At 38.1% G+C, this 144179-nt stretch overlaps 1 protein-coding gene across 3 annotated transcripts; it reads right to left on the bottom strand.

Annotated features, from left to right (window-relative positions):
* Window positions 1-59292: 59292 nt before the first annotated feature.
* On the bottom strand, window positions 59293-116738 carry Lnpk (lunapark, ER junction formation factor). Of its 3 annotated transcripts, XM_048345209.1 has the most exons (15): window positions 116609-116641; window positions 111372-111418; window positions 106317-106406; window positions 103036-103077; window positions 101443-101630; window positions 94126-94184; window positions 87631-87671; window positions 84703-84786; window positions 84566-84617; window positions 74598-74813; window positions 70382-70487; window positions 68732-68802; window positions 67875-68045; window positions 65908-65990; window positions 60345-60602 (listed from the first exon to the last, which is right to left on the bottom strand). In XM_048345209.1, exons 3-15 carry the CDS (start codon window positions 106341-106343, stop codon window positions 60594-60596), a joined length of 1149 nt encoding a protein of 382 aa, XP_048201166.1. In that variant the 5' UTR covers window positions 106344-106406; window positions 111372-111418; window positions 116609-116641; the 3' UTR covers window positions 60345-60593. The 3 variants fall into 3 exon arrangements, with proteins under 3 accessions (XP_048201164.1, XP_048201165.1, XP_048201166.1); XM_048345207.1 differs by lacking the exon at window positions 65908-65990 and having other exon boundaries at window positions 59293-60602; window positions 116609-116639; XM_048345208.1 differs by lacking the exons at window positions 65908-65990; window positions 111372-111418 and having other exon boundaries at window positions 59293-60602; window positions 116609-116738.
* Window positions 116739-144179: the final 27441 nt, after the last annotated feature.

Here is a 144179-nt window from a genome sequence, read left to right as displayed (position 1 = left end):
TCTTTTCCATCCAGAGATGTCATCATGGATGAATTAACACTTAGAGGAAAATGTTCTGGCATGGTGACCATTTTTCTATTTTAAGAGACTTCATCTTCTAGTAAATACACTGTGAGCCACAAGTGGCAAAGGAAATGCTTACCAGGAGATGAGCCCTGGTAGTCAAAGTTCCCATGAGGACAAACAGCCAGGGCCCTGGAAACGTGCTGCCCAGGAGATGCAGTTGTGGAAACAGGCAGTCTGACTGAGACCACAGATCAGCCACAGCCCTGCTCAGAACAAGCTGCCAGAAGCCCAGTCTTATTTAGAGGGCAATGGTCCAGGGATTACCACTAACCCTTAAGTATTCTTACTGGTTTTGGTCACTGATTTCTCTAAGAAAGGAGCTAACAACCTTCTCATGTTCATTCAACATTCAATATTCATTCTTTATTTTAAAAAGCATTTACCGGTTTGGCACTGGTGGCTCACACTATAAACCTAGCAACTCAGGAAGGCTGAGATCTAAGGACCTCGATTCAAAGCCAGCCAGCATGGGTAGGAAAGTCCATGAAACTCTTATCTTCAATGAAGCACCAAAAAGCTGAAAGTGGAGCTGTGGTTCAAGTGGTAGAGTGTCAAACTTGAGCATACAAGCTCAAATGGCATCCAGACCCTGGGTTCAAGACCTAAGACTGGATCAAAAGGGAAAAAAAAGCAATGGAGGCTTTTCAGATATCAAGATTTTCTCAGGGAGCAAGATTGGGCAGAAGATGACATCTTTCCCTGCTACCATATTGGACAGATGTTCACTGAATTTCCCCATTAGGCTGTCCTGCCCCAGATTAAGCTCAACTCTGGGCACTTTGTTCTAAGGGAACCTTTTGAAATAGAACAAAGTAAATGGTTCTCTTGCACTTTAACACAGCTGCCGACACATGGCTTTTGTATGTGATGGGGAAAAGAGCACATCTGTGCAAGAGGGCCTTCATTTAATCTTTTATGCAATCTGTTGAGCATGTAGTATTAACAGCAAAGCATTTCCAAGAGTTTAGATAAGTTAAAAAGCCATAACAATGTAAAATGCAGTGGGATATTGGCTTCTTTTTAACTTCAACTTTTGCCAATCAGTTATGAAACGAGAGAACTTTTCCCATAGCAAGAACTGGGGGCCTTCTATCAAAAAGAACGACACTGCCCTATTCATAAGGAAATGGAAGGACTTGGAAAATATCGTACTACGTGAAATGAGCCAGACCCTAAGAAACATGGACTCTATGGTTTCCCTAATAGGGAATAATTAGTACATGTTTTGGCTAGTCATAGCAGAAGATCACAATAGCCCAATAGCTACGCCCGTAGCTATTGAACACATAAAATGATGCTAAGTGAAATGAACTCCACCTTATGTAAACAAGTGGTATACCATTATTGTAACTGTTTTCAACATGCCATGTGAAACTGTACCCTTTTGTTCCTTGCTTTTTCTCTCGTATTCCCTTCCCATAGTTTAACCCCTGCTATCACTGTATGGGATCTTAATCCCCTGGATACTATACATGTATGTATGAGAACTAGAGGGGAAAGGGAATACCAAAGTCGAGAGACAAAGAATAAAAAGACAAACCATTCCAAAAGCAATACTTACAAAACCATTTGGTGTAAACCAACTGTACAACTCATGGTGGGAGAGGGAAAGGGGAAGGAGGGAGGCAGGGGAACAATGAGGGAGGAGGTAACAAGTTGAATGAGAAATGTACTCACTGCCTTACATATAACTGTAACCCCTCTGTACTTCACTTTGACAATAGAGAAGAAAAAAGGAAGAACTGGGGGCCTATAGCCAATTCACACATACACCCTCACCCACATCCCCTTCTCTGATGTAAATGTAAATCCTTAGCTTCAAAGCTAGACATGCCTGCCCAATTCCCAGACCCACACAGGCAAGTACTAAGGACGTGAAAACTCTCCATTCTGTTCATCCATCCACACAGAACAAGTGGTTCTGATGTCTGCCCATGCAAGTTGTGCCTGAACACACAGATGGTGCTGAGCCAACCGTGGCCACGTGACTACTCACAATTGCACATGAGCAAGTGCTAGCTCAGCCTCAACACCAGGCTCCTAATTAGAACCAAGAGGAAGGGCATAGGACCCAAGGACAAACCAGTTTAGAAGCAAACGTGAAATGCTGGGGCAGGGGGGCAGGGGGACAGGGAGAAACACTAGCAAAGCAGAAAGTTTCCCAAGGGTAGCACTGCTCCCCTCACACACAGACTTCTGTATTCCTGTTCCAGTTCCAACCACCACCAATGGGTGAATCAGCAAAATGGGGGGAGGGGTACATCAGTGAGGAACAATGGAAATCACATGACAGATCATGACAGGCAAGCACCAGGTAACTTCTCTTATAGTTAAGAATGCATAGATTCTGAAATTTCTTTCCATCTGTTTTGAGGTTTCCTTTTGTCCATGTGATATGAATTTGTAAATATTTTGTAGTAAATGTTAAACACAACAAAAATGCATTAGGAACATTGAAATTAGTTTGAAAAACATATTCTATAAAAGCTTTATCATCAAACTCATCATATTCAGCCACAAAGATCAGACCCAGGGTGTCTTATATCCTATCTAACAACAAACTCCTAACATCCTTTCTATGCCAGGATCCACTGCACAGAGCTGAGTGGGACCCAAAATGCCCTGTCTGCTGCTGGCAGAGCAGCTGGCTCAACTAGCAAGGCCTGCAGAAGCCAGCGTTGATTCAGCGGTGGCATAAGGTTCCCAAACTTAATCTCAGTGACTGAAAAGATGAAGAGGCACAGCCTTGGATTATTACTCCAGACTTCAAATCTGAAGTTATTAAGTAGCAGCAAGAAAAATCAAACTGATACAGGCCAGTTTCCAAGCAACAGGCTTTCCCAGGAAGATTCTTCAAGACTTACCTAGCTCAGAATCCATAGAATTTCTTAAGGTATAATTTCAAGTAACTTCGTAAGGAACTAATACTGCCTTAATTTCTATTTTTCTTTACTAAAAACTGTCAAATAGTAGCCATTAATGAAGTATTAGAGGTGTAGTTCAAGACCGAGATTCGTGTATAAGGAAAATGGTTTTAGAGTTGAGTTGATCTGGACAAAATGTGTTCAAATAATTTCAGATTGGTGCACTTCTCCGAAAGACCCTTTGCATTTCATTGTAGGAAAGAGAATATCTCCTGACCAGAATGTCTACATCCTACTTACCATGGCAAAAGGGACTTTACAGGTACAATGAGAATTTTAAGGCAAAGAGATTAGGGGGAGGGGGGAGATGATGTCATCAAAAAGTCCTTGAAGTGAAAGGAGGCAGGAACTTCAGAGTTGAAAGTATGATGAAGAAAGCAGAGATCTGAGTCATTTCTAGCACTGAAGATGGAGAGTAGAGCCACAAGTCAAGGGAGGCAATTTTCTCTAGAAAATTAAAAAAAAAGAGAGAGAGTCTCCCCTCCAACTTCCAGAAGAAATGCAGCCCTACCACCACCTTGATAGCCCAGGAGAGCCATTTCTGACATCTGTTCTGTATAACTGTGGAACATCAAGTGTGTGTTCCTCTCAGCTACTAAATGCCTGGCAAATTGTTAGAGCAAAAGTAAGAGTAAACTCATCCATTTGTGTTCCCCTCCTTCCGCTGTGCAGTTGTCCTACCTGCACCTGGCTGCCCTAGTTAAGGCAGTAAGCGTTCTAGTTCTGATCACAGAAAGGGAGAGAGGAAGACAAGGAGAGAGAGAAAGAGGGGAGGGAACAGGAAGGATTCCCCCTCTCCATTCCAACTGCCTGGGAGGCTTTGCACACACTGTGTTAGAGTTACTTGCATTTGGAATTTCATTTCACTGTTCTCAGAAGACTGCCTGGTATAATAGGAATCTTCAAACTACTTCTTAGATGAGGCTGGGTACTGTTGGCTCATGCCTGATAACCTAGCTATTTTCAGAGGTAGTGATCATGAGGATCATGGTTCAAGGCTAGCATGACCAGAAAGCCTGGCAAGACTCCATCTCAATAAATAGTTGGTCGTGGTGGTGCACCCTGACATCTGAGCTACAGTATGAAGCACAACTAGGAGAATCACAGTCCAGATCAGCCCTGCTACACACCAGACCTTATCTCAATAATAACCAGAGCAAAAGGTTAGAGGCATCTAGAGGTATAGCTCAAGCAGTAGAGGGCCTACTACACACAAAACTCTGAGTTCAAACCACAGTACTGAAAAAAAAAAACCATAAATGATTTCTATCTCAAATGTTTAAACATGTTACCTATAAAATGACACCCATTTTGCCTGAGATGGTAAATATGTACCAAATGAACAAATTAACAAGGGCTACTGATGCAAAGTGCATTTATGCATCATATTAGAGAGTAGAAACACCACCCATCATCCATTGCGACCGTTCTTTCAGCACCCTGTTTCCTCAGGACAAGAACTCCAGCCTCTCAGCAGTGCTTGCTGGGGATTCCCGCTGCTACTTCCTGGGCTGATAAATATCAACCAAATGTGCTCAGACAACTCTGTCTCAGGATGTTTCACACACAGAAGTGGTACCAGAGAGGGTGACCTCTTATTTCTTGAAACATGAAAATTTTATCTACATTAGGAAAAACGTTATCAAAGCAAAATGGCTATTTTTCTGAATGAAGGGAGGGAAATGCCTCATTGAGGGATATAAAATTCTGAAGGGAGCAGAAGCAAGATTTTACAAGACTATTTGAGATAATGTCAAGTACAAGAACAAAAGAACATAAACTAAGACTCAGAAAGGGTCAGACCCTCAAGGAATTTGAGCAGAATTTCTTTAGACATAGAGAAACAAGTTTATACAGCAAAAAAAAACCAGAGTGTTAGAATGAGAAAAGACTGTTGTAAATCTATTTGAAGCCGCTAGGCCAGATCATTCCCTCAGTTATTCTCAAATCATAGATCAGAGCTTCTAATTCTTAGAACAAAGCAACTTGATTTGAGTAATAGTCTCTCACTGGGTGGTGGCATTTTTATCTTTAACTTCCTTTAAATTAGTTCGATTTTACTACTTGGCAGGGCCTTAGAATATATAATGCAGGAAATTCTGCTTTCCAAATTTACTAGCAGAGCTTGCAGAAAGCAGAACTATCCAGATTAACCTGTGTGTCACAGATGGGTTGTAAGACCCTACTAGACTGGGAAGATAAGAATTCAGGGCCATTGCACTATAAAGGTTTTCCTTATTAAATTTATTTTTCCCCCATCTCAGAAAGCAAGCTCTGACATTGAAAATCCCACTGACTCTGTTGTTACTTCTCTCTTGCATGTATAAATTCTTACTACAAAAGCCTTTGTGCCCTTTACTTGATAATTTTTTTAAACAAGTAGATTGGCCAATGTGTGAGGCGTATTCAGCGGGGAAAGAATTCATCACAGAAGGAGGCAGCACTTGAGTTGGTAGCTGTAGGATGGGTAGAAGCTGTACATGTGTGCAGGAGTATAGAAGCAGATAGGAAGAGGACGCATGTGCACAGACCAGGATTCCACAGCCAATGGCTGTTGCAAGCTAGAGGGGAGCAACCTCCTTAGTATAGGACATGTCTGAATTGGAACAAGGCTCACGAAGATCCCACATTAGGCCTGACCAGGTCAAAATGACAAGTCTTTGAAGGAACAGCCCTTGTCAAATAAGCCCAGCTTAGTGGAATTGCTAGTAGAGTTTAAAAAAAAGTGACATCAGAGTTGCATGGGTTGAGCTGGTTGGAGTCAGTGCAAGGAACATGGCAGTCAGCTAGTTTTCCCTGTCCTGCTACTCTGTAAAACGAAAAGATTAGCACTTGGGTTTTTAATGCTCATTAAAATACTGTATTATTCTATCAGATTGGCACTTAAATATGTGAAGTATTATAGTCCATTTAGGGCTGCTAAAATAGAATACTATGTTCTGGATAGCATATAAACAATAAAATTTATGCAGATGTGGTTGGTGGTCATGCATATAATCCCAGCTACTCTGAAGGCTGCCAACCAGTTAAACTCGGGAGTTTTGAGACCACCATGACCAACAGAGGAAGACCCATCTCAAAGAAAGAGGGGAGAGAAATGGGGGAATGAGGAGGAGTTATATTTCTCACAATTCTGAGGCATGACGAGTCCAAGATCAAGACACTAGTAGATTCAGTGCCTAGCGAGGGCCTGTCTTTTTGCTTCATCTTTACCCAGTGACCCCTGTGGAACCACTTTCCTATGAACCTTGAGGTTCTTAGCATGAGGACCCTGCCCTCATGACTCCACCTCCCTCCAGTGCTCCCACCTCTCAATACCATGAACTTCGGGGTTAAGATTTAATATATCAATTTTGGAAAGACACAGTATGTAAGACTATAGTTTGTAGTTAATTCTTATATGTTGCCTAGGGTAGGAGGTGTAAGTTTGAACAAACATTCTACAAATAGACACAATACATTTACAGTTATTTGTTTAATAAAGTAATATTTACTATGTGGGTGCCTTTATAAACATGTTTTTCACTTTTTCTTGTTACTCTGGCTCCACAGGCCATCCCACTATGATCTAAATCTTTAAGTCCTCCAAACTCAGTGTTGAAATCCTAATCCATGACCTCTGGAAACTGATGAAATCATGAAGGCAGAGCCATCAGGAATTGGCTCTGGAAGAGGCTGCCCAGAGCAAGCAGGATCCCTCCACTACCATGGTGAGGACACACAGTCAGCCAGTGCTTTCATCTCAGGCTTCCCAGCCTCCAGCACTATGAGAAATAGTGGTTAAAAAACATTTTGTCTAGCGCATTTGAGTCAAGGCTAAGCCTCCTCCTAGAGCCACCCTCTCTAGACTATGGAACACAGATTTTTTTTTTCCTTGACCTTGCTTCCCTTTCAGTTCATTCTTTCATTCCATTGGGGACCTGTATTGATGGCAGCTCAGGGCATAATAAAATATAGTGATTGACATCAAACAAAAATTTAAGTTAGATAAATTCAACTGTATGCCTTCAAGAAAAACAAAATGTTTTGCACATTACCTGAAGCCTACAAACAAGTCCCTCACCTAGTACTCATTTCTAAACAGTGATACATTCCAACACTGAGGTAAACTCATTTCATACACACAAATCATGCTGAATTTATTGGCAATGGTAATTTTGACTGCGTTGAATAGCTCCCTTGTGGTTATTATCTCATCCTATCCTTACAATATTCCTTTAATGATTTCAAACCAAATGATTCCAAACAGCTGATGGCTAATACCAATGTATGTTTTACTCAGAGATATTTGCACAGCTAAAGATGATATTTGGAGAGCAATTCTTTTTCCAGGAGTAACATGGTTGTAAATACATTTATTGGAGTGGACAGAGGGAGAATGGCTAGCAGCCAGCTTCCTCAATACAAAAGGCCCTGCAATTTGTACTTATTAAGTATGTAACAAGACCCTAGCTTTGTACGTATTCTCATCTATTCTCTCTCAGCACTGAGACTCTTAAGTAGCTATGGTAACCTTTTTTTATAGATGAGGAAAGTGCATGCTGATAAGGCAAAAGATTTAACTTAAGTCTGACTGACCATCCAGGCCGTGCATGGTGAGACAGTATTCCTAATAACCAGCCAGAACACCCAATGCCACATTGCACCTTTCTATTTAGACTAGAACATTTCTAAGTTACTTGGTAAGATATCATCAGGACTATGAGGATGGTATCTCTCCATCATTAAGAAATTTAGAGTACTTTTAGATCGAATGGCTAAAACTTCATGAGGCAGCAAAGCAAATATCAGTCTTGTTTTGCAAAGAAACTATTGACTAGAGAGATTAGACCTAAGTTCATGTGGTTGAAAAGATGAGATAAATTTGTAGCTGGGTCATGAAAAGGCATGGGCAATGCCACATCCTGGGTTCACCCGATGCACCAAAATCAGATATGGTGCACAGAAAGTCAGCTTGGAGGAGCCTACGTCTGCCTCCTTAGAAGAACTATTCCTAGTTCATGCTGAACAGATTAGTGCATTCCAAGCTCATACCACGACTTGAAGTCAGCAACCAAAATATTTCAATTTCTGTAAGGTTTTTCTTTTTTCTAAAATGGTGTTCACTTTTAGCCCTGCCTGTTCCGATTCCTTTCTCATTTACTTACTGAAGTACAAAACTTCCACCAGACAAAAATTTATGTGCTGGTTCTCCAAAATGCATCATGCTTGCACATCCCGTCCCAATTTTAGGTCCCTCTAGTATGTCTGTTTTTAAAGCTTTCTTCGTGGTTAAGGAGAAATTAGATGGCATTTGGCTAGCAATCCAGAAATATACAAATTCCATCTTTTCCACTGGGAGCCCAAGGCAGAAAACACACAAGGAGAAATGGTAAGAGTGAAACAAAATATCACTTTATTACCCAGATGTGAATGTCTTACATGAATCCTATTTCCCACACACTACTGTGAACCAGAGGGAAATCCCACAGGCCATTATCCTATATCCTATTTATGTTCCAGAAGTAGTGAAACCTTGGAGTCCATCCCTGGAAATTTTCTGTTAACTTGCCAACATATCCCAAATCACGGAGACCACAAAAACAAATTCTACATATGACAGTGAGCTGAGACAACCACAGAGCTAACATTATGCTTCTAGACCACTGCACCCTATGGGCAGCTTTAAAGTTATCAACCACATTAGCAGAGGAAAACCAACCTCACGTCGGAAATGGGTATGCACAAAGGTAGATTCCTTCAAAAAAAATGTAAAGCCATGTGTTCGAGACCCACAAACCTTCCAGTAACTCAATGCTGAGTATACCAGTCCACAATTTACATAGATGGAGAGTGTCTCTTCTCTCCTTGGGAAGACAGCGAAATGTAATAGGAAGTATAATACCTGTTTAAATTTCTCTTTTCACTCACTTCTCAGCCATCATTTCCTAAATGTTATAATAACTTAATGCTATGGTAATTCAATATGCAGAAAGATGTAGTCCTGCCTGAATACCCCAGGTCCAGTAATTAAAGCATATACCAATGCAGTGTTCAGTTATAGGTTTGAATATTCTCTTGTAGCCACCCTTCAAAGAAATCTGACATTTTCCCAACCCCATCTTGTTAATACCATGCATGAAAAACAGAAATGCATCCAAAATTCCATTTCCAGAGAAACATGTCATACTCACTATGATATTAAAATCTGGATGCAGATAATCTTGAGCCTGTGATATTTAAATGACATTTAAAAATATTATACAGCAATATGCCAGATACTCATGGCTCATGCTCGTATACATGGCTACTTAGGAGGCTGAGATCTGAAGATCATGGCATGGAACCAGCCTGGTCAGGAAGCCACAACTCACCTTGGTGATCCTCAACAAAAATTAAAACAAATGCTCCGGTTGAGCAGTCAAGTCAGATTTTACCACTACTGTGTTAATTGCCCTTTGTTCTGATTGGTCAAAGCTTTAAATTCATAATCTTGTGCAATTAGCTAGTTTATGAAGAATGTATACATGAGCAATCAAAATATCTGTGGAAAGCAAGAACTCAGAGAAACTATTCTAACTCAGTTGATGCTCTATCACTGACTCACCTTGTTTGCCCCAAAGTTTTTCTTGTTTCACAGAAATGGGAGTTGTGTTTATAAGAGCACCTGCTGGTGTGGGAGCATTTATGACCTAACATTTTTATTCTACCTTGAATTTTGGCTTTTCTGCTGAGGCCCTAGTCCCCATCTCGAATATCTGTTTAGTCCTTTGAACCAAGACATACTATCACTGGGATACTATGAAACTGGATGACATTTAATCAAAGGCATCCCTCTAGTAGGCTTTCAGGTTGAGGTGTAAGCAATAGTCCATTGTTTCATTAGGAAGGTGGAGCAATCTTGTTATGTGACCAATGTTGTTTCACCATTCTAATAGTTTTGCCTCAGTTGGGAGGACTGACTTTCTTTCCCAAGTGGGATTAAGTTTGTCTTCCTTCCAGGCTTCTCAGGACTTGGGTCTCCAGTTAGGGGAGGGTAAACTGGGAACTCAAGGTGTTTGCAACCTGAGAGAGAGTTAAGTAGAGGAAGAGATCCAGTACATAGACAACTTTCTAGGACTTAAATGATTAGCTTTTTCTGGACAATTATCTTTCCCTTTGCTGTTGATCAAACCTCACTTTAATAATCAGCAGATCTGAGCTGACCAACTAAGAAAGCATCACAAGTGCAGCCTACTGAGGGATCATTGTCACTTTTCAGTCAGCCTAACCCAAGAACAGGCAGGTAGTTCCCCATTTGTTACAAAATATCCGTTGTATTTTCCCTCAGCTACCCAGAAAAACTATCAGCAAAACTTTCATCATCTCAGTGAAGTTTTCTCATAGGTCTAAAGGATTGGTCCATAGGATTGGTCAACAGGCTTCTCATTGGCCTGATATTCTGTCAGGAACTATCTTGTTACTTAATGATAAAAACATATCCTCATGCCTTCTCGTCTTTCTTGCCAGTTTTTCCTCCTAAAGTTTATGAAAATTTTCTATGCAATAACAATTAAACACATTTGTTAAGACTCATATTTTGCTTTTATAAATTTAATTTTAGTGTCAAGGTGATGTACAGAGGGGTTAAAGTTACATATGTAAGGTAGTTGAGTACATTTCTTAAGACACATACTTTGTAAATAATCAAATTTCAAGACCTTGGTTGCCACCTGAGTTTAAAACTACCTTTATTTCTCCCACTTGAGACAGCTAATTTCTGAATTATACATGATTAAACCTGATAGGTAACTTTTACATATGAAGAACAGATCATCCTCAAAGTGCACAGTAAGTTTTAGTTTGGACATATAAAGCCTGCATAAAAATTGAGCTCAAAAATGAAAAGCGGCCCTATTAATTTAGGGTAATCAAAGATAAACCTTTCCCTCAACATTGTCCCCAACACACTAGCAGGAGGATATCTAAGGGAGCCTTCACAGCTCAGCTTTCCTTGGGCTCCTTAGGGCTAGAATTCTGAGTCCTCATTTTCAGCAGGTCTTTGTGCACTAAACCTCCCATATTGGAGGCTTCTTATGAACACTTCTGCACAACCTTCACCTCCCACCTCCCACACTGGACATTTCTTGCACAATCTGAGATTTCTTCCTCTGTCAACCATGGATTGGGATTCTGTTATAGCTCTATACCTAGGACACACCTCAATCACACTCATACCCCAAAATACCCAACCAGCCTTATCAGGTTCATGAGTTCACTCGATTATCAGGATGGCTCCGTTCCCTGTTAACTTTCTACTTCAAGCCTGTTGTCAGCCTTGAAGAATTATAGGTTGAGCCCTATCCAGTAGCTGCCACAACAGGGTAGCAGGATGTGTCTTCCCCAAAGGGCCCAGGATCCACTTGAATGAAATGAAAGATCTCAGCCAAGTCCTCAAATTATTGGAATGTCTCAGGATATTAGAGTGTCATATAGGAAGGCCACCAAGTTGGAAGGAACTAGCAGGGAAAAGCTTATCTGTACAGAATGAAATGCTAAGAATGCAAGAAGCTAAGTGAACAAGTGCACGGGTCATGCAGTGCATCCAGGTTTTATCCCTAATGTGTTTCTGTCCTTTATCTTGTTTGGTCATAACTTAGGTTCACAGTCTTGTGTGATTGGCTAGTTTGCAAGAGGTTAAATTTTACATGAACAATCAGCTAAGACCAGGACACCTGGATAAAGCTGGAATTTAGGAAAACCACTCTTATTCCACTGATATTCTACACTTGAACCACACCTCTCATCCATAGAAAAATAATTCTTATGACAGGATGTAGCTTAACTAAAGTAGTTTGTTTTTGTTATTTCTTCACAGATATTTATTGATATATCACTTATATGTAATACAATTCACCCATATAAGTGTATAATTCTATGGTTTTTAGTATCTACATAGAGATGTGTATTTGTTATGCCAATCAATTTTAGAGTACTTTCTTTAACTTCGGGGCATCTCCATGTTCACTCGCAGTCATTTCTTGGTCCTCTTCCAGGCCCTGGCAACCTCTAATCTACTTTCTGTGTCTGTGACCTTAGTTTTCTGTTCTGGAATCATAGGCTATGCACATTTTGCTTATCTATGATGTAGCATGAGTCAGTACTTCATTTTAATTTCTGAATAATTTCTTATTGTGTTTGTTTACCACATTTTATTTAAACAGTTATTGTTTGATGGTCATTTTGGTTGTTCCTACTTTTTGAATGTTATGAATAATTCTGCTGTGAAATTTTGTGTACAAGTTTGTGTGGAAGGGTATATTGTTTTTTTCAAGAGTCAAATTGCTGGGTAGTACTGGTAACAACTTGTAGCATGTTTAACTATTTGAGGAACTGTCTTGTTTCTTTCCAAGTAATTTTTGCTATTTGCATTTATTTTTGAAAAATAGTTTCTTGTAAGATGGTGTTGCTTATGTCAAGCTGTGGCTTTGACAGAAAAGATTCTCTTATAGGCCCAAAGAAAGACAGAAATGTATCATGAAGACACAAGAACCCACCACTGAGGTAGACTCCCAGATTATAGTGAATTGGGTTGGAGAAATCAAGCCCATCTTAACAGAAAACATTCTAAGCTGCTTGTGGCAAGCTAGGATTCTCACTTGGAGACCTGGAAGCTGAACTAATCATCACTGGAAGATGGCTTCCAGATCTTGAATGCATAACCAAATATGCCTGCTTCCAGATACACAATGAGCTCCCCTGAGATTATGTGCTTAGATATGCATGTTGAAAGAACTGACTTTTGAGGAGAGAAGGAAAGACTCTAGAGCTCCTGGTAACTCTAAGTTCAAGAATCCTGACTCAGCCCCTGCTGCTCCATTCTGCTTCTGGAAGATAAGTACTTTGGCTTTGCCAAAAGTCTCCATCAACCCAGAAGAAGAAAGGAAATGTGTTCCTTCTTGATTCCCTATCAAGCAGACCAGAGTCATGGCAACATCAACTATGCGCAGTATTTGCTAATATGCATTGGGAGGATACAGGCAATGCCTGGAGTGAAGTGGAACAAGAAGGTTTGGCAAGCAGGAAGGGCAATGAATAAAATTAGAATCTTTTCTGTCAAGAGTGTTTGCTTGACATAAAGCACTGCCATTTGAAGGGTAGCCACCATTGTACAAGCAACTATTTTAGTTAAGCTCCATCAGTTATAAGAATTGTTTTTCTAGAGGCCAGAAGCATGGTTCAAGTGGTGGAGTGCCAGCTGAGTAAGAATTGTTGTTCTGACAATTTGGCCAAGTGTTCTTGTTTGGGCTTTTTTCTTGAATCAACTTTTAACCCTTTTCCAAACTAGCCAATCATGCAATATAGTAAACCTGAGTTCTGAAAAACAAAGGTCAGTAACACATTAAAGATAAAACCTGGATGGACTGCCCACCCAGCCCAATTGCTTACCTGGTCTCATGTCAGCAGTGTGATCTTCAGAAGTAAGCATTGTCCTGCCAGTTCCTTTTGACTTGTCTTAGTTCTAGACAACACCCCAATATTTCAAAACATTTCCAACAATTGAGGGAATCATTCAGGATTTTTCACGTCACCCCGGGGCGGGGGGCAGGGGGGTTCTGGGAGCCTCTCTTTAGGAGGAGTTGTGTCTTGCTGCCCAGTTGTGGCAGCCTCCAGATTGGGTCAAACCTGTGCTCCCTTGTGACAATGGACCCTAAATTGAAAGTTAATCAGCCAAGTGGGAAAGGGGCCCCAGCAGGCACCCTGATAACCAATTAACCTGCACAAAGGCCAAGGCAGGAAAAGTTGGAGTTATAAACACTACCTAGATGACTGGGTATTTTCAGGAGTTGAGTGTGTATGACTGAGAGGTGTCTTCAGTACACAGTGAAGGCAGAGACCCAGCCCATGGTTTCCTCCTGCTAGGGAAGGATAAGATCCTGGAGAAGGGAGGTGGCATTCTCAATCACAGGTTGTGTGAGAAACACAGCAGGGGGATTGGTAGAAAAGGGGAGCACAAGAAACATCTACTACAGAGAGCTGAGTGCACAGGAAAACAGTCATAAAGACCTGCTGAAAATGGGGAATGGGAATTCTAGGTCTAGGGATCCCAAGGAAAGCAGAGCTAAGCAGGTACCCTTCCACATTCCCCCAGTAGTGCACTGGGGAGAATAATGGGAAGGTGTATCTGAGTACTCTAAATCAATTTTCTGTTTTTTAAGCTCAACTTTCATGTACACTTTACATGTCCAAACTTATTGTGTGTGTGTGTGTGTGTGTGTGTGTGTGTGTAAATATCTTCCGAATGTACTGTTGCAGGCATTAACTGGCTCATGCCAAAGGCAAAAGAAGGACAATTTGAAACTCAAATTACAACAGGGTCTTGAATTTTGATTATTTGTAATTGTGTGTTTTACAATTGTGCTTATTCATTTTTGCATAGAAAAACTATTCAAGACTGCTTTTCTTGATATAGGACATTCTTACTGGGGTGAGATGAAATCTCAATGTTGTTTTGATTTGCATTTCTTTTATGGCCAGTGATATAGACCACTTTTTCATATGTTTCTTGGCCATTCTCATTTCCTCATCAGAGAAGTCTCTTTTTAAGTCTTTAGCCCACTTGTTGAGGGGGCTATTGGTTCTTTGTGGTTTTGTTGGTGGGAATGTAAACTGGTTCAGCCACTCTGAAAAACAGTATGGAGATTCCTCAGAAGGCTAAACATAGAGCTACCCTATGACCCAGCAGCCCCACTTTTAGGCATCTACCCAAAAGACCACAAACAAGAACATACTAAAGCCACCAGCACAACAATGTTGATCGCAGCACAATTTGTCATAGCTGTAATATGGAACCAACCCAGATGCCCTTCAGTAGACGAATGGACCAGGAAAATGTGGTACATATACACAATGGAATTTTATGCCTCTATCAGAAAGAATGACATTGCCCCATTTGTAAGGAAATGGAAGGACTTGGAAAAAATTATACTAAGTGAAGTGAGCCAGACACAAAGAAACATGGACTCTATGGTCTCCTTCATAGGGAATAATTAGCACAGGTTTAGGCTAGTCACAGCAGAGGATCACAAGAGCCCAATAGCTATACCCTTATGAACACATAAGATGATGCTAAGTGAAATGAACTCCATGTTATGGAAACGACTGTTATATCACTGTTGTAATTACTTTCAACATGCGATGTGAAACCGTAGCTTCTATTGTTGATGATCCCCCTGTATCCCTTTCCTGTGGTTGTACCTGCACTATCTCTGTATCTTATCTGAGTACATTAGAAACCGTGTATACTGGTATTAGAACTAGGAAACTGAAAGGGAATACCAGAATTGAGAGACACAGGGTAAAAAGACAAATGACTACAAAGCAATACTTGCAAAACTGTTTGGTGTAAATCAACTGAACAACTAATGGGGGGAGAGGGAAAGGGGGAGTGGAAGGGGGAATGAGGGAGGAGGTAACAAACAGTACAAGAAATGTATCCAATGCCTAACGTATGAAACTGTAACCTTGCTGTACATCACTTTGACAATAATTTTTTTAAAAGACTGCTTTTCTTCCCAGATATTTTATTGAAAGCAATGTTATCTATATTCAAAGGTTTTTTAAAAATAAGAGGAAAAATCAATAAGTAGGGGAGATGTAGAAAAGTAGGGGAGATGTAGAAAAGTAGGAGGACAAATTTTTGGAGTAGCTAAGTAACAAGCTAGTCAAAATTGTTTCCAATAGTGGGAACCTGATAAAATCCTAGAAGAAATATACATTTGATCCCACCTGGAAAATATCATAGCAAATCCTGTTCATGGCCCAAAAGGTGATCAAGCAGGGAGCTGGAGTCATTATGCCTGAGTCAAGGTGGCTCCAGTGTCCTATCAGAAGGAACAGTGAACAGTAGTCTCACAACCTGACCCTACCAAACTGACTCTTAATAATTTTTCCTGCCCCTTTATAAAACCTTCTAGAGAGGTAACCCTGGTTAAGCATCAACCAGTCTCATAAAACCGAGGTGAATAGTTTGATGCTTGTCAGGTTCTGCCTTTGGGGACCTAACTAGTCAAGTATCAAGTAAAGATAAATACCTATGCCCTGGGTGGGAAACTAAAACCAATGGAAAGGGCATCTGCCATGAGTGATGTTTGGTGGCCCACCCTCTATCAGATAAAACCAGCAAGTTATCTAATGCCAAAACTCCTACTCATTCATCCCCTTAAAGCGACCATCCTTGGCTCTGAGACTTAGACCCTCAAGTTGATTGCAATATATGTAGGACTGGAGCCTCATTCTCTGGAGCCCGTCCTCTGGATAGACTCAAAATTCAAGCTGTAAATCCTTCCACCCTAACAGGTCCTGCTATAAATCCCAATGTTCTCTCAAAGGACTGCACTAAGGTAAACAGAGTGGAGGTAAAGGATTTGAAATAGACCTTAGAAATTGAGACTGGAAACAGATAGACTAATTCTTAGATGGAATGGATTAAATATTCTGCCTGTGCAACTAAAAGTGTCTGTTATACCTGAGTCAAGGTCAGGAAGTAGAGAAGGAAGGGAGGGAGGGAGGGAGAGAGGGAGGGAGGGAGGGAGGGAGGGAGGGAGGGAGGGAGGGAGGGAGGGAGGGAGGGAGGGAGGGAGGGAAGGAGAGAAGGAGGCTCAATGATCCCATTGGCACTGGGATGGACCTCAGATCAAGTGTGTATGGAGTGAATGATATCTCTTAGGAAGACACATCCTGTGGAAATTTGTCTTGTAAGAGAAGAGTCTAAGACAAAAATCACCCTAAAGCTGTCCTCATATAAAATGCCTTCTTGGAGCTGCAGGTAGAGTGCTTGCTTAGCATATGCAAGGCCCTATGTTCAGTTCCCAGTTCCACAAGTAAACAAACTACCTTCTTGTTCCAGCACAGGAAAGCCAGCAAGGATGTGTTCAGTAACAATTCCGAGGGAGAAGCCAATAATCACAGGCCCCACACTTACTCTATGCCTCATGTATACTCATCTCCCTTTCATGTGATGCACGTGTATACCTTTATTAAATATTTAATGCCAGACATCAGAAGGTAAGGTCCCTGATCTTGGGGAGCTTATACACAATTATCTCCTCTCCTTTAGACTACATGTAGCCTAAAGTCCAGTATTCCATCCGGCAGGAAGACAAGAATGATTGCAAATCTCAGTCACCAACCAATAAATCTGAGCTCAGAGACTGTAGGAACCAACAGGAGGACGTTGAGGCAGTATCTACCAGCTCTGTGGGCCGAGGTCTTTATCTCTGGCATAATAAAGTTAGGCCTAATGACCTCCACATCACTTTCAATGCTAATACTAACAGTAACAATAACAGCACCAATGATAGAAGCTACTATTTATTCACCATTGATTACACGCTAGACACATAGCTTGGAATATTGCATCAACTATGCAGGGTAGAAATTAAGAACTCTACAGGGTAGAAACTATCATCCCCATCCTTCAAGTGAGAAAATGAGACTCAAAGAGATGAAGAGACTTTCCCACAAACATAGACCTGGTAAGTGTTGGAGCTGTGATCTGGAGGGAAAGCTGACCAAGTCCTGAGCTCATAAACTGTCTTTCATTGCAACCAAAATGTTTTTAACATTCTCTTAGAGATACCATTATGACATCCCCTTCGATCCCAAAAGGACTCCTAAAAGACAGAAGGTGCCTGCTACAAATAATTGATCTACAAAGGTCAATCATTATTTTCCATCTCCTCTAGAAAAAGAAGCCCTTTGGTTTGAGCTGTATATTGTTCCTGCTCTGTGTTGATCTGCTTGTTTCCCTTAGACAAATGAGAAAGAACAGTGCAAGTCTAACCTGTGGATCTCATCTATCTTTCTCAGTGCCTGTGACAACCTGGACAAACTTCTCTCCCTCCATTTTCCCTCTCAGACCAGTTAGATCCCAATGATTTGCAGGCTCTGGTACCTTTGCTCTACAAGGCCAGGCATACTTCACTTGATGTCCCTCCACCCGTCACTCTTCATTTCAGCCAGAGTTGGTTACTTGTGTTCCTGTCGGTCTTTAAAACTAAATAAGAAAGTAAGCCAACAAACAGGTTACAGACATTTTTCTCTAGGCTTGTAATGGAACTTCAAGCTAACCAGATATTCGATGAATCTTGGAGATCGAACTTTTTAATTAAAAGCTGTTTCAAAAGAACACTTGAGTAGAAATTCAAAGTAAACAGCCTTCCAGTGCTTCCTACAATGCCTAGAATCCCAGCAACAAGGAGAATGGAAAGCAGAGGAAACAAGATTGTGACTGACATTTTACTGGGAAAGAAATTTCTTACAACACATAGGCTGGGGAGTGGAATGCATTAGGATAGAGTGTAACTCCATAATTTTGTTTGGGTTGGGTATGGTGGCTTAAACATGTAATATAATCTACTTGGGAGGTTAAAATTGTGAAGATCATGGTTCAAGGCCAGACTGGGGGAGGGGAGTGGGAAATCACAAGATCCCACCTCAGACAATAAAAAGCTGATCTTAGTGATATTTGCCTGCCTGTCATCTCAGCTACATGGGAAGTATAAACAGGAAGATGGAAGTCTAGGTCAGTCCAAGCACAAATGTTAAGACCCTATTTAAAAGATCAAGCAAAAGAGCTTCAGGCATGTCTCAAACAGTAGTGCACCTCTCTAGAAAACCCAAGGCCCTGAGTTTAAACTCCATAACATGTCTGATTTTACCTACTTTTGGGGTGTGGGGTGGAACTCTGGACCTTACACTTGTTACATATTTTATCAACTAAGCCATGCCTCAAGCCCCCCCCCCATTATTTTTTCAGTTACATTTTGCAATTTTGCCTATGGCCTGCCTCAAACTTCTACTGTTTTTGTATCTGGGACCATAAATATGCCCCTCCCCACCTGACTTATTGCCTGAGATAGAAGCCTCAATAACTCTTTGCACAGGCTGGCCTTGAACTGCAATCCTCCTGATCTCTGCCTCCTAAAAGGCTAGAATTAAAAGTTTGAGCCACTGTGCTTGGCTGTTAATATTTTTTTAATAAGATCCCATATAGAATTCAGACTTGTCTTAGTCAGAGGATCTTGGGAAACATTGAGCATACCTCTCCCTTCACTCAAGATTAACCAGGTATGGAAAACGTAGTAGCTTCCCTCCTCAGAGCTTGCCTAACTCTCTGGTTCTCTGTGGTGTCTGCCATTCCCTGATGTCTCAAATACAGGCTTTGGATACTGCAAGCCATTTGGAGAGTCTGTTTAATCCATAGTACGTGGTAGGGAGATTATAGACAGGCTGTGTGTGAGAATATATGTGCTGAAGGTATTTTCATGACATCGCTACATTTGTTCTAGGAGAGTAAGGTCATCAAGATGTGAGTCTGGGCCTAGTATCACTGTCTCAAATGGTATTCTGGTTATCTACATGGGATCCATACTTCTGAGTTCCAGAATTCAAAGTAGGGCCAAAGAAATAATTGCATAGATAAAGGGTAGTTACTGTGAGGCCCTGAAAGTCACAAAAGGACTTAGATTTCTAATTCAAGTGGAAAGGGAAGCCAATAAAGAATTTATGCATAGGTGTGAAATGACATGAGTTAAATCTTTAAATTGCTCTGATAAGTAAACAAGACTACATGAATACTCAAAACATTGTTTCTTTAGATATGTTTGAAGGGCTCCACCTGGTTGGACTCTCCTGTTTCACCACTACAAGGGAAGCCTAGGTAGGAAGAGCATTGTGGAATTTGGCCCTGGGCTGGGAATGTGGCTTAGTGGTAGAATGCTTGCTCAGCACACATGAAGCCCTGGGTCCCATTCCTCAGTACCTCATACATAGAAAAACGCAGAGCTGGTGCTCTGGCTCCGGTGGCAGAGTGCTAGCTAGCCTTCAGCAAAAAAATCTCAGTGACAGTGCCCAGGCTCTGAGTTCATGCCTCAGGACTGGGAAAAAAATAAATAGTTATTTCATAAAAAATAATAAACTGAGACCCTCTGGGAAAAAAATAACTAAAGCAAAAGAAAAAAAGGCTGTGGGCATGGCTCAAGTGGTAAGCCATAGTTTAATGTGCATATCTCCAATATCACTGATTTCACTTCTAGAGATTTATGTAAAGATGATTTTGAAAAAAAATCAATACTCATACTTTTATTCTATTACCACTAGTATAAAATAGGATAGTACTAATAAAATAAATTAAAATAAATGAAATGTCTATAAATAGGCCTTTTAAATAGATATACTATGCCCTGTAAATACTATTCACTCATAAAAATAATAATGTTATATTTGTTAATATAAAGAGAAAATTAAGGCACATTGTTAGACAACAAAGAAAACACCCCTCCCCCCCAAAAAAATGTTGACAGGGTGTTATTGACTCAAGCTAGCTACCCAGGAGTCTGACATTTGAGGATCATGGTTTGAAGCCAGCTCAAGCAGAAAGTGGTCTCCAATTCACCATCAAAAAGCCAGAAGTGATGTTGCTAAAGTGATAGAATACCAGCCTTGAGCAAAGAAAGCTAAGAGTCAGGTGCCAACACACACACACACACACACACACACACACACACACACACACACACACCTTATTGGTGGGGGGGGAGACCTGTTATATTGTCTAGTGAATAATGACAAGAAAAAATGTTCAATATGTGTATACTTTTTCAGATATTTTCAGTCTGAGGTTGCCTGCATTCAAAATACAGTAGTCATGGATATTGAAGGTCAACTATATTTTCTTTTCTATTATGTAAAGATGATTTATGCTTTGTGGTGGCCTTTCTTCTCTGTGGACCACTGTGGGAACCACCTCAACCAAAGTGCGGAAGTTCCTTGGGCCCTTCTTTATGGGTTTTGTAATTGAAGGAAAGGTCTTATAGAACAGGAAAATCTCACAATCAGCAGTGAACAGGCCCTGCCCCAAAAGGAAGTGTCACCAAACCATACCTTTTTCAGGGTCAAAAATAAGTGTCATTTTCAGGCCTCATGTTCGCAGGAGTAAGCAAAGAAACCCCCGGGCTGGCTTCCGGATTCCTTCTGTCGGCTGAGGCCTGGGAAGAAAGCAGAGCCCTGGCAGAGTGTGGAGCCGAGCGCAGCTCAGGCCGGGCTGGTTCCCAGGGTTCCTTTTGGCTAAATGACTTGTTATCCGCAGGTTTGCAGGAGCTTTGTGCCTGGGCGGCTGATTTCTAAGAAAGGTGGGCACCAACAGGGAGGGCTGTAATTCTGCTTAAACCCATTTCAAACTGTGTTACAAGCCAGCCCCGCCACACAGAGGGCCTCTATTTTGCTCTCTACATGGTTCTGAAGTCTCTTCAAAGCACTCAATTAAAAAATGTTGCTTCTATAAAACTCAGGGCAGACTATTACAGAGCAAACAGCTGCCGTGTGATTAGGAACACAGGAAATGTTCTGAGGAAGGGATGCTTGCTGCTATTAATTTCTTCCTTTGTATTCCAAGTATGGTTCCCACAACATGGACCAATGTGATAGTTTGTGTTACTGATTTTACTCTGAGGGAAAGAAATATTTTTAAAGAGCTTGGGATTCATTGTAGCAATGTTTGAATGTGCTAAAAATTAGAGAAAAATCAGACTTATTGTAATTCTAGCACACAGACATAACTTTCAGTGTTTTATGCTATATTTTGAGACCATATTTCTTCTACCTTGTGAAGTCATAACCAAAATCATATTGTACAAAGACCTCAAAACTATTTCACATGCTATTTTTTTTAAATCCTTATCGTTCAAATGGCTATGTAATATCCAGTTGTATGAATGTGAGATCATTAGTGAAGAAATTCCCAGGATATAATTCTGTGACAAATATCTTTAAGTTTCTTCAGATAATTTCTTGAAGACAACTTTTAGGAATCATAAATGAAAAGTGTTACATTAACTAAAGGACAACATAAAAGCAGTCCTTATTTAAATTTATATTATAGCCTTTTAGTGTATCTTACCTGTCCATATATATTGTAGTATTAATATACTAGCAGAGAAATTACTTCTCATAATTTTATATCCTGTAGGACCTTTCGGAATTATGAAACTGATTTCTGAAAAGAATTGTAAATTTAGAAAAAAAGCTACAAAATGTTAACTATGACTGTCTTTAGAAAATAGGACATTAACCTATTTTCTTCCTATTTTTACTGTATTTGTCAGATTTTCAAACATGTATTATACCACTTTAACAATGTTTCATCACATTTTTTAAAGAGTACGTCTTCCTTTTTATTACATTTCTAGAATAAGCCACTAAAGATTGCAAGTACTGACCAACCTCCCTCATGGTCACCCACATAGCTGAGAAAGGAAGTTGAATTCCAGGTTTCATTTTTTTCCCAGAAAATAGCTTATGAATAATTAAAATAATTTACATAAGGAAAATTAAAATTATTTATAAACATGAAATTATTTCTTTAGTTTTTCCTGTATGAACTGAATGAATTTAAGACTACTAAACATAAAGCTTGTTTTTCAAAAAAATATCCACAGATACACACATACTCTCTCTCATTTAATATACAGTTTGGGAGTAAGAATTGACTCAGATGAGGATTTTCTGACAGGATAAAAGAAAATTATATAACACTAAAAGAATTCTGTGTAATAAATAAATGTTTGTAATGACAGAAGAAAAAGGCCATTATAAAACAAGAGATATACAGAGGAAACTGCATATATGCTATTAATATGTATATTTCTGTGAAAAGGCTATATTGTGGAAGTCTTTTGACTCTTGACGTTTTAAGAAAAGCATGCTTATTCCCAAAGCCTCAAAGAAAAAAAGATTTTGAGAACAAGTATAACTGTGGAAAATTTTGGCTCTCTACATGAAATCATATGTATTTGCTTTCTAGTTTAGTTTTAGTAAGAAAAATCAGACTTAAACTATAATTTGCAAATCATTGAGGGTTAGTAAGCACCATTCTTAAATTTATACCTAGGCATTTGACTTTATGTCTTCTTTTATATTTTATTCCATTGTTTATATGTACAATTAGATTTGTAATTTTCATATGCCATTGTTTTTAATGGTATGAATCACTAGAGAAAAAGGTTTATTGACTTGGATACTAACATGATTTTCTTCTGTATTTTATAAAGTACTACATAAGAATCTATAACCAAGAACATTTCTGTTCACCTGGTGGCAGCTACGCAAATCTTAGGCATGGAGCCAAGAAAAGATATTCAGTAAAGGGTTATAATGACAAATGCAAATCTAGTAATTAAAAGCAAACTCACATTAGCCTAAAAACTTCATGCCACAGTTAGTGCCTGCTTCTTCTCCCTCTGTTGTCATGGCGATTAGAGCAGCTGGTAGGACCTTTATCTGTGGTTCCCCAGCTAGCCCTGCCTGCACATCAGAATTATATGGGGACCACTTAAATGTCCAGACTCTAGCACCATATCCATCTCCCTAGTTCAGATTCAGTGTACATAATGGATAGAACACAAGTTAGTCTGAGCATATTTAACTCTTCTATTCTTATTTCATAAGGATTGGTCTTCTCCAAATTATTTTCCAGCTTGTAATGCCTTCAAGAAATAAAAAAAAAGTATGAAAGATGTAGTCGCTGACATTTCATAAAAATATTATAGGCACATTTGCCCAGATGTTTAAACTGGTTCAAATATTTTCCAAAAAATTTGGCTTTTGATGAGATTTGTTAAATAGATCCTGTGTCAGCATATTCCCAGGAAAATATTGCTTCTGCATCCTTTTCTGGTTCAACCTTTTAAGCAACTAATATCAATGATTACTAAGAGTCCCTGAGCAATTTATAACATTAAGGAAATGTGATTGCTTATTAATTAACTTGTTTTTCTGGCTGTCTGACCAAAATGGAAGGATCTATAAAGATATTTTCCCTGCAATTCTTTCCATTTCTTGTTCTCATTTGTAAACAAATAAAATGAAGTCCCAGGAGAGCATGTATATGTAGGGGAGGAGAGAAGTAGGAGAGTGGAGAGAGGGGCAAATGGAACTAGATTGCTCTCTGGAAGCGCAGCTAACCCTCCTGATATCTCTGTTTTACCATATTGGGAATTTTCCCATTAATGCTTTGGATTGGACCTGAAAATTAAGAAAAGTAACTGCCTACTGGAGATTGAATACTTTCTCCTGAAGATGAGAACACATTGAGACTTATTAACTTGTGTTGCAGATTTAGCAACTCATTGCTTTTGTTGATTTGTCTCCCAGGCTAAGTAACCAGCTCCTCAGAGACTAACAGTATTAACACTACACAAAGGCCTATGGAGCACAATTAAATAAAAGAATGAGCTTTAAGTCTATAAAAGTTGTGTACCCACAGAGGTGCCACAATGAATTATCTGAGTGAGTTAACATTTTGGCTACATATCAGGCTTTAAAGTCATATCCATCTCAAGTCTTCACTCAGAGGATCAGTCTTGGCAGACAAGATGGTGCCAATTCTACCAATAGACTGAAGCTCCACTGAGCTAAACTGCTGGAGAGGAAGAACAAGACAGGAAGTGAGTTCATCCAGGGTAGTGTCCTAATGGCATCATCTTCCCCTTCCATCCTCTCTCCAATGTGGCTGGAATTTAAGGGTTTTTCGGGAGGATGGATGCCCCTGTCTAAAGAGTGGGGTTTTAGAGCTCTTTTCACACTTCCCATTATCATCAATGCTCCACTCACAAGATACCCTTCTCCTAAAACTAAATATCTCTTGACTCCGATTGAACCCTAAGCTAAGCCGCCTTCCTGCAGCTTGCCCATCTATGTAAAATGCTGCAAAGAGGATATAAGCAGTATAAAATCTTGATAGAACAAAATAAAATGTGCACCAATGTGCATCTGATAGATGTAGCAATTGATTTGTGGATTAGGTTTTTATTTTCAGCCCATTGAAAAGAAATAATGTATGGAGGCAATCTAGTACTAAGCATTTTAGAAAATCTATTTGAGATCATTTCAGCAGAAGCTCTGGCAGTTTGTCATAAGAGGGGAGGAGAGCAAAGGATAATTGTCTCCAGTCTAGTAAAACACAGAATAACTGCCATCACACTTGAGTGAGCTTATAGCCAGCCAGTCCCAGGGCCTCCAGAAGATAGAGCAGTTAATGTTCCCTTTTATTTCAGAGGTTATGTCACTTGTATCACAGATTTATACCATGATACAGCAATTTCATCCAAACAGATGGATAATGATGTCAAAGGCAGAAACCCTGTTTTTATTGAGTTTTGCAAAGATTGCTCAGATAGCTGCTTCAATTGAAAAGCCCCAGCAGTACTTCAGCTCTTAATCTTTGTAATCTCTGTGGTATTAAATTTCATCATTTTTGTTTGAAGGAGGAAAATTCTGCAGTAATGGCTTCCTAATAGGAAACACAGAGGCTGCAAAGCTGGGGGCTCTCGATGCGGTTGCTCCATAAGCACTGCTGATTTATAGGGCTGTTTATGACAGAAAGGAAAATTATCTTCTGCAGGTATAAATCAGGTAAAGAGTAGGAAATTGAACTTAGATATCATCTTGTCAGATGCTTAATGTTCTTCCTCCTGTCACTTTGGATAGGCCCAATTTGTAGAATACTGCAGAGGTAAAAGAAGACAATTAACAGTGACAGGATAGTAATAGATGAAGCTATAAAACCAACCTGCTGGTGCTGGATGCTATGTATGATTTTAAGATGAAGTGGTGCCAAAAGTATATATTAGCTCAAACCAACCATTTCCTGTGTTCAGCAATACCCAGTGTGGCACTTGTTTGTCACTTTCATTGAGATCTACATACTACAGTTTACATATTAATGAACCCATAACATCTCACCTTTCCTGAAAGTCAAAGGCATTCCACAGTGCCTTATTTGTTGTTTACTTAACAAAAACACAAGGATTATTTGCTTAAGGATCAAATAAGGAGGTTTCTCATTATGATCATCACATTGCTGGCAAACACCCAAAGGAGAGAAAGGAATATAAACTGTCCAGCCCATAGGAGACAGAAAAAGTGTGGTGAGGCCACTACCCAGTTTGGGGGTGATGACAACATGGTCCCCAAATTGAGTGTAGGTAAGAATTCCAAAATCAGCCCCTTAAAAGCCAGCATAGAAACCATGTGACAGTTGTCCCACAAAGGTTGAAAAGGTTATTGCAGTTAGGTGGAGAAGCTGGCTGACCTTGGGGCTCAGGTCACTGGTGGCAATTATCTGGGGAGGCTATAAACAACATTAAGGGGAAATGAACTCAGAGATGATGGCTGTCGTCGCAGTTTTGCCAAAGCCAAGCAGAGGCTCTGGCTGTCAGGAATGAGGGACTTCTCCTTGTGGACTCCGTCTTGGGTTTTTTGTTTGTTTGTTTCATCAAAGTCTCACTGAATATTTGGCATGACAGGGAGATTCTATTTAGAGAGAGAGAAGCACATTCCTCCAAGGATCCTCTGTCTCCTGATTAAGTTTCCACAGCTGGTAGAAGAGATTCAGTTACACATTGGAGCCTGGTCAGAAAATTGGCAGGTCCCATGCAAAGAACATCTTCAGGGTTAGAAAAATCTACCCTGGCTCTAATAAGTAGTAGTTGAATTAATAGTAATAGAATAAATAATGTTTAAGACCAAAAAAATAAGTTGCCTATGCACAACTTTCCCTAGCAAAGACACAGTAAAGGATTCCAGGGAAAACCACAGGCATGAGGATGCACAAGCCACAGTTCTAATAGGTCATTTCCAGAGAGCTGTTGAAGCCTGTTGCAATATACAGGGAAAACATTTCAACTAAAGTTCTAAGTAAGGCCTCAGTCTAAGAAGACAAGGCTCTATATTTCCTGCAACAGGCTGCCTATTAGATGCAACACAGCAATAAATAGTGATAGACTTTATATTCCAATGATTAAATTTTTTAAGTAATTATGAATTTTTATTTTAATTTTATACCTTTTTTCTTATTTATTGTCAAAGTAATGTACAGAGAGGTTACAGTTTCATATGTTAGGCATTGGATACATTTCTTGTACTGTTTGTTACCTCCTCCCTCATCCCCCCTCCCACTCCCCCTTTCCCTCTCCCCCCATTAGTTGTTCAGTTGGTTTACACCAAACAGTTTTGTAAGTATTGCTTTTGTAGTCATTTGTATTTTTATCCTGTGTCTCTCGATTTTAGTATTCCATTTCACTTTCCTAGTTCTAGTAAGTGGCACTGTGGCTCAGGTGGTAGAGCAATGATTAAATTTTAACACCAAAATCTGAAATTTATATTTCTTAAGAGATTAAGTTTTTTGCTTAAATTCTCATTCTCTGGCAAATAGAGATTAAAGGCAAATGTCAATGAATTTGCCATTTTGTACTCTTTTCTGACCAAGTACTTCACTAGTCTGATATGTACACAATTGGTTCTGCTCCTGACATCACCGAGCAGGTGGGAGGAGTTATAGTGGGAAAACTGGCAAGTAAGCCAGCCAGAAAAGACACAAATGGAGGGGGATCTGGAGGATGAGGTTAGTGTCAGTCCATACCCTCATCATGGAAAGGGCAAATTATTTACCAGTAAACTGAAGCAAGAGGACCAAAAGCAATCTAAGTACTAATGGTGGGGTGAACAGAGGAAAGTGAGCCTTTAGTGGAGACTGAAAAAAGATTGCCAGAGGTATGGGCTGGGGATGTGGCCTAGTGGCAAGAGCGCTTGCCTCCTATACATGAAGCCCAGGGTTCGATTCCCCAGCACCACATATATAGAAAATGGCCAGAGGTGGCGCTGTGGCTTAGGTGGTAGAGAGCTAGCCTTGAGCAAAAAGAAGCCAGGGACAGTGCTCAGGCCCTGAGTCAAAAAAAAAAAAAAGGTTGCCAGAGGTAGAAATAATCCTAAACGAGGAGAGTAAATTTGCATCATAGTCCCTATAATGTGATAGGGAGTAGCTGAAGAACATTGACCCACGTTAGGTGGCCAGTGGTCACTTTCGCAAGAGTAGCTGCAAAAAACAGTAAAGGCAGAAGTCAGATTTGTGGGAAGTGGAAGGTGCAAGAATAGGCTTCTTTGTCAGCTATTTTCTGGGAAGAAGAAGGAGAAAAAAAATAAAAGAGAAATAAGACAATGGATTCTCAAAGAGTTGGTTCTTTGAAAAAAATCAACAAGATAGACAGACCCCTGGCAAACCTGACCAAAAAGCGAAGGCAGCACACTCAAATAAACCAGATAAGAGATGAAACAGGTAACATCACCACAGAAATAACCGAAATTCAGAAAATAATAAGGGACTATTTTGCAAACCTTTATGCCAACAAATTCGAGAACTTGGAAGAAATGGATGATTTCCTAGAAAAAATTCATATCCCCAAACTGTACCATGAAGATTTAAACCTTCTAAACAGACCCATATCCAGTATTGAAATAGAAACAACAATAAATGATCTCCCATCCAAGAAAAGCCCAGGTCCAGACAGATTCCCAGCAGAATTCTACAAGGCCTTCAAAACAGAACTCACACCAATATTTCTCAAACTCTTCAATGAAATTGAAAGAGAATGTTCACTACCAGACACCTTCTATGAAGCCAGTATAACCCTCATCCCAAAACCAGGCAGGGACTCATCATGGAAAGAGGACTATAGACCGATCTCCCTGATGAATATAGACGCAAAAATTCTCAACAAAATTCTGGCCAATGGACTTCAACAGGTCATCAAAAAAATCATACACCACGATCAAACTGGATTCATCCCACGGATGCAAAGTTGGTTTAATATATGCAAGTCAATTAATGTAATCCACCACATCAACCGGAGCAAGCTAAAGAACCACATGGTTTTATCTCTGGATGCTGAAAAAGCATTCGATAAAATCCAGCACCCATTTATGCTAAAAGCCCTGGAAAAACTGGGATTCCAGGGAACATTCCTGAATATAATCAAGGCAGTTTATGACAAACCAACAGCAAGCATAACTCTAAATGGTGAAAAACTAAAGCCATTCCCTTTAAAATCAGGAACAAGGCAGGGATGTCCACTCTCTCCCCTGCTCTTCAACATAGTACTAGAATTCCTAGCCAGAGCAATCAGGCAAGAAGAAAATATAAAGGGGATGCAAGTAGGAAAAGATGAAGTTAAACTTTTTCTCTTCGCAGATGACATGATCCTATACCTAAAGAATCCCATAGACTCTACCCCCATGCTACTAGAGCTGATCCAAAACTTTGGCAAAGTTGCAGGATATAAAATAAACCTCCAAAAATCAACAGCCTTTCTCTATGCTAACGACCCGAAGACCGAGGCTGAAATCAGGAAAGCAACTCCCTTTGCAATAGCCCCCCAAAACATAAAATACCTAGGAATAACCTTAACCAAAGAAGTGAAAGACCTCTTTGAGGAGAACTTTAAAACCTTGAAAAACGAAATTAAGTCAGAACTAAGGAAATGGAAAAACCTCCCATGCTCCTCGATTGGGAGGATTAATATAATCAAAATGGCAATATTGCCAAAGGCTATCTACAAATTCAATGCAATACCCATTAATATCCCAACACCATTTTTTAATGAAATAGAGGAAGCAATCCAGAAATTCATATGGAACAATAAAAGACCTAGAATAGCAAAAACAATCCTAAGCAGAAAGAACAGTGCTGGAGGAATTACAATACCCAACTTCAAGTTGTATTATAAAGCTATAGTAATAAAAACAGCTTGGTATTGGCACCGAAACAGGCCTGAAGACCAATGGAACAGAATTGAAGACCCAGAAATGATCCCACAGAACTACGCCTACTTAATCTTTGATAAAGGAGCTAAAACAATAGTTTGGAAGAAAGAGAGCCTCTTTAACAAATTGTGCTGGAAAAACTGGCTCAACACATGCAACAAACTAAAACTAGATCCTTATATATCACCCTGCACCAAAATCAATTTCAAATGGATTAAAGACCTCAAAATCAAAACAGACACCCTGAAAACACTAAAGGAAGGAGTAGGAGAAACACTTGGGCTCCTTGGCACAGGACGGAACTTCCTTAACAAAGACCCAGAAAGGCTACAAATCAAAGAAAGGTTGGACAAATGGGACTGCATCAAACTGCAGAGCTTCTGCATGGCAAAGGACATAGCTCGCAAGATAAACAGAAAGCCCATAGACTGGGAGAAGACCTTTACCAGCCATTCAACGGACAAAGGCCTTATATCTAAAATATATGCAGAACTAAAAAAATTACCTTCTTCCAAAACAAAACCGCAAAGAACCAATAGCCCCCTCATCAAGTGGGCTAAAGACCTACAAAGAAACTTCTCTGATGAGGAATTGAGAATGGCCAAGAGACATATGAAAAAATGCTCTACATCACTGGCCATAAAAGAAATGCAAATCAAAACAACATTGAGATTCCATCTCACCCCAGTAAGAATGTCATATATCAAGAAAACTAACAATAACAATTGTTGTAGGGGATGTGGCCAAAAGGGAACCCTACTTCATTGTTGGTGGGAATGTAAACTGGTTCAGCCACTCTGGCAAGCAGTATGGAGATTCCTCAGAAGGCTAAATATAGAACTCCCCTATGACCCAGCAGCCCCACTTTTGGCTATCTATCCAAAACACCACAAACAAAATCACAGTAATGCCACCAGCACAACAATGTTCATCGCAGCACAATTTGTCATAGCGAGAATCTGGAACTAACCCAGATGCCCCTCAGTAGACGAATGGATCAGGAAAATGTGGTACATATACACAATGGAATTTTATGCCTCTATCAGAAAGAATGACATTGTCCCATTTGTAAGGAAATGGAAGGACTTGGAAAAAATTATTCTAAGTGAAGTGAGCCAGACCCAAAGAAACATGGACTCTATGGTCTCCCTTATTGGGAATAATTAGTACAGGTTTAGGCAAGTCATAGCAGAGCATCACAAGGCCCAATAGCTATACCCTTATGAACACATACGATGATGCTAAGTGAAATGAACTCCATGTTATGTAGACAATTGTTATATCACAGTTGTAACTACTTTCAACATCCCATGTGTATCTGTAGCTTCTATTATTGATGATGTTCTTGTATCACCTTCCTGTGGTTGTACCTACACTATCTCTGTAATCTTATCTGAGTATATTGGAAACCATGTATACTGGTATTGGAACTAGGAAATTGAAAGGGAATACCATAAATTGAGAGACACGGGGTAAAAAAAGACAAACAACTACAAAAGCAATACTTGCAAAACTGTTTGGTGTAAGTGAACTGAACACCTCAGGGGGGGGAAAGGGAAAGGGGGAGGGGGAAGGGGGATATGAGGGACAAGGTAACAAACAGTACAAGTAATGTATCCAATGCCTAACATGAAACTGTAACCTCTCTGTACATCAGTTTGATTATAAAAATTTGAAGAAAGAAAAAAGACAATGGATTCTCTGGAGAGGCTGAAAGCCTGAGCCTATAGGCTAATGCAGAAGTGATAAGTAAAAGGAGAGAGTGGAACAGAGTGGGAAATTAATTGGGAAGAGGAACTCAAGCCACAAGGTGTTACAATAGGAGCTGGGAGAGAAAATCAGACAGAAAGTTCGGCTCTTCATTTCTATATCACTGGGATGCAAGATCAGCATGGTAAATTGTTTAGTACTAAAAATACCCAAAAGAAGCATGCCATGTCTACATTTTAAACAATACAACTTGTTCTATTGTACTTTTGAGACCTAGCAGTGGTAGTCTCTTTAGAAGGTAGACAATAGAGAGTGTTATAAAATATTTTTGTTTGCTTTTAGGTAAATCATTGTGGGAAACTTCAGCATACTTAAGAGAGTTGTCCCCTATCTTTTCTTAATTAAAAAGTTTAATGTAAACATTGAGGTTTTAAACAGACAATTGTTTTAAACACTTAGATAAAATATTGCATGAACAAGTGTTTGCTACTTGAGTAAATGAGAAAATAAAGGCTTACCAACAATTAAACGGAAATTTGGGCAGTTTTTAAGAACACTGTGCCTCCAGGTGTTTACTCATAGGATTCTATGCTTTTGATCCTAATCAAGACAGTGTTTCTTTCATCAGTCTATGGCAAAGGAATCTGGAGACGGAGCTAGAGCCAACTCCAGGTTTTTCCATATTTGTCAAATATGGTGTCTGCTGCTGGAAAAAGGAATTCATCTGTGCCAAAAACAAAACAAAAAAAAAAAAAACATTTTTACGTAGCCTGAGATTGTATGCGCTTCTATCCATAACTCTTCACAATGAAGAGCACCTAAGACACTGGCTATCCTTAGTTACAAGTCACATTTCCAAAATTGGCAACTGGAATTTTTCCATAGAGTTCTCACACATATTTTTTTGCCTTTTATTCTTTTTTTTTTTTTTTTGCCAGTCCTGGGCCTTGGACTCAGGGCCTGAGCACTGTCCCTTGGCTTCCTTTTTTTTGCTCAAGGCTAGCACTCTGCTACTTGAACCACAGTGCCACTTCTGGCCATTTTCTATATATGTGGTGCTGGGGAATCGAACCCAGGGCTTCATGTATACGAGGCAAGCACTCTTGCCACTAGGCCATATTCCCAGCCCCTATTCTTAACATTTTAAGTTAAATTAAAATCTAACAGACTAAGAGAGCAGAGTTTCCAGTTTATCTTTTACAATAAATCAATAGGCCCAATCTTTTTATATGATAAATTTTAAAATTAAGTATAAGAATGTAAGGAATAAAAGGATTCTGCTGGAGAAAAGGATTCTGCCAAAGAGAAATATTTTAAACTACATTCAAATGATAATATTAAAGACAGGCGATAGTAACATATCCTCTACCTACATTCAAGCAAAACCATGTTTTAATTTGAACTTAGAAGGTTTCTTTATACATCTGTAAGGACAAATATCTATTTTTAGGCAAACCACCATCTGTAATACATGACAGTGCCACATAACTGTGGAGTGTGCTGATTACAGACACCTGGCTGAATATTCCAAGAATTCCTAATAAAAAAAAAAATACAGCATTAGATCTGGGCTTTGAAGGGCTTTTAGATGCCAGTAAGGGAAGGATTAGGGAAAGAGCCACAAGAATATCAGGCCATATCAAAAAGACAAAACTGAATTGTTTATGTTGTTGGTCATCCCATCAACACTTGATCCTCTGCTACATTCTCAGGCATATGGGAAGAAAGGCATCAACAATTCAATGAACAGCATGTTATACTATGTAAAGGTAGCATGTCTACCTTTAAGATGCTTTGAGGAGCCATAGTGAAGCAAAATGGGAACTTTGCACATGAATAGGGTAGGGGAAGGACTATCCCAGCAAAAGGATTGACAAATGCAAAAACACAGACACTTTATATTTTCTGTAGTGCGTCTTTCCTCTTGGTAATTATGAGACTAATAAAAAATGGTAACATAAAACTCAGGAAGGCTGACTGTAGTGCCTATACTTAATCAAATTTTACCACAGATAATGTATTGGGTAAAGTCAAGGAAATGTGGGAGATTTGCTCCTTCTAATTTTGGAGAATGGTTTTCAAACCCTGAAATGTATCAAAATTAATCAGTCTCAAATATGCACTGGGTATTCAGTATGTTGTACTTTGGACATTGCTGACTGTGCCTAAGGAACTTAGACTTCCAGATGGAAATCAGTAAGTGGCTATTAAGTTTTCTGTTCAAATTCTTTCTTCTCTTAAACACTTCTCTCCTGAAAGGGTAAAAAAGTACAGCAATGGAACTCACTGGACACTGATGAAAGTAAACTATACAACTCATGGGTGAAGATGGGAGGGAGGAACTGAGAGAGAATGAAGGAATCGATGACACTGTATGAAAGGAAATGTACTCATTACCTGACTCATGTAATTGTAATCTGTACCTCACCTCTATAATAACAATAAAGCAAATTAATAATTAAAAAAGAAAAGTTCTTCCTCTAATCCCTTTCCTTGTCAGCTCTGTGATCCCAATAGAGACTACCAAATTTATGCCTGGACTCCTTGGCCACAGTTAGTAAGTCTAACTGGGCTTCAATGAAACTAGGGCTCGGGGTATAGGCATTGACAAATTTACTTGTAGATGTCCTAACATAGTAAGCTTGGCATTACTGGCTGTGTGTTCCCCACCATGTAGAAAGCATTGCTCTATAGCGTTGGAGGTAAAATCAACAGGCAGAGAGAAATAAAACTGAAAGTTGCAGAGAACAATTCTGAGGATATTTAAATGCCTAGATCCTGTTGGCTCTTCAAATTTAGCCACATGCACTCCCTGCCTGGATTTAGGTCACATACAGTAAACCGGTAGCTTTCCAAAAGTAATATCCTTTTTATTAAGCTGGTTGACATTCTGACATTTGAAGCTGCAAAGGTCCAGACTAACACAAACACAAAGGATTTGTGCTCACATACAACAATACTAAAAAAGAAAAATAAACCTGTATCAAATAGCATACAAATGAAGACTGCAATTCTTGGGAATATCATTATTCTCTGCTCCAGACTTTCATGGCTACAAACCAAAGATTCTTAATCAAAATGGTACACACCCAGTGACTCCATGTGTGCTTTTCTTTCAGAACTATCCATCTAGGACAATACATTTGATCTTAAGAGGCTAACATTTCTCAAAGCAACATCAGAACTATTTGAAGATGGCCTTCATAGCATACCATCTCATCTTCTAAATATTCTTAGTAGTAGCAAATATTTTTATAAATTACTAGAGACCGGTCTAAGCTTTGGAATGAGCCAAAATACTTGGAGCCAAAGTTGTTGATTAAATAAGTAATCAGGCTTAGAAAACCATTTAGAGTCTAAACTAATATTTGAATATAAATATGAAGATAGAGTTTTTCCTTCATTATTTACAAACTGCCTCTGACAGGTGGTTTTGCTCAATTATAACAGTATAAGGTACTTTTACAATTTTATAGTACAGTACATTTTACCTGCAAAGTTATTAATATGATTTATCTAACTTATCTAATCAGATTCATAAATAAGGACAAAGCAAACTTCTCTGTAAATCTAACATCTTATGATAAAAGCAAGAGACTCACCAAAGTGTTTGGATATATTATATGTGCTTTATATTAAATAATTCAAGTTTTGATTTAGTGAAATTTTTGCTTTCATCCTCAATAATAGCAGATTTTCTATACTATCATCTAGTCCAATGAGTTAATTACCTTAGAAATAGAGGTGACAATATAGAGGTTCTTTAAATGTGATTATTTTCTTTAAAAAAAAAGAGCAAATAAAACATGTGCAAAAATTAAACACACAATTTTTTTTATTTTTTGCCTTTAAGATATTTTCTTCCTTTTCAAGGTATTCTGTTACCCTCTAAGACTAAGGATTTCACTGCGGGCATTCTAAGAGTCTAGTATATAAGGATGTTAATGGATAGCCTTACTATTGTCAGAAGTATTAAGTGATAGAGCACTTCCCAAAACTCTTTACATATTGTCTGGAAAGTTAGACCACACAGGACTTTGAAAGCAATCTGTCAAGTTTCCCAGAAAATAAATACATCTAGTTTTTAAAATCTTACATCTACAAGATTATACAAATATTATCTTTACTGGTGATTTCTTAAATAAATCAAATCTTAAAAATATGTATTTATTTCCTAAAGTAAAACCTCCAAAAATCTTTTTAAAACATCCTTCCAAATGCTACAAATAGAAATGTCACATGCACAGCACAGCTGACTGTTTTTCTCGTACTGTTTCACTGTTTCACATTCTGAGCAAACAGAGAGGCTATTTTCCCCAAAGGGTTCAGGAGGGCATAGGATTTCATTTCTCCAGAAAATTGTTTCTCAGGATTTCAATCTTCTTAGCTGGAGATGACAAAACATAATATCAGAAACACTTATGCTTTTTATCTGCTATATTTTCAAAGCATAAATAAAAGCTCAGTATACACTTAAGACAGGTGGATTCAAACTTAGGGAAAAATCACATAACTATTGCAAAATAGCTTTATAAGAACATTTAATTTTAAAATGTTTAAGAAAGGGTCGATAGAAAAACTAAACCCTTTAAATTATTTTGGCATTGTCATTGTTATTTTACTGAAGTAACATTCAATTTTCTAAATCTTAGGGTTAATGAGACAAGTAATGAAAAAATTAAATTGGATTTTTAGAAAACAGTATTCAAATGGGCACCATTCAACTAAAGCTTCTTTTTTCTATGCACAGCGGCAAACACTATTTTGGTTTTCAACCTCATTACACTTCTATTCATAAAGCATGGCATAAAAACTCTAAACCTCAAATGTTTTTAGAATAAAACAAATCATGCATTTATGAAAAGATGAGCATAATGGCTTTTTTGTAGCATGCCCAGTGAACCTCTCAAGTGGCCTTGCATGGCATTAGCTGAGCAATTCCCATTAGCATTAATATGCTCTTAAGTTTCTACTGTCCTATCATTTAGGCAATAATTTGAAGATCAGTTCAATTTCATGGGAATTTCACTATTCCAGGCTGGCATCATGGCTTTATGACATAAAGAAATTTAGTTGTGCTAGGTATGGTGATTCACACCTATTAATACCAGGGATAGTACCAGTACCTACTATCTTCTGATTTTAAGCTCAAGTTCAGTCTGGGCCACCATATGGAGATACAGTCTCCTGGTAACATAAAAGAAATTAAGTTGAGAGCACTTAAAATGTTTTGACCTTTCCTTAAGTAATTAAACATTTGCATATATAAGTATATACAGATGTGTGTATGTGTGTGTATTTACCCACAACATACCTGCGGCGGGCGGCAACCTCGTCCAGCGAGGAAAGGCGACCACCACACGAGGATCCTTCCCAATCACATTTTATTGAGGAGCCGCTTGGTTGAGGGAGAGCTGAAGCGAGGGGCGCCAAAAGGCCAAAACCGCCTGCTTATATACCGTTGGGTGAGCATGGGTCACTCCCTGATTGGTCTGTGACTGGTTGCTACTAGCAGCTGCCACGGGATTGGCTGGGACTAGAACTCACTTGCGCATGCGCAGGGTTCAGGCCGGTAAATCCGTTAGGCTTTGCCGTTATTTACCAGTAAGGCTGCAAGGAAGTAGGAGCCATCTTGTAATGGCGTTGTTGCCGGCTTCCTGCAGTTCCCCCTTTTTGTTTTTGTGCAGGTAAGAGTAGAGGTCTGATCTCTGTGTGCTATTTTGGAACATTGTACTGGCTTTCACTTAGGAGGCGCCTTCCCAAGGACTACCAGACCCGTCCGATGCCTTTTTTACAGAGGTGGGGCCTAGGGCATCAACCCACATGCCATCAGACTTGCTCTTCTTGGGGCCTATTACCTCAGGACTCCCAAGTGCGGTGCTATTGCCCGGCATCCTGCTCTGCTCAAATGCACGCCTATCCCTAGTGCAAGTGAAGCTACCAGCTTCCTGGGGTGCAAAGGCCGTGCAATTGAGGGCTTAGTCCCTTTTTAGGGCTGAAAGCCAAATCTGGGGGGAAGCTCCATACTCCAAGGCGGCTAATGCCTGTGAAATTACAACCTTGTCCCTTCGTGTTTGGGTTCGCAGGTGACAGACCAACCAGAGGCAGACCATACTGCCCCCTAGGCATAGTAGTAAAAATACGAGCAATACATGGGACTTCCATGTTGCAGTCTGCAGAAAACAAGGTGGGGAGGAAGGGAGAATCTGCATGCAAGGGCATAGGTACTGGCCATGCCTTAGTCACAGCCCATAGTGTCATTTCTTTTGCTGCCATCGGGGCTGCAGTCAGCACTGTTGCAAGTAGCAGGGGGATCAGTTGTACCACAGGGCAAGTGGATGGCGTCTTCATCTTGCGGGTCTTTATTTTCGCAATGGGTTTCTTCTGTCGTTTCCACAGGCCTGGTCAATCTCGTTGGCACCCAGTGAGGCACTTCTTGGCCCTGAGGAAAAACACAAACAGCTCCCCTGGATCTCGTTATCACCAGATCCGGTCCATACCATTTGTTATTCAAAACCTCTTTCCACATGACCATATCCTTTCTGACGGTGACCTTAGTGGCTGCATGCCTATCAGCAGCTGACTCACAGGCATCATTTACATTTAAAAAATTTAAGGTAAAGAGTACAAGTGAAAGCCTTTCCCTGGGGGTCGCTGTCTCAGCTATTCCCCCTTTTTGTTTTTGCAGTAATTCCTTTAGGCTCTTGTTAGCCCTTTCGACAATTCCTTGGCCTTGAGGGTTGTAAGGCAACCCCATTGCATGGGTTACATGCATTTGAGCGCAAAAGGCGCGAAACCCATGGGAGGTGTACGCTGGGCCATTATCTGTTTTTATTTTTAATGGTTTACCCCACGCTGCCCAAGCCTCCAGGCAGTGGGTTTTTACATGTGCAACCTTCTCGCCAGCCAATGCAGTGGCATGAGTTATCCCTGAGAACGTATCCACTGACACATGCACATATTTTATCCTGCCGAATTCTGACACATGAGTCACATCCATTTGCCATAAGGCGTTGGGCTTGAGACCTCTTGGGTTTATGCCAACATGTGGGGGGTGGAGAAAGGTGACACAGGACTGACAGGCTTTTACAATTCTCCTGGCCATTTTCCTGGGTATGTACTGTGTCTCTTTCAAGGGGTCCTGTCATATCAGAGTCTATGACCTGTACGCCCATCGCCGGAGTTAATACTGTTCCGGTGGCGGCACAAAGGTCCAGCCCTGCGGAGCCTGAAGTTGCCCTTCGAGCCTGGGTGGTTGCAGGTGGGGGGCTGGTACCGACGTTTGAAGTGCCCCATAGATTTGTGGGCCCTGGGGACGGGGGCCCCCCTTCCCGTTTTTTGACTCTAACGGTACAGCTTGGGGGATCGGATGTCCATTGATGTCCTTCACTGACCTACATTCATTGGCCCAATGTTTTCCCTTTTTACATCGGGGGCACAGACCTGGTTGTCGCTGTCCTCCCGTTAAATTAGCTGGGGTCTCGTTAATTTTCGGGCATTGCCGCTTAAAGTGTCCTAATTGGCCACACTTAAAGCAGCCCTTCTGTTTGTTGTCCCTAGCCATGCGAGCGGCAGAAAGCACGGCCGCCGCCAAGCCTGCATTTGTCAATGGGCCTCCCACCTCTCGGCAAGCTTTTACCCATGCCTCAAGGCCCTTTTCCTTTATAGGAGTTATCACTCTTTTACATTCCTTGGTACTTTGCTCATAGATTATTTGTTGTACAAGTGGCATGGCAGCATCCAAATTCCCAAGTACACGCTCCGCCGTCTCAAGCATGCGTGCCACAAAATCAGAAAATGGTTCATTGGGCGCCTGAATCACTTTTGTAAGGTTGCCAGCCACCTCTCCTTTGTTTGGCAAGGCCCGCCAAGCCTTGTAAAATATCTCATTTACCTGGCGGTAGACTTCAAAGGGGTAGGTGGTCTGTTCCACTGCATAAGCTCCCTGTCCTAGAAGCATGTCCACCGACCATTCGGCTCTCCCTTCTTGGAGATTCTTTCTGAATTGTATTTGTGCCTTGTCCTGAACAATGGACCTAAAGTCAAGGAACTGCCCGTGACTGAGACATGTGCGCGCAATCTCAAACCAATCCGTGGGCGTCATGGCATTAACCGTGAGTCGCCGCAATAAAGCAGTGGTATAACTGGCTGTAACTCCATATGTGCGCACTGACTCCATTAGATCCCTTAGTTGTTTATAAGAGACTGGCTCATAGGTCCTTTAATCTGTTATTGGGTTCTCAAAGACTGGAAAAGCCGTGGCCAACCTAGACCATGTACTTCTCTTTATGAAGTTGCTCCGCCCGGACACCGCATAAGGCGGGGGGGCAGAGGGTGTTTTTTGCCTGGGGGCCTTGGCCCCAAGGGGGTAACCAGGTCCGTATCTGTCCTTTTCGTACCTAGCAGCGGCTTCCTCCAAGCCCTCTTCATCTTCTGGGCTCAGCTTGCTGCCCGAGGTATGGCCACTCTCGGCCTCGCTCTCTGATTCACTGCCCTCTATACTAAGAGCTGAGAAGGAGTTATCAATCTTAAATTCCTCCAAAGAAGGATACAATGGGGCAACTGGTTCTTGTCCTTGTCCCTTTTGAGTTTGTCCCCGCCGCCTGCGCGGTCGAGGATTTTCCGGAGGGCTGCAGTCCCTCCTCCAGACCCTTATGGGGTCTCCCTTTTCTTTCTTATTTTTATTTTTATTTTCCTTAGGCCTAACCACTTCCCCCTTTACTGATGAGGATTCCGAAAGACTATCCTGGTGCTTACTAAGGGCCCTTTGACCTTCCTTTATAAGATCTATGGAGTGTCCATCTTCCAGGCATGAGCGTACCATGCGCCATAAGGGCATCACAGCGCAAACAGAGCAAGCACACACCAGCCACCAGCACTCACAGCGGAAGGATAATAAGAAGCACCAGACAGGAACGGCAGTCCACATACCTGAGGGAAGTTACCTCCTCATGTGTTGGGTTCTGGATCCTCTTCGACCCCTCGCCTGGTTCCCGGGTTTCGGCACCAGTTGCGGCGGGCGGCAACCTCGTCCAGCGAGGAAAGGCGACCACCACACGAGGATCCTTCCCAATCACATTTTATTGAGGAGCCGCTTGGTTGAGGGAGAGCTGAAGCGAGGGGCGCCAAAAGGCCAAAACCGCCTGCTTATATACCGTTGGGTGAGCATGGGTCACTCCCTGATTGGTCTGTGACTGGTTGCTACTAGCAGCTGCCACGGGATTGGCTGGGACTAGAACTCACTTGCGCATGCGCAGGGTTCAGGCCGGTAAATCCGTTAGGCTTTGCCGTTATTTACCAGTAAGGCTGCAAGGAAGTAGGAGCCATCTTGTAATGGCGTTGTTGCCGGCTTCCTGCACATACCTGTCATTAAACAAGTTACATTCTGGTTACAAGAAGATACCATTGAGGAAGACCCATAAATGTTTGGGATGCATAGAGTTCCATACTATACTATGAATACAGATTCATTTTTCCTATGATGTCCCTAACTTTCACTATAAACATTACCTTTCAACAATTCTAAAATTTTCACTTTATCACTTTAAGCACATTCACATCTACCTTGTTTGGGGAGGTATAATTTGCTTTTGGAGATGCATTTTCACAAAATTAAGGGCAAGGAAGTAGCAGATCACTCAATTTAAACACAACTGACAATAATGCAGGACTGACTGAGCTTCTCTGCAACTACTGAGCTGTGTAACATGTGCAAAACATGGGTATTTAACATCTTTATTTTTGCAAGACTTTTTGAAATTTGTAGTAAATCTGTAAATAAGAAAGGCTCACTAAATTCTCATTCATTCGAGATGGGAGAGGCCTGTGGAATTTACACTAAGAATTGCAGGCTGGAAAGCTTGTGAACTTAGACACACAAACGTAACAAAAGTTTGAAAAAGTCTCAGGGTCTATGCTGGGCACCGGTGGCTCACACCTATAATCCTAGCCTCTCAGGAGGCTGAGCTCTAAGGATCACTTTTCAATGCCAGCCAGATAGGAAAATCCATGACACTCTTCACCTCCAATTAACCACCAGAAAGCCAGAAGTAGAGCTGTGACTCAAATGGTTGCCCACTAGCCTTGAGCAGAAAAGCTAAGGGACAGTATGCAGGCCCTGAGTCCAAGCCTCAGGATGGATACACACACACAAAAAGTCTCAGGGTCAATTCTGCTAACTTCTCTATGGAAAACTCTACTCCAAACTTAGTTTAGATTTCTAGGACAGGTTCTGAAGATGGCCAGTTTTAGCAGTTGTATTTCAGATATAAGAAATATATGCATTTCAAGAAATACTTTGTACAAAATTACAGGGCTTACTGGGAAAAGATAGAGCAAACCACTGAAAACATATACAACTTTGCCATAAAAAATGTCAATAAACCAAGGAAAAATATTCTCACAAAAAGTTAACTGCCTAGTTTAAAAGGAACTATACTAAATTTTGGCTAAAATTGGTGAATATTTTGCCACAGTAAGAGATGAGTGGTAGAGATAGCTTGATGGAAGAGACAAAATGAAGAATTTGGGCTTTTGTTACAGGAGGCAAGAACAAAATATCCAAAGATCAGAAAGACATACATAATAAGACCAAAGCATACAACTATACTATTCACAACATGATCTCTCTTAGCTTAACTATCTTGTCTAAATTCTCTACTCTTCTACAGATGGCTATATTCAGTTGCATTGTGATATAAAACAAACAAGCTGAGAAAAACCATGTATAATCAACAGATAACTTCTAAGTTATACCGGCCCCATTCTAGTTACAAGTTAAATAAAAGCTAACAACGTAAAAATATTTTTCTACTGGAAAAGTTGTTGCCCAACTGTAGATATGGTATTCTTGGAAAAAAAGAAGATATATAACTAAAGTGTTCTATATGCATTTGTCCTTTAATAGTCTGAAAGCAGACACCTGATCCAAAGAACCTCCAATATTTATCTCTTTCAATTTATGAATATTTAATTATGGAGCCCCCAATGCAATTTAATTTTTAAATGGTAAGAGTAACGCTCTAGATGTAGGTACCATTTGGTAGGAGGCTATTACCTATTGTCTCAAGTAGAAGAATCACTTTCCATTAAAAAAAGAAAAGGCAAAAAGAAACTCAAACAAGACAGTGGTAAATTAAGTCATCCATCAGGAGATACCTATATTTAAGAAATATATGCCCAAGGTCTATAGGGATTTATAGATCCAAGAGGATCTCTTCATTTACAGCCCTTTAAAGATAGTCATAGTAGACAACATTTTCTACCTTTTGGATATTGTTCAAATAATACACAGCCAACAAGCTACATTCTATTCTGCTTTTAAAAGGAATATTCTCTAGGCCTCTGAGGCCCTTCTTGATTTTAAACAGCTAGTCATATAATCTATTTTATGCTGAAAAAATGAAACACAAAATGAATGCAGTGGTTGACTTCCATAACTGCCTTTTGTTCTACCTTGTTGGCCCTTTTTGCCCTATTTGAATAGTACTGTATTTCCTTCACATTCCATTCTTAATGAGGTTATTTACCTTGCATACCCAATGAGATTATACTTTATGTAATAAATTCTCTGCTCTGAAATGTGTCTGAGAGGGCAGCCTATTCAGCTATTAAAAGGTATAACCTTTTAACTGAGAGTGGTCTTAAGGCTGGACACACAACTTCTATACTGAGCTTTCAATTACTTAAACATGTCACCATCCCATACAGAGGTGTTTACATTTACATAAACTAGTAGATCAGCCTTACAAACACCCACTCACTAACTTTATAAAATGGCTAGCAAAGAAAGCTCATTTGTTACCACATGTATATTGCTCTTGCTTATGCATGTTAATGAAATACATGTGTGCTAATAATGCAAGCTGGGCATTAAAGAATAATCATTTTAATGCATTCGCAATGCTATTAATTATGTGTGCTAATGAAATACATGAGGCTACAATGCATTTGGACTCCCTAAATTTCCCTTCAGCAAGTAATTGTTCTTTCTCCACTCAACTTTTTAATAGAGTGGTAACTCTATTGATTTTATCTTTTATTATTACCCAAATTGGAAATAACAGGCCAAGAAAATGTCCATAGTCTAGAAGCAGAAAAGGGGTGAGAAAGAAAGAGATAACTGGATAATCCACCTTTTGAACAAGAAGGTTGGTTTGATCTCATTGATGGGATAGTGACAGAGATAGTTGGTGATTTGCGGCTAGGAGAAATGTGGAAATGTTTTTTGGTTGCTTGTTTAGCCTATATAGGTCATTTCATTTGATGCTAATATTGAAGTATTTGAACATCTGTAAATTAAAATAAATTTATAATCAAATTGTAATAAATTTATCCATTTTTCCCAGGAAATCCAGCTAACTTTTTAAATATCTTTTTAAATTAAATTTTATTGATAAGATGATGTGCAGAGAGGGTATAGTTACATAATAAGGTAGTGAGTACATTTCTTGTCATATTTATTACACCCTCCTTCATTTTTCTTTCCCTTTCCCAGTTCAGAGAAGCATATATGCAATATCCAGTGTACCAGAATCATATACAGTGACCACAGGGGGTACGTCAAAGGAAATTCACCTAGTACATTAAACATTGACAACAGTAAAATCCTCCTGTTTCCATCTCTTCGAGTTCATTTTGCTTAGCCTCATCTTATATAATCATATGTATGTAGCTGTTGAGACCTTTTTATGTTTATGTTAAATATCTTAATCTCAGATCCTCATGGACATAATCAGTCTTCTTAATTAAATACTGCCCTGAGCTAAAAAAGGATCTGTTTGTAGTGATATCTAAGGCACTAGAACAAGAACTGTCATATGTCAGAATGGTTTGGTTGTAATTTTTTTTTTTTTTTTTTTTTTTGCCAGTCCTGGGCCTTGGACTCAGGGCCTGAGCACTGTCCCTGGCTTCTTTTTGCTCAAGGCTAGCACTCTGCCACTCGAGCCACAGCGCCACTTCTGGCCGTTTTCTATATATGTGGTGCTGGGGAATCGAACCCAGGGCTTCATGTATATGAGGCAAGCACTCTTGCCACTAGGCCATATCCCCAGCCCTTGGTTGTAATTTTTAGGGAAGGACTACGCCATCTGTCCTTCTTCCCTGTCGCTTTTCCCTGGATGTCCTGGGAACATCCAGCCTATTTACTGGTGCTTAGAGGCTCATACATTGTTTCTAGAAAATGCAAGCATTTATTGATACCCTACTACCTTTCCAGGTACTAGGAACATAACAAAGAACAAAATATCCAGAGATTTTTGGCAGCAGGGATTTTAGTTTCTACTGTGGGTAGAGAAGAGAGGCTATATAATAAACCCAATAAGTGAAATAACTTGTATGTTAGTGATAACACCAAAGTTTAACATATTGAATGGAGTTTTAAAATAACAGGAAAGGGGAATAAAGGAGTATTTTAGAGAGGTTTTGATCAGGTCATTGAAGGCAAAACTGATCAGGCCTGAGGTGAAAGCCAAGCCTAGCAGATGGGTTTAAGGCCAACAAGAGAAAAGATTCTGAGGCAAGAATGTGCCTGACATGTTAGAGGAATCACAATGACTAATGAGGCTAAAGAAATATGAAATAGTAAAATCAAGCACAGCATTAGGCTGTGAGGGTGAGCAGTAGCCTTGAAGACCATTGAAGTAACAAGATTATACTCTAAGTACTGTAAAGGCAACCATGGGAGGGTTCATAATTAGGAGGAGACTCCTAATGAGGCCTAGGCACAAGATTTCTCTGGTTGCTCTTGAGAATACTATGAGGAAAGCAGGGAAATGTTTGCTGTAATAACCCAGATGAGAGAGAGGAGGGCTTGGCCTTGAAAGAAAAGCTACTGCCCACATTTGGACAGCATAGAGTGAGACTAGAGGTTGTGTATAGAGATAGTCAATACCTAGGTTGGAAAGAAATTTTATTTTATAAATCCTAATTCATAACACTTATGTGAGAATACAAATTACTGGCCTTAGTATCAACATTTGCTATAAAATACATCTGTGCTAGCATTATTTAAGAATACTGAAAAATCACACTAAAAATTCAGTCCAATGTCCAAGAAGCAATGGAAAGATCCATGATAATCTGGGAGTTCTGTGATGTTCTACTTGAAAACCAGAGCTTCCTTTCCTGCTAGGAGTATATTGTACCTCCAAAAATGATTACAATGGTTCCATACTGTTCTTAAGAGTTGTCAATAGATGGAAGACTTATGAAAGATTTCATAAGACGACAACCCACTTCTTCACCCTTCTCCTAAGCATTCCTGGTAGGGTCAGGTTCATTACATTAAACACATGTGTATGTGTTTGTAAAATAGGAGTCATAGAACTACTTGAAAAGCTATAAGGAACTAAGGGAAATGTTGATACTCAAATTCAATAGAGGAACATGTGTAGTCTCCTGGAGAGGAAGCTGCTAAGCCAGCACTGGATGATGGCACAAGGAAAGACTGTGAAGGACACAGATAGCTTTTATATGTCCTTCCTTCATAGGACCAGTATTGAAAGAGTAACAGGAAAAAAAGCAGTTGGTCATCAATGCCTACTCCCCTGGGTAAATCTCAAGGAAATGGTATCTGGGGGTAGCATCCATCCATATATTTCTATTCATGACTTCTAGTACTATGCCACAGTAAAGACCTAAAGGCACATAGAAACTCAAAATTAAGATTTCTTCATTCCAGCCGAGAAGCCTAAATCTCTGACAAGGTGAGTATCTGGTATTGGGCCACAGTGTCCTTCTAAGAAACAATTTGACAAACATGCATGCAGAACTACTGTTTGCCAAGAACTGTGCAACGTAGAAAGTTGAAGATACCAAGATTAGTAATAACCAATTACTAAAACAGAGTGAAGGAAGAGATTTGCAACCTTTGTATAAGCTAAACCCAACATCTAATGTGAATTTGAGAAAAGAACACTTTTATGAAACAAGAAATATTAAATTCTTTTCAATGCTTTTAGGTAAAATCTTATAAGAAGGAAGGTTTTCCTATGTATCTGAGGCTAGCCTGGACTCGCAATCCTCCTGCTTCAGCCTCCTTGTTGCCAAGATCATAAGTATGTACCACATTACCAGCTAATAACTTTTTTAATTACACAGAAGCAAAGAATTTAGATACTACAGATTTAAATTAATATTTTGCTTAGTACCAAGAAATCTCCAACAGTATTCCATAAAAATCAGGTTAACCTAAGTAGGTATCTTACTAAATGAATTCTTCAAAATATTCTTTACTTTTTCAAAATACTGAACAAAAGTATTATTATCAACCATTATTAAAATATCTTAGTTCATAAGGTAGAGAGAAGATGTGTGAAACATGTATTGATTAACAAGCCTCCTGATCAGTCTAAGTTCAAGTCCTGCCTTTGCCACTTACTGAGTAACCTTAGATAAATTACTGAACTTTGAACTTCAGTTTTGTGGGGCATGCCCAGATGCCTTTCCTCAGAGGAAGTCCCAGCCAGCCCACCTGTTTCCCACCCCTGGGACCACGTGGGGCTATTATGCCAGAACCAGAAAGGCTGTTCTAGTTGGCCCCGCCTTGCAGCCTTGGAACCACGTGTGGCTAAGATGGTGCCTGGTGGTGAACCCGGAGGCGGTCCTGTGGGCTGTGACATAAAATAAGGCTGCCACTTAGGATTGGTTCCTCGGCCCTCCACCTTTGACGGACAGCTCAGGCCTCCCCTCACAGTCCCTAGTTAGATGCACGTACAGCCCTCCCCTTCCTACCGATCTTTTTTTTTTTTTTAATTTTTATTATCAAACTGATGTACAGAGAGGTTACAGTTTCATACGTTAGGCATTGGATACATTTCTTGTACTGTTTGTCCTACAGATCTTTGACCTGTTTGGCCCCTGTGCCTTATTTAAGAGCGGGATCAACCACAATAAATGAGACTTTGCACTGACTTAGCTCCCGGGCCATCTGTCTGTCCTCCGGTGCGGTTGGTCTGTCTACCCTTTCCTCTTCTTGGCTCGCCCAGTCAGGGGGTGTTTCACCCCAGGTCAGGAGAGCGCAGGGGGCTAGAGACCCCGACAAGTTTAATCCTTCCTTTACAAGATAAAAATGAAAATCCTTTATTTCAAAGTGTGTGTGTGTGTGTGTGTGTGTGTGTGTGTGTGTGTGTGTGTGTGTGTGTGTGTGGTCTTGCAGCAATCTGGATAAATTAAACAACTGTGGTTTGCTCTATAGAGGATAAGCAGAGGCTACATCAGTGTAGACTCTACCTAAATTGCTATACAGACATTTAAAATTTAACTCAAGTAAATATCCTTGTAAAATTTTATACCTGGTATAAATCTACCTAAAGTGTAATCTAGTGAAACTCATTCTCTTCTCTATTGTCACAAAAATCTTAATTTGTGAAGCTTCTCTTTTTGCTGAAATTTCTGTCTGTCCAAGGCAACTCTAGACACTACACTAGTATGCATTACTGTATTGTAAATTGTGAGGATTTCTAAATTTGTATCAGAAGCTAGGTGGAGGAAATTATTTGAATATCTGTAAGTACTAATTTCCATATGAATGCACTTATATGACTTCCAAAGAAATATATTAAGGCAAGATCAAAGATTATAGTCATGTTGAGTATAACAAAGCAAGTACTTATTAGAAGACAAAGGCTTTGATTCATTTCTCTTAATTAAAGGAATTAATGAGCTGTGCATGTCTATATATGTACATATAAAGGGAGGCAGAAAAAATATGCAAATGTGGGGGGCTTTCATAGTATTCTATAAGCTGAGACTACCTTATTAAAAGCTATTAGAAGAAAAAAAATGACCTGAGCTTCTCAGATTCTTTTCTTATTTTTAAGCCCATATCATTCCTAAAGCATTTATTCCTCTTCATCATTTCCAAGGTAACAAGGGTCCTTGTACTTTATTGCTCAGATAAACTCCTTCTTTCTCCTCAGACTTTGTTTCTCACTTCAAAGCTGGTTAACTCTTTTCCAATAGCTTTATGTATACAAAAATGTTTAATTTGGAACTGCTAACCTACTAATTTTAGAAATCTTCCTGTAACAGTGACTTGTTATAGACTATACTTCTAAGTTTCAAATTTTTACTTAAGAACAGTAAATTTAAATAGCTAATTAGAGATAAACTGATAAACAGAAAATTCCATAGTCAATTTAGAAAACAGGAGAAAAGGGTAAAAAAATTCATATCCTATCATTGAAATATAGTCAGTTAAAACACTTTCATTTTTCACTTTTTTACTTTTGTGATTATACATAAATGCATATATAAGCCTACATTCTCAACCACAAGACCAGACTGTATACACTGTAACCTATATCTCCTTTTAATAAATCACGAACATTTTCTCACCTTATTTTTAACATGTTAAAAATATTATTTAAACATCCTTTCCCAACCATTCTTGAACATTTGACACCCCCACACTTTTTCACTTGATAACTCTATAAACCTCATTTTACAAACAACAAAATTTAACCTACAAGACAAACATGTACTCAAAAAACATATTCAGAGGGAACAACTAGACATGACAGGGGAGGAGTGAGCCAGGTATCCATGCCCTCAGCCTTTTTTGTGTGTGTAAAATGTTAAGTCAATCTCCTTCCCTACATACTTCCACTGATACCAAATGGGCAATAGTGGACTGGAGTCCATGTGGAAGGAGCTACAAGAAGCAAGGGTGCAGTATTCTCTTACAGAACATCTCAGTCAGAGATAGTTTGGTTAAAAACTGCAGATGAAGCCAAGCAGTGACTGGTGTCCCAAAGCTGTAATCCTAGTTACTCAGAGGGCTGAAATCTGAGGATCACCATGAGATGCCAACCCAGGTCCCCCAAAAAAGAAAGAAAGACACAGAGAGACAAAGATAAAGAAAAAAGAAGGAACGGCAAGGGAAGTTAACCACCAAAAAGCCAGAAAAGGAAGTATAGTTCAAGCAGTAGAGCACCTGCCTTGAGCAAAAGAGCCAAACAAGAGCACAAGGCCCTGAGTTCAAGCCCTTGTATGTGCACCAAAAAAATAAGTAAAGATAGATGATAGATAGAAAGATCAATCTGAGTACAAAACAAGAGAAAGCAATGTGTTACAATGATAAAATGAAGTAAAATAGCTGTTTAAAATTGTGTCATTGTCTTAGATTTCTAGTATTTAAAAAACAAGAGATAAAATAGGCAAGCACTGGTGAATAAAATTAATTTCATGATGTCACTGCATCATAAGAAGGAGCTGCCTAAGAGGGGAAGACCTGGGGACAATCAAAGAAATGAGGAAGAGGGATAGTAGAACTAATACTTATATGAAATCCAATGATACTTTATGATTTCTTACAATACTCAAAACTTATCTCCAAATTCATTGTCAAAAGCATGGCAAATTTCAAGCTATCTTCACCTCTGCAAATTATCACTGAAGAAGTTATCAAAGATCTAAAGGGGGTGCTGGGAATATTGACTAGTGGCAAGAGTGCTTGCCTCATATACATGAAGCCCTGGGTTCTATTCCCCAGCACCATATATAGAAAAAGCTGGAAGTGGTGCTGTGGCTTGAGTGGTAGAGTGCTAGCCGTGAGCAAAAAGAAGCCAACGACAGTGCTCAGGCCCTGAGTTTAAGCCCCAGGACTGGCAAAAACCAAACCAAAACAACAACAACAAATGATCTAAAAACAGTCAAGACATTGAATACATTTTTATACTAATTTTATCACTGATGTGTAGCATTATGTTTTTTGTACCTGACAGCAGAGCTTCTGCTCATGAAAATAGTTTGAAGAACTCTTTCAAGCCACAAGAATGAATATGGAAACACAATTGATTTTTTTAATCATCAATCCAAATATCAGAGTAATGCTAATATATTTTATATTTAGCTTTCCTATTTAAAAAAACACTACATTATTCCTACTTCATTGACTCATGGTCCTCTTGGAAAATTGAGATCTATATATTCTCTTCCAAGAACAATGTGCATGCACACATATAAAATTCTACAGAAAATATTCAAGAGAACTACTTGAATCTATAACAGAAAAAGGAATTTATGGAGAAATAGTAAACTAGAAAATGGAGTTGCAGACAGATGAAGAAACTTTAGGCCACGCTTTAGGCCATGCTTGGCCTGCATGTTCCCTTACTTTTCATAGCAGTTCTGTGCAATACACATTCTATATATTCAAAAGTTCCTGTAACTTCTCCACAAGGTTGTACTGCTGTTGAGAGCCAAAATGAACTTAGTCTCTTGGCTTTAAATTCACTTAGCACTTACTAAGTAAGTTTACATTTTCATCTATGGATTTAATATTGAACCAAACTATTAAATACATGGACTATGACCTCCCCAAGAATAGGACCCATGCCTTAATTCATTACATATCTCCAGTGCCTGCCACATAGGAGGTATTAAAGGACAGATGAATGCCTAAACAATCCTATAGACAATAGCAAAGCTATATGCAACTTGTGTGTTGCTGTATCACAAAGATTTTTGTCATTAAACAATCTTCAGATGACCATGGGCACAAACATTAATAAGGCACAAAGGTAAAACTCTTGTATTGAAACAGTGTTTAATCTTCTTGAAAACAAACCTATTCATAAAACAGAAAGTAGCTCTCCATCAAATTGCCCCAGTATTATCAGATATTAACATCTTTGCTTAGTGAACAATTAGAAAGTATAAAAACTGAACTTGTTGAAAGTCAGTATATAAATTAGGACTATTTCCAAAGATAGTTAACTTTACAAATTTCTTTTTTCATTTTTGTTTTTGCAAGAATTGTATTGAAGATGAAAACTAAAGCTCCATTCCAATGTAGTAGAGGTAATTGCTGCATTTACTGCTCGTGTCATGTTGATGTATGACCATGTATCAAAGGTCATCCTTCTGCACTCATACATTATCAAATTTGAAAGCACAATATTTGATTCTGACCAACCTTTAAACTGCCCACAATGTGTGTGAAAAATAGATGGAGTTTTACCTTGTGTTATATATATATATATATATGAATTCATGTTTCGGAAGCAGAAGGGTCAAGAAGCCAGTGTCAAGGTTAGATGTCAGCACTATGAATCTCATACTGTCTTAGCTTATCAATGAGGTCTAGTGCAATGATTACAAGCAAAAAGTGCTGTTCTAATGAAGACAAAGATCTAAAATATTAAATAGCACATGTTGTCTGACAGTGGGCAGTATACTAAGGACATAAATCACTCACTAAAGGCAATAAAACTTATCATACATAAGGTGAATTGATCAATGCCCATGAAAGGCATTGTTAGAAACGGAAGTGTCAACTACCATACCTCTTGCTCCACAGTTAGAATGCAGAAGCTTGAAGTTCATCGTCTGAAAGAAAGGCATCTACTTCCACTCCCCTTTCCAATTCCATATACTCAGCACTACTGTGCTGACACACAATTTAGAACTTGTGTGCCATTTTGACCTAAAAGGAGTGATAGACAGTCATGCTGGCATCAAACTATTGCTTACAATTGTTTGCTGGGCTGAGGGTATTAGGGATAAATTGGTCTTATCAGAATCCACTAAAACATTAACAATTGCTGCTCTCTTCTTTGGTAGTTTCAGAGTGTGTGGATGAGAGGACAGCTGAAAGAAGAAACTCCTCACTTTCTTCAGTAGGATTATGGTTCTGAAATAAAATATAAGGTAAGTTCATTAAGCTGAATTACATACAGGACTTATCAAAAAGAATGTCATACAAACATGCAAAAAAGAATCCAGGTCTTCAAAGTATGTCTCAAGCATTGTTTTATTTCATTCTGTACTATTTTGTGTTTTGGCTATATGAAAACATCATTGAGAATACAAATGCATGCTAAATATGTTTGATTCTTTTTTGATGCTAGAAAAATCAAAGATTTTTTTTTACAAAAGCAAACCACTGTAAGTTTTTTTTTTAAGTGTCAACTTGTAGTAAGTACGCAAAGCCCATAGAATTCTTGCTATGCACAGTAAGAAGATTCATTTGGGGGGTGGGAAACATGAATAATTTATAGTTCATACAATATCATATTAACATGTCTTAACTATACTTGCCATGCACAGTATACATTTCTTTCTTTTTTGAGGCAAGTACCCAATTTTAAACTTGAATTTTTAGGGCTATATACTGAAAAAAAAAAAGGCATTCTTAAATTAGTTTGCTTGTATCTGTGGGTATTCAAGTCCTATCCAATACAGATAATTTTTAAAAAGCAATTTAAACCAGAAAGATCCCAAGTTCAGTTTGGTCATAACATAAAATGGTTTTATGAATGAGATAATGAGGGGAAAACAATATAAAAAGAGTTAGTTTTAAATATCCCCATCTATCATGGGAGCAATACAGGAGTGAAGACAGGATATATTGCTATCTTAAAGAATGTTAAACACAAATTTTTTCGTGTGCAATTTACAGAACATACCCAGATACTAAACTGTGTGAGCCAGAGTTAGGATCCTGCAACTGTTAAGTCATCTCTAGCTTAGATCATGTTATTGAGTATCTCCTGTTAGGCACATGAGCATTAAAAACAAAATATGCATGCTTCCCTCCACCCTATTATGCTCACAATCCTATATTCTTGTATTCTGAACTAGTCATCCTTTCTAGTCTGTTATTTGTATGAATTTCAGGTAGAAGTAGTACATGAAGCAGTATGTTGACTAAAGTCAGGCCCAACACTTAATTAGTACACATTCAACTACACATGTAGCAGGCCCCATGACAGGTTTTGGTTTGGTTTCATTTGGTGTTCTTTTGTTTGAGATGAAAAGGGAAAATAATTAAGAAATATGGCTATGTAGAGTGTTTACAGAGAAATCTGGGAGAAAGACACAACAAAAAAACAAACTGCAAGTTACATACGTGTATAAAGCACATGTGGATAAACAACATAAAACTGAGTAATCTCTTAGGAAAACTAAGCAAGATGTCACCTCAGATTACAGATGGAGCCAGGTCTAAATGAAAATTTAAACTGAGGAGCATCATAAAAAGAAATGCGTATCATCTCAAAAAGTATGAAATGCTCATTGGTGGACAAACTATAAGGGAGGATAGGGGAAATAGCCTGGAAAAGTAATTAAAATTCCAAAAGGCATCCGTGCAAACCATCTGCGGAGTCTGTTAAACACAAATTGGTATTTTTAAAGATTTGTGTTTTAGATAGCTCCAACATCAATGTAGACAACTGATCCACAATGAGTAACTGGTAGAATTTAACTAAATGTTGACAAGTTACCTGGGCCTTTCCCTAGTCAGTAAATCAACTCTTAGGTTTACAAAATTCCCCATACTACAAAATCTATATATTAGCATTTCTACATACTGTATCTGTACATGGCAAACAGGTATTGTTTCTTCTTTATATGAGGCACCAGGAATATGACAACAGACAAAACCAAGACATGATCCTGCCTTCAAGAAATTCATAGTCCTGTGGGGAGATATTATGATGAAGGTATTTCAAGTGGAGGGTGTGTGAGTGGGAAGTCTGAGAAGTCTGAGATTATGAAAAGTATCCTGAAAGAAAATAGCATGTGTGATATCACAGAAATACGAGAAACCAAAAAGGAACAGTAGTCAATTTCTTTCAGCTACCAAAGAACAATGTTCCATAGATAGTGAAAAGCACAAGAATAAAGTCTAGATTCAGATTCCATTTACACTATCCATAAACCAAATAGTCCTGGGAAATACATTTAGTCTTTGCTTGACATGAATCTCTCCTCAGTCACTAGGAGAATTGTAAGAGAATATATGATAATACATAGAGAACACAGTGAGTGTATGAGCAAGATTATTTAAAAAATGTTCATTGAATTCTTCACTTTCTGCACACTTCAAAATTAGACTAAGATAAAAATATGTATTTTCATAAAAACAAATGATTTCTTCCAGTTTTTCTAAATCAAATGCCAGGGATCTGGTAAAAAAAAAAATCTTTGGCAATTGGAATTTTGGCCTATTCTCAAAAAATCCTGGGCTAAAGTTTGAAAATCTAACATATGAGAGATTTTTTTAGAACACTTTTTGATCTTCCCAGAGTACTTCCAAATTCAATTTTGATGCCAAAGTAAAGGGGGAATATCTAAATCCTTTTTAATGCATAAAGCAGAAAATTTAAGAAATATAAAATAATATAGAAAATATATAACTTGGTATTTTCTTCTGTGAGTGCCTATCAGCAGCATAGATTTAACCCCATGTATGAAACTCTGGAGAAAGAATAAAAATTAGATGAAATAAAAGCTCATGCAAGGATAAACTGATCACGAGCAATTGGAGAAGGCATTTATCCAACAAATTTAGAATGCTTTAAAAAAGTATTTACATGTCCTGCAAGAGTATAAAATTTAATTTCTGAAGAGAAAAAATTAGTTTATAGAGACAAGGTTTTAATTCTGTACCATTTTCATTTTTGTTTCCTAAAACATAAACTTATATTTATATAAGTTGTCTAAATTCAGAGCTAGAATATATTTTATTGACCAGTAGTATTAACATCTTTCAAAATTTAATAAACGTGAAACAAGTCAAAGTAAAAAAAGTGTTAAGAATTAGCAAATCATCTATTTACAGCCATCTCTTCCATGTCGCGCCTTTCCTTAGTACCTGAGTTATTTTTAATGGTTCTTTAGGCATTTACAATATCTAAATCTCTTATAGTTTTTACAATAAATAGAAGTTGTGACAGATTGTAAGTAACACCATTATTTTCTCCCCATTTTCTAGCAATTCTGTTCTACATGATCATTTCAAACTGCCTGTCCTCCCCATTCTTTGACCTTTCAACTCATTTGCACACAAAATTCCAACAGGTAATAAAAATAGGATAAGTTGTCATCTAGAAATAGAAGAAATCATGTTAAATATTCATCTTAAACTCTAACTCCAACACTGAGAGGCAGTATAAAACAGTTTAATATAAATAAATGATCCATCACTGAGATCTGGATTCTGACTTGGTTCAGATATTATCCTTATGACACTGAACATATCTGAAACCCAACAGACAATATTCAATGAAAGTATATAGTCAGAATCACCCTTCCTTCCCTCCAACAGTCTCCGGATTGTTTTGTTCTCCATAATAATAAATTGTGCCAAATATATACAATGACTACAAAGGGACAGGCATGGTGTTATAAGCCGGTGGTTCCAGTTACATGGGAGGCAGACATAGGATGGAGGTTTGAGCCTTGTCAGAGGAAAAAAAAAAAATGAGACTCTCTCAAAAAACAAACTAGATATGGGGCACACATCTGAAATCCTAGCTACAAAAGAAGCAGAGGCCAGAGGATCTAGGACTGACCCCAGGGGGAAAAGGTGAGGTCTTATCTTTAAAATATGAAAAAGAAAAAAGGAGTATGGGCATAGTTCAGGTAGTAATGTGTAGCCTATCAAAGGCAAGGCCCAGTTCAAACCACAGTACCACGTACACATACACATAAAGAACAAAAGGTGTATCTTAACAAGTACCAAAATTTCCAAATGTGGGTTTAACTGGAACAATTTCTGCAGCTGCTTAATCAATGCCCTTGCTATCTATATGAACAGGCTATCTTACACAAAAGACCTTGAAAAGGTTGAGAAATTAGGAAAAAACTTGCATATTCAGCACAATCTTAATATAGTGACAGTGATAATATGTATAGTGACACAGTGTATAAAAGGATGCCAACGGGAAGTAGGAGCAAATTTATCCAGAGCTTTATAAGCCAATATTCAATATGTCTGACCCTTATTCCAAGAACAATAAGGACCATTAAAAGGGTTGGCAGTGATATGCTACTGCAATGCACATAAGAAAAAGTAAGTGGGCAAGGCTGGAGACAGGGAAACATGACAAAAGAAAACTTTAGTTAAGTAACTTGAGGTAATGGAGGCATGAATTTGAAGGCAGAACAATAATTAAGAGTAAGAAGTCTCTCGATGTAGTTTGGTGATAGATTATGTGCTCAGCATATATGAGGCTCTGAGTTCAATCTACAGAGTATTCTCTCTGTAATGAAGTACTCTCCTATAATCCTGAAATAAAAACTGTCACAGAACTTCTGCCAAAGAACAAATAAAATAGTACACATATAAACATTAGGATGTTGTCCAGCAGAATAAGAAAGCAGGTATTTATATCATCATTAAAGCAATGCATATCAGACAGAGAAATGAGGATATATGTAAAATTCATTAAAGAAAGTCAGTCATAGTGGCATATACCTGCAGTCCTAGCACACAGGAACATGAAGCAGAAAGCTCTCTAGTTTAAGCCTAGGCTACAACAGAAAGTTTAATTACATAGCTGATGTCTCTTCTTCCTCCTTCCTTACCCCTTCCTCCCTTTCTCTTCTTTCCTCTTACACACACACACACACACACACACACACACACATACACGCACACACGAGCGCATCTGAGATGCTTAGGAGACAGTAATTGACAAAGGTTTGTGTATAGCAGAAAGAGATGAGTGGATAGGCCAGATTCTGGCTTGAATAGTGGTGCTATTTGATCATATGAGAAACATGGAAGTTTTGAAGTATTAATGTGTATGTGTGTATACATGTGCGTGCATGCGTGCATCCATGCATCAGTCTGAGGCTTAAACTCCAGACCTGGGCACTTTCTCTGAGTTTGTTTTTTTGTTTTCCCACAGCTCTACTTCTAGCTTTTTGGTGGTTAATTGGAGATAAGTCTCAAAGACTATCCTACTGGCTAGCTTTTGATCACTATCTTCAGATCTCAGCCTCCTGAGTAGCTAGGTTTACAGGTATGAGCCACTGGCACCTGGTTTAGTGTGAATTTTTAATGTACTGATTGCAAGACATGGCAGGTGGTGGATGAACATATAGCTATGAAGAGAAGGAAACAAACCAAGGCTAAAGATCTAACATTCAGACAGACAGTTGATAACTAAATTCATGAGCACTGATGAGAACTCCTAAGAATAGAGTATGTTGTTTGGTGTAAATGAACTGAACAACTCATGGGGGGGAAAGGGAAAGAGGGAGGGGGGGATGAGGGAGGAGGTAACAACAGTACAAGAAATGTATCCAATGCCTAATGTATGAAAGTGTAACCTCTCTGTACCTCAGTTTGACAATAAAAAATTTAATTTAAAAAATGGAAATAAAATTTCATCTGGTCTCAGATGCTACATTTTTGCTTTTTTATTATAGAAGGATAAATACTACCATAATTAATATGTAATAAATACTTTGTACCACAAAGATAATAAAAAAAAAAGAATATGCAGATGAAGAACTGACATGAGATAGCAGGAACTGTCCATGGAGCACCAACATTTAAAAAAAATGGAAGAGACTTGCAAAGGAATAGGAAGACAGAGAAGAGAACCATAGTATGATATATTAAGAACAAAAAATAAATAAAAAACAAGCCCTGTTTCAAAGAGAGAGTATTCAGCAATTCCTACTTCCAAGCAGTGAATAAGAATTGAGTTTTCACTGGGTATAGTAAATTATTCATTCATGTAATAAATGTTTCAGGCATTGTGGTAGGCCTTCAAGATGTAGATGAAAGAAAACCTTTGGAAAGAGTTAATGACAAAGCAAATAAAACACTTAGGGACTGTGATAAGGATGGTAAATAAAGACCAGTGACACGTTGCTCAAGTAAAAGGTAAGGGCCTTTTCCTGATAGGGGGATGAGGACGGCATCTCTCTAAGGAAAATAAAAATATGCTGAGACATTATACAGGAAAGAATTGAGTATAGCCAAAGAATTAAAAGGAGGTTTGTATGGCTACATCACAAGGATGAAGGTGGGAAGGAAAGAGAAGCTCTCTCCAAGTCTATAGTGAGAAGTATATAGCTGATGACTTACTGAGTGAACTCAAGATGGCTCTAGCCATTAGTACTGAGTAGCTGGGTTTTCCTCCTTTACACTAGTTTAATTATTAGAAATAGGACATTTTACTATTCATCAATCACTGTTTATTATCAAGATAAACTTTTCTATATTAATAGATACTATACAATCACATGCACATTATTTTTATATTAATTCTACCTTGACCCTTCTTTTACTTTCTTTCAAATATATTTATATTTCTTCATTCTAACATTATATTCTACTTTTTACAAGATATTTGTTTTCTAGTAATGGACATCAGAATTTAAATGTTTTATAACAGGATACCGCAGGGTACTGTTAATATAAATATGGGCTAATAACCCACCAAAAACTGATTAAATTCACTTTTTATAAAGTTTATATTCGAGTTTCATATATTTCTTTAATCTTCATATTTATATACATACATATATATGACAAAGAAAAATTGGTGAAGAAAACTTTGGCTTTGTTCTGAGCAGTTGACTGAATGCTGATTTGTTTTTTAAATTTTATCTGTCAGAGGAAGATTTCCTATTTCACATCAATAATAACATGCTTCCATTTACTTGTTATCTATTAATTATCAGGCAAGTTAACTGTCTTATTATAGAAATTATCCCAATTATCCCCAAACCTCTAAAAAACAGGTAGCATTCTTCCCATTTTACAGATGAGAAATATTTACAGGTGACTGCTCAAGACTCTTTAAGTCCAGTTCTATGTGCATGGAAACTTGAGCCACTATACCAAGTTGCCTCAGACCATTAACAGGTTGTTCTTTAGAAATAATTGCTAAATATGAGATAACAAATCATAACAAATGTTAAATGATAAAAAGTTGTATTCAATTTTAATAAACTATGTGTAAATGAAATATTAGCCAAAGACACCACTGTTGCATAAAAACTATTTTAATGTGTTTGTTAAGTTGAAAGAGCCAGAGATCAGTGGTTCATGCTTGCAATCCTAGCTACTAAGGAGACTAAAATCTAAGGATAGCAATTTGAAGCCAGGCCACGCAGAAAGGGAAGTCCATGAGACTATCTAATTAACCACTAAAAAGCCAGAAATAAAGATGTGACTCAAGTGGGAGAGCAACAGTCTTGAGTAAAAAAGGTAAAGGGATAGCATTCAGACCCTGAGTTCAAGCCTCAATACTGGCATGAGTGCACGTGCATACACACACACACACACACTCACAAACACATGCAAATGGAGAAGAGAAATATTAAGAAGCTAAAGCAAATTATCATACTGTATTTTAAGGCCCAAGATTACTATTCTAGGTCCATTTCCCCCATTTGATTAGCATACATATTTTATCCAACAAACTACTAGCAATTAACTAGATATAATTTAAAGATATAATTTAAAGAAATCTAGGTATTTAGCCAAAAAAAAAAAAAATGCTGCCAGGTCATCTTTATTTTCCTTAACAAAACACATACAAGAGCACAAAATTCACTTATATATCGTCATTATTATTTTACAAGTATAAATAATACTAAGAATTCAAGTACAGTCAAGTGCAGGTATATTTCCTATATGTTAATATGTAAACATAAACTAATTATATACATCGTATGCCTTTGGCCCAGCTGCAAAATAAAAGACATCAATAGAAACACTGCACTTGACTATTCAATTGCATTCTTACTGAGAATTCGTACCAATGCCTATGTAGTTACAATTATAACTTCAATATCACTTAATGTAAACACCTAAACAGATATTTCCACCCCACTGGCAAATATCTCAAGAGTTAAAATTTTACCAGGTTTTATTGATGAAATATTCAAAAATCTTAATTGTGTTTCATTTCTTAAAACAAACACAACTGGAAAACTTATTCCTAACCGAAAGTCTTCCTATGTCAAAACAGGTATTATTTACAAGTGATACATGTAGAAAACAAAATGCTATCCAATTTTTTGTTAGGATAGACAAAATATCTAAAAACTACCTAACTTTCTAGATCATTGTACATTCAAAAGTATCTTATTTCACTGGTATTGCTTCCTTGTAACTTTAATATCCACTAGTTTATTTGATATGCTGACATTGCTAGGCAATCTGAATTTAAATGGTATCAAGAATATATGTGTAGGGGCAAAAAAAATTTTTTTAAGTACCATCAAAAAAAGCAATAACTGACATCAACAAGACTACAACTATCCAGTTGAAGGCACATGGAAACATTTACTACTTTGTCATCAAAGATTCTCCACTTAGTTCAAGATTAGTAATAGAATCTGCTCTGAAAACTGTTGATTTGGCTTCATTAGTTGAGTTTTCCTCATTCTCTGTTTCTTCTAGCTTCTCCTCTTGTTCCTCTGAGCCAGACGCCTTTTCTGTCATTTGGTTTGTCTGCTCTGTAGCTGGTATTTTGTCATCTGTCTGTTCTGTGCTGTTATCAAAAACATCTTGTTCTTCTAAAGATTCTGAAAAGATAAAAGATTCAAGATTTCAGGAAAACAGAAACATTAAAGGTGTTAAATACAGCAAGACAAACACAAACACACATGTGGCAGGAACAGGCCAAGAAACAGTACAATTTTTAACATGACTCTAAAATCTTTTAAAATTAGTGCTTTCTATAAGTGTATTTATTACTGAAGAAAAAGTTATTAGAAGGATATAAGCCAAAATTATACTTAAAGGTTTTCAGGGGGGAAAAAATAGCTTCTAGAGACACATTTGTAAGTTGGATCCCCAGCTCCCAAGTCCAATAGAATGCTGTAAGACTACTGTCCAATAGGTGCTACTGTCCAGCCAATAAACTCCTAAGTTATACTATAAGAAGAAACTGTTCCCCCTTATACCTAAGCAATGCATAAATGTGTACTTTTATGTGTAAGTATGCATGTGTGTGTGTTCAGGGGGTAATTTCCATCCTTATGTTCATTCTTGATTATTCAAGGAATGAGGAAGTCAGAACCCATCTTTTTCAAAAGTCTGACAAGATTTCCACTACTCCAGTGCAAGACAAATCCTCATTCTTTAAAACTCCAGGTCAGAATATGCTATTTATCTAGTATGCTAGAAAGAAAAGGTCTTTTTCCTGTCTTCATGGCAAAAGTTAAGTACAGATCTTGGACTCTACCTGAAAATGTATTCCCTCAAACTCTCAAGTTTTATTAAATTTAAATACCTTAATAACAATTTTATTAAATAAACTTTACTTAATATTTCAAAATATAAAGAATGAAAAAAGAGGTACTAATAGGAGCAAAGACGCTTTGTGCCCTCCAATTTCCAAGTGAAAGATAAACTCTAGCCTTGAGGTACTACTTTTTGTTTTTATAATAAAAAGCAATCAATATTCTTGCTAGGGAAAATACAGTTAAACTGTATCAGCTGAACAAAAAAGCAGAGTTTCCAACTGTCATAGAAGAAGATCCCTTATGAAAAATTAAATATTATTGATTCGAAAAATTTGGAAGGAAAGGCAATCTACTTAGGGTAAAGTTCTAGTTAAATTCCTTGCATAGTAAGAGCCAAACTTTTGCAAAATAAATAAAAGAGTTTTGTAACCAAATTATGTTACATGAACACATTAGACTGAAGTCTTAAGACACTCATGGTTTTTTTTTACCATACCAATTATTATAAACACAAACTGTTCATTTCTCCCACATTCTTTGCCAGGACTTTGAAAATACTCAATATTATTTCCTTAAATAGATATGCTAGCCTCTGGGCTTACAGAGTGAATTACAAATTACACTGAAACACCCATACTTAATAACACCTGCTTGTAGGAAAAGCTCATATTATCATAAATATTAGTGAATACCATTCATAAATCATATTGTGACAAATGTCATAAAATCCTACTTGTATCTCAATAATGAACCTAAAATGGCATCTCTGCAGTATGTCACCTGAGTTTTGTTGTTTGAATGTTCCAGGGCAGAAAGCAAAAAGCAGACAAGGGCAAATGAAACAATTCATTCCTGCTGCAAAAGCAAGCAAGTTCTGTAAAAAGTGTTAGGAACTGCCAACCATTTTAATTCTACCCTCACAGACCTTATCCATGGTAGAATTTTAGGAATCACAGTTTTCCACAACTCTCTGGCCATAAAACAATACTTACTTGGCAGGAAGGTTATAATTTAAGTAAGTATTCTGAAACAAACACATAAAACAATACACAATGAAAGAAACAAAAAGTTCAGAATCTAGGACATAATCCATAAATATACATATTTAAGAGAACACAGGCTCACATACTTTATCGTACTTTATTTGACAGATTGCCCCAAAACAATACTGACACAAAAAAACAATACTGACATCAAAATTTAAGCTTTATTATATTAAAGTTTTTATTGTTGTTGTTATTGTTTTAGGTGGCAGTCCTGGAATTTGAACTCAGGGCTAAACTTCTGGCTTTTGGTGGTTAACTGGATTTTGTATCCAGGCTGGCTTCAAACTGTGATCCTCAGATTTCAGCCTCCTGAGTAACTAGGGTTACAGGCGTGAGCCATCAGTTCCTCATTACCATATTAAAGTTTTGTATTATTACTGTTCTTCCTTTGGGTTGATTTGCAGAAAAGTAATCTTAATAGCAGTAACACTAATTAATAGCAGTAACACAAAAAAATAGTATGTATGATGCAGACATTTAGAAAAGTCTAAATTAGACAGCATTTGATGTTTAGAGGCTAATTTCATTTTGTAAGAAATTAATATAAATGACATAAGTATAGATAAAAAAAATTATAACAAAACCCTGGGGCTATGTTTGATGTACTTCCATGGGAAAATTGTATGCCTACTTTAATTAAAAATACTATTTTTTTCTGTTTAGTTGTAGGTTAAAACTGCTTGGTGATATAAAATACATTGTAGAAGATATGAATAGTTAGCCACCCAGTATTAAAGAAAGAAATCAAGCTGAGTGGCTCAAGGGCTGTGATCCTAACTACTAAGGAGGCTGAGATCTGTGGATCATGATTCAAAGCCAGCCTGGGAAGAAAAGTCCATGAGACTCTTATCTAGAAAAAGCTGTAAGTGGCACTGTGGCTCAAGTGCTAGAGCACTATCTTTGAGCACAGAAACACAAGACAGCACCCAGGCCCTGAGTTCAAGCTCCAGAACCAGCAGAAAGGAAAGAAATGGAGGGAAGAAGGGAGGGAGGGAGGAAGAAGCCTTTTTGTTCACAATTAACAAATCTATTCTTCCCTGTATGGTCTAATTAAAGCTAATTGAGCTAAAACAGTTACTTGGAAAACCCATGTTAACCATGTGTAAGAATTTTTTTAATATTCTCTATAGCATCTATAACCTCCAATAAAAATTTACACTACAATCTGACAAAAATGATCCATGAAATTTTTTATTTTCTTCTTTTATTTCTACACTCCGTCTCGGTATTCCCTACCAAAGAATAACAAATTGGTATGCAGCTAGTAGAGCAAAGCCTCAACTCAACTAATCAACTCAACTCAAAAAACTGAGTATAACAATATAATGAATAGCTGCTTCACCTATAAACCACACTTATACAAAAGCACCCAAGAATTTCACCTTACCTGTAGGTTTTTATCCTAGCTCTTGAAAGAAAAATCTTGTAAGAAAATTAAAGAATAATCTAGAAACAACTTCATGTGCACCCTATCAGTATACACAAAGAACACCATTAAATTAACAATTTGTCTTGGAACTCATAGGCTTTAATAAACAAATTCCTACCTTTCAAAAAATAGTCAATTTACAGCCAAGGACAAAGGTATGTATTTCATCCCAACTTAACCAGATAACCCAATGAATAAAGTTAAACTAAAACCACTTATGAGAAAATGGCTAGAATTCAAATGAATTATTTACTACTGGCAAATAAATCAAATTATGACAGTGGTTTAGAAAGCTGAAGGTGGTTTAGAAAACAGTTTCTAATGGTCAAAATATATCTATATCTAAAGTAAGCGTAAACAGCATGCCACAGAGCATCTTGATAAAGGGGAACATAAATGGTTATGCATTTTGGATTTAATAATTTAATTTAATGCATCTGGATTTAATAATTTCTGTGATCAATAACAAATTTTCAAACACCAAATTTTCTCCCATTCAACATAACCTAAATATTACAGTATTTTGCATAAGAGTACAGAGAAATCAGATTACCAAAATAAGTTTTATCTTATATATTTTTTAATATTTTTACTAGTATTAGATGCCATGAGTTTTACTATTTAATATTCATTCAATAAAACCTATTATCTGCTAGAATATATTACATGAGACCTAGACAAACATTAGAGCAATGAAGACATAATATTAACATTTTTTAAACATAGTAGCCAAAAAAACAAACTAAAGTACTAGTAAAATAACAATGTAGAGACCTCATCTGTAATGACTAAGTTACATTTAATTAAAAATGCTATATCTCGGATATTTTAGAAAGCATTTTTCTCCTTTTGAGACAGTCTCATTATGTAGAGCTCAAGCTAGCCTTGAACTCATGAGTCTCCTGATGTAATCATCTATGTGCTAGGATTATAGGCACAGGCACTGTTCCTGAGCGTTGTTCCTGCTGAATGGCTAGCACTCTACCTAATCTCTGGCTTTTTAAAGGAGTTAATTAGAAACTTAAGTCTCACAGATTTTCTTGCCCAGGCTGACTTTGAACCTTGGTCCTCAGATCTCAGCCTCCTGAGTAGATAGGATTATAGGCATGAACCACCAATGCCTAGCTTGAAAAGACTTTTCTTAAAGTAAAATAGACTTTAATGTCACTTGTCAGAGATTCAAATATTACTGTTATTTATTATTACTATTGTTACCATTATTTATTCAAATACTATAATTTAATAATAAAGTGAAGATATCAAAGCAGTTCATTATTTGGTATTCCATATCCAGTGTGATTTCAGCTTTAAGGTAATCCATGTCCATTTCTTGTTTTTCTCTTAATTATCTGTCACTAAAGCATAAAGATACACAGCGGAGGAAAGGGAATGCTAGGAATTTAAATATTCATGAGCGAAATTTCTTCAAGGTCTCTGATGAAAACTGTACAAAATTCCATGCTGTTTTAGAGTCATCCATAAATTTCAAAAGCTTGATTCCTCATCCTAAATGTAAATTCTTCTAATATCAGAATCCAAACAGATCTGATTTTAAAAAGTCTTGTGTCATAGACTTGGGAAAAAAAAGAAGCTACTGACATTTGTTGAAAGAAAACTTCAGGTGAAAGAAAGTTAAATTTTGAGTACAGTTGTAAATTCAATAACCTAATCTATAAAATTCTTGCTGATACCAATAAGCTATTTCAACGTTAAAAAAATACAAAAATTGGAACAAGAATTTTTTTTGTTCATTCCTCAATTTTCTGCATCATTGAAGAATTTAGAAACCAGAAACCTACACTCCCAGCAGCATTGCCTGTTAGCAGAGCAGATGATTAAGTTGTAAGAGTACACCACTGGCATCCAAATCATATTCAGCTTCATCAGTTCATCAGAAGTATTTCCCCATTATTCATTGAAGAAATCCAGATTTGAATTGATAATTGTATCATAGTCTAGTAATAGGAGTTTTGGAGAAAAGTTTCAGTCTTCTGGATAGCCAAAGCAGAGAAAGATGTTCATGGCCAATTTGATGAATCCAAAAAGAAGTATCAAAAATTGACTATTCTAGAAACAGCCTTAACCAAATAGAATTGTTGCTTCTGCTTTTAGTACTATGGAGTCTGCAGACCCTGTCTCAAGTTTAGTCTTTGCCTATTAACATTACCTTACTGGGGTTGAGTTTGAGCCAGTTAGACTTCATTCCAGAGATTTCAGACAGAAAATGAGACATCTGGGGTATTGCTCCGCCTAGATTAGATGAGAAGGAAAGGTATATAGCTTGGGTGTTGTTTGCTAACTATCCATCTTGACCTTAGCAAAAGAAATAAAGCATAGGACCAGTTATCAAACTTTTATTTTGCTCCCTGCTTTTTTTTCTTTTCTTTTGCTTTTGTGTTTTGTTTTTTTTTTAATCCCACCTATTGGCTTCAAATATTCACTTTAGCTTTCATAAGCAAGGTTACTGATGGCAAAGACTTCAATTTTTCCTCTAGGCATCTTCAGCATGAAATCCTTTAATTCTCAGTTCCGAGAGGCTGTAATGCCAACGTAGGTGGTTTGCATGTGAAAGCATGCAGCTCAGAATATGACTTAAGCAAAAGAAAAAATCTGACACAGTTTGAAGTTGATGTTGCAGACTTGGAGAAGATGAATGCATTCATTCAGTGTTGGAAGTACATAGGCCGCTGTCATAGCTACATGTATTCAAATTTATTTTGATGTTAGTAAGCCAAAAGCAAAGCTCAATTCAGCATACATATTTTAGGTTCACTCTTCAAAGTCTTAAAAAAATAATTCTCAAATCTCATACAAAATTTCTGTGATCTAAAAGTTCACTGCCTCATAGAATATTCTCAGTTAAATAAATTTTGTTTGCAATCCTTATGCTTTTTTGCGGGGTGGTGTAGGGGAGAGTGCTAATTCTCAGGCTTGAATGCAAGAGGCCTGGGTACTATTCTTGAGCTTTTGTTCTCAAGGTTAGTGTTCTACCATTTCAGCCACAGCTCCACTTCCAGCTTTTGCTTTTACAAAGAAATCAATTGTATGTAAATGATAATTCCTAGAAATTAAAAGGAGGAATACTGTTAAATACATTATATATACAGTAGGGCTCTGGTGGCTCATGCCTATAATCCTAGCTACTCAGGAGGCTGAGATCTGAGGATGACCAAGGTTTGAATCTAGCCCGGGAAAGAAAGTCCATGAGACTCTTATCTGTAACTAACCACCATATAAAGTTGGGAGTAGAGCTGTGGCTCAAATGGTAGAGTGCTAAACTTGAGCAAAAAAAATGCTCAGGAATAGCACCCAGACCCTGAGTTCAAGCCCCAGAAAGAACACAAAGTAATTAATTAAATACTTTTTTCTACACCAAGCATACCACCAAAATATCATGGACTCTGTCATAATTTTAGCAATTATTATTTTAACAATTCTTCATAATTTAACAAAGAACTCCTGACTATTAATTACAAGAAGTAGTTGGCATTCAAATGGTCTATCTCATCTTCTCATGAAATTTCTCAAGAATTCCTAAAATAGAATTGCAAGATGAATTCTACATTACAAGCTCTAGTAAATTCTGTTTCTGCAAAGGTAGGTTGGTTTTAAATAAATGACAATGTTAAACTCACGGATAGCTCTCTATTGTTTGTTTCAATGAAACACAGTCCTTATTAATATAGTTGTCCAAAAACTGTAAAGATGACTTCCAATTCCAAAAATTTTCTGTATGAAAATTTCTACCAATTCAAGTGGAAGATATATACCTATCTTATCAATATCACAAGTTTTCTAAGCACTTTGTGAATGGCTGTTTCAAATTCAAATGTTTCATTCAGATAAATTTTCTTAAAAATGATTCCATGAAATTTCACAAGTTTTCAGAAGAGTTCACTCCATAAACAATGTTTGGCTGGTTGTTGTTAAATGCTCCTCATTACAACATAACCTGCATTTTAAAACTGAATGAAACACATCTTACCAATCACACAGGAAGGCCATCAAGAGCAATAGCTGACGTGCATACTGCAAATATTGGGAAAATTAATCTACTGTTATCTATAGGCATTATGCTTTTATTATTGTTAAATAGCACATATTATTAAGAAAAAACAATTAACATACTCATACCTTCACTAAATTGGTTCTCTGATGAAAGCATACTTTCTGACGTCAAGGCATCAACTAAACTTGAACCTTCAACTGCTTGCCTCTTCTCAAAATTAAACTCTGGCAGTCTTGGAGCCTGGGGTCTGGTTTTTCTTGCAGGATTCAAGAAAAAACAGTAGGCACACCGAAAGGCTGTGGAGAATTTTTTTTTTAATAAAAAAAATCACAAATCAAAGAGAATTGATTTATCAGATAAGCATTTACTTTTGCAAAGTCAAAGAACCAATCAAAGGTTATTTACACTTTGCGAAATTCATGTTATTATAATATTATGGTATGTGTTTTAACTAAAGTTAATTTCAAAGTGTACTTTCTAGTTATTATTAAAAATAGGTATTAATTTTAAAGCAGAAAAGATATGAAAAGTTAAATAGCTGTTAGTGAATACCATATTAATAATTTAAATATATTACTGAACTTACAGTTGTCAACAGAATCATTATATTAAAATCTAGAACCTTGCTCATGTCATATTTCTAAGGTACTACTGAAAATATAATTATTTAATAGTGGTTGCATAAGATAATCATCTGTGAGCTTGAACACCACAAAATTATATCAGACTATGTAGGTATTCTTAGATATCATAATTTAAGTGCTTCAGGTGATTTTGATGTGCAGTGAGTTTGAGAATAACTCACTATGAAGACAACCCAAGTTCTTCACAAGTCACAGTATTTCGCAGTGTGTTTTAGGTAAGGGCAGTGTGCCTAGCCAATATATACAGGATCTAAAAGGGCTGGTATTACATGGAACATGCCATAGAATAAAATATTTAAGAGTGAAATATTTAAACCTAACTGTTCAATAATTCTTACCAATGTATTCAAATTCTTCCTTCAAAGCCATACCATTGTGAGAAAAACACTGCTGACAAATAAGGGCATATCTATACAAAAGAAAAAATAATCAATACAACATACTAATGTAAACAAAGTTCATAGAAGAGGTTACTAGGACGCCAAGGATAATTTATATTTCAGCATAGCTCAAAAGATAATAATAAATGGTACATTACTTGGGAAATCCTTAAACAAAAGTGAAGGTTAGCCAAAACCAAAATTTCAATCTTTTGGGGGGGATCAGTCTTGGAGCTTGAACTCAAGGCCTGGGCACTGTCCCTGAAGTCTTTCGCTCAAGGCTAGCTAGCACTCTGCAATCTGGAGCCACAGCACCACTTCCAGTTTTTGAATGGTTAATTGGAAGTAAGAACCTCATGGGGACTTTTCTGCCTGGGCTGGCTTTTAACTGCTATCCTCAGATCTCAGCCTTCTGAGTAACTAGGATTATAGGCATAAGCCACCAGCACTGGGCTTATACTATTTTAAAATATAATTTGTACATCATATTAAAAATAAACTAAGAAAAAGCTGAATATATCCTTAAACATATTCAATAACAGAACACTTAAATTTAGGGTTCCCAATGTACATTCCTTGTGATGATAGCTCCTAAATCTGTGGTCAAATGTTTAGCAAAGATGGAAGCATTTTAGGAGTTTCACAATGAATATTATTCAAACCTCTGAGAAATACTGCAGCTTAAAAAAAAAAAAAATACTTAGCTGGGCACCAGTGACTGCCACCTGTAATCCTAGCTCTCAGGAGGCTGAGAACTGAGGATTGCAGTTCAAAGCCAGTCCAGGCAGGAAACTCAATGAGACTCTTATCTCTAATTAACTACCAGAAAACCAGAAGTGGCACTGTGGCTCAAGTGGCTAGCCTTGAGCTGACAAGCTCAGGGACAGTTCTGAGCTCCCAGGCCGAGAGTTCAAGTCCCACCACGGACCCAAAAAAAAAAAAAAAGAATTTAATTAATTTCTATACATTAGGTTTCCTGTTCCTGTTTTCCCAGTTACACAGTATCATCATTTTCAATTCTCTTTATGAAAAGAGTACTAAGTAAAGCTGTCAGACATCTACTTTAATATCCAATAAACTTCTTATGGTCTACACTATGACAACTGCTCTGCACTTATCATATCTAACTTCCTAGAGTTATGGCAAAACATGTACATTGTTTTTATCATTATTAAAAATACTACTCTCATCAAGTTCAGAACTGACCCCTATCAAAGTTTATTTCTTCCAATCAACCAGGTTTCACTATTTTTGTGTTCTTCAAGTTTAAGTTTCAGTAAAATAATTTAATCTTTCTAAAATTAATCTTATAAGCCAAACTAGTCTTATTTTTTCCAAATAGATTTTATCTAGATTGCTTTGTCCCACTTTTACTAAAAATGTGAATATGTGTTACTTTTTAGTGGTTTACAACATTCCAGTGTGTCCTAATAATCAGGAAACAAGAGCCAAAAAAGTACAGAACATCTAGTGTAGATGTGCAAAGGCTTATGTAGACAGGGAGGCACACACACAAACATACAACACACACACACACACACACACACACATCCTGACCAATAAATATTTTCATTTTCCTTTATTTATCAACCTAGTAAAAAACATTACCTGTTCTGTGGACCATCACCAACTAAATATTCAACAATTCTGTCCAGAGCACCTCGTTCTCGGGGAAGAATGGGTCTTGCTAAGGGTGGACCTGGAGGATGAAGACCTATTGAATAAATAAATCTACATAAGATTTATATATAGAAGATATGGATAAACAGGAAGAATATAAATGTGATGGAACTACTAAAACATTTTAATGAAACAGTAAAATATTCTTATGTATTTCTAAAACATTTACATTTTCATGAAAAAAACTACTTTAGTATATACTATATCAAAACTAGGAACGTAATTTATTAAGAAACAAACATGTTAGATTCTGTACAAACTAAAAAAGACATTTTACTTTCTGAGTCACTTAGAAAAATATAATTTATGTTGGTATAACATATTCAGCAGTAAAATGGATTACAATGTCTAAGGAAATGATAACAACCTAAAGGGCAGGGGAGAAGAACTGCAGAGTTAAGAGTCTTAGAACTACATGTAAAATGTTAATCACTCAAAGAGAGCTGTGGTAAATTAAAGATATAAATTACTAAATCCAAAAGTAACTACTAAAATAACTCAAAAAATATTACAAAGGTAGTAGCAAGAGATTAATATAATAAGAAGATATTAATCCAAACGAAGTAGAAAATAAGGAAAAGGGCTAGGCATCTGTGCCTTGCACCTGCAATCCTAGCTACTCAGGAGACTAATATCTGAGAATCAAGATTTAAAGCCAACCAAGTAGAAAAGTTCCGAGATTTTTAATCTCCAAGTAACCACCAAAAAGGTGGAAATGGACGGGTGGCTAAAGTAGTAGAGTGCTAGCCTTGAGCAAAAAAGCTCAGAAACAGTGCCCAGGCCCTGAGTTCAAGATCCAGGACCAGTGGCAACACATGGAACAAATAGGAAAGGCAAAGGCATAGAGCATTTAAAATCAAACTCAAACATAAAAATTATTATTACACTAAATTTATGTGACCTGAATACTCTTCACAATTAATTAAGGACCATTAGACTGAACAAAAAAATTTTAAACTAGACTATAAATATGCTGCCTACTCTCTATCCTTTCCCACCAAAACCAAACCAAAACAACAACAAAAAAAGGGAGATACTAAATAAATAATGGCTAAATGACTAAATAAAGATGGCTAAATAGGGTAAAAGTACAATAATTTTTTAAAGATTCTAATATTAATCAAAATATCTAAAGTAGTTATATTCAGAGCAAAATTAACATAATGGGTAAAGTGGATTAACTTCCTAGTGACAAAGATGTTTATCAAGAAAAAGTCAACATTCTCAATAAATTATAAAATAAGCAGACACAAATCAGGAATAACAGAAAACTAACAATACTATACTATCTTGTTATAAAATCGCCTTTCATACTTGCTCTTTACAACAGGAACAGAATGTATGCTCTTTCCAAGCAAAAAGAAAGTACTAAGAGATGACATACATGTGGCTCCCATGTGTATGAAGATAATACATATTCTTTGGTTTTTCATCTACTTAACAAATAATATATAACATTCATACTTCATAAATTGTTAACTCTTTGACCTCTGAAATCTGAAAACTAAATGTATGCAGGACATACTCTTAATTGACAGACAACATAGAAGGAGATGAAAATGACAGAATAAAAATTTAAAAACATGATGTTTGCCTTTGTATAACAAAAGAGAGTGAAAAGTAGAATGTGTGGAAATGGAAATTTACATGAAGATTTCATAAAAGACTGAACTGAACTGGAGCCCTGTTGGAATAAGCCTTACAATATAGGAATTCAAAGTTTTCAAAAATGGCTGTGACAAATACTTTGAAGTTATTAAAACTTTAAAGTCTAGCTTTATAGTTGCAATTCTTTATTGTCTTAACACTAAAATATTATCACAAAAGTAGGAGCAACTGATAATACAGTAATAGTTATTTAGTAATGAAATCTGGTTTTTTTTTAGAACAAGTTCTTAGTATTTCAAATTAAGCATATTTTTAAAGCTATCATCAGGTAAGTAAGTTATTAGTTACTTATACTAATAACATCCAAATATCATTGAAAAAAATTTAATATAGATAGTATCATCCCCTTAGTTTTTGGGTTTTTTTTTTTTTTTGGCATGCTAAGAATTGAAACAAGGGTGCTTCCCATACACAGCAAATTTTATAGCCGAGCCACATGGCCAGTCCACAGATATTTGAAAGCATTTAAGCAAAGAACTTTTGCTAGATCATTTCACTTCTACACATTTAAAGTGAACATGTCCACAAATCAAATGAAATACATAAACCCATACATTTCATAAAAGTATCTTAAACTTCCTTCACATTGACTTTTAAAATAATGCATCTTCATTCTCATGCTGTTATGGACAACAGTAATTAGAGCAAACATCAAAAGCAATCATTGCAGGAAAACTGGTCATTTTTACACAACTTGGCAAATTATCAAGTACCTGCAGGTTATTAATTTTCAAACATATGGGAGCCCTGTGGTAATACACATTAAATTGATTCTCTTCCACAAATATGGTATAATGAAAAAATGAATTATTAATCTTTATAATAAATCATGTAACTCATTTATATTTTTGGCAATGTACAATCTAGGCAGCTTTCAAACAAATTAATTAGGAACTTTACCAAAATATGTTTTATTTACACACACATGAAATTTAAGCCATTGTCCTTCTATAGTCCTATTCTTACAAATACAATTCTTATTACCATGTAAGTTGCTAAACTTTTATATCTTTAAAATAGCACACACAAGTGAAAATAATTCATGTATTCTCAATAGAAATTTAAATTATAACTTAAAATTACAAATTATAGTTATCTCAAATTTACTAGATAACAATTAAAAAATGATTAATTTTCAATCACCAAAGCTATTCTCAATTTCACAAAATATATGGTGTCTGTATAGTGGTATTGATATATGTCAAGTTTAAAAGTATTTTTATAAATTATTTTAGGGGTTGGGAATGTGGCTTAGAGGTACAGTGCTTGCCTAGCATGCAGGAAGCCCTGGGTTCTATTCCTCAGCACCACATAAACAGAAAAAGCCAGAAGTGGCACCGTGGCTCAAGAGATAGAGTGCTAGCCTTGAGCAAAAAGAAGCCAGGGACAGTGTTCAGGCTCTGAGTTCCAAGCCCCAGGACTGGCATATATATGTACATATATTTTTTAAGCATTAAGATTTGTACACATTTCATCCATAGTCAGCTTTGTTACTCTATTTCCAAAAATTAATAGTTTTCTGGGTTTTTTTTTTAACTTTATGCTGTGCTTTTTAAAGAAAAACATGTAGAAAATCTGCCAGAATAAGTTAAATATAGATTTCTTACAGATTTATTACAGCAATGCTGGGTACTTGATAGCAACTACTCCTTAGCCTCAAAATATTATAAATTATATTTACATAGTATCTAGTCATAAAAACACAAAAAATCCAAATCAGACTATCCTAAAATAATTTACTATCATATTTAATAAATCTGTCATAGAAATAAATGTAAAATGATGTGATGTGATAAAGCAGTGAACTTTGATGCCTCAAATTCCAAAATAAACAGAGCATTTTATGCTCTGTGTTACACTCCAGAATGGAATCTCTTCCTAAGATCCATCACACTAAACAGAGAGAATCCAAGAAATAGAATATCAAAAGAGCCAATAACAGATCTTTACAAAGTATCTCGTAGAAAATATTAAGGTTCCATGACTTAGAAAAAATTAAAAAATAAATCTATTAGACCATATTAGCAAAATCAATATTGGATACCAAAGTACAATCTCCCTGATATATATGTTCATTGTCATGTTTAAAATCATTATGTGAAGGGATTAGCAAAGAATATGAATACTTTGTAAAAGTATTCTTTTCAATCTCTATTATATATAAATCTGGAACCATTCTGAAGTTGAATATAAAAAGATACACTACACCACTGACTACAGAATACTACAAAGTTTTATTGCCATTTAAACAAAGAAGCCATAACAGTTAAATAAGCTCAAGAAATTGGTTTCAGTATCACAAGGTGCCAGCTGTAAAGAGTTATGGCTAATTTGATATGGAAGTCCTGCTTAATCAGATAACTGCAATGCTATTTCCAAATGAAATGTCATTTCCATACTGTCTGAAAATGGCCCGTTTTATTGGTAACGAGAGAAAACAATATAAACTGTAAATAACATTAAGTGCTCTGTTTACCCATTCCAGGCACTGAAGTAGCAGGGGATCCAAGACGTCTCGGTAGAGCATTTGATGGTAGGGAGGAAGTAACAGTTCTTTCTGGTGGTCCACCAGGAGCTGAAGCATCCTTTGGTGGTCCAGGAGATACTGGAACTTGTGAAGGAGGAGGTCCCTGACTAGAGCTTGCAGGTGATGGAGAAAGGTTTCTTTGAGCTGCAGTTCGCTGACGAATCTCTAAGAACAACAAATATATACTATACTTAATATCTAATATTACCATATTAACCAATGCCTAATTAATATTTATTTAAATTTTGTGGCACCAAAAGAAATTGTATGGTCAAAATATCTTATAATGAGAAATCTATAAAATCTAATACTGAAATCAGAGAATTCTTCTTCCTGGAAATCATAGTTTAACTGTACATTTACAGGACAAACTAGCACCTAATATTTTTCAGATATATTTAGTATCTACATAATAAGATAAAAAATACACCAATTATGTGTAATGCCTTTTTATAGTAAATCTACTTAATTACAACAAAAGGAAGGAAAATTTATTGGAATTAGTATAACTTTTGAAGATTAAAAGTGATAATTTTAAGAAATAAATGTGAGCTGGGAATATGGCCTAGTGGCAAAAGTGCTTGCCTCGTATACATGAAGCCCTGGGTTCGATTTCTCAGCACCACATATATAGAAAACTGCCAGAAGTGGTGCTGTGGCTCAAGTGGCAGAGTGCTAGCCTTGAGCAAAAAGAAGCCAGGGGCAGTGCTCAGGTCCCGAGTTCAAGCCCCAGGACTGGAAAAAAAAAAAAAAGAAAAGAAAAAGAAATGTACATATACATATATATGTATATATGTCCTTAAATTATAAAGTTTGTCATAGAAATACTGAAAAGGTATTCTTTACTATAGAGGTACCATTCCTATTCTTTATGCTATGACTCTTTTTGGAAAATTTCTTTTTTGTCAATATGTTCAGTAGAGGAAAACTTCTATTCTACATACACAATGTAGAAACCACAAAATTTTTCGGAACAAAAGTTGGCAAATAAGCCAGATTCAGGCTGCTATCTGTTTCTGTAGTTTTATATGAACACAATCCTGCTCTCTTGTTTACATATTGTCTGTGCCTGATTTCAAGGAGTTGAAACCATATGGCTATCATGGCCCTTACAGAAAATATTTCATGACTGCTACTCAGTAACATAAAACTGTAATATCATTCCATCATAATCCCACTAAATGTCAATAGTTTACAAATAAGGAAGTCCTTCACAACCTTTTAATATATACCAGATTAAATTTTCAATATTTCTGAATTAGTGGCCTGAAACTAAAAGTTATATTTTAATTGGCATAAACAGTAAAAATGTATCCTTGCATAAGAGTAAAACACATCAGATTTTGACTCTGTTTAACAGTTAAAATTTTCCATTAAAAGTTCATTGGAAGCTAGGCACTGGTGGCTCACATCTGTAATCCTAGCTACTCAGGAGGATGAGATCTGAGGACTGGGCTTCTAAGCCAGCCCAGGCAAGAAAGTCCATGAAAAAAATGCCAAAAGTAGAGCAGTGGCTCAAGTGATGTGCTAGCCTTGAGTAAAAAGCTCAGAAACAACCTTCCAGCCTCAGGGCACATACACACACACGCACACACACACACACACACACACACACACACACACACACACACACACTTCATTGCAATTGAAGTTATGGCTCTGTTGTCAAATCTCAGCCCATCACAATCTAGCCTACAAGTTAAAGGCTGGAATATGTAGAAATATGCAGAAAGATTTGTTTGGTATCTTGACACTGAGCTACATTACAAACTTGTTTTATCTGCAAAATTAAGCTAACAATACTCTTAATTTATATAAAATTGCTTTGAGGATTAAATGTCTGTTCATTGACAGCTAACATTCATGGAATATTTATTTCATATGACATTGTTTTCAGGTTTTTTTAATTGTTTGCTGTTTTGTTTTTCTGATGATAGACATGAAGTTTAGGGCCTTTCTACTGATCCACAGTTATTATCAAGGCTTTTCAAATTGCTTCAGCTGTAATTATTGAGACCTGCTGATTCATAATTCAGTTATTTTAATAACTTACAAGTACATATCATTGCATAAGTAAACCATTTCACATTTTGCCTTTTTCCATATGACTTATGTAGAAACAAATGAGATACTACCTGGAATAATCCTACCTTAACATCTCCCAAATATTATAGCTGATCACTTGTTTGTTTGATTTTACTCATAAAGAATACCAGAATAGGTAGTTATGAATAAGAAATGTACAAAAGGTTGCTGATATAAGCCATTAAAATAATTATTTTTAAAAGGTGCCAGGTACCACCTGTATTCCTAGCTTCTTAGGAGACTGATGTTTGAAGTCAGCCTAGGCAGGAAAATCTGAAGACTCTTATCCCCAATTAACCACCAAAAAGCCAGAAGTACAGCTGTGGCTCAAATGGTAGAGCATGAGCTTTGAGCAACAAAGCTCAGGGACAGTACTGATGCACTGAGTTCAAGCCTTAGGACCAGCACCAAAAGAAAAAAAAAAGGACTGTACAAAAGGCACTAAAGTAAACATCATCATATTGAAATGTGGTCACCTAACTTACTAAAATGTAAGCTATTAAATATTACAAGCTATGCTTAATTTTCAGGTGAAACATACCTCAAAATATGAGTTTTTCACATAAATTAAAGAATAGTCTATTTTAGACTATATTGTAAGAAGCCATTATCTTGCATTTGTTGAGGACTGAAGACTGCTTCCTCTGAATGTACATTTACTATTAACTGACATACTCCTTTAATATTATTCATTTGCTACAGAAAGGTAAGTTCTTTAACTAGTTAACAAAGGACATAATATCTAGTGGTCCATAAAAAATTAGCTTAATAATTCTAACTTTAGGCAAAGAAAAAATATGTCATGAAAGAGACATAAATGGGGAAAAAATGTTGCATCATTTTCAGAGGAATATGTGGTGAAGGATTACAGTATCACTGATACTATGTAAAATACCAATCTATACTTGGCAAAATGTTATAAAACATTCTGTACTCTCACAACTTAGAAGATCTAAGACTTTTTTATTCACTTTTTTATTTTATAATTTTCATTCAGTTCCTATATTTAATTGTATAATACTAGCCTCCAAAAAAGAATTTTAAGCATTTTACATCAATCTGGCAAAATATCATGAAGAGTAGTCAATAAGGTAAATTGACAGGATGGCTTAACATTCTCATTAATGATCAATTATCAACTTAACAAAATTTCCAGCTGGGCCTTCGGGCATATGCCTATAATCCCAGCATTCAGAAGGATGAAGCAAGTGAACTGCTTATAGAGATTGTTCCTTGGAATGGAGATCCCAAATCTTACAAGTATACCACAAGGCATTTTTCTTGTAGTGAATCTCAAAGTCTTAATAAGGCACCTAAGAGGACAGTATTTTGGAAGGAGGAGGGGGAGAGTCAGTAATGGGGATTGAACTCAGGGCCTGTACTTGACTCTATTCTATCCATTTTCCATGTTACCACATAAAAGTGTTCTTAATCAAATATTCAAAGTTTCTAGTTGTTTACTATGTTACACATAAGATAAAGTCCTACTCTATAATTTTCTATACAAAGCCTTTCATAATTTTATCCCTCCTTCACATGAATGCTACCTTCCCTTCTTCAAGGCTAAGATACTCTTTGTAATCAAGTTTGTCTTCCTGTCATTGTCCAAGGAGTGATCTCTTTACCTAAAGGGTACTTTTCCAACTCTCTTCTCATAGAAAATTATTGTGAGTCATGCCCACCTTCTACCTAATTGTAGTCTTTAGCATACCAAATTGTTCATTTAGATATGTATACCCCTTTCACCACGAGTTAATAGGCAGAAACTGAACATAATCTCAGAATGTGGCAAGGTAACTAGCAAAGAGTCTGAGCTTAATAAAGGGCTATAAAATGAATCTGTTTTCCTACTACATTTCAATTTTAAATGTCCAAATGCCTATTACCCAATTTACATGGTATGATACACAGAATAATGGCTTCCCACAGAAGTCTACGATCCCTTCCCCAGAGCCTAAAAATGTTATGTTACATACAACGGATATTAACCGTGCAGACAGAATGAAGACTGAGTTTATGTTGCCTGCTACATTGAGAATCTCAGCGTAACTTCAGACCATATTAAAAATCTATCTTCAAGACAGAAATTTGCTAATATACACCACTTACCAACCTTACACTGAGCTTACCTTTTTTTTATTTTTCCTGGCAGTCATGGGGCTTGAACTCAAGGCCTCATCTCTATCCCTAGGATCATTTTGCTTGAAGGCTCACATTCTACCACTTTGAGCAACAACTCTGCTTCTAGTTTTCTGATGGTTAACTGGAGATAAGTCTCATGGACTTTTCTGCTCAGGGTGGCTTTGAACCACAATCCTCAAATCTCATCCTCAGCTAGGATTACAGACATGAGCCACTCATGTCTGTAATCCTCATGAGGTAAACTCAGCTGAGTTTACCTTTTTGTTGTTGTTATTCTACATCTCAAACCTGCAGTTATCCTAACATTCATTGTTTTGGAACTTATGATTTACTTTTGGTGTAATCTGTCTTCTCTCTCTCTCAACTTTAAACAACCTGCACCTTGTCATTCACCAAGTCTCATTTAGTAAATGATTATTTTTGAAATTTTAAATAAAAATCAAGAGTTCTAAAAAAAATAAGATTGTTTCCTCTTTCTTCAACTCAATACATTAAGCAACCACTCTATGGCTAAAATACTATATAAGCACCACTGCATAAGTTTCAGAGGTGTAAACAGAGGTGGCAAGCAAGGACAAGACAAACACACTAGCAAATCTAAAACAAAGTGCATGTCATAGAAAGCCAATAAAATATTATGGAGAGTTCAAAGGAGGGGAATTAACTAAACTCAGTGAAGACGGAAAAAGGATTTGTGGCAATAGTGGCATTTAAGATTAAAATTTAGAAATGAATGGGAATGTCATTGTCATCGTGGTAATATTTGTTATCTACCTTAAGTGGTAATTTTAAAATAAACTTTGGTTTGGTGCCCAACATACTGGGAGTAGAGTAAGTCTATTCTCTTTCCTTGAATCTGTTTTGTAATTGCTTGACAAAAAAAAAAATATATATATATATACATATATATATATATATATATATGAATTTGCAAGATTAAAGTCTCTCAGGATGCTTGGTCTGAGAACCTAGCCACCAGGTGGAGAAGCCCAAGGGCTCCACAGAAAGGGCTATGTTGAGAGGAATCAGCCACTAGAACAAACTACAGTCCCACAAAATAGCCAAGATGAGTTACCTCCCCCCAACTACGACCAAACTATAAAATGATGAGTAAATTAAAACATCAAGTTTGAGGCCAGGAGCTGGTGGTCTACACTTGTAGTCACAGATACTCAAGCTGCTGAGTTCTGAGGATCATGGTTCAAAAGCCAGCCTTGGGCAGGAAAGTCTTTGAGACTCTTATCTCTAGTGGTTCAGCACTAATCTCAAGCAAAAACAAAAACAACAAAAAATACCTCAGTGGTAGTACTCAGGCCTGCATTCAAGCTCAGGACTGGGGGCAGGCAACCACTAAGTTTGGGAATGAACAGTTTGTTACATGATTTTAAAAAAGAGTAATAATGCACATTTGTCACTTTCATTTTACAAGGTAATCCCAGACTTTCGTATTTCACACATATATCAATAAAACAGCAAAATATAAAGAAATCTTGTACTCACTATGAAGAGCAGAAAAGACATGACTTCTATCATTTTTTAATTTTTAATTTACCTTATATACCACTGGAAAACAATTTAGTAAACTCTAAAAGCCTACTTTTATATAAGAAGTTGTAATCCATTCACAAAAACTATTAAGCTTTTCTACAACATTAACTGACTAGACTTAGATGTGTCAGGATACAACTGACTTCTGTTAATTTCCTTAGTAAAAGTACAGGTTGTGTGTATAGGTAAAATAATAAATTGGTGATGTCCTTTGAAAAAAATTATATAGAGTAGTGTCATGGGATTCATTTTTAGCTATGAGATGGCATTTTCCAGTAATCTGACCGTTATCCCCACTTTACTTACTCCTATGGTCATCATCTAGTCCTAGAACCTTGGAATTAACAAGAACTGATCACTCCCAAGTTTCAGCATCCCATTTTCAAAGCTTGTTTGCTTTGTCAATTATTCTAACCACAATGGAATCTATAATTCATTAAAAATTATAAAGGGTCAGCAAACTTCATTTGGAAGGTCCAAATGGGAAACATTTTAAGCTTGTAGACCACACCAGGTCTCTACTGTATATTGCTATTTTTAAGACTGCTTAAAAATATAAAAATCAATTCTAAGCTAAAGAGCCATAAAAGAAAAAGAATCGGTCATGGCCCACATTTGCAGGCTACAGTTTGCAGGCTCCTATATGAACAGTATCAACCCTCTCTCAGGTCCTTATTTCCCTTATGATCATCTCAGATTTCACAAGCTATTGTTACAATCTCTCCCTTATATAGTAACTTCATTTCCCAGTCTCACTAGTTGAAATGTCAACCCTGTCTGAAACCAACTATCCATGCCTGAGTGTACCCCTACAGATGAATATTAAAAACACAAACAGTCTAGGCACAGTCTAGGCACAGTGTCTTGTATTTCCAGCTAATCAGGAGGTAGACCATGTTCTCAGTCGGCCTTGTTACTAAAACAGGCACACTTCTAACAAAAGCTACCTTTTTAACATGAAAACTAAATCACATCGCTCTTGCCTACTTATGACCAGCTCTCAAATAATTGTCCCCACTATCTCCTGTATCATCAGCTATTTCCTGTCTGCTAGGCCATTTCTACTGACATACAAACATGCTAGTATTTCTTTCACATACCATGCTTGCATATGTATGCAAAATGTTTCCCTCTATAGCCACCCATTTATTCAGTTTTCTAAAACTTCGCTTTTCTCATTGTCTTATACTTTTTTACTCCCCCCCATTTCTAGTCCAGCTTTTTGCCCTTATTCCTCTACTAAAGCTATTCTTCTCACCAACAACCTCTAAATTGCTAAAAATTAAATAGCCTAGCTCTTGAGCAAAAAGAAGCCTGGGACAATGCTCAGACCCTGAGTCCCTAGCCCAAGGACTGGAAAAAAAAAAGTAATAATGACTAACTCACCTACAAAAATGAAAAGAAACAAGGTTAAACCAAACTAATTTATCATTCCCCAAAATAGAATAAAATTGGGGTAGAATTCAGAATTTTTTTAAGTTATGAAAATTTCAAAACAGGAATGAATTACTATACTCTTGGAAGAATAAGTTATCCTAGAACAATATACCCACAAGAAATTGTGTGTGTGTATGTGTGTGTGTGTGTGTGTATCAAATTCTCACGCCATTATTTTGCTCATGGCTAGTGCTATATCACTTGACCCATGCCTCCAGTTCAGGCTTTTTCATGGTTAAATGGAGATGTTTTCTCAGATTTGTTGACTAGGGCTGGCTTTGAACTGGTATCTTCAGATCTCAAACCTCTCAAATAACTAGGATACTTGTGAGTCACTGGTACCCAGTTCAGAAGAAATTTTTTTAAACAAAAAATCAGTATATTTTCAAAAACATCTTAAGGTCAAGAAGCATTTTACATTCATCTCTTTATTTACTAGTGTTCCTGTACATTAAATACTCAGTAGCTATTTTTATGACTAATATTAGTCACAAAAGAATCCAAAGCAGAAATTAACAATAGTTTTTCTATATTAATGGCATAAAATCAGAAGAAAAAAATTAATTTGGGCTGCTAAGGACAGTAAGTCTAGATTCTTAAGATCAATCATGATACCTAAACACTAAGTTGTAATATTTGAAAACATTGGTAAAAGAATCACTAACTTTTCTCTTTTTAGTGCATTTTTTAAGTGACAGCAACAGTTTTCTGCAAGATAACATTTTTAAAAACATATTCATTAGGTTATTTTTATTCAAAGTATCACTGTAAAATTCATACATATGAACACATAAGATGATGCTAAGCAAAATGAACTCCAAGTTATGGAAGCAAATGGTATGCCATTGTTGTTATTTTCAACATACCATGTGAAATTATGCCCTTTTTCTTTTGTCTTTCTTTCCTGTGGTTTTAGCCCTGATATCACTGTAACAGATTTTAGTACTCTGGCTATTGTATATATGTGTATTGAACCTAGGGAAAGGAAAGGGAATACCTTTGTCGAGAGACAAAGGATAAAAAGACAAACCAATGCAACAGCAATATTTACAAAACTATTTGGTATAAACCAACTGTACAACTCATGTGGGGGGAGAGGAAAATGGGGAGGGATGAGGCATAGGGAAAAATGAGGGAGAACGTACCAAGTTGGATAAGAAATGTACTCACGGGCTGGGGATATGGCCTAGTGGCAAGAGAGCTTGCCTCGTATACATGAGGCCCTGGGTTCGATTCCCCAGCACCACATATACAGAAAATGGCCAGAAGTGGCGCTGTGGCTCAAGTGGTAGAGTGCTAGCCTTGAGCAAAAAGGAAGCCAGGGACAGTGCTCAGGCCCTGAGTCCAAGGCCCAGGACTGGCCAAAAAAAAAAAAAAGAAATGTACTCACTGCCTTACATATGAAACTGTACACATCACTTTACACATCACTTTAACAATAACAAAATGAAAGTCAAAAAATAAAAAAAGAAGAAGCAGAGCTATGCATCAAGAACACTAGCCTTGAGCAAAAGTAGCTCAGAGACAGCTTTCAGGCCCTGAGTTCAAGCTCTACAATTAATTTTTTAAAAAAGAGTCCACAGTCTACTGTATTGTTAATCAGTTAGATCTCTACAAGTTATATTCATATCTATCTACAAGTTATATTTATATCTATAGCTGAAACTTGGTACCCTTGGAAAATTATCTTCATTTCGCTCATCCTTCCTGGTCTATAGGCCAAAACACTTCCTTAAATACCTGCTAGAAAAAGGTAAGAATTATAGAAAATTTACAGATTATGAAAATAGTAATTTCCCTGTAAGCACATATATGTAGTTTATTTTATTCATGTGAATTTTTATTAAGAGAGCAGTCTAAAAAGAAAGTTAGTGTTTCTATAAGCCAAACTCCTTCCTATGGAAAAGTGAGAGGATGAAATTCTTCCCACACAGCCATGCCAATTAGAAAATCTAAAATTATGGCTTATTTCATATCCTTGATCATGTGAACATTTATAAAAGGTTTATATTTCAAAATCTAAATGCCATTGTAACTTTACAAACAAGGATACAATTTTAATGAATTCAAGAATGGAATTTGATATTTTTAAGTAATATATTGTATATTACAACAAGATGAAAGAAAATCAATACAAACTGAAAAAACATTCACATGCCGGTCTTGGAAATTTTTTATGTAACGAGTTAAATTGACTTCTAAAATTTTATATAGTGTTTTTGACACAATATTGACAATTAATAATATGGTAATAAAGCTTCAAATATTATTACTACATAGAAGTAATTGAATTATTTTTTCTCATTTCTAAATTTCTTTTCTTAAAAGCGTTTAGAGGATGCATAGAAATCACTATTATATTCCCAAAAATAAATCATAAAAATATAGTTTCATAGCAAATAATCCAAGAAACTACTTTAAGCAAAAAAAACTTATAAAATATTGGTAAAATTATTTAAATTTCAAGAGACTAAAACCAGTTATATGTGTTAATATCAATAGACATACAAAATAACCTAACTTACCAGTATATTCCCATAAAATAAAAATTTCATTGACCCTACGTCATATCTCAAATGACCAAGTACAAGTTAATAAGGAAGCATTCTACCTAAATTTGTACACACCACCAACACACTCATGAACTCACTTGGGTAAAAATGGATCTTTCCAACAGCAGCAGCAGTTTCTACAAAGTTATTTACCTTGTCCGGGTCTTGCAGTTACAGCTGTTCCAGCAGATGGCGGCTCAAACTCCTGTCAATTACAATAATGTTTAAATTATAATGGTGTACTACAAAGTGTAAGCTATAATTACAAACAATAGTCATACCAGGCTTACCTTTGCTTTCTTCGAGTCTGGATCAAACCTTTCAAGAATTAATTTAGCTGTTTTGTAAGTCTCTTTTTCCATGACTTCTTCAAGCTAAATGAAATTTCCACAAATTGTTACTTTTTAAAACACAAACTTATTTATAAGTCCTATTCAAAAAGCATTAAAGTATTAATGTTTAAAAATACAAAGGCTTAGCTCTCCTCTTATTTTATTTAGAACATATATTAGTAGGACTCCCTACAATCAGATAATTAAAATTCAGGTTTTAATATGGCTTCTAACCTCTAATATGTTACTTGTATTTAACAGCTTTACTGCAAGGAAATACTAAATATTGCTAATTGTTTACATATAATGAGGAGAATAATTACATGCACCAACTTCAATAATGGAATGTGCAAAAATCTATCAGCCATCATTATTGGAAGTTATTAGACATGACAAGCAAATGACAGGCAATTTCTGAGATTTATTTCCTCATAGCACTTAATGCTATTAATTTAAAGAAGGTCGTTAGCCAAGAGCTTTACAGAATAAAATCTCTGTGCCAATTAACTGCTGTCAGCATCGATTTTAGATTATTTATTAGCAGAAGCAATTAGCTTGCTGCAAATGCAGTGAAAACATGTAACTGGGAGAACAGCCATAGAATTTGTTCAAATGACTTTGAATGCTAGTTCCCTCCTCTTCCCTCTTTTTACTTACATTCAAACAACTTCAGGAAAATTCCGAACACAAAATTAAGTAAAACTTTTATGCTCACACTAGAGACTGTAATTAAAATACTTCATAATTATAGCACTCTGTTTACAATGTACTCAAGTCACTTTATAGCTTAAGACATGAGTTTAACTGTAAAAGTAATCTTTAGTAAAGTATCATTTTAGCAGTTATGGCAAAACAACTGAAAAGTTGAACTTCAGTACAAGACAGTTATGGTATGAGAAATACCTAAAAAGACCTTTTCCTTCTCAATGACTACCAATAACCTCAACGCTTCCTGTTCATTAAATGTCATACTCAATCTAATGGACATTATTTTAAAACACAACCCAGGGCACATTTATTAAGCTAAAACAGTTAAAAACATGCTGCTACAATAGAACTTAATAGTTTCCTCGTTAAACACTCAATTCAACATTTTAAAAGTTAAGTGCTTGGAAGATTTACAAACTTCAATTAAGTAAAACTAAAAATTATCCTGATTATTTCAAAATTACAGTAAACTTTCAAGTATAGAAAACCGAATATTCTGATCTCAAAGAAATGTTTGTAATTTCAATTTAGAGTTGGGGGAAAGTATTAGGGATGGAAACATAGAGAAGATACCATGGACTATAGCCCCAAGCAACAATCTACATATTCCATGTAAAATTCAATTAATTCTCTGATCTCTAACAATTTGGTGTTTGATGATTTCCAGACCCAAATTGTGGAATATAAATTTATGCAATGATCAAAAATAGCTTCTATTGGGGGCTGGGGATATAGCCTAGTGGCAAGAGTGCCTGCCTCGGATACACGAGGCCCTAGGTTCGATTCCCCAGCACCACATATACAGAAAACGGCCAGAAGCGGCGCTGTGGCTCAAGTGGCAGAGTGCTAGCCTTGAGCAGGAAGAAGCCAGGGACAGTGCTCAGGCCCTGAGTCCAAGGCCCAGGACTGGCCAAAAAAAAAAAAAAAAAAATAGCTTCTATTGGAATAGAAGCCACTAGGCTGATTGTGATTAATATAAATATGTTTTTTAGTGTCACTGAAGAAGTAAATTTATAGTTTTAACTCATTTTAAATAATGTAAATTACTTAAATTTACACATAGGGCTACTGACTACCGATGTGGACAGCACAGCTCTAAATTAAGGCTGTTGCTAAGCTTGAAAAAATTAGATACAAGTATGACCTTTAGGAAATACACAGAACTCAAAATCAAAGTGCTACTTCAACAAATTATGGCAATGCATAATAGATTATTCAGTGAGTATTCATTTGTGTATCATGTTTTATTTGTCTTAAGTAAGATCATTTATAAAAACCCTAAAAGGTATATGTCCACTGTCCTTTTCATTTGCCTTTTTTTAACAAAGTTTCTCACAATACCTTAATTCACACAATTATCATATAATATTTTAAGTGAATGTTTTAAATAGGTATTTTGATCAGTGTGGATAAAAGAGACTTGACCCTGAACTGAATGCTATCACACTCAAGAGAGTCTTTAGCTGGGAAATGGTGGCTCACACCTATAATCCTAGCTACTCAGGAAGCTGAGATCTGAAAATCATGGTTTGAAGCCAGCCTGGGCAGAATAGTCCCCAGGAGACTCTCAACTCCAACCCTGGTGGAGCTGTGGCTCAAAGTAGTACAGTACTAGCCCTGGGCAAAAAAGCTCAGGGAACTCAAGCCCCACCACCACTAAAGAAAAAGAGAATCTTTTCATGATTCCTTCAAGGGCTATTAAAGTAGTAGTGAATAGTGTGGCTTGCCTAGTTACAAACATTTTCAAGTCTGCGCTGTTACTCTATTAAGAGATTTTCACTAATCACAAAACTCTACAAACCTCTGTATTCTAGACATGTGATACTATGAACATTTAGCTGCTCCATCACTTAAAATATTTCATCAGGTATTTTCTTTTCCTTTTGTCCTGCTTTCTCTTGTACATCAACCACTCCACTTATCCATGAGATGTGGTCCACACACCTAGTTGGCACCTCAAATTTCAGAGAGTATCACATTTTACATATTGCTGTTTTCATACATATGCCCAAACACACATATATACACATATATAAGTTATAAATTACAGTAAGAGATTAAAAACATAACAAGAGTCATAACAATATATTCAAAAGTGATTTAAAACTTACAAATTACTTGTTAGCTTATATAATTAATTTTAACTGAGGTAATAATTTTAAATAAAAGTTAACTTACTATTTTCTTCTTCCGTGATTTTAAATCATCCAATGCTTCATCTAGAAAACAAAACTTGTCATAACTAAGTCAGATGTTAAAATACTTGAAAACATGTCAAAATATATAACCACAAGAAAAGTTTCTCAACCCTTAAGTCACCAAAAAGTTCCTAAAGATAGGTACTGCGAATATTGGTATCAATCCATAAACACATTACTTTAATTGAGCATACTCATGTTTGAGAACACATTTATAAAAGTAGATTCAATTCTTCTGTTTGCCATTTAGCATGTCATTATATCGCAACTTAATCCACTTCCAACAGAATATAAGTAGGAGCTCCTCAATTACACAAGTAAATACACTGATATCTGAATAAATGCCAGTGGAACTATAGGTTGAGCTTAACACCACAAATTAGCATGAGAACAGAAATTGTACTTTTGAACTTTTCTAGCACTTTTTAAAATTTTTTTTTGTTTTTTTTTCTTTCTGTTTTTTTTTGGCCAGTCCTGGGGCTTGGACTCAGGGCCTGAGCACTGTCCCTGGCTTCTTCTTGCTCAAGGCTAGCACTCTGCCACTTGAGCCACAGCGCCACTTCTGGCCATTTTCTGTATATGTGGTGCTGGGGAATCGAACCTAGGGCCTCATGTATATGAGGCAAGCACTTTTGCCACTAGGCCATATCCCCAGCCCTTAAAATTGTTTTTTGTCATTATATTAGTCTCTTTTCCTACATGGCTTTGCCACAGTAGAGGGTTTGCGTATATGTACTGTTTTTACTTGAAATAAATATTTGGCTAAATTCATTAAGAGCCATTATCAACAAAAAGCTAATTCCCAAATCTAGGCAGCAAAAATTAATTTTCAAAAGCACAATGTTTGAAAGTGGTTCTATTCATTCAGTAATCTGGACTGACAGCATGGTGAAGCACACCTGGAATCACAGCACTCAGGAGATGATGGTGGGAAGACCAAGAGTTCAAGGCCTACATTGTGAGACAATTTAAAAAACAAAACAGAAATCTGGTTCTAGGTTTAAACTATCACAATAAAACTTTACCACCGCTATTCTATCAAACCTCTATGTAATAACGCAAGCAAGATGTTCAGCTTCTACTTCTAATGAAGGTTGAAACTAGCAATGGTAAAGTCTATGACGGCAAATGGACCATTAATTCAATGATGTTGATAGACTCAAAAAGCTCTGCACAGTAACCTGCTATTAAGTAATAGGATGAATAAACAGTAAATAACTCTTACAGTTTCATAAACTTAGTTTAGCTAAACCTTTTTCTCCTTCACACATATTTTTACCACCAATTGTTACAACATATCTTAGCAGATTCTGCTCAGGGTGAACTGAATTCAAGTGTCTCTCAACTTTCAAAATATTCTCAGCAGAAGCTGTTCCATAAATAATTTTGCAAAAGCTAATTCTTCAGCCATTTCAGTCTCAGAGTTGACAAATTATAAGTGAACAGTATCAATAACTTGTCAATTCATCAAGAACCAAGAAAGACCACTTGAAATTATTTGCCTTATTATTCACATTACTCCTAAATTCTCCAAGCAAATATTCTCACTGAAAGACTATTCATGTTAAACAAGTTTGTTTCCTCAGAATACCTTTTCTAGAGCTGAAATCACATACAGTTTAAGTCCTAGCTACTCAAGAGGCTGACATCTGAGGATCACAATTCAAAGCCAGCTCAGGGAAGGAAAGTCTGCGAGACTCTTACCTCCAATTAAGCAATTAAAAAAAAGCCAGAAGTAGCACTGTGGCTCAAATGGTAGAACAATAACCTTGAGCACAGAAGCTCAAGGACAGTGCTCAGGCCCGGAGTTCAAGCCCCACAACTGGCAATAAATGAATACATACATAATACATACATACATACATACATACATATATACATACATACAATTTAACTCATCACTGGTTAAAGGCTTTCTTTGCTTCATAAACAAGCCACCTAGCATTTTTTTTCAGGCTGAACTCTTTTTTTTTCTTATTTATTGTCAAAGTGATGTACAGAGAGGTTACAGTTTCATATGTTAGGCCTTGGGTACATTTCTTGTACTGTTTGTTACCTCCTCCCTCATTCACCCCTCCCCCTCCCCCTTTTCCTATCCCCCCATGAGTTGTTCAGTTGGTTTACACCAAATGGTTTTGCAAGTATTGCTTTTGGAGTCGTTTGTCTTTTTATCCTTTGTCTCTCGATTTTGTCATTCCCTTTCACTTCCCTAGTTCTAATACCAGTATATACAGTATCCAGTGTACTCAGATGAGATACAGTGATAGTGCGGGTAGCTTTATGAGGAAATTCTGCAAAGGTGATATATTCCACTTTAAATTTCTGATTTATTTTTCAGGTCCTAGGGCTTGAACTCTGTCTGGGCACTGTCTCTGAGCTCCTTTGGCTCTATCACTTGAGCCAGAGCACTACTTTCAGTTTTTTCTGTGATTAACTGGAGATAAGAGTGTCATGGACTTTCCTGCCTGGGCTAGCTTTAAACCAAGATCCTCAGATCTCAGCCTCCTGAGTAGCTAGGACTACAGGGCTTGAGCAAACCCGTGCTTGGCTTCATGATTCTTTTGTAGTTATTTCAATTCCTTAAAATGTAAACATAGGACCAGGGCACCAGTGGCTCACACTTGTAATCCTAGCTTCTCAGAAAGCTGAGATCTGAGGATTGCAGCTCAAAGCCAGCCCAGGTCCATCAAATCCTTTACTCCAATTAACCATCAAGGGGATGTGAATATGGCCTAGTGGTAAAGTGCTCATCTCGTATACATGAAGCCCTGGGTTCCATTTCTCAGCACCACATACACAGAAAAAGCCAGAAGTGGCGCTGTGGCTCAAGTGGTAGAGTGCTAGCCTTGAGCAAAAAGAAGCTAGGGATAGTGCTCAGGCCCTGAGTTCAAGCCCCAGGACTGGCAAAAAAAAAAATTCAACCATCAAAAAAGCCAGAAGTAGAGCTATGGCTCAAGTGGTTGAGCACAGCCTTGAACAAAAAGGACAGCTCAGTCCCTGAGTTCAAGCCCTAGTACCAACACACATATACACATACACATACACATACACATACACATACATATACATATACATATACATATACATATACATATACATATACATACATACACACACACCTGACTTCATGCTTTCAGAAATATGTAAGATGGCAAGGCATACACACACACACACACACACCTGACTTTATGTGTTCAGAAATATATAAGATGATAAGACAAACTTTCATAAAATCTACTTTAAGCATACATATAAAGCCTATTCAAATTAATTATTTAGATGTTAAAAAATAAAAAGGGCACCTGAAACAAACTTTTTTTTAATCTGGTCCTGGGGCTTGAATTCAGGGCCTGAGCCTCTTTGTGCTCAAGGCTAGCCCTCTACCACTTGAACCACAGCACCACTTCTGGCCTTTTTTTGAGTAGTTCATTGGAGATAAGAGTTTCAGACTTTCTTGTCCAGGCTGGTTTTGAATCACGATCCTCAAATCTCAGCCTCCTGAGTAACTAGTATTACAGGCATGAGCTACTAGCACCCAGCTAGAAACAAACTTATTTAAAAAATTTATATATCAACCATACCCAGACTTGCCTATTTACAAGTTCAAATTTCTGAGGATTCTTCTGAAATAAGGTTTTGCTATTTTATTATTCCTGGGAGTCAGAGAGCACTTTTGTTTTAAATTTCCTCCTATTCTCTCATTATCTAAAATAATTTCCTTAATCTGATTTTTTAAGTGATCAGCAATTTTTTAAACTAGAAATCTTTTCTTTTTTTTTTTTTTTTTGGCTAGTCCTGGGGCTTGAACTCAGGGTCTGAGCACTGTCCCTGGCTTCTTTTTCTCAAGGTTAACACTCTGCCAACTTGAGCCAAGTTTAATATTTCTGTACTAAGTATTAAAGCTTTTCCAATGAAATTAGTCTATTTCAAGTCCTAGGAGCCTAATCCACTTAAGAAAATTTAAAAAAAAAAAGAATAAAGACAGGGAAAGAATAATACTATAGTCATATGTCTAAAACTTTGTAATTTCTATACACTTTATAGTTACACTTACTACCAGTAACAGTCCTATCAAATCAATTATTTCTGTTCTGTTTTATAAGAAAACTGAGTTCAGAGAATATGTTTAAATGAGAAAAAGATAGCTAGTGTGACTGAAGCAAAAATTGGGGGAAGGGAGATGAAGTCAGAGAAAAAAGCATCAGTTGAGCCGGGGGCTAGCTACTCAGCAGGCTGAGATCTGAGGATTGTGGTTTGAAGTCAGCCAAGATAGGAAAGGCTGTGAGATTCCAATTAACCACCAATCTCCCATTAACCACCTAAAAACTGGGAGTGGAGCTATGGCTCAAAGTGGTAGAATGCTAGCATTAAGCAAAGTTCAGGGACAGCATCTAAGGCATGCCTGAGTTCAAGCCCCACAACCATCAACAACAAAAAAAAAAACCACCATAAATCAGAAAATCAAAGTAACAGTTCAGATTTTATTCTGGTTACAATGGGAAGCCATTAGAGAAGTTTAGGCAAAAGAGACATAAGATCTTATATATGCCTTAAAGGTAGACCTAAGAAACCATTGTAGTAGTGAAAACAAGAAATGATAACCACTTGAAGAACTGAAACTGTAGTAATAGAGGTTAGAACTGGAGATAATAATGACATAACTTACTGTTAAAGTGAATTAGTATAAAAAACATGAGAATGACTTCAAGATTTCTGGTCTTGTGATAATTTTACAGGTTAATTTTGACTGGGATACAATGTATCCAGATACCTAGTCAAACCTAATTTCAATATCTGTGAGTACATTGAACTGACAGACAGGGGTAAAGCTGACTGCCTAATGAAGTGGCCCTCATCTGATCAGCTGTAAACAAAACAAAAGGCTTAATAAGATGGAACTTCCTCTGAATGATTGCTTTTGTTTGGGATTTCATCCTCCCTGTCTGCATAGTCAAATGAATTTCAGCTTTTCCTAGATCTCAAACCTGCCAGCTTTCAAAATAGAGCATATACCATTTGGCTCCTATACTTCTTAGACAGGGACTTTCAAAATAGAACATATACCATTTGGCTCCTATGTTTCTTAGACAGGGATTGGAACTAAATCATTAGCTCTCCTGGGTCTCTGGCTGGCTAACTGTAAACCTCAGAAATGTTTGTGTCCATAATCACATGAGTAAATTCCTTACTTGAGATAGATAGGTAGGCAGGTGATAGAAGATACATACATACATACATACATACATATACACATATATACATACATGCATAAACAGGTAAATTTTCTTTTGGTTCTATTTCTCTGAAAATAGTGCAAATATTATAAATTAGTTGCATAGTATAATGTATGTATATATGTAGTATGTGTATTATATGTACTGTAGTACATATACTATAGATACTACATGTATTATTGTATGTATGTATTATACACACAGTATGTATACTGTAATATATATACTATAGTATACATACAGTATGTATACTGTAATATATATACTATAGTAACATATATACATGTATAGCACATATAGTACTAGTTGGTACATATATACTGTATTGTATATTTACTGTATACATAGTAGTATATATTATAGTATATATACTATATAAACTATAGTATATATAGTATACTGTATATATACAGTACTATACTGTAGTATATGCATATACTACATATTTGTAGTACAAACTTTATTTGGATCATAAGTTAGACCAAAAAAAAAAAATAAAGGCTAATGACACAAGACAATTGGAAATGTAATAGTATTATATTTGATATGTTATCATTCTAAGTATAATAATGCATTATATTTATATATCTTTTAAATATCTGTTGCTGTTGTAGACATATAACATCTGAACATAGCTCAAAATAAAGAAATAGGTGAAGGTAAAATCAGACATTATTTCAGTTAAGTAATAGGAATATGACAGTTCATTATACTTTTGTATAGTGAAAAGTTAAAGCAAGAAAAAAGTGTGTCATATAGAAAGTTCAGTTAAAACGAAATGTGCACATCTCTGTCTGGTTAATTAGAATTTATCATTTTAAGACCCCCAAATCTTTAAAACTTACATATGTATATACAATATACACAGAAGTAGATTTTTATCATGATTTTTCCTTTCAAAACAAAAGCCATGGGGCTCTGAAGTTAAAGAAAGTGATACAAATAGCAAAACAATCAAAGTATGTGTACTATATTTTCCTCCATATAACTTTTGCATAAAGATAAATTTACCAAACATGACATCTTAATTTAAACAAATGTTTTCGTATGAAAAAATTCTAAACAAGTCAGAAACAACAGAAGCTAAAAATAATACCGCCCTCTATATTCATAACCCTTCACACATGCTTTATCATAAGAAAATCTTCATATTTATCACATTGTCATTTCAATACACTATGCCTTAAAAATTCAAAGCTGCAAGATAATGTATTTTGGTATTTACATTTACTTATACTTACTATTTCTTTCTGTTCTCTTGGAAAAGAAGAAAATAAGTACTGTTCTTATGCTCCAGATGCTAAAAGAGAAGCAAAATTTAAAACAAAAAACATCATTACAACATATGAATTAGAAGATATTACAAGATGAAATTAGATAGAATCAATCATAATTTTTTTGTTATATAGTAAATATTATAAACCCACTTCTTCCTGTCAGAGGACATCAGAAGCCTACCAGAACTCTTAAAGGAGAAGTTCTCTATTTAAAATCCATTAACCTATGAGGGTCCTTTCAATTGAAAAATTGTCTTCATGTAGATAAGTGCAATTCTCTACAGAAATCAATGTTTGCATTGATATTATGCAATTCTATCTTACTGTACATCAACTCCAGTTTTCTTACATATTCTCATGTGTCAATGGACAAGTACAATTTCATTTTATATAAATGTAACGGCATTATACAATATATTACCCTACTTATTTAACATTGAGTCTTACCTACTTACCACATAACTCATCTTTTGTAAAATCTTACCTTCAAATGTTATTGATAAGAAAATTTACTTAAATATTTTATGAATTCATTAAATGGTAATTCCTTTGTCCAACTACTAAATAATAATCAAAATATAATTTTTAAAGGTTTATGAGCATAATTCTTTACGCTTTTCATTAGTAAGACAGCAAATGATATTGAAAGAATTTAAAAAATAAAGAAGAATCCTAACTACAAGGTTATAAAAGACATCTCTTAAATTCAATGTAAATATAACAATATACTTTTTCCCCCATAAAAATGGCAAAAATGCATACATGTTACTCACCATTTTAAATAAAAACAGATTGTATCTGAATATACGCCTGAAAATTAGTAATTCACTCTGAAATTAGCATTGCTATTTTGGGGAGCCAATCTGCAAGTCAACCAGCAATGCTTGTTTCCTCATATGCAGACCTTTTAAGTTTTCTTCTCCCACCATCAATATTAGTCTATATGACCATTAATACAGGCAGAACTAATAAGATGTCACTTCAAAGTAAAGTGATAAAAAAAAAAAACTACAGCTTCCATTTACAGCCTCCTCTTTTATTCAATGTCTTTCTCTTTCTTGGGTTACCCATTCTGAGAGAAGCTAGCTGGGATAATATGAGAACAATAAGAGAAGTCGATGGAAAGGTTTGTATGGTAAGAAAAAAAGAGCTAGTATAAATACTCGGCAAAAGAAAAAAAACTGAAACTTCCTAACAACAGTAGGTATACAGATGGAAGCTTAGAAGGAAATTCAGAAAAAATAGATATAAATTACATAGATAAAAAAATGATATAATACTATGTCAGATTTCATCTTTGTATTTGGATCCAGAACCCATTTTGGAGGTGGCAAACAAACGGACTTTGACACGATTTATGACTACTTGGATTATGTAAAGAAGCACAAGTCTAATATAGACTTAAAAAACATAGCCCAATAAAAGAAATTAATCTAACAGTAAACAAACAGCAAAGGTTCCAACATGACTATCTTCTATGAGGGTGTAGATTTAGTTAGACCTTTGGATGACTGTCTTAAAGCCAACAGCTTAACTACAAACAACAATAATGCTGTGCTACTTAGCTAAGCTGCTCCCAATGTCTCCTGCCCGGTGGGCAAAAACAGTAAAGATATAACAAATATTTGTTTTTTTATGTTAAATTCTAAGGAAATTTTTGCATGACAATAACTAGTATAATTTTTTTAAGTCTGGTGCTTCATATGAAAACAAACAAATAACTAGCACCATATTCCCACATGGCATTTGGACAACCACCTAAGCAATAAAGATACTAATACTACCCTAGTCAAGGGAAAGGAATAAGGAAAGAAGTTAAGCACAGTGCTTACTTACGTTCCTCAAGATCCTATATTAATGAAAAATCACAATAGTCCCCCTTTATTCATATGTTCCAAAACATACATCAGCACCACCCTTGCAGTAGATATCTGAAACCACAGATGTACTGAACCCTTTATATACTGTAGTTTTTCCTATATGCCCTGCAGCATTGGTACATATTACCAGTGTTAATTTGTCCTTCCATGTTTTATGCCTTGATGCCTCATTGTATCACTAATCTTCTCTTTGGGGCCATTATTTAGTAAAATAAGAGTTACTTAAACACAAAAACTATGATACCTCAACAATCGATCTGATAACCAAAAGGACTACTAAGGGTTAGCATGTATAGAATGCTCTTGGACAAAGGGACAATTCACATCCCAGGCAGGACATCTTCATTACACTACTCAGATCAACATGCAATTTTAAAGTGATGAATTGTTTATTTCTGGAATTTTCCATTCAATAATACCTGTGTCTAACAGGTAACTGAAACCACTGAAAGCAAAAAGCAATGAGGAGAAACTCTGCTGTATTACTTCTCTACTGTAAACCCACTGAATTAGCTAGCAATCTGAGAAGATTTAGAAAAAGAGTACAGAGAAAGATGAGACAAAGAGAAGAAATCACAGCAATGGTAGAATGACTACCTAGTGAGGCCAAGTTCAATCCCTAGTGTTACCAAAAAAAAAAAAAAAAAAAAAAAGGCAAAAAACCCTAATTAGAAAATTCAACAAAAAGATATATACAAAATAAATAAACAGGGCTGGAAATATGTCCTAGTGGCAAGAGTGCTTGCCTCATATACATGAAGCCCTAGGTTCCATTCCTCAGCACCACATATATAGAAAAGGCCAGAAGTGGCGCTGTGGCTCAAGTTGGCAGATTGCCAGCCTGGAGCAAAAAGAAGCCAGGGACAGTGCTCAGGCCCTGAGTTCAAGCCCCAGGACTGGCAAAAATAAATAAGCAAATAAACAAATAAGCATGAAATATCATTAGCTATCAGGAAAATATAAACTAAAACCACAATAAGGCTGGGCACTGGTGGCTCATGCCTATAATCCTAACTACTCAGGAGGCTGAGATCTGAGAATCACAGTTCAAAGACAGCCAAGGCAGGAAAGTCCATGAGAATCTATCTCCAATTAATCATCAAAAAAACATAAGAGCCAGCATTATTGGCTCATACCTGTAATTCTAGCTATTTAGAAGGCTGAGATCTGAGGATTGTGGTTTGAAGCCATCCTTGGTAGGAATGTCCTGAGTACTTTATCTCCAATGAAGCTCCAGAAAACCAACTAAAAAGCTGTGGCTCAAAAGTGGTAGAGCACCTAGGCTTGAGTGAAAAAGCTCAGGGATAGAAAGTGACTAGGCCTTGAGTTCAAGCCCCAGGCAACACACACACACACACACACACACACACACACACACACACACACACACACTAACTTTAACTACACACTTAGAATAGTCAACAGGCACCAGACAGATCATGCCAATGAACCTAAACCAGGCAGATAAAACTTGGACACTCCAATTAGCCAGCATATAAAGCTGGAACTAGAGGTATTTTTCAAGTGGTAGAGCACTATCTAAGGGAGAAAAAAAAAGCAAGAGTGCAAAGCCCTTGTTTAAGTCCCAGTACTACAACACACAGACACAAACACACATAGTCAAAATAGAAAACCGTGACAATACTAAATGTTCACAAAGCTGAAACTAGTTCACTCATGCATACCTTAGTGAAATGTAAAATAGTATACTTATTCTGAAAAAGTTTAGCAATGTCTTACAAAATTAAACATGCACAGACTTTATGTCTCAACATCTATACTTGCATATGTCAGAGAAACCATTTTCATACAAAAACCTACATACAAATGTTCGTAACAGCACCATCTAAAATACCCAGAAACAACCCAATGTCTTTCAGCAAAGTATGACACACAGTAAGCAATACTATGTAATAAAAAGGAACAAACTATTAATATACTATACAATGTGGATGGATCTCAGAAAATATAATGAGATAGGTACAGTGACATTGATCCGGCCCACTCAGAATTTCCCTCAAAATGTTGTTTTCCAACTTTCTAGCTGGACTGAGGAAATATCTAGTACATGCTAGTTATGAAGAGAAATGAAATATCTTGTGGTTAAGTCTTCATTCTATTTACCACCACATCTACTTTTATATTTTTGTATTTTATGCTTTTTGACTGTCATTCGCCAGGACAATTCTATTATTTGTTGGATAACTGCTCTATGAACTTCAAAAATAAACAGCTCACTGAAATGCAAGTTGCAATAGTTGAGAACAAGGTCACAAGTGTACATAAGGCAAATTGAGAAATTGCTCTGCAGCTTAACAAACCAAGAAATACTAGATGCAGGTGACAAAAAAAAAAGCTTGAGGAATTATATATTTAAGGAAATGAAATTTTCCTTTTTCCCTCAAGTAAATCATATTCTTATCAGGTTCATAACATTTTCTGGTCTCTATTCTTAGAAAGATCTTCCCTCAACTCCTTATACAAAGGATATGAAGAATAAACAGAAACAAAAAATTCAAATGCTGCCAAAAACATGGAAATACCTAATTTAAAAAACCATCAACTAGAGAGGATTACCATTATTATTTTGAGTATTCTTTCATACAATATCTCTGCGGATATAGATGCCATCAAATACTGTATATATAATGTTCACTAATCCCAACTTTTGCCACACTGGTTCTTCCTTAAGCTTTATTTCTCAACTCACAACTTGCTCAAAAGAGGTCTTCCAGAACCAACCTAATTTTATCATATCACCTACTGCAAAAAGAAAAAAGAAATTAAAACTGTTTTCTTGTATCTACTTTTTTGTGTTTCTAATCCCAAATTCCATGACAGTAAAATTTATTGCACATTGCTCTTTTCAAGTCATTCAAAATATTGTAAGATACATTGTTACAGGAAATCCCTCATACTCTCAAAAGCCACTTCAGCCTTCTGCCTCTTGGGAAAGACAGTAGCCTTTCAGCCCACCCTCACCAAGTCCACACAGGGAAGAGACAACAGTGCTTTCATGTACATGATTTTTCAATTACCTTAATACTGTTTTTATTTTGTTTTCTTTTGAATGGCCAGCCATGATGACCCTCCCTGCTTTTTAATCCCTCCACAAAAATTGCACACATATATGAAGAAAGGCTTTCAATCTCCCTGAAAATGGGTTGTAGTGTGAAAGTGGCCAGGACTCTCCTTTACACTAACTTGAGACCAGCTCAATAAAAATGTACATCTTGAAAACAATAGGACTGCTTTCCCCATCATCAGGATCTAGCCCAATATCTATCTAACTCATTGCAGACACCTAATGGTACTCAATTAAAAGATGAGGGCTTCATTCTTAACATTTACAAGCTGTAAAATCTTAAATCTCTCATTCAAATTTTTATCCTAAGCTTAATAATTCTATTTAATCATTCATCTGACTGATAGATCTGGAAAACACATGGGTATTTTACTATTAGAGGGGTTAATAAACTAGTTCATGTTGTTCCTTCCCTATTGAGATGAATGTCTGAATATTCTAAGCCATAAACTTGAGCTTTATCCTTAATGTGATTCGTCCTCCTCACTCAAATTTAACCAATCACCAAAAGCTTCTCCATATTACATCAATTCTATCTCCAAAATCTCTTCATTGAATTCACTTCATTCAATTTATCGGCTCCTCTTAAACCCCACCACTTCATTTCAAAGTTCATCATTTTTCTCATCAACTACACTAACCTCCTAACTTCCTGCTCTAGATCCAATCTTATTCCCCTCTAGTTTTCTTCATTCTGTACTCTCAGTGGCCATAATGGTTTCCCACTATTTTTAGAATAGTCTAAAATCTTTAGTCTAGCTACTCAGCCTTTTTGCTGTAATCTAGACTTTGGCCTGCTTTCAACTTTTTTAATCCACCATGTTCTAGCCTATCTTAGGGCCTCCAAACATGCTGTTTTTTTGGCCTAAAATACTCTGTCATGTCACATAACTGCAGATGAACGTATTCTGCAGATCAAATCCAAACACTTTTTCAGAGATCTGTAATAATTTCAAAGATATATTTTCTCTAGTCTCAAAGGGATTTCTAGTTTTACAGTCTTATAGTTATCTAGACACTAGTGTAAAGAAAATTTGCTGATCTAACTAGTTATTTGTTGATTCTAAAATAAGAAGATTCTCCTGGATTATTTTGGAAGGTATATATAACCACTTAAGGTCTTAAAAGTAGAGCTTTCTACTCATTAAGGGAAAAGTCAGAGATGCAGAAGTTGGTCAACAGCCGAAGGCTAAGGCAGATTCCCCATTTCAGAACATGGGCCAGTTGATACTTGATTTAGGCTTATAAGACTCTAAGTAGAGGGCTGGGGATATAGCCTAGTGGCAAGAGTGCCTGCCTCGGATACACGAGGCCCTAGGTTCGATTCCCCAGCACCACATATACAGAAAACGGCCAGAAGCGGCGCTGTGGCTCAAGTGGCAGAGTGCTAGCCTTGAGCGGGAAGAAGCCAGGGACAGTGCTCAGGCCCTGAGTCCAAGGCCCAGGACTGGCCAAAAAAACAAAACAAAAAAAAAAAAAAAAGACTCTAAGTAGAGATCTAGTCAAGCGGCCTATACTTCCAGACTACAGAATTCTAATACAATGTATGTTGTTTTAAGCTGCTTAAGTTGTAGCAGCAATGAAAAACTAACATCAAGGCTCTTCTTTGACCCCTTGTCTCGCCCCAGACTGTGTTATGGGACCTTGTTAAATGCTCCTGTAGCATTCTGTTCTTCTTCCAATGACAGGACATTCATCATATTTATTACTTAATGTAGGTAGTCTAAGATCTCTACACAGTGATTTTGTATTTTTGTGCACTATACACCACTCTAATCCAATATCTACAAAACTGGTAGCCATAAAAGCTTGACCAAATGAATAAACTTCTGTTCAATTACCTCCCAAAATTGTCAGTCATGAGATACCTCCTGTAAAAATGCTAAATTACACAATACTTAAGGATCAACTGCCTATGGCAATGACTAAAAAAAGGGAAGAAAACAGGAAACCTGAGGTGACTGAAATACATATTCAGATCTATTCATAATTATTTTGGTTTTAGAAACCCTCCCCCACTCATTACATCTTCCTACTCCGTAGGCAAAACCTCTTAGAGATATCATGGCCATCTACTAAAGACTAACAAAACACTGCCATATACAGCTATCATTACTAACACTAGATGGCATTTTTAGGAATATTGGATTATAATAAAGCTATAAAACAATTTCTCTACTAATTAAAAAAAATTGCAAACTGCAAAAGAAAATCAAATTTCTTCAGTCTAAGATATTTATTTCATAATAAAAAGACTAAATATATTAAACCTATCTGGACAGAAAAGGAAAACATCAGTAAAAATAATTTACTTACATTAATGGAAAAGCAAAAAATGGGAGTGTCATGGCAAGTCTTGCTGTAAATTCATCAGGTAGATACCACAAGTACACAATTAAGCATGTAAACAGATATAGAACTGAAGAGTAGAGAATTAATCTTCCAACCCATAATTTTTGTAATCTCTGATTTTTTTCCCTAAATTCTTCCAATGCTTGAATTTCCTGTTAAAGAGAAAAGTATCCCACATTACTAAATGTCAAATTTCAGTAAAATTAAAAGGTTAAAAAATGTTTTTTCACATGATGGAAAAGCAATTGTAGGATTATTTAAAAGTCAATAAAATGTTACACCCTAATATTTTGAAACAGAAAATGTAAAGGAAGCTACAATTTTATAATACCTATTCTAACAAAATGCTTTTTTTTTTTTTTTGGCCAGTCCTGGGCCTTGGACTCAGGGCCTGAGCACTGTCCCTGGCTTCCTTTTGCTCAAGGCTAGCACTCTGCCACTTGAGCCACAGCGCCACTTCTGGCCGTTTTCTGTATATGTGGTGCTGGGGAATCGAACCCAGGGCCTCATGTATACGAGGCAAGCTCTCTTGCCACTAGGCCATATCCCCAGCCCCCAAAATGCTTTTTTTAAAAACAGAAATTAAATAGTATTTGCTATCAAATTAGCAAAGATTAGAGAAGTGAAATTGGCATCAGAAAATATTTATTGAGTGAATCAAGTATTATCTTCATATATATGGCCTTTCAAAATTCTGGCAATTAAAAAAATTAATCACTGAGAGCCAATGACTCATGCCTCTAATCCTAGCTATTCAAGTGGCTGAGGTCTGAAGACTGCAATTCAAAGCCCAAACAGGAAAGCCCTTAAGACTCATCTCTAATTAAGCACCAAAAAAGCCAGAAGTGGAGCTGTGGCTAAAGTGATAGAACACTATGGGGAAAAAAAAAAACAAAAAACTAGAAATGTAGCTTAGTTAGAGTACTTGCCTAGCATACATAAAGCGCTGGGTTTGATTCTTCAGTACCACATATACAGAAAAAGCCACAAGTGGCGCTATGGCTCAAGTGGTAGAGCACTAGACTTGAGCAAAAGAAACTCAGCGACAGTGCCCAAGCCCTGAGTTCAAGCCTCATGCCTGGCAAAAAAACAAAAACCTCAAGGCCAACACTCAGACCATTCAAGCCCTAGGGCCAGCACACAAAAAATAAATAAAAAATTAAACAAGCAACCTGTACTGCATCTCTTTCAATCTCTTGACCACTTTCAATATTCTCAAGAAAATAAAACATTTTTTATAATAGGAAATACAAAAAGCTATGTTCTACAGACTAATAAAAATGGTTACAGAATAAGCCTATAACCTTTTGTATGCTATCAATTACATTGATTTACACCACAATGTAGATCTGTTTTCATTCTTGCAGGGTCTATTATTTGATAGACTTCTTAAACCACTGATAGACTGGATTTCTGTTGAGATCATATAACAAACAGTATATAGAATATGGTATTCTATGTCATCTCTAAATTCCCATATTACAACTGTTCATCAAAATAACAATTACTAAAATATTAACACATAAAATGAATTAAAATATCTGAGCCAAAACATACCTTATCTATATTTTCTAGAACTTCTACAGTGGAAGGTTTTGCCTATTATAGAAACAGAAATGAGATAGCATTTAAACGTGTAGCTGCAAATTTAAAAATATTTTGATTTATATAATCATAAAAGAACATTTCAATTCAAAAAGTTTTTTATTAAATGTTGTCAAACTATGTATTTCTGTTTGTAACTAAGGATTTAATTACAAATGGAATGACATGATTTAAAATGTAAGTCTTTTTCTACTTGATTTTTTATTCTTAGGAGTTTACCACTCTTTTGCATTTTGTTTTGTTTTCTTTTTTGTGCCAGTACCAGAGCTTGAACTCAAGGTATCTCACTGTCTCTCAGTTTGCTTGCTCATAGTGGGCACTCTACCACTTGAGCTGTGCCTCTAGTCCAGCATTTTGTTATTTAATTAGAAATGGAGTCTGCAGACTTTTCTGCCCAGGGTGGGTTCAAACCTCAATCCTTCAGGTCTCAGCCACTTGAGTAGCTAGGATTACAGGCTAACTTTTGCCATTCTCAACCTCAAGGAAACATACTTTATAGGCAGAAACTAGTTTTCCTCCAAGAAAACTTTTTGAGATTATTTAAAAGAATTTACATATAAAATATTAATGGACTAAGGATAGTCTGATTCAGTATTGCTGAAAGTTCACCTAGGACCTTGGAGACCAAAAGCAAGAGGCCACCTTCATTCTGAATTCCTAACAGTATGTATTTTTTATGAAGATCAGATTTTTAAAGTACATTTAAGAACATTTTAGCATAGCTCATTTGCCAAAGGTATTTTTATACCACCTAGAATAAATATCAGCCAAAATGGCTTATAACTGAGAAAATATTGACTAATTATACACTCAACAATCCAAATAGGGCTAGACATGGTGGCTTATGCTTGTAATCCCATGTACATAGGAGACATAGGTAGGAAAATTCCAGTCTCACACCAGCCAAGGCAAGAACACAAGATCCTATTTGAAAAGTAACTAAAGCAAAAATGGCTAGAAAGTGTAGGGTTCTGGAATAGCAAGCATATGGCTCTAAATTTGAACCCCAAAAGACAACAAAAGGAAAAACTAAAAATCTAAGAAAGTAAAAAATATCAATTCATTATAGCTCCTATAAGAGTTCTTAACTTCAGGCTGAATCATGCAAAATTACTATTCTGGTAGTCAAGGCAGAATACTGCCAATTCCCTGTATTTCAACCAAGTAAGAAACACAAAGGAAGCAAAAATAAATCTGACCTTCAGGCAAAACTGTCAAAAAGTTTTAAAGATGGGGATTATCTCATTCATATCTGGCATCAAGATAATCTCATACAAGCAGAAAGTAAAATAGTAGCCAAGGCCTGGTGCCTTACACCTGTAATCCTAGCTACTCAGGCTAGCTAAGACTCACCTGTAATTAACCATAAAAAAAAGCTAGTGGTGGAGCTGTGGCTGAAATAGTAGCAAGCCAAACTTGAGAAAAAAGCTAAGGGACAGCCAGATCTTGAGTTCAACTCCCAGTACAGCACTAAAAAGAAAGAAGGAAAATGGTGGCTACCAGAGTCTAGGAAAAATGAGTATGGCAGTTGTTTGGCTGGAGAATCAAAGAATACAAATGAATAGGAGGAATAAGTTCAAGAAATCATTATATATTAAGTTTATTATACAACATGGTGACTATAGCTAAGGATACACTGTATTGGGGAGGGGGGTTGTCAGTCATAGGACTTGAACTCAGGGCCTGGGCACTGTCCTTGAGCTTTTTCCACTCAAGGCTAACACATTACCACTTTGAGCCACAGCTCTACTTCTAGGTTTTCTGGAGGTTAATTGGAGATAAGAGTCTCACAGACATTCCTACCTAGGTTGGCTTCAGATCTCATCCTCCTGAGTAGCTAGGATTACAAGCATGAGCCACCAGCACCCAGAGATATACTGTATTTTTGAAAAATGCTAAGAGAGTGTATGTTAAGTGTTACCATAAAAATGTCAACTAAGTGATGTAACGAATATGAAATTAGCAAGGTTTAACCATTCTACTACAAGTATATACTTCAAAACCTCTATTATACACCATAAATACATGCAATTTTATCTGCTGATTTAAAAAATAAAGGAAAGAAGGAACTTAATACAACACCAATCTAAAATATGGATTATTTGACTAACAGTCAAAAACTAAATTATGTACCAACTAATGCTAGATTCCATTATAATGGTAATAAGGAGTTAAGAGATAGTAGTTATCTCTGCTTATTTTAAAGAGTATAAATAAATATAATTTGTATTTTCTAGTTCTGGGCTTATCCAATATAAGTATACTAATTGATAATTTTGCTTAATATATAATTCCTAAAGGCATTTGTATGAATTCAGTAAATATCTACAACAAACTCTAGTAAAAAAATATAAACTGTTAAAAACGTAAGTATGGCCAGTTCCCAGTAGCTCTTGACTGTGATACTAGCTTCTCAAGAGGCTGAGATAAGAGGATATCAGTTCCAAGCCAATGGGGGTAGAAAATGCAGGTGGAGTCCTTCAGACTCCACCTCCAATTAACCAGCAAAAAAAGTTGAGCTAGCAGAATGGCACAAGTGGTAGAGGACTGGCTGTGAACAAAGAAGCCAAGCAAAAAGATGAGGCCCTGAGTTCAAGCTACATAGGATATTTAATGTCAATCACCTTTGAAAAAAGTTTGAAATTTTGGTAGTATGAGAAAAAAAATAAAAATAACTATTTACACACACACACACACACACACACACGAGAGAGAGAGAGAGAAATAAAAATATATAAATCAAAGTTAAATAATTCTATTAAAAAGACATTAGAGCATCAGTAGGTCATGCCTGTAATCCTAACTATTCAGGAGGCTAAGAGCTGAGGATCTCAGTTTGAAGCTAGACAAGGCAAAAATATCTATGAGACTCTTATTTCCAATTAACCATAAAAAAAGATGAAGGTAGAGCTGTTCATGTGGAAGAGTGCCAGCCTTGAGCAAAAAAGGTAAGGGACAACATATCCAGGTCCTGATCTCAAGTCTTAGTAATGGCACATATGCTGGCATACACACATGCATGCACACACGCGCATGCACACACACACTACTACAAGTAGTACTAAATCATATCCAAAGTAAAAAGTAATTCTGACAGAAAAATGAAAAAATTAATAGATTTCAGACTACAATTAACAAAAAAGGCTACACCACAAAGGAAACTTTTACAAATAGGCTTATATAACATGATTATGTTAGACTCGAGAACTACCAACAAAGTAAATATTGCTTACCCTCCATCGAGAAAATAATCCACCCATCTTTTTATTTGTAGAAACTTGACACAAGGATATAAATCATCAATTGTTCGAAGGAGGTCACAGCTAGAAATAAAGTATTGAAAATTTTAAATTAAGCTCCTAGTATATCCATTATAAAATTTGTACACTGTAATATCAATTTCATTGTTCTCCACTTACATGGAATTTGAATTAAGATAGTCATTGGCAAGAGTCCACCCTTTTACAATCCTCTCTTTAATAGGAAGATGTGTTTTAGATGAAATTAAAAAGGCTTTTTTATATGACAAACATTTTTAAGGCATATAGGCATCTAAATGGTCTGTTTTTTAAAGTTTTTTTCCTATGTGTCCTTGTAACATAACTTTTACTATACTACTTTCATTATACATATTTCAAACAATTTCTATCATTCAAATATCTCCTATCTAACCTAGTTATTTAGAATGAGGGGAATTCTATAATGCTCAGAATAACATCACCTCAGACGGTTTCACTGCAGAATTCTACAAGGCCTTCAAAATAGAACTCACACCAATATTTCTCAAACTCTTCAATGAAATTGAAAGAGAACGTTCACTACCAGACACATTCTATGAAGCCAGTATAACCCTCATCCCAAAACCAGGCAGGGACTCATCATGCAAACAGGACTATAGACCGATTTCTCTGATGAACATAGAAGCAAAAAATCTCAATAAAATTCTGGCCAATCGACTTCAACAGGTCATCAAAAAAATCATACACCACGATCAAACTGGATTCATCCCACGGATGCAAAGTTGGTTTAATATACGCAAGTCAATTAATGTAATCCACATCATCAACCAGAGCAAGCTAAAGAACCACATGGTTTTATCTCTGGATGTGGAAAAAGTGTTCGATAAAATCCAGCACCCATTTATGCTAAAAGCCCTGGAAAAACTGGGATTCCAGGGAACATTCCTGAATATAATCAAGGCAGTTTATGACAAACCAACAGCAAGCATAACTCTAAATGGTGAAAAACTAAAGACATTCCCTTCAAAATCAGGAACAAGGCAGGGATGTCCACTCTCTCCCCTGCTCTTCAACATAGTACTAGAATTCCTAGCCAGAGCAATTAGGCAAGAAGAAAATATAAAGGGGATCCAAATAGGAAAAGATGAAGTTAAACTTTCTCTCTTTGCAGATGACATGATCCTATACCTAAAGAATCCCATAGACTCTACCCCCAAGCTACTAGAGCTGATCCAAAACTTTGGCAAAGTTGCAGGATATAAAATAAACCCTCAAAAATCAACGGCCTTTCTCTATGCTAACGACCTGAAGACCGAGGCTGAAATCAGGAAAGCAACACCTTTTGCAATAGCCCCAAAAAACATAAAATACCTAGGAATAACCTTAAGCAAAGAAGTGAAAGACCTCTTTGAGGAGAACTTTAAAACTTTGAAAAACGAAATTAAGTCAGAACTAGGGAAATGGAAAAACCTCCCATGCTCCTCGATTAGGAGGATTAATATAAACAAAATGGCAATATTGCCAAAGGCTATCTACAAATTCAATGCAATACCCATTAATATCCCAACACCATTTTTTAATGAAATAGAGGAAGCAATCCAGAAATTCATATGGAACAATAAAAGACCTAGAATAGCAAAAACAATCCTTAGCAGAAAGAACAGTGCTAGAGGAATTACAATACCCAACTTCAAGCTGTATTATAAAGCTATAGTAATAAAAACAGCTTGGTATTGGCACCGGAACAGGCCTGAAGACCAATGGAACAGAATTGAAGAAAATGAACCCACAGAACTACACCTACCTAATCTTTGATAAAGGAGCTAAAATAATAGTTTGGAAGAAAGATAGCCTCTTTAACAAATTGTGCTGGAAAAACTGGTTCAACACATGCAACAAACTAAAACTAGATCCTTATATATCACCCTGCACCAAAATCAATTTCAAATGGATTAAAGACCTCAAAATCAAAACAGACACCCTGAAAACACTAAAGGAAGGAGTAGGAGAAACACTTGGGCTCCTTGGCACAGGACGGAACTTCCTTAACAAAGACCCAGAAAGGCTACAAATCAAAGAAAGGTTGGACAAATGGGACTGCATCAAACTGCAGAGCTTCTGCACGGCAAAGGACATAGCTCACAAGATAAACAGAAAGCCCACAGACTGGGAGAAGATCTTTACCGGCCATTCAACGGACAAAGGCCTCATATCCAAAATATATGCAGAACTAAAAAAAATTACCTTCCTCCAAAACAAAACTGCAAAGAACCAATAGCCCCCTCATCAAGTGGGCTAAAGACGTAAAAAGAGACTTCTCTGATGAGGAAATGAGAATGGCCAAGAGACATATGAAAAAATGCTCTACATCACTGGCCATAAAAGAAATACAAATCAAAACAACATTGAGATTCCATCTCACCCCAGTAAGAATATCATATATCAAGAAAACTAACAATAACAATTGTTGGAGGGGATGTGGCCAAAAGGGAACCCTACTTCATTGTTGGTGGGAATGTAAACTGGTTCAGCCACTCTGGAAAGCAGTATGGAGATTCCTCAGAAGGCTAAATATAGAACTCCCCTATGACCCAGCAACCCCACTTTTGGGTATCTATCCAAAAAACCACAAACAAAATCACAGTAAAGCCACCAGCACAACAATGTTCATCGCAGCACAATCTGTCATAGCTAGGATCTGGAACCAACCCAGATGCCCCTCAGTAGAAGAATAGATCAGGAAAATGTGGTACAATGGAATGTGGTACAATGGAATTTTATGCCTCTATCAGAAAGAATGACATTGCCCCATTTGTAAGGAAATGGAAGGACTTGGAAAAAATTATACTAAGTGAAATGAGCCAGACCCAAAGTAACATGGACTCTATGGTCTCCCTTATTGGGAATAATCAGCACAGGTTTAGGCAAGTCGCAGCAGAGGATCACAAGAGCCCAATATCTATACCCTTATGATCACATAAGATGATGCTAAGTGAAATGAACTCCATGTTATGGAAATGATTGTTATATCACAGTTGTAACTACTTTTAACGTCCCATGTGTATCTGTAGCTTCTACTATTGATGATGTTCTTATATCACCTTCCTGTGGTTGTATCTACACTATCTCTGTAATCTTATCTGAGTATATTGGAAACCGTCTATACTGGTATTAGAACTAGGAAATTGAAAGGGAATACCAAAATCGAGAGACACAGGGTAAAAAAAGACAAACAACTACAAAAGCAATACTTGCAAAACTGTTTGGTGTAAGTGAACTGAACAACTCACGGGGGGGGGGGGGGGGGGGAGGAAAAGCGGGAGGGGGAGGGGGAATGAGGGACGAGGTAAACAGTACAAGAAATGTATCCAATGCCTAACGTATGAAACTGTAACCTCTCTGTACATCAGTTTGATAATAAAAATTTGGAAAAAAAAAAAAAAAGATCATCACCTTACAAGTAGCCTTAAAAAGCCAACTGGATCCTAAAATCCAACTGGAAAAAAAAACAAAAAACAGTTACAAGGCTAGATGTGGCCTTGAACACATAATTTAATAACTAAGTCTTTGTATTTTTTCAAATTAAGGGTGAATATCAACCCTTTCTCACAGGATGGCCTTTAGCATTATTACCTTATAGATAAGGAAGCTTTATAAAAAGATATTTAGTTAGGCTTGGAATACAGCCTAGTGGTAGAGTGCTTGCCTCACATACATTAAGGCCTGTGTTCGATTCCTCAGCACCACATAAACAGAAAAAGCCAGAAGTGGTGCTGTGGCTCAAGTGGTAGAGTGCTAGCCTTGAATAGAAAGAAGCCAGGGACAGTGCTCAGGCCCTGAGTTCAAGCCCCAGGACTGGCAAAAAAATAAAAATAATTTTTTTTAAGATATCTAGTGGTTTTGAGCCTTTCTACCTTTAGGCTCCTGATCCCTATCTCACACTACTATGCTCAATACTCCAAATTAACATTTTTCTGTCTGCAATTGTGTCTAAGTTTCTCAAACTAGTTGATTTTCATGTCAACTAGCTGTGTATCATTCTTTTGTTTACCCATGATTCTGAAATGTTTTGTAATAGATTAAGCAATATTGTATTCTAAGTCAATTTATCAGTCAATACTACATAAATGTTTATCGTTTTTACTTCAAATAGTAAAAGTATACTTTCAAACTAATCTACTTTTGCCAAGTTACAGGTATATACTTAACAATTTGTGAAACTTTTTTATTTATACACATGCATATGTATTGATGACATACTTCTCACATTTTTGGCCATAAATATAATCATTACATAATATCAGTACCAGGCTGGGAATGTGGCTTAGCAATAGAGTGCTTTCCTAGCATGCATGAAGCCCTGGGTTCAATTCCTCAGCACCACATAAACAGAAAATGCCAGAAGTGGTGCTGTGGCTCAAGAGGTAGAGTGCTAGCCTTGAGCAAAAAGAAGCCAGGGACAGCGGTCAGGCCCTCTGAGTTCCAAGCCCTCAGGACTTGCCAAAAACAAAACAAAACAAATATCAGTACCAAGTAAGAACCACAATACTATTAATATATTGGAATTAGCATAAGGAAAGTCGATCTTGAGTTTCTTTGAAATTAAAAGGCCTAGTTATAAAATATCTATAATCTAGTCTGAAACACACTAAAGTTTACAAATGTTTTGTTCTTGTTTTGGGTGACACTAGAGTTTGAATTCAGTGCCTTACACTGGCTACATTAAAGTGCTCTATGACTTGAGCCATACCTCCTTTTTTTTTTTTGCTTTTGTTATTTTTAGGACAGGAACCAGCACTTTTTCCAGGATTGGCTTCAGACCACGATTCTCCCACCTCTGACTCCCAAGTACCTGGTATTACTGATATGAACTTTCATAACAGGCTTATTCTTTGAGATCTCACTAACTTTTTCCAGATTGGCCTTGAACCACAATCTCTGCCTCCCAAGCAGCTGGGAATCCTGTCATGAGTCACCATACCTAGCAATATAACAAACTTTATAAGGCACATATCTGTTGTAAACTAAATATTATTGATCCAACATTACCTCAGTATTCCAATTTCTGAAAGATAGTTGTAGGAAATCCAGGAACCCTAGAACAAAAATAAAAACTTCTAGTCACAATATTAAATAAATTCCAAAGCCTTAAAGAGGCTAAAAATAATCACTAAGGTAGAGATTCAGATGAACCATTTAACTTGGTATTCTCAAAGTATGTATTATCCCACTATTTTGGATCTAATGTATAGTATCTAGTAGAATTTCATACAGAAAGCCTGCACATTGCCTACTGTAAGAGAATTTATATCTTTCCAAGTAAAGTATTTAGCTATCACATCCTGAGACTGTGAATTTCCTGTTTTTGATGGTCTCAACTCAAGGTACTCCTAGCTCAGACTCTGACTACTAAGATTACAGGTTTAGACTATCACTCTCAGCTTATCCTGGCTAGCTTAATATTTTTAATATTTGAAATTAATCACTGTATCATTTGGTAAGCTGGTCCCTACAACAAATGTTTTACGTGAATTTGATCATTTAGATTCTATCCTTCCAGATTACCAATGATTCTCAGAGGGAACTTAAGATATAGGCCAAGCCCCAAAGATATTTAAATAGCAGGAGCACAAAAAGCATTTTAGTGTTTTTGTTTGTTTTGTTCAGGTACCGGAGACTGATGACATACTTCTTCTTGTCTTTTTCACTTGGCAGATGCTCTATCATTAGAGTCATATCTCTACTTCTGTTGGTTAATTGGAGATAAAAGAGTCTCAGACTTTTCAGTCCACAGAAGCTTTGAACAGTGATCAGATCTCAGACTCCTGAGTAGCTAGGATTATAGGCGTGAGCCACCAGTACCCAGTAGCATTTCAGTTTTTGTTTTTGTTTTTTTTAAGTGACATATTTTCCAACTTAAAGTCAGAAATTGAGGGTGCTTTATATAATTTAGGTAGAAACATTTGTAAACAAAATATATAAAAACACCTCTGACTCTCTCAAATAGTTGATAAACAGAATAAAATGGAAAGTGAGTTATAAACACAACAGTCAGTATTAGTACAATGTTATTCTGTAGTCCAAATTCTTTGACTAAATTTAAATGCTTAAATATACATTAAAGAAATGCTAAATTATTCACTGAAATCGTGCAACTCCAGCTAGAAGAACAACTAGAACTAGAAGTCTGGAAATATAGTCTTTATTTTACCACATATCATTTTTAATTGAGCAAGTACATTTATATTATTGCAATTAATACCAGTTTTGATATAAATTACTTGCATAGAAATATAATTAAACCTCCAAGCTTCCTGAAGTAAGGTATTTTGCTTCTAAAACATTAGAATGACAGTCATAAAATGAGACTTGTATGCTTTCATATTCATAATCAAAGAGACATCCAACCTTCCTTGTTGCAGTGATTTCTCTATCAAATTCTAGTATTAAAGGAGTTGATTCACCATAATCCACATGGGTAGGTAATTCCAAACAGACATAAAAACAACAACAAAATTAAATAGATTCTATAGCTTTAGTTTTATAGTTCTATTTTCAACCACTGTCTCCCTTTTCTTTCTTTCTTTCTTTTTTTTTTTTTGCCAGTCCTGGGGCTTGGACTCAGGGCCCTGAGCACTGCCCCTGGCTGGCTTCTTTTTGCTCATGGCTACCACTCTAGCACTTGAGCCACAGCGCCACTTCTGGCTTTTTCTTTTTTTTTTTTTTTTTTTTAATTTTTTTTTTTCGGCCAGTCCTGGGCCTAGGACTCAGGGCCTGAGCACTGTCCCTGGCTTCTTTTCGCTCAAGGCTAGCACTCTGCCGCTTGATCCACAACGCCACTTCTGGCCATTTTCTGTATATGTGGTGCTGGGGAATTGAACCCAGGGCCTCATGTATACGAGGCAAGCGCTCTTGCCACTAGGCCATATCCCCAGCCCACTTCTGGCTTTTTCTGTATATGTGATGCTGAGGAATTGAACCTAGGGCTTCAATATATACAAGGCAAGCACTCTTGCCATTAGGCCATATTCCCAGCCCACTGGCTCCCTTTTCTATCTGAACATGTTTAGTAGCCCATCACTAACTATGAAATAACAAATAATGTAACCTTTCATTTGCAAAAGGTGGATAGTTAAAGATCATCTTAAATGTTGAAAGGTGTAAAGAACAATATTTTCTATACTATTTACAAAGTATCTGATACATAGTAATTACTCAATACAAATTGTTTCATTGCTGAAATTATTGCCATTTTCTTTTTAAATTTCTTTAATTTTGTTGTCAAGGTGATATACAAAGGGGTTACAGTTAGATATGTAAGGTAGTGAATACATTTCTTGTCATACTTGTTACCCCCTCCCTCATATTTCTCCCACCTTCCCTCCTCCCATTGCCATTTTCTAATCTGTTTTCTTTCACTTGAAAATACCTAGAAACCAAATAACCCCAACATTTCTTTCTGAAGCATAAAATTAATTTGCCTTTGAGTGAGCAAGTGGCTCATCTTCAAGTAGCTTCCATGTATAGTCTCTTTCCACTCTGATATCACAATGGTACCCACATGACCTTAAGAGCTGGGTACATTCTAATGTATTTTTTAATGAACAATAATGTCCATCATATTACTTGAATGCTACCCACTAAATGCTACTCATACTCAGGTCTGAACATCAGAAATTAAAAGTGTAGCTGGGCACTGGTGGCTCATGCCTGTAATCCTAGCTATTCAGGAGGCTGAGATCTGAGGATCAGTTAGAAGCCAGCCCAGGCAAGAAGGTTGTGAGACTCTTAGCTCCAATTAACCACCCACTCCCTCCCCCCAAATAATAACAGAAATGGGGCTATGGTTCAAGTAGTAGAGCACTAGTGTTAAGCAAAGAAGGACAGCACCCAGGCCCTGAGTTCAAGCACCAGGACCAGCAGGAAAAAAAATGAAGACTAAGGGGCGCGGCGGGGGGGGGGGGGGGGGCGGTAAGGAAAAGAAACTAAAAGCTCAAGTATTTTCCTACATTTTAGCTCACTTAAAACCACAACTGAAGCAAGGAAGTAAAATTGATTTGAATACAAAACGTAGCTCAACTACATACTTGCGACATGATCCTGGTCAAATTAAACTAAGCCTCAATCTGTAAGAATTGGTGAAACTACCTACATTTCAGAGAATTGTTGTTTGGATTGAATGAAATTATCACTTGGCACAGTGTCCAATTGATAATGTATCCTTAATAAACTATAGCCATATTGTTCTATCACCAGAAAATCCATGTAGTACTTAAATAGGCATATTCCTTTAACTTCTTGTGAAAGACCTATATTGTAATTTAAAGTTTTAAATTACAATTTGTGTTGTTACTGATACTGTATTTTGCTCATTTGCTCCAGCATGAAAATACATAGCAAAATATTTTGCAGATACTTCCATTAAAATAACCCTGTAGGTGTTTGGAGAAAATAACAAGGGAAGCTTAGTTTTATGTTTAATTTATCAGGTTCCAAACTTATATCATCCTTAACAGCACCTCTAAAATAGTATCCCACTGCACAATTTAAGATTAAAAGCAATTTCTTCTAGAACTTTAGCACTCAATGTCCTAGTTGAGAAGGCAATCTGTTGCCCCAAAATAAAAGGAGCACACTTCTAAAGGCACACTTAATGTGTGATAATGAAGTACTTGCTTTCACAGTAAATCAGTTTTCAACTGAAATAAATACTAATCAAAAATGACTATTGCTGGGCTGGGGATATGGCCTAGTGGCAAGAGTGCTTGCCTCCCATACATGAGGCCCTGGGTTCAATTCCCCAGCACCACATATACAGAAAACGGCCAGAAGTGGTGCTGTGGCTCAAGTGGCCGAGTGCTAGCCTTGAGCGGGAAGAAGCCAGGGACAGTGCTTAGGCCCTGAGTCCAAGCCCCAGGACTGGCCAAAAAAAAAAAAAAAAAAAAAGACTAGAAATCCTTAATCTTTTGGGGGGGGTTGTTTTTTTGTTGTTGTTGTTTTTTCTTTTTTTGGCCAGTCCTGGGGCTTGGACTCAGGGCCTGAGCACTGTCCCTGGCTTCTTTTTGCTCAAGGCTAGCACTCTGCCACTTGAGCCACAGCGCCACTTCTGGCCGTTTTCTGTATATGTGGTGCTGGGGAATTGAACCCAGGGCCTCATGTATACGAGGCAAGCACTCTTGCCACTAGGCCATATTCCCAGCCCCAGAAATCCTTAATCTTTTGGTAGCCATCTAACAACTTCTTTCCTTTCTTACATTCTTTGAAGTTAATACATAAATATTATATAAATCATGTCCACTATCAACAGTGAACAGGGAAAATTTTTTAATTCTAAGTTTAAATGCACTATTCTTGTATTACCTGGTCCTCCTAAGAAAATCTTATGAGCACTGCTTAGCACTAGGGAATAGCCTTCTTTGCCAGTCTGAACATGTGCCTGAAACTAGAGTTATTCATATCCATCCGACCCACTGTTGAACAGTCAATTGTCTAGATAACACGATCCAGGCGACAAAAAAAGGAAGAGGGCGTGGGGACAAAATAGTAGACTAAGGCCCACAAACTAGAAGCCACGAGGGAAATGTGGAACATGGAAAACTCAGTGAGTCACACAGAGATCTGGCTTAGTACTGTTGAGATCACAATTAGCATAGCTGAGCTCACCAATCCCAGCTCACTCTAGGTTGGTCCAGCATTAAAGAATTAAAGCAAACGTAGTAGTTGAGATTTGCTTTTCTCCTGCCGGGCCTAGGACCCCAGCGCCATCTCTGCCCTTTCCCCTCCTCCCCTAGCGCTGACCACGGTCTCCTCACAAGTAAGGACAATGGGCGTAGAGCAGCTTCTCTAAGTAGCACAGGATCCACGCCCACACGCGGGCTGAGCAGCATGACACTGACAGTTTTCAGTGCCCCTTCCGATCTCTCTCACTCGGGGCACCACAGTACAACTCCAGCACACAGGGCAGGTGGGACAGGAAAGATGTCCTAGTTTGGGACTGATTCTTGCTCTCCTCAACACCCGTGGGCCAAGAGGCTCACTCCCCCGAACCTCTTTAAACGGCGCTTGAGGAGTCAGGACCGTCACTCGAGCATTCCGGAGTCACCCCGGCCCCAGTGATGGGGAACCAAGGTAAGGAAGCGGCGACCGAGGGTCAGCGCGCACCACCGCGGGAGTCTCAACAGGCGCCGCCGCAGGACGCCTAGGCCACTCGGCTAGGGGCGTAGGCACTCAGGAAGCCCTCCCCACCGCGGAGCCCTCCCAACTACCCTCCGTCCGGAGCGCCCTACCTGCATAAAGTGGGCACTGCCAGGCCCCGGCGTCGACTCTTGCCAGCCTGAGCCGCCGGCCGCGCAGCTCGCTTCTCAGAAGCTGACAGCAGCCGCCACTGACAGAGCGCTGGGCCTGACCAATTCCTTCCCATCAAACCCCGCGCTCCCATCGCCAGCCAATCAGAGCCGCCGCCGGCGCGCGCCGCTCCCTCGTCACGTGACGAAGCGGAGGGGCGGGCCGGCAGTTGGGGCGGCGGAGCTCCTCGTTTTTCCCGGGGAACTTAGGTCGTGTTGGCCTCCGCGCTTTGGGTAGGGTTCTCGTCGTCGGGTCGCAAGGATGGACCACCAATTATTACGACTCTTACCAAGGCAGTTCTTTCTTACTCGTCCCCTGCCTCTTTTCCTTTTAAAACCCCGTCCCTCGGGTCTCCTCGCCGAAAGACCCCGCCATGGGTTTGGTGGTCCCACGCGGCGGCGAGTGAGTTGAGGCAGGGACAGAAAGAAGTGGGTGGCGTGTGTCTGGAGTGGAGTCCGCGCTCTGCAGTCCCGGGTCGCTGTCACGCCGGCCAGTGGGGCGGGTTCACATTACATAGCTCACAAGAGGCCGGTTCCCAAGCGTGCCGGTCCAGATGGACAGCCTAAGAGTTCAATTGTGCTAGAAACGTCTGGCTCCCGTGGACGTCATAAAGGGTCCTTTGATGATTGCACACTTAACTCATGAAGTAAGCTTTAAACTCCCAAACGACGGCCATTTCAAACCTGTGGCAAATAACAAAAACTGACAGTTTTTTCACTTAAAACTCCTAGCTCAGGAGCATTCTCCCGAGGCCCTGATTACTTGGCCGGGGAGCACGGACCACCTGGGCTTATTTGACTCAGATTTGAAATATTACCTTAAGAGAGTTATGCTTCCTGGCAACTGAAGAAAAGTCTCAATCACAAATGGTAGTTAAAAGGGGGGGGGGGATAAAACCTACCTAAAAGGGTAGAGAAACTTCAGAGAAGGCTTTTATTGTATTTTGCCCCTATGACACTTTGCCCATTTAGCAAACATTTTTCATGGGTGTGTTACACATATTTCTGAATAAAAAGTTTCTGTGATTGTCAAAGATCTTGTTAGTATTTAATAATTCGGTTTAAATTTCAAAAGCACGAACAAGAAAAGGACATAGTGTTAGAAAAATGGAGAACAGAAGAATAGGCTGAACTCCATTGTCAACAGGCTAGGACTAACATTCCCTTAGGTTTGGAGATGGTGCAAGCGACTGGACTTTGAGGTGGGCTTATATAGGTCTTAACAAGGAAGCAGATAATAAAAATGGGCTATTTTGTATTTGGGACCAAGGGCTGTTTCCTGGGCCTGGCCCAAAATGGAAAGCTCCACCTGGGTTGGGGCTATTGTCTCCTGGGGGCCAAGATCAGAATGACCTGCCTGGGGACAAGCACACGCCTGGTGCTTTGCTTCATTGGGCAGGAGTTAATTCTTATATTCCATCTTCAGATACTAAAAGGATCAGGCCAAGAGGGGAGAGGCAAGTCCTTCACAGTATCCAGTCAGTACATATAATTATACTGGAAGCTACCAAGTGAATGACAATTGCTTACCCTAAAATCTTCAGTTACAGCTCTGTAAACTTAAAAGAAAGGCTCAAAGAGAAAGTAGGAGAAAATGAACAAACATTTCACCTATTTTAATATGGAAATTAAACTTCTTGTTTCATAATTTGTTGTTTCAAAATACTAAAGTCCAACACACACTTTGGGAAGGTCTTTCCTTAAAGGATGGTTTTAACACTTGCTAATGTTGTGTCCTGTTTTTTAATTGACCCATCAAGGTCTATTGTAAAGGGGCGAAAAACAGCATGGGGAGAGCTAGTTGGATGCAAAAGGTTCAATAATAATAACCACCCTGAGTTGTAATTACTCTAGGAAAGGAAGAGAGAACCTGGCCAGGAGCTGGAAAGAAGCATTGTCTTAATCATAAGGTAGATATCATCTTTCAAATGAAGTTGATAATATAAAAATTGTTAAAGGTGACACTAATGTCTTGTACATCAAGAGGTAAGAGTTTGGGTTGAGGCTGTAGCTCAGGGCAACTGCCCTAGCAGGTGTTCAGCCTCAGGATTCTTTAGCACCAAAAGAAAACAAAACAAAAAATCAAAATGGGCTATATGGCTGACTAGGGAGTACAGATTGATTCCAAATATTGTGTGTTTAGTACTCAGGACACAAACCAGTTGTCCTAAAGCATCTGACAAGACTGGGATGTTATATAGTAAATTATCCGTGAAGCCACATTTTGAAGAATCAAATCTTGGAGGCTTTATTAGAGCATTATTAGTCTGAAGGCAGCCAAAGGCCTGCAGTCCACAAATACACTTAACACTATCAGGAAACAGGCCAGAGAGGGGAAAAACGAACAAAAACAATACCAACAAACCAATCCAGCTCCAGTGGAGAGTTGAACTGGGACGCCATGGTAACCAGAGACGAGCCAGGAGACAGGACGCGAACATGGAGACATGGCATGGCATAATGCCACCTGAGCTGGCCTCTGAGCTGAGCTGACCCTAAATAGGGTCAAGTCAGGGGGCTGGGTCACAATAAACTCTCAGTTCCAAGCACTTGACTGACAGGTTCAATAACCTATAGGCCATGTGCCCACCCCTGTCTCTTGGGATTTAGGAAGACCCATCACCTGAGGATAGGACTTCCCTTCCTGTAGGAATCCAGGCACACCCATCAAGGCAAGATGCCAGATAGTACTGTTGTGCCAAGTCGCAAGACCACCACCAAGAAAACCACTGAGACTCAGACATTCCGAAATGCAAAAGCAAGGCAAGACTTTATTTAAGCAAGCTGCAACTCGGGCCTCGTCCTACCCACCGACACAACAGAGGTTAGGAGGGAGCCTCAAGCTGTGATTACACAGGGCTTATAAATGCAAAGAACAAAGTTACAATAATCAGGTGTTCAAGCAAGCAAGATTAGGATACAGGTACAAATCTGATTGGCTCAGGTTCGATTCTAGGGGTGGTTAGAGTTAAGCATTCCCAGCGGATAGAGTTCTAGACCCACTGGGCCCTACTGGGCTTGGCCTGGGTTTGTTCACAGGGCCTGCTTATCTCAGGTTCATGTGGTAAAGTGGGGTTCACGTGGTAAAGTGGGGCCTGACTTCAAAGTCTGGCACTTCAGTACAACTCACCAAAGATGGTGCTGGCCAGATCTGACCTCCCTACTACATGGGGAAAAGCCTTAAAAAAGAAGTATAGGGTTAATAAATGCTATACTAGAAACTAATGTTCAAGTTATTAGAACACATGCAGGAAAGCCAATGAACATGATGCTTTATTTGGCAGAATCCATATGTTAAGAATTATACCCTTCTAATCTTAAAATATCTAAGATCAGGCTTAAAGAATTGAAGTCCAAAAATACCCAAGAATACTTTAAGAGAGTAAATAAACCGCTCTAGCCAAAGTAATCCTAAATGGCCTAATTCAACAAATTCAGTTGGTATAGGTGCAATGAGAGCAGGAAGACATGAATTGATCTGATCTGAGGGGTTAGGAAAGGCCTCCTCCTTAAGGAAGTCTCAAATAGAGATCTGAATGTGAGAAAGGGAAACAGTATCTTGTAAAGGCCTTTTGTCAAAAGGAAACATGGTCAAGCCTAAGGCACTGAAAGGAGGCCATTGTGACCTAAGCAAAGATGGCAGGGAGAGGGCTGCCATCTTCATTGGCCATATTGAAAAACTTAATCCTTCAGAGCAAGGGGTTTGAAAGTAAGTTTTAAAAGGTTTCTTTCATTCTAGCTACAGTGTGAAAACACAACCAGAGCAGAGTTAGACCCAGATTGGATCTAAGACTGGTGATGTGTTGGCTGTAGTTCAAGTGAATTGGTATAGGAGCAAGGAGTTGGAGACTAGGGGAAATAAAGCCATTTTAAAAGTAAAATGGGAGATGTTGGTGATAGATTTCGAAATAGATAAGGGATTGAAGGAAAGAAAGGAATCAAAGATGACCCAGAATTTGTGGTGGACCAAGTAGACAGATATTAATGTCATTTCTTAAATCTAAAGAACACTGGATGGGGAACCAGTTTGGAGGGAAGGTGGGAAATGGACACTTTATCATGAACATTATTGAGTTTAAGATGCTTTTATGACTTCAAGAGGAAGTATAAACATTTGAATTTGGGCTGGGAATATGGCCTAGTGGCAAGAGTGCTTGCCTCATATACATGAAGCCCTGGGTTTGATTCCCCAGCACCACTATATAGAAAATGGCCAGAAGTGGCGCTGTGACTCAAGGGGCAGAGTGCTAGCCTTGAGCAAAAAGAAGCCAGGGACAATGCTCAGGCCCTGAATCCAAGCCCCAGGACTGGCCAAAAAATAATAATAATAAACACTTGAATTTATGAGTCTTAATTAAGCATTAAAAACTCTTCGCTGGAGATAAAAGATGTTTTGGAAAGCCAGATGCAGGTGGCTCACTCCTGTAAGCCTAGCTACTCAGGAGGCTGAGATCTGAGGATCATGGTGCAAAGCCAGCCCAGGCAGGAAAGTCTGTGAGTCTCTTTCTCCAGTTAACCACCAGAAAACAGAAAGTGGCTGAGACTTTCACACCAAGAAAATTCACCTTTAGTTCTAGCTAAAGAGGCTTAGCCATTCCAAGTGACAGGAACTGAGGATAACCATAGCAGAAAGCAACTTGACCTAGAGCTGCTTGACCTTTGTAAAAGAAATGAAGAAAAGGAAATTGTTACTTCTGCAGTCAGTTTGCATGTTTTTGTTTAGGGGACGTTCTAGAGAGAGATTTAAGGTAAATTAAGAAGCTGAGTAGGTAAATACCAGTCACACCCAGAGCCAAGAAAATCCACTTCATATTATCCAAATAAACTGATTTCAATCATTTAACTGTCTCACTGAAATACTCCAAATTGTTTGAGTTGTAATCAAGATGATATCTTTGATTTTACCAACTTTTAAATAAACATTTTGCTTTTCAGTATTGAGGTTTTTAATTCCAAGATTTTAAGAAATATATTGTAGAATCTTTAAAATATACTTAAACTTTATGCTGCAAGGCTTCAACAGCTTGATTGTGTATAATCCATTAGATTATACTTAAACTTTTTTTAAAAATCCAAGTGGACATACATATTTTAAATACTCTATGAGAGGAACCTACACAAAATAATTCTGGTAATATATCAATGTGTTTAACAACTGTGGACACTGAAGTGCCAGACACATGAACCCCATTTTAGAATTAAACCCTGAGCCAATCAGATTTGTACCTGTGTCCTAATCTTGCTTGCTTGAACACCTGATTGTTGTAACCTTGTTCTTTGCCTTTATAAGCCCTGTGTAATCACAGCTCGGGGCTCCCTCCTAACCTCTGCTGTGTCGGTGGGTAGGACGAGGCCCGAGTTGCAGCTCGCTTAAATAAAGCCTTGCCTTGCTTTTGCATTTCAGAACGTCTGAGTCTCGGTGGCCTTCTTGGTGGTGGTCTTGCGACTTGGCACAACATTTGGGGTTCGTCCAGGATAGCCCCAGAGACCCCGAGACCCCAGACTCCGAAGGAAAGAAAACAGCCCTGTTCATTTGTCTTGTCCTATAATGTACCTGTTTGTTTGTCTTGCTTTTGCTTATTTCTTGAAGGGGTTGTCGAAGCAGATGCACTTACTTGACAATCCTGGGGAGACTGGGGGATGTCCCAGACTCCTCACCCTTAAAGGGGGATCTCTGGAGCCCTGCATTCAACTTGAATTCACTCTTTCTGCATCCTTGCAGGAGGATGTGTGGGCCAACTTGGGAAATCTCCAGTTTTTCTTGTTCTTGATCTTGCCTATGTTTTTTTCCTTCTGTATTAATTGTTTTGGTTTCTTTTCTTTTGTAGCCTTTTGGACTAAACATCTGATCAGAGCTATGGGTAACGTTCTATCTTGGGGACCTCCATCTAGTCCCCTAGATTTGACTCTAGCTCACTGGAAGGAGATCAAGGAGATAGCTCAGAACCGAGGTGTGGCCCTTAAGGAGGAAAAGTGGATTACCCTGTGCAAGTCAGAATGGCCCACCCTTGAGAGAGCTAATTGGCCACCTGAGGGAAGCTTTGACATCATTAAGATCAGTACCTTACAAAGCCTAATCGAAGCCCCTCATTCAGGCTATATAGACCAGATTCCTTATATAGACACCTGGAGGGAACTAGTTGACAGGGACACTCCAGTTTGGGTTCGGCCTTTCTTACCAACTCCCTCCTCCACTCCTTCCCCTACCCCAATATTCACTCAAAAAACACGGGGTGACCAGAGAGAACCTAAGAGGGGAGGGAAGAAATTATATCCACCTGTCCTCCAGGGAGGAAGCACAGAGGAGGAAATGCTTCCCCCTCCATATGCCCCACCCCAGTTAACTCTCCAAGAGGAGGACTCTGAGGAAGATGTTTCAGCTGTTCCCTCTGCCCCGGAGGGCCCCGCTCAATCAACTCACCGGCGCCGAAGAATTACATCTCTTCATAAATCTGCTGCCCTTCCCCTACGCCCTATAAGTCCTGTGGATGTGGACGGTCCACAACAATTCCAATACTGGCCATTTGCTACTAGTGATCTTTACAATTGGCGTGCCCAAAATGCCCCCTTTTCTGAGAAACCTCGGGACTTAATTCGCTTGTTTGAAACTATACTTTTCACTCACCAGCCCACTTGGGATGATTGTAGCCAGGTTTTACAGGTACTTTTCACCACTGAGGAGAGAGGTCATATCCAAGAAATGGCCCGGAGACTTATCCCTGGCCCCAACGGAGCACCCATCACGGATCCTGCCTTGATTGCTACCTATTTTCCCAAGACCCGACCAGCATGGGACTACAATACGGCTGAAGGTAGGTAGCGACTCCTTGTCTATCGCCAGGCTCTGCTGGCAGGTCTCAAGGCAGCGGCTCGCCGACCTACCAATATGGCCAAAGTTTATGATATCAGACAGGGAGAAAGTGAAAGTCCGGCAGCATACCTTGAGCGTCTTATGGAAGCCTTTAGTTAATACACCCCGTATGATCTTGAGACCCAGGAATCTGCTCAGATGATTATGTTTGCCTACGTAAATCAAGCCGCACCGGACATAAAGCGGAAATTGCAGGCTCTAGACAGGCTTGGGGAAAAATCTATTAGGGATCTAGTAGCAGTGGAGGAAAAGGTTTATAATAAGAGAGAAACAGGAGAACAAAGACAGGAAAGGAGTCTGGCTAGGATTTTGGAACACCAACAGAAGGAACTCAGGGAAATCCTGACCTCTATGCAGGCAGGAAACTTTAGACAGTCCTCCTCTCCAAGTAAGGAGCAGGAGCCCAAACCCCAATCAAGGATGGGGAAGAATCAATGTGCTTATTGCAAGAAGGAGGGGCATTGGATCAAAAACTGCCCAGAGCTAGCCCAGAAAAAGGAGGAAAAACATAAAGTAGGATCAAGAGTGTTGTCAACCTTAGAGATGGCAGAGGGCAGTGGCTGAGGGAGTCGGGGTTCAGATCCCCTCCCTGAGCCCAGGATAACATTAAAAGTGGAGGGGAATCCAGTCATGTTCATGGTAGATACGGGAGCAGAAAATTCAGTATTACTAGCCCCGAGAGGGCCGATGTCCACTAAAACAACATGGGTCCAAGGTGCAATGGGCACTAAACCCTATAAATGGACTACTCAAAGAACAGTGGACTTGGGAGCGGGCCAGGTAACCCACTCGTTTTTAGTCATCCCTGACTGCCCCTATCCATTGCTTGGATGTGATCTCTTAACGAAAATGAAATCTCAGATACAGTTCACAGGCAGTGGGGCTTCTGTGACAAACTCAAGAGAAAAGCCTGTTAGTATACTAATAACTAGCAAGTTAGAAGAAGAGTATAGGCTATACCAGCATCTCAAGCCCGAGTCTCCGGAAAATGAGTGGCTACGGGCATTTCCCCAAGCATGGGCAGAAACTGGGGGAATGGGACTGACAAAACATCGTCCTCCAATCTTTGTGGAACTTAAAGCCGGAGCTGACCCAGTAAGAGTTTGCCAGTACCCTATGTCACTAGAAGCAAAGAAGGGGATCACTCCTCACATCAGAAAATTGTTAGATTTAGGAGTTCTGAAGCCCACCCAGTCAGCCTGTAATACTCCATTGTTGCCTATAAAAAAGTCTAATTCCAATGATTATAGACCAGTGCAAGACTTGAGAGAAGTTAACAAGAGAGTAATGGACATTCATCCAACAGTACCAACCCCATATACCCTGCTGAGCTCCCTGTCACCGAGCCATGTGTGGTATACTGTGTTGGATCTAAAGGATGCTTTCTTCAGCCTGCCCTTAGCCTCACAGAGCCAAAGCTACTTTGCATTTACTTGGCACGATGTGAAATCGGGATAAGGAGTCAATTGACCTGGACCAGGCTGCCTCAAGGATTGAGGAATTCGCCTACAATCTTTGATGAGGCATTACATGAAGACCTGAGTAAGTACCACTCCCAAAATACTGAAATAAGTCTATTGCAATATGTAGATGATTTGTTAATAGCTGCTCCAGACAAGGATAGTTGTCTAAAGGGAACAGCTAGGCTCTTAAAAACTCTTGGCAATTTGGGCTATAGGGCCTCCACTAAAAAGGCACAAATTTGTAAACCTGAAGTCACCTATCTGGGCTTCATATTAAAAGAGGGCAAGTGTTGGCTGTCAGATGGACGTAAGGAGACTGTGCTAAAAATTCCTGTGCCTAAGTCAGCGAGACAAGTCAGAGAGTTCCTGGGAACAGTGGGTTTTTGCCGGCTGTGGATACCTGGGTTCGCTGAGATGGCCAAGCCTTTATATGAAGCCACCAAAAACCTCCCAGAATTTCATTGGACTGAGCAGATGCAAAAAGCCTTTGAGGCAATCAAGAAAAGCCTTCTAGAAGCCCCAGCCTTAGGCCTACCTGACGTGAATAAACCATTCACATTGTTTTTGGCCAAAAAGAAAGGAATAGCAAAAGGGGTGCTCACCCAGCCAATTGGGCCCTGGAGACGACCGGTCGCCTATTTGTCAAAGAAATTGGATCCTGTCGCTGCTGGGTGGCCTCTGTGCTTAAGAATAATAGCTGCAGTAGCCCTCTTGGTAAAAGATGCAGATAAGTTGACTCTGGGACAGAATCTGACTGTGGCCACTCCACATGCTCTAGAGGGGGTGCTAAAACAACCACCTGACCGATGGATGAGCAATGCCCGCATGGTCCATTACCAAACGTTGTTACTTAACCCGGCACATATCAGCTTCTGTGTATCAACAGCATTAAACCCAGCAACTCTGCTGCCGGATCCAGATCTGGAAGCGCCCCTGCATGATTGTGAGCAGATCCTGGCCCAAACACATAGCCTCTGGCCAGACTTGCTGGATTTACAGCTATCACATGCCGAGCACACCTGGTTCACCGATGGCAGCAGCTTCATTCAGGATGGAAAAAGGTATGCGGGTGTGGCGGTTACTATGGACACTGAGATAGTGTGGGCAGAGGCGCTCCCTCAGGGGACTTCTGCACAAAGAGCAGAACTAGTGGCAGTAACAAAAGCTTTACAGATGGGAAAATGAATGAGACTAAATATCTATATGGACAGCCAGTACGCTTTTGCCACTGTACACATCCATGGAGCCATTTACCAAGAAAGGGGGCTACTGACAGCCGAAGGAAAGGCCATTAGAAACAGACAGGAGATTTTAAGCCTCATCCGGGCCCTATGGGAACCAGCAAAGATTGCCATTATGCATTGCCCGAGTCATCAAAAGGGAGTTGATTCGGTGACTAGAGGGAATAATCTGGCCAACCAGGCAGCTAAGGAAGCAGCCTTCCAGCCCAGAGCAGAAGTATTTACTCTAGTAGACCCAGGGCCACGAGCTTTGCTTCCTGTACCCCAGTACTCCCAAGAAGACTTGGAGTGGATAAAGAAAATTCCCATGACCCACAAAACCCCGGACAGAGAAGGAAACGATGACTGGTGGAAAACTGGTGAAGGGAAACTTATCTTGCCACAAAGGCTGGGTAAGGGGATCCTTAAAAGAATCCATCGAGCTTCTCACATGGGAACCCGAAGAATGAAGGACTTGCTCCGACACTCCAAAGTGAAAATTAGACAAGGAGATCAACTTATTGAAGATATTGTTAAAAATTGCAAGGCCTGTCAGCTTACCAATGCCCCCAATCAACAAGTTACTAAAGGAGCTCGCCTCCGTGGGGATAGGCCAGGCATGTATTGGGAAGTAGATTTCACAGAAATCAAACCTGGAAAATTTGGATACAAATATTTGCTAGTTTTTGTAGACACCTTTTCAGGATGGGGTAGTGGCTAAGAAGATCCTGGAAGAAATCCTACCCAGGTATGGCTTCCCATCCACCATTGGGTCGGACAACGGACCAGCTTTCATCTCAAAAGTAAGTCAGGGAATAGCCACTGCACTGGGGATGGATTGGAAATTGCATTGGGCTTGTAGACCCCAGAATTCAGGACAGGTAGAGAGAATGAATCGGACTCTAAAAGAGACCTTAACTAAATTGGCCTTAGAGACTGGTGCAGACTGGGTGTCACTCCTTCCTTTTGCTCTTCTTAGGGTAAGAAATTCTCCCTATCAACTTGGCTTTACTCCTTTTGAAATAATGTACGGGTACCCTCCGCCCATTATCCCTAGCCTTCAGACTGAATTGCTTGCTGATTTGGATGATACTGAATTTTTGTGTAAACTTGATTATTTGCAGCTCGTGCACAAGAAAATGTGGCCCTAACTTAAGCATTATATGATTCTGCTTCTGTCCCTACCCCCCATTTATTCAGGCCAGGAGATTGGGTGTTCATCCGGAGGCATAACCCCAAATCCTTAGAACCACGATGGAAGGGACCCTACGTGGTGCTACTGACTACTCCCACCACCCTTAAGGTAGATGGCATCACCACTTGGGTCCATTGCTCCCACGCCAGGCCAGCTGAACCTTTTGCCCTGGACGACGACTACTGTAGTGGATGGGAGGTCTCCAAGCACCCAACTCAGCCGCTTCGCCTTCGCCTCAAGAAAGTTAGACTGAATATTGTTATAATTTTCTTTTTGCCTTCTTTCCTTACTACCCTGGCTAGTGTTGATGTTATTTTGGCAGCTCACTCCAAAGTGAGGTGACCCCCTTATCTTAGGTAGTTTTGGGCTTGCTCAGGAATACGGGTATAGCCACCCGACCCTTAGAGCATAGCTGAGAAGTTTATGTATTTTGTTGCTTACATTTGTATACTACACACTATACAGCTAATGGTAAGTCTGTATAGCTGAAAGTTAATTTTCAGTTTGCAGTAATCCTGCAGTCCCTTGGTAAAGTAGACTAAGGTTATAGGTTCCTGGCTAGGTAAGGTCTACGCCCCTGAGTCAGCCTGAAGAAGTTACAAAAGATGGATGATCTTCACCCATCAGCCCCCCTTTAAAATCAAGGGACCAGAGTTGTTTTTGGGAAGATGGGGCAGGATAAACTAGAGGCATGCAAAACAGAGGTACAGAGACTATTCTTGTAAGAAATGGTGACAGGCCCTTTGGTTACTACATTGGGCCCTACTGGCCCATCCCTTACCTCTATATCATCCCCTAGACATGCAAGCCATTGAAATGGACAGAATGGAGCCATGATTGGCTCCCAAGGTACCAAAAAGAAAAAGGGGGAAATGAAGTGCCAGACACATGAACCCCATTTTAGAATTAAACCCTGAGCCAATCAGATTTGTACCTGTGTCCTAATCTTGCTTGCTTGACCACCTGATTGTTGTAACCTTGTTCTTTGCCTTTATAAGCCCTGTGTAATCACAGCTCGGGGCTCCCTCCTAACCTCTGCTGTGTCAGTGGGTAGGACGAGGCCCGAGTTGCAGCTCGCTTAAATAAAGCCTTGCCTTGCTTTTGCATTTCGGAGTGTCTGAGTCTCGGTGGCCTTCTTGGTGGTGGTCTTGTGACTTGGCACAACAGACACAGCCTTTTCCCTCACCACACTAAATGAATTCATTGCACCTGGTGTAGATCCTGTACAAGTATTAATATCTTCAAAAAGTGCTTAGGGCTCTTTTCCTCACCTTCATTGCAATTGTTAGGTTTTTAAAGTAGGTAGCCGGTAAAGGAGAACGCCATGTGGTATTCAGGCAGGAGAGAAAGTTTATTACCAAACTGCGTGCCTGTGGCCGAGATGATCCGTGACCCAAGAGAAGGGAGAGAAGGGGCGACCCCCACCCAGCCCTGCCTTATCTAGGGCAGGGGCAGGTGGTGTGGCCAGGTGGATTAGGATGTGACCTCAGGGAAAGGAAAGGTAACTCCCTCCAGGTCTGCTGGTTACCCAGGTAACTGGGTGGAGACTTAATGAGGTGGGGCATCTACATGGAGCCTTCCAGGGACGAACCTTACAGCAATGATGTCACCAGCTGACTCTTCATGAATTATTTCAACTAGAAGCTACTATTGTCCAAAACTTTTTTCACATTAACTAAAACTATATATTAGTTTTCAAGTAATTAGAAGTTAATATTTATGAAGGTTTTTTTAAAACACAAAAAACCCCACCATAGTAGAAAACTAATGCAACATCATAGTGGAAAACTAATCACTCTGGTCACATCTGAAATAAACCCTTCAATAATGAAATAATATTAAGTGACTTTATTCATTTTGCTAGCTCTCTCATTATATATACATTTCCCATCAGTTTAGTCATTCATAAACTTGTTTTAAAAATCAGGACTTTTTTTTCCAAGTGCTCACATAAAAATGAGCTAAACTCATTAACTGATTCTAAGATTTTAATCAAGGGCTGGGAATGTGGCTTAGGGGTAGAGTGCTTGCCTAGCTTGCACGAAGCCCTGGGTTTGATTCCTCAGCACCACATACACAGAACAGGCTGGAAGTGGCACTGTGACTCAAAAGATAGAGTGCTAGCCTTGAGCATAAAGAAGCCAAGGACAGTGCTCAGGCCCTGAGTTCAAGACCGAGGACTGGCAAAAAAAAAAAAAGATTTTCATCAAAATTTTTATTGAAACATTTCCAGCAGTCTCTAATAGTTCTCTTTAAATGTAATAACCTCAAGTATTTTCAGCACTTTAAAATAATATGGAATGTTATCTGTTCTTTAATTTCTGTATAGTCTAAAAAAAGCAAAACTTTCTTGTGCTCCATACAATAGTCAAAAGACTTAGAGAGCTTTCAATAATATTATTTTAGAATGAAAACCCAGCCAATGTAACATCAATCTTGAAAATAATTTGTGACTAAACCAGTATTTATAAATGTTTTTGTCTTGGAATGCATTAGCTAGAATCCCTTAATATTGATTATTTTTAATACATCATTTGGAAAACACCTCTTTTGCTCATTGGTATGGACTAAATTATATCTCCCCCCCCCAAAATAAATTAATAGTTTGTACAGTATCTGTATTGAAGATAAGAGCTTCAAGGAGGTAGTCAGTGTTAATGAGGTCTTAAGGATAGGACCCAACACAATTGGATTAGAATCTTTAGAAGAAGCCACATGGAAACACAGTGAGAAGATGGCCATCAGCAAAGTAAGGAAAAAGTCCTCAAGAAAAGCCAACCCTGCCAGCACTTTGATCTTGGACTTCTGGTGTTATGCCAAGTCGCAAGACGACCACCAAGAAGGCCACGGAGACTCAGACGTTCCGAAATGCAAAAGCAAGGCAAGACTTTATTTAAGCCAGCTGCAACTTGGGCCTCATCCTACCCACCGACACAGCGGAGGTTAGGAGGGAGCCCCGAGCTGTGATTACACAGGGCTTATAAAGGCAAAAAACAAAGTGACAACAATCAGATGTTCAAGCAAGCAAGATTAGGACACAGGTACAAATCTGATTGGCTCAGGGTTCGAGGCATTCTAGGGATGGTCAGAGTTAAGCATTCCCAGCGGTTAGAGTTCTAGACCTACTGGGCCCTAATGGGCTTGTCCTGAGTCTGCTCACAGGGCCTGCTTATCTCAGGTTCACGTGGTAAAGTGGGGTTCGCGTGGTAAAGTGGGCCCTGACTTCAAAGTCTGGCACTTCACTGACCCCCAGAAAGGATGGCAATGATTTTCTGTTGTTTAAGTCAGTTAATCAGTGATATTACATTATGGCAACCCTAGAAGACCAATATATATATTTTGTATTATTTGACTCTATTTGACCATAGTTTTTAAAGAAAACTATTTTCTATAATTTAAATGTTGAGGGGCTGGGGATATAGCCTAGTGGCAAGAGTGCCTGCCTCGGATACACGAGGCCCTAGGTTCGATTCCCCAGCACCACATATACAGAAAAAACGGCCAGAAGCGGCGCTGTGGCTCACGTGGCAGAGTGCTAGCCTTGAGCGGGAAGAAGCCAGGGACAGTGCTCAGGCCCTGAGTCCAAGGCCCAGGACTGGCCAAAAAAACAAAAACAAAAAAAAAAACAAACAAAATGTTGAATTGAAGAGTTAAAGTAAACCCCACTTTCAGTCAGCCCCCGTTTTGTTGTCTGATTAAACTTTGAGTAACCCAGGCCACCAATTATCCCAGCTAGCAGGACAAGCTATTAGGGCTCAGCCAGTCAGGAAACTCCCTGCTTAACTCTAACCACTTGGGAATGCTTAACTCTAACCACCTAGGAATGCCTGGAGCCCTGAGCCAATCAGATTTGTACCCGTATCCTAATCTTGCTTGAACACCTGATTGCTGTAACTTGGTTTTTTGCCTTTATAAGCTCTGTGAAATCTCAGCTCGGGGCCTTCCTCCTAACCTCTGCTGCATCAGAGTATAGGATGAGGCCCGACCTGCAGCTCGCCTGAATGCTTTTGCATTTCAGAACGTCTGGCTCTCGGTGGTCTTCTTGGTGGTCTTCTCACGACTTGGGCATAACAGAATGACATTATACTTTTTTCATCTGGCTATAGTGAAAGACCTTATGAAAGTTGGCAAAGTTATATCTGAAGCTGCTATTGACCTTTGATAACCGTGCAAACTGTGTTGTATTTTATTGTGCTTTGATTCTTTTGTTTTTTTCGTTTCCTCCTTAAGGGTATCTTGATTCTCCAATCCTTATTGTTTGTCATTTTAATTACTGTATTTTCTTGGCCATCATTAATGGTTTCTTTATAATTTTAGCAGAGTCTTAGTGTACATTCTAGTATAATCAGTTTATTTTGAATTTTTTATGTTTTCTTAATTTTAGTTTAAATTTTTTACTTCCAAAGGATACTTTCTTCTAGATACATTTGAATCTTAGTATAATTGGTAACTCTGGGAAAATATACAAATAAGCTGGAAATTAAAACATGTAAAAGAAAAAATGCTTTTCAAGTTTTTAATTTATTGCAGAATTGTGATAAGCTAGAAAACAGTGCTAACAAACACCCATATTACATACATTGATTTATTGATGAATATGTGCAGGAATCTTGTCTGTGGAAAACTTGTCTGGCTGTTTTACTGTATTGGTGGCAGTTTTGTATGCCTGTCCCCTGAACTATCAGAATTTCTCAGCATTATATATGTATGTGTGTGTGTGTGTGTGTGTGTGTGTGTGTATGTGTGTATCAGGCTTAGATACTTTAATTAGGATACATAAATCATATTGACTTGCTCATTTAAAAAATGTTTTTCTAAGCAATTGTTCTACAAACATGAAATCTGATAAACTACTTTATATTGTTTCTATTAAAATGTGAAAATAATTGAATATGTTTTATCATCTAGTATATTCTAAACAATAGTAAACCTGATTTCCCTAGGTGTTAATGGAAACTCAGTCCATTATTTTTTTTTTTTGGCCAGTCCTGGGCCTTGGACTCAGGGCCTGAGCACTGTCCCTGGCTTCTTCCCGCTCAAGGCTAGCACTCTGCCACTTGAGCCACAGCGCCGCTTCTGGCCATTTTCTGCATATGTGGCGCTGGGGAATCGAACCTAGGGCCTCGTGTATCCGAGGCAGGCACTCTTGCCACTAGGCTATATCCCCAGCCCATCAGTCCATTATTAATCTAATGATTGAAAGAATCCTTCACACACTGGTTTCTGGCTCCATACATTGCAAACATTGATTTTTATCCATTACCAACCTATTCCCCTTTCCCCCCTTTGTTTCTCTTTTGCCAGTCCTGGGGCTTGAACTCAAGGACCTGAGCACTGCCCCTGACTTCTTTTTGCTCAAGGCTAGCACTCACCACTTGAGCCACAGTGTCACTTCAGCTTTTTGTTCATGTGATGCCAAGGAATCCAACCCAGGGCTTCACACATGCTAGGCAAGCACTCTATTGCTAAGCCACATTTGCAGCCACCTATTCCCATTTTCTAGGTACCAATCATAGCACATCACAATGTCAGGTCAGTTGGTAAAATGTGCAATTCAGGTATCTCTGGGAGTTACATTTAACCTGAGAATGGTGGCAGTAACCAAAGCGACTACAAACCATGTGAATGCATTCCCCCAAAACAAATAGCATTATCTCCAAATCAGCTACCTCTTACTTGGATCCCCACATTACCGGAACAGCTCCAAAGCCACCCAACACAAGGAAAAGTATGATGAAGGGAAACACAGAATGAAAAGAGACACCAAACTTTAACTCATTGTACTTAAAGTATCTTCTTTTTGCAAATTTTGCAAAATGCACAGTCTTTTAACAGATTATAGTTCTGGCTGCAAACCTTTGTGACATATATATTCCTGAATTTTCAACCACCTTTAGCTTCTGGGCAAATCTACATCTGGATATTATTTCCAGGTTTTATTTACATTATCTATTAATTCCTAGAGTGTCCTGTTTTGTTTTTTTCTCTTTCTGGCACATTTAACAACTTCTTTCAGAGCTTGATTAAGATGTCAATAATTCCCTAAGGATAGTATAGTAGAGCTTTGATAAAAGATAAACTTATGATTTCAATGTCGACTGTATGACATACTGTTGTGAGTCATAAGCAAATTAATAATTTCTCTGAATCTCAGTCTCTGCATCTGTAAGATATAAATCAGAATATATTTTTCTGTGTTGTCAAAATTTTAAAAATTTATTATTTCATACATGCAATATTCTGTCATTTTAATTTCAATAATTCACTGATAGTATTGACAAAAGAATACTTAAGACACTTTAAGTTGGTGGTTACTAGAGATAAGAGTGTTATGTAGAAAATTATACAAGAAACCACATTTTGAAGGATCAAATCTTGAAGTGTTTATTAGAGCATTAGCAGTCTGCAGGCAGCCAGTTGCTACAAAGGCCTGCAGCCCAGAAATACCCTTAACACTGTCAGGAAACAGGCCAGAGAGGAAAGCAAGAACAAAAACAATACCAACAAACCAATTCAGCTCCAATACAGAATTGAATTGGGATGCCATGGTGACCTGAAACGAGCTAGGAGACAGGACACAGGACATGAACATGGAAACATGGCATGGCGTAATGCCACCTGAGCTGGCCTCTGAGCTGATCTGACCCTAAGTAGGGTCAGGTCAGGGAGCTGGGTCACAAGAAGCTCCCAGTTCCAAGCACTTGACTGTGTACAGGTTCAGCAACCTATAGCCATGTCCACACCCCTGTCTTTTGGGGATTCAGGAATACCCATCACCTGGAGATGGGACTTCCCTTCCTCTAGGAATTCAGACACACCCATAAAGACAAGATGCCAGATAGTACAACTTGCCATGTGGGCAATGATGGCACTAGCCAGATCTGATCTCCATATAACAAGTGTCTCGTGGACTTTCCTGCCTGGGCTAGCTTTTAACTGTGACCTCAACCTAAGTAGCTAAGATTTTAGACATGAGCCACCAGTGTCCAGCAAAGACACTTTATAAGTATTTGAAGTGTAAATAAATCCTCAATAATAGATGAGTTGTTATACAATCCATCATATTTTTAATTATTTTTGAATGAGTAATACATGCATATTGATACAAAATTCTAAAGTTGCAAAAGTTGTATGCAAATGAAAATTAAGTAACTCACCCTCTTCTTGTAGCTCACGGTTCCTCTCCCTACAGGCACTCAGCATTCCCAGTTCTTGAAGAACTTTTCAGAGATACAAGTGAGCCCCTTAATGTGTGTCTATGTGTGTGCCATTTTTATGTTTGTAGTTATTTTGTTAGAGGAACTGGGGGACTGGGGGAGGGGGCTGCTAATGATAAAACCCAGCACCACTTATATGCTAAGCAAGCACTCCTAGCACCATTGACCTAAATTCTCAGCACTTCCTTAATTTTTAACACAAACAGTTCATCCCTTGCATTGTTATGAATTATTCTCATTCTTTGTAGTGATTCAATTGCATTCAATTGAAAGGAGGAAGCACTTTTTAGCTGTTAATGAGCATTTAAGTTACTTCTGGTCTTTTACTACTAGAAATAACACTACTGTCTATAACCTTGTTCATATGCCATTTCTTTTTTTTAATTTAATTTTATTGTCAAGGTGATGGACAGAGGCTTATAATTTCGTATGCAGGGTTGTGAGTACATTTCTTGTCAAACTTGTTAACTCCTCCGTCATTTTTCTCTCACTTTCCTTCCTCCCCAATTCCCTTCCACCCCCCAGCTGTACAGGTAGTTTACAACATATTGTGTTGTAAGTATTGCTGTTACATTGGTTCTCCTTTTATTTCATTTCTTATATGTCCAAATCCATTAGTCATGGAAGGGGTGTGTGCCTCAAGTGGTTGATTTCCTAGCAAGTATGTGGCCATTTGTTTAAAACCCAACTTGCGCACACGCACACATGCGTGCACACACACACAAACACACAAATTAATAGCAAAGAATTTCTAGAAGTACTTCTAGGATTATTGGATTAAAATATATGTTCAATTATGTTTCCAGTGTTATGGGGTTAGAGAGAGGGGATTCCCTGTCCCTCCAAGAGTCCACCACCAGGCTGGGGATATGGCCTAGTGGCAAGAGAGCTTGCTTCGTATACATGAGACCCTGGGTTCGATTCCCCAGCACCACATATACAGAAAACGGCCAGAAGTGGCGCTGTGGCTCACATGGCAGAGTGCTAGCCTTGAGCAAAAGGAAGCCAGGGACAGTGCTCAGGCCCTGAGCCCAAGGCCCAGGACTGGCAAAAAAAAAAAAAAAAAACCAAGAGTCCACCACTCAGAGACAGTCTCAAGCAAAAAGATGAAAGAGATGGGTTTATAGGGGAAGTAAAATGCGAACTGACAGGCCAGGGTCGCAGCCCAGACTTGGGGGCTGAAACAACAACCAGGAGCCATGCTCAGGTTGGGGTTATACAGGTAAATACCACATGGTCAAGCCTGCCACACGCAGGTGGCCAATGAGGTTACAACACTTACAGAGCATGCCAGGTCACACGCAGGTGGCCAATGGAGTTACAGTCTGCCTCATAGTAACTGTTTGAACCAACCTATCATTTTAGTTAGAATTGGTGAGTGAGAGCGAATTTGGCAGGCCCACACAATGCAGAGGGATGTGCTTACTCATGGTGATGGGGGTACTATTGTTCACAGTGAGGGGAATCTTCCCTGGATTCTGAGCAGACAGGGCGGGGCCCTCACCCCTGAAGCTCAGGGATGGGGAGATCTTAGTGAAGATGGAGTCAGCTTCTGCTCTCTTTAATCTGAGATGGAGTCAGTCTGACTCCCCTCAACATCAGCAAATATTGCCAAATTGCCATCCATAAAAGTTGTACTAAATTAACATTCCTAACACAAATAGATGTGCCTCTTCCTTCACTTTGGGTAACACAGTTTACATTTTTTTAAATATTCGATAGTAGGTTAAAAAAAATCCTATTGCTTTAATTGGGGGTGGGGAGTGCTGGTTCTGGAGTTTGAACTCAGGGCTTGAACTCTTCTCTGAGCTTTTTTTTTCTCAAGGCTAGCACTCTACCACTTGAGCCACAGTACCATTTTCTGATTTTTCAGAGTAGTTTATTGACATAAGAGTCTCACAGAATTTTCTGCCTGGGAAGCCTCAAACTGTGATCCTCAAATCTCAGCTTCCTGATTTGCTAGGATTATAGGCATCCACTAGCATCCAGCTCTTAGTTTATATTGTTTTAATTATGAGTAAGATTGAACACTTGTTGCATTTAAAGAAGCAGTGCTTACACTCAACCTTCATTGCTTGATGAGTAGTCAATGAGTTCTTTCTGAGTCTGGCTAGATTTTGTCCCTTTTCAATGAATAAAACCTCCTACTGGGTTGTAACTACATAGCATCTATGAGAGAGAGAGAGAGAGAGAGAGAGAGAGAGAGAGAGAGAGAGAGAGAGAGAGATCATCTTGGAATACAAAAGCTAGATCATTTTACCACTATTTCTGGGGGAATTATATATTAATACAATTGGAAATTCCTTAAATATATAAATTTTCAGGTTTAATTTTTTCCCACAACAAGATGTCAAAGTATAAATATACCAATCAAAAAACGTTTGTTTTCAAAGCAATTGCTGTGGTATTATTCAGTAATAAAAATCAAACTTCTAGGGCTGGGGATATGGCCTAGTGGCAAGAGTGCTTGCCTCGTATACATGAAGCCCTGGGTTCGATTCCCCAGCACCACATATACAGAAAATGGCCAGAAGGGGCGCTGTGGCTCAAGTGACAGAGTGCTAGCCTTGAGCAAGAAGAAGCCCGGGACAGTGCTCAGGCCCTGAGTCCAAAGCCCCAGGACTGGCCAAAAAAAAAAAAAAAAAAAAAAGCAAACTTCTAATATCCAGGAAATTCTTCTAATGAAGTTTCATTAGAGAGATTCTAACATGATTTTTGGGGGGTGGCCAGTCATGGGGCTTTAACTCAGGGCCTGAGAACTGTCCTTGGCTTCTTTTTGGTCAAAGATAGCACTCTGCCACTTGAGCCACAGCTCAAACCAGCCACAGCTCAAGCCAGCCACAGCTGGCTTTTTCTATGTATGTGGTGCTGAGGAATTGAACCCAGGGCTTCATGTATACAAGGCAAGCACTTTACCAGTAGGCCATAGTCCCAGCCCCCTAACATGATTTTTATGGTGTGTATATTAGGTATCCCCTTAAAAGCCTCATGTGCTGCATGCTTGGTTCCAAAGCAGCAGTGTTCAGAGTGGGACTTGTGGGAAGTGTCTGGATAATGAGAGCTCTAATTTCACCCATGGATTAATCCCTTGATGGATTAATTATATGTTTTCAGGCTTGAGAGATGGTGGAAAATAGGAAGTAAGGCCAAGTTGAAGGAAATAGTTCACAGAGGCTTGTCTGAAAATACATATCTTTTCTCTGGCCTCTTCCTGTCTCTATGCTTCCTACAGATATGACGTTTTGCCTCACCACAGGTCCACAATGGAGCCAGAAATCTACAGACCGAAAAATCTGAAGTCATGAGCCAAAAGAAATCTTTCTTCCTTTTAAGTTGTTCTCTTAGGCTTTTGTTGAAGAAATGAAAACTCTAAACAGATTATTAACAGGACATAAATAGTGCAATTTTTGTAGTGTCCAGTAGTAGTGGTAGTGCTAGGATTTCAACATCAATGTAAATAAGTTTTGTTAATGTCTATTAATAGATATTTTTTTCTGTTTTATGGAATTTAATGGTTAATAGTTCTGTCATTGTGGCTGAGTACAAGTGGCTCACACTGTATTAATCCTAACTTTTCAGAAGGCTAAAATGTAGAAGCTTCTGGAAAAGGCTTAGGGCATTTCCAACTTCGGGGTTTTCTTTCTTTATTTTTGTCTTATGGTTTATTTATGGTACTAGGTATTGAACTCAGAGTGCACACAAATGCACACACACAGAGAAATACATTAGTAACAAAGAATTTCTAGAAGTAGTTCTAGTATTGTTGACTGAAAAGATATGTGCAATTATGTTTTCAGTAAGCATCTGTTGGGCAAGGGCTCTACTCCTTCAGCCATGCCCCTAGTTCTCCAGTTTTTATTGGTTGTGTGGCATCTTAAGAATTTTAGGTACAGAGTGCAGTTTTAAATATCTTTATTTTAGGCAGTCTTTCTTTTTGTCAGTAGTAGGGCTTGAACTCAGGACCTATGTGCTGTCCTGAGCTTTTTCACTCAAGGCTACTGCTCTGCCACTTTGAGCCACAGCCACTCCCAGTTTTCTGTTGGTTAATTCAAGACAAGAATCTCCTGGCCTTTCCTGCCCAGGTTGGCTTTGAACACTGATCCTCAGATCTCAGCCTCCTGAGTAACTAGGGCCATAGTTGTGAGCCACCAGGGCTTAGCAGTCAGTCTTTCTTCTACCTACTCTTAAACTCACCAGCCTGTCACAGAGAAATAAGGTTCTCAAGTTATAGATAAGGTGTGCTAATTTATCAGTGATACTGGTCAATGAAGTGAAAGATGTGCACCAGATACACTAAATGCCCCATATAGTGGCACAGACTCTTGGAATTGAAAGGAGTCCTTTAATTCATACCCTTCTCTTCCTGCAGGACTCTACCAGAAATGTATAAGACAAATGGGTTGACCTTAAAATTCATCAGTAACAGAGATTCTTCAACATTACTCTAGAGCTTTTTGATTTTTTATTATTTTAGTTACCATTAGTTTATTATAAAAGGGAGATATGGAAATTATTTACGTAATGAAAGATCTCAGAACTTCCATGAAATGGGCAGCTTCACAGGATGTCATGTCAGTGATGTATTCACTCTACATACTTCCCAAGAATGTCACCATCCCTCAATAAGAAATAATCCTTGTCATCTAGAACCACTTTGGTGCCTCCATACTCTGGGAGAAGAACTTTATCACCCACTTTCACACTACCTGGCTGAATCTCTCCACCTTTTCCTTTAGAGCTCAATCTCGTGGCTACTACTATGGCTTGCAATACTTTCCCTAGAGATTTTTCTGGAAGCATAATTCCCCCTTTGGTTACAGTTTCAGGTGCACCCCTTTTGACAACAGTTGGTGAAACAGAGGAAGAAACTTCCTAAATGCTAAACCAAGATTCTGCTCTCACGCCTGCACTGCAAGGAGAGACTCTAGAGCTTTAGCTAATGTTTAATCACTATTACTGTCAGGTCAGTTTAAGCTGTTTCCTGCTAGTTTTGCTTTTCTCTGCAGACATAGAAAACAGTCATCAAGCTATCTCTAATCACCTTTCCAATATACCAAGAGTTATCAAAGTGCCCTTCCACCTTGTTTTTTCTAGAGCATATATCTCCTTTACATTTTTAATGTATGAATAATTGTCTCAATTATTTGGGTTAATTTTCATTGTTTTTTTCCATTTATTGTCACTTGTACCATGACGTTATAGTAAGTTCTTTATTCATTATTTTATTTCCATTATTGTAGAGCAAGATAGAGCTACACTTTGGAGGATTTTTTTTGGGGGGTGCAGGGTATCTAACTCAGGCCTCTATGCTAACCAAGTCCTCCACCACTGAGCTACATGTTCAGCTTCATACTTTCACTGTGATAAGTATTCACTGTAAAAAGTACTTACTTGATGCAAGAAATATGTGTATGTATGCAAATCTTATACTGCCATGTATATTCTAGGAGAAGAAATAATAAACTACTAAAAGGAATCTATAATATAATGCTACAATAAAATAAAACAAGTAATATTAACTGAAAAAAGGCTAAGATGCTACAACAGAGACCCAAAAATGATTCAGTGGTTTGAGAAAAGAGATTTGTGTCTCTTACCTAATAGCTCAAGTTGAATACCCTGGTTTCTCTTCAGATCGTATAAATCTTTTGCCTTTTACTAATAGCTCAAGTTGAATGTTCTGGATCATCAAGAAACTCCACTTCATGAAACAATTCAAGGACTCCAGTCCTTGAATCATACCACTTCATTATTCCTAAGGTAAGATGTCATAAGATAGTCACCCTGAGTACCAGCCAGGAGGGAGGAGAAAGGCAATACAGATGAAGCTACCCTAGGCTCAGAAGTAGCTCCCCCATCATTTGTACTCCCTATGACTAAAGGGACTGGCAAGGCACCAATGACCAACACTTCATATCCTAGTTCTCCAGGAGGCAGCAATCAGAAAGATGGTGAACAGCCAAGGGGGAAAGTGAGACTCCATCTCAAAAATAGACAGAGCAAGCATGGCTGCAAGAATGAATCAAGCAGTAAAACATCTGCCTATCATGTGTTAAGCCCTGAGTTCAAACTCCATTACAACCACCAAAAAAGGAAGAGGAAAAGGAGAAGGAGAAAGAAGAGAGATGTGGCCACATCAGGCAGAGAAGCCTGTAAGATGCAGTCTAACCTTAGCCCCCAAGAAACAAACAATGGATTTAGGGGACCCAAACAGGCTATTGTTTCTTTGCAGTGATCTCAGAAGCCTTTTTACCTCTTCTTGTGGTTCTGCTTCCAGCAACAAACACTAAGCTGTTGTTCATAACCTGCCTTTGGGACATTGGATCCCATTCTGTCAGTACTGAAAATTGCCTGAGAATTACTTTTCCTGCAAGAGGATTGATGGGTGCAAGAGTAGGAAAGAGCAGCTTCCTTACTCTAAGGTCAAGACAACTTGAGACATGAATTTTATTCCAGAGACCCCTGCAGACCAAGACTGATGTTACACTTAGTAGCAAAAAACTCAGACTCTTGTCAGGCTGGCTTTGAACTTCAATCCTAAAGATCTCAGCCTCTTGAACATCTAGATTTACAAGCATAAATCCCTTTGATCTTATGTGTAAGCCATAAGATCCATCACTTTTAACCTCTTTCGTCTTCCATTTAGTTTAGATTCATTTTATTAGGAGCAGACTATCGAACGAGCATTTACATAAAAGTGACTTATTAAGAGTTGGGTGTAGCTCAGTGGTAGAGGTATAGCATATAAGAGGCCCTAAGCTCAATCCTCAGCATTGGGAAAGAAATAAAAGAGAAAAAGGAAAGAGAGGAGAGAGAAAATTCTCTTAGGGGAACCAGTAAAGGAATGTGCAAAGCAAGACAGGAAGGAGTAGATAACAAAGCAAGTGTGACTCTCAGGCAAGGTATGAGCACACACAAAAGAATACATATCAAAGCAAGTATTTTTACAAGTGTCAATAGTCTACTTCACAGTTGCCACTACTGCTATGGAAAAAAGAAATCTAAATATGTGTTTTGCTCTTTGCTAAGGTTACACTCATACACATTTTATGGTGTGAGTATCTACAATCTATTCAATAAGTGAACATTGATCGGTATCTTGTTTCAAATTATTAAACTTCACAAAAGCAATATCTCAGTGCCATGCTTAGCCCAGTAGACTCAGGACATTTCAGAATTCAGGGTTCTGGGTTCCAAAGTGTAAAACACTGAACAGTGATATCTTCCTGTGGGTCAGTACATCACATCACAGTTGTTTAGCATTAAGGGTACTTACTAACTCCAGAACCATCACAAAATCTGTCGTAAGAGACAGGAGGGAGAGAGTATCACTGGAAGAAACAATTGGCAAAAATTAGCTGATTACATATTAACATCATTAATTTTAATCAATGTGATTGTCATATATAATACAAATAAATTAGCACAGATGTTTATATTTCACATTATGGGGATTTCTTTGTTTTTGTTTTTTTCTTTTTCTTTGCTTTTGTTTCTTGCAGCACTGGAAATCAAATGAGGGCTCTCATATATGATCAGAAAGGCTCTACCACTGAGCCACATCTCCAGTCCTTGGTTGGCATTATCTAAAATGTTTTCAAACTATGTAATTTGTTGGGGTTTTTAGCCTCCGCTTTCCTAACCTGCGGGAGAGACAGGAAAACACGCCCCAACCGGGCGAGCCAAGAAAAGGAAAGGGCAGACAGACTGCCCACACCCAGCCCCCCTTTTGTCGGAGGACAAACAGACAGTCCGGGAGCCAAGTCAGTGCTAAGACTCACTTTAATGGTGGAAAGGAGCTGCCCTTAAATGGGTCAGAGAGTGGCAGAAGGTGAGGGGTACGTGCACCTACGTAGGGGCTGTGAAGGGACACCTGAGCTGTCCATCAAGGATGGAGAGCCCAGGTACCAACCCTAAGAGGCGGCCTTCTACGTCACAGCCCACAGGACCGCCTCCGGATTCACCACAGGCACCCTCTTGGCTACAAGTGGTCCCAAGGCTGGGAGGCGGGGCCAAATAATTGCCTCTTAATGCAAGGCATCCGGTGGGCATGCCCCACAGTTATTGACCTCGTAAGATAGATTATTAGCAAGAAATATAAATCAAATAGGATAAATAAGTAAAACTTCAGTTACATTGAAATTACAATATATTTTCTCAAGGGTTTTGAAGACTTACACATGACTCTAATCCCAGTTGCACTTGTACATCTATTTGGGGGCATCAATTTATTTCCCCACACTGAATGCAGTGTTGACACACATTTTTTAAATGATGACTAGAATAAATTAATGATTGTGGGACATGCCAGGGCATGTTACATCAGAAAAAGGCAACTAGCTGGCCCTACCTGTTTCCCAGCCCTGGGGCCACGTGTGGCTAAGATGATGCCTGGTGGTGAACCCGGAGGCGGTCCTGTGGGCTGTGACGGAAAATTAGGCCACCTCTTAGGATTGGTCCCTGGCCTTTCCACCCTTGACGGACAGCTCAGGCCTCCCCTCACAGTCCCTAGATAGGTGCACGTACACCCCTCCCCTTCCTGCCAATCTTTGACCTGACTGGTTCCTGTGCCTTATTTAATGGTGGGATCTACCTTGCACTGACTTAGCTCCTGGACGCGTCTGATTGTCCTCCCGTAAGGAAGGGCTGGGTGCGGGCAGTCTGTCGGCCCTTTCCTGTCTTGGCTGTGGTCAGGGCGTGCTTCCCCATCTCTCCCACAGGTCAGGAGAGCGGGGGGGGGGGGGGGGGGGGGGCTAAAAACCCAGACAATGGCGCCCAATGTGGGGCAACGAGGAAGACGAAGTGAAACTATCGGCGGATCAAGCCAAGCGGGTTCCCAGGTGAGGGTATCCCTGAAAAGATGCGGCAGGCTCAAACTCAGCATGAGGATCCGGTGCTTAAAGCACTGAGATTCATGCTTATAAGCGTAGGTTTAGAGATCTCAAACCCCCAAGCCAAAAAGGTCTGGGAGACTTTGATGCATGCCGCGCCTTGGCTGCCAGCTGCCAACCTTTTCAACCGGGCTACTTGGGACCACGCAGAACAAGTGGTGAGGAAGAGTGAAATTAACTTGGGAGAAGATCCCCCTCTTGGAATCTACCTGACCTTATCCCCCCTCAAGGCCTGTTTCTCCCCAGGCCCCCGTAAAGGGACACTTGGGGACAGTAAAGGTCCTTTTAAGACTCACTCCTCCCACTTTTGAGGTGACCTTAAAGAGCGACTCGGCCTGGGAAGCATTTGCTGAGGAATGTCTTGGATGGGGGGGAGACAGCCCCCTCGATGCTCAGGAGGAGAAGGGCTTATTTGCTTAACATATGTTTTGAAAGACACAAAGAAAGGTTTTCTGTTCTTGTTATTGATGTTTGCTAAGTTTGGAGGTTTGGTTGAATTCTGACTGTTGTTGGCTAAATCCTAAGCTTTCTCCAGCACTGACCTAGTGGTGGACAATAGAATGGGTTTTAGCAAGCGCCTCCCACCCACGCCCCAGGTAATGGGCGTGCTGAATTCCTGGAAGCTGGGCAGGGATGTGGAGACTCCAGCTCCCGGTA

The sequence above is a fragment of the Perognathus longimembris genome, chromosome 4 (assembly GCF_023159225.1).
Source record: "Perognathus longimembris pacificus isolate PPM17 chromosome 4, ASM2315922v1, whole genome shotgun sequence".
NCBI classification, from domain to species: Eukaryota; Metazoa; Chordata; class Mammalia; order Rodentia; family Heteromyidae; genus Perognathus; species Perognathus longimembris.
Note: the sequence above shows the minus strand (reverse complement) of the source record. Positions and strands in the feature narration are given on the sequence as shown.

What these genes read in the sequence shown, in the direction of transcription:
- Lnpk (XM_048345208.1), bottom strand. Translation starts at nt 106,343, where the DNA reads ATGGGTGGATTATTTTCTCGATGGAGG. An exon ending in TTCTAGAAAATATAGATAAG is followed by an intron (nt 101,631 to 103,035) that starts GTATGTTTTGGC and finishes TCTCTTTAACAG; the next exon opens with GAAATTCAAGCATTGGAAGA. An exon ending in TTTTTTGCTTTTCCATTAAT is followed by an intron (nt 94,185 to 101,442) that starts GTAAGTAAATTA and finishes CTTCTCTTTTAG; the next exon opens with CATCTGGAGCATAAGAACAG.